Raw genomic sequence first — 143343 nt, forward strand, 5'->3', positions numbered from 1 at the left:
CTAGTATTGAAATCATTTAGAAAAATTACTGTAATATGGCATGCAGATGGAGTGATATTATTTTCCTGTCGCCTGCCATTTAAACAGCAAATTACAATTATTCCAAGAAAATCAGCACCAAGACCTGGTGCTAGTGGTAGTTTCCCCCCTACCTGCTTGTTTATAAGACTGAGGAAGAAAGGACCCAGCCACAATCAAATTATATTCCTTAGCTAAAGTTCTTTGGGTAGGATGTTTTTAGTTACTAGCTTTCTCCAAAGAAAGTTACTCATGTGTACAGATGACCAACTATTGATGTATAAGCTTTTATCTTTTAATATTTTCATGGTAAAAGAAAAGTAGCACCAATGGGCAAATTACATAAGGTTTCTAAACCATCTTATGCACTAGTTGTCTGTAACACATTAAGAAAAGGAGTCACTTTTTAAATAACAATATTTTCAAAATTTTGTATCAAAATAAATTTACTGTGGGACTGATACAAAGTTCACAGGTCATTGTTCCGTTTCACGCACATAATTGTTGTTGGGGGCATTTAGTGCACTGGATGAGGTACACCACATGTTGTGAGAGGCATGTGTAAGATCCATAGATCTTGAAAGGTGTGTTGTGGGGGGTGTTGATCATTGTGGCAGTGGAAATATGTCTGCAGGTTTTGCATCTGTTGTTCTGGCAGGGTCTGGTGCTGCTTTGAGTTGGTGGGTCCTGGTCTTTGGGAGTTTGCTTCTGATGATGAGCTTGAAGAGGTTGGGGGGTTGTTTGAAGGCTGGAAGTGGGGGATCAGGAAAATTTTATTTTGGGATGCAGTCCCTATTGAGTATGGGTTGTGGTGGTTTGATGATACCCCATATGGGTTCTAGTATGGCGTGGTAGGTAACAACTAGGGATGTGCGGTCAGAGGGGTTTTTTCTTCTGTATTGAAGCTTCTCTCAGGGTATTTGGGTGGTCTCTTCCATGATGCAATCTACTTCTTTGGTGGAGTGTCCTTATTTGGTGAAGGTGGTGTAATGATGCTGGTTCTGGTGGGACCCAACTGAGAGTGCCAATTCAGGACAAATTGCTTAAAGCAGGGCAGTTACAGCCCAAGGCTGGGGTTTCTTTGCATACCAAGGCAAACCAAACCAGCCAAGCAGAGAAGACTTTGGTTTTACCCACTGGCTAACCACAAGTCACACAAGCAATTCCCTTAGACACTCCAGTTTCCCAGTATCAGCACCAGTGCCACTCATTATGGAGACAAATGGTTATGAAAACCAATATCCCAGTAAAAGAAAAAAAAAGTTCTCTCGATCCCAAAGGACCAAGCCCCAGACCCAGGTCAATATACAAGTCAGATCATACCTACAAATCACGCTGTTGCCAATCCTTTAGAATCTAAGATCTAAAGGTTTATTCATAAAAGGACAAGGATACAGATGAGAGCTAGAATTGGTTAAATGGAATCAATAACATACAGTAATGGCAAAGTTCTTGGTTCAGGCTTGTAGCAGGGACAGAATAAACTGCAGGTTCAGATCAAGTCTCTGGAGTACATCCCCAGCTGGGATGGGTCATCAGTTCTTTGTGTAGAGCTTCCGTTTGTAGCAAAGTCCCTCCAGAGGTCTGAAGCAGGACTGAAGACTAGATGGAGGAGCTGCAGCAGCTTTTTATAGTCTCTTGCCATGTGGTCTCTGCTTTCTTTGTCCCAAAGACAAGCTGTCCATCACATGGCATGGAAAAACCTCAGAGTTCTGCCCATAGGCATGTCCCTGCATACCTTGTTGAGTCACAAGGTGTGTCTGCCTTCTTTCGATGGGTCAATCCAGGGGTCGGCAACCTTTCAGAAGTGGCGTGCCAGTAATACATTTTAACGTTTTTAGAAGGTCTCTTTCTATAAGTCTATAATATATAACTAAACTATTGTTGTATGTAAAGTAAATAAGGTTTTTAAAATGTTTAAGAAGCTTTATTTAAAATTAAATTAAAATGCAGAGCCTCCCGGACCGGTGGCCAGGACCCAGGCAGTGTGAGTGCCACTGAAAATCAGCTCGCGTGCCACCTTCGGCACCCGTGCCATAGGTTGCCTACCCCTGGGTCAATCCTATAGCTGGTGGTTCTTAATGGGCCATCAAGCAGGCTAGGCAGAGCTGACACCAACTTGTCTGGGATGTCACCCAGAAGCATAACGTAAGTTTGAAATACAGACAGTATAGAGCCAATATTCATAACTTCAACTATAAAGATGATACACATATACAGATAGCATAATTATAACCAGTCAATCGTAACCTTCCCATAGACACCTCACACAACAACCTTTGTACAATATTTGCTGCAAATATATAACAGTGGTTGCAACTGTGATCTATACGGTTACAGATTCTGTCAATAACATCACAGGTGGCTTTAAGTGTGTTATGGCATATAACCTGGACTTCGAAAGCTTGTGTCTCTCACCAACAGAAGGTGGTCCAATAAAAGATATTACCTCACCCACTGTGTCTCTCTAATATCCTGGGACTGACACGGCTACAACTACACTGCATATAACCTGTTTCAGGACATTTCTGGCTTGGCCTTGATAGCAGCTCCTGAGATTTCCTACATCAACCATTTTTTAAAGATGTAGGGTCCTCTATGAGATCAACTTCCAACCTTCCTTTTGTCCCTCATGGGAGGTCAAATTAGAACCACAAAAAGATTTGTGGGCCTGTAACTTCAAATAGATCAGCAGTTGTAGTACAATTGAGTCTCATTAAATTTTCACCACCAACTCATATAACAAAAACTTACATTTAGATTATATTGGACCCCATAAAAATTAAGGAAATGGGTGCTTGCTGAGGATGTTGAGCATTATACAAGTTTTGTGGAAATGCTTGGTCACATAGGTTTTGGGAGGATCTACTTGCTAGAATTAATCTTCGGCTATGTCTACACTGGCAATTGAACAATAAAACTTTTGTCTTTCAGAGGTGTTAAACCCTGACCCCTCGAAAGACAAAAGTTTTGCCGCGACAAGCACCAGTGTGAACAAAGCATTGTCGGCAAGAGCGCTCTCCTACCGTCAACGCAAACGCTGCTCATTGTGGGTGGAAGTTTTTTGTAGGCAGGAGAACCGACAAACAGCGGCTATACTGCCCGACTTTTAGCAGCAGGGCTGTAGCGACACAGCCATGTCACTAAAAGCTGTGTAGTGTAGATATAGCCTTACTCTTCCAAGTAATTCATTACCTTTTATCTGTTTTTTATTGGGTGCAATCCCAAAACTGCTGAATCTGGGAGTTTCAATGAAGAAAAGGTTTCTTTAATGGTTGGGAAAATAGCATTGCAAGACTGGAAATGATCAACGGCTCCATTTTTAAAGGAGTGGTGCAGTGAGCTGTGGGAGTTAGCTGTTCTGGAGAGAGTGATTTATAAAAGGCAATAAGCGGGAGGACTTTGAGAAAATAAGGTCTTTATTTTTGGACTGTTAGGCAGAATAACTATACTTCATAACCAATGTAGACTCTAGTCTTAATATTTTAGCATCTCAAGGAGAACGTTACTGTTTGGGGTTAGAGGGGAAAGGTGCAATTCATCTGTGTGGAAGAGGGGAATCCATTGTATTTAAAGTGAGGAAGTCTACCTATACACGTGATGGGTGTCACTGTTTGACATTCACCAGGGAAGGGAAGACACATGGGTGTGAGGAGTTTCTGGTTTTGACATGTGAAGTGGGGAGATCCATAAGTGCAAGTGGGACCCTGTTGAGGTTCAAGTGAGAAAGGGACAGATATAAACGGGTCTAGTACCAATATTCGTATGACCTTGGACCAACCCTGACTTGTACTCTAAGAATGTGTGCACAGTATCTTTTACACACAGTTGCAAATGAGCAGAAACTTAACTTTGTTGGGGGCTCTGTCTGTACATATAGATTTTCTTTCTTTTTGCTGAGAGAAATGGCAGGTGCTGACTGCCAGGGGGCAGCAAAGGGAGATTTTTTGTTTTCAGCCCTTTGCAGTAGGAGCTTTTCAGCTTGATTGTGCTAAATGCTTATATGCCAGTGTTTCCATTTACAAACTCTGCCTCCCCTCCCCCCCTTCTCAGTTTCTCTACCATTAACTCTGTGCTGCTGCAGCCTGTTCCACCTCCCATACAGCATGATGGGGGTGGAGGCACTGAGGGGCTCTGGGAGGAGACTGGCTGAGGTTCTCTGCGCTCCCTGAGTATACTGTAGGGGGGGGGGGGGGGGTTAAGAGGCTCAGGAGACCCTCTGGTCACCCAGGTTTTATCTCATCCCCTGCTCCCCTCGTCTAGGATGTGACTGAAGGACTCTATGTCCCACTGGCCCCCCAGCAGGCTTCCCTCCCTGCCCCCCAAGTATGGGGTATTAGAGCTGCTGTTTCTCCCCATCCTGGCTGGCTGCCCCCATGGTGATGAGCACAGGGGGGTCTCTGTCCCCCCCCCAAAAAAAATTGGCTTTGCTCTCCCCGTGTACTGCATGGGGGTACTAAAGGTCTTGCCCCCCCTTTGCCCTAATCTGGCTGGGGTTCTGCTTGCGTCCCTCATATACGGTAAGGGGGGCTGTGCCCCCCCTGATTTGGGAGGCTACCCTCCATCAGGCTGGGCTGTGTGTGCCCCACTGCCCCCTGGCCTAGGGGACCCCTGCTCCCCCCAGCTGGAGGCTCGCTCGGTTACTCCGTCCTGGGCTGGGACTCTCTTCCCCGCCCCCCCAAATCGGGAGTTTCCAGGAAGCAGCGCTGAGAGGAGCCGTTTCACCGCGTAGGCTCAACTCCCCCGCCTCCGCGGAGACCGTGGCAGTAACGTCAGATAGTCCCCGTCCCGACCCAAACCAGACTTCCCCCAGCCTGGGTCCAGAGTGGGACGCACCCAGCCGGGGGGCGGGGGGACCGAACTAAAAAGGAGCTGGCTCAGCCTGGGGCTAAAGTGAGAGTTTGGGGAGGGAGGCTTGTGAGGTGGGAGAAGGAGTCCCGGCCGGGGCGGAGGGATCCGAAGGCGAAGAGAGTGAAAGGGTCCCGGGTGCGCTCTCAGCGAGGGAGGGAAGTGAGCGGGAAAACCCGGCGCGGACGTAGCCGGGAACAGCCCCCACCCCCTGGAGCCCGGGGGGCTCCCGCCCCCTATCTTTCCCCACAGTCGGGGGCTTCCCGCCCCTCATTCCCGCATGAGGGGCCCTGCCCGCCCCTCAGGCTCAGGGGATCCTGCCCCAGCAGCCCGGACCCTAACTTCACCAGACGCTGGGAGGGGGCTTCTCCTTCCCCACAGCAGCGAGCGCCCCTCTCCGAGACAGGGGGGAGGCAAAGGGGACAGAGTGGAAACGAGTGGTGTGGGGCAGGGAGGTCGGAGCAGGAGCCTTAGGGCTGCTGGGCTCTGGGACATGGGGTGTGTGTGTAGGGTCAGATAGGGGGTGCAGGACGGGTAGGTCTGGAGGAGACCCCAGTGGGGCAGACAAAGCAGGACATGGGTCGGATTTGTGTTAGTGATGCTTTGTAAAGCCCCAGCGCGTATGGAGATTTGGTGCAACAAAATAAGGTGACTAAAAAGTGAGGCTGCCAGCTTCAGTAACCACCACATGAATGACGTTTTCCTCCCATTCATCCTGCAGGGTGAGAAGAAATGGCAGTTCTCAGCTTTGTGCTCACCCCCTTTTTCTCCCTCCCCCCAATTCAAGCCACACCATCAAGGGTGGCCTTTGACACGGCCCAGGAGTGCAGCTACACAGGGCAGGTTGTTTTTGTTCTTTTGTGGACCCCCTTTCTGCTGGAACTGCCCCCTGCCCTCCAAAATGAATTTGGGAACCAAAGTGTCCTGTCTTCCAGAGATAAGGACCCCAGTTCACCACTACTCCACCCCACTGACTGTTACTCCCCAACACTGAGTAACTTACTGGTTTAGTTTCCTTTCCGGATAAGCAAAGCTACAACAAACCCAAATGTACCATGATGTTTGTGGAAGTTTGCTTGAAGCCCCTGCATATTTTACTTCACACAGGACCCCACAAATCCTAAAGCTGCCCATTCACAATGGCTTCACATCCTTCCATTAACCCTGCAGGGAGAGGAGGGAAAGAAATTGTGATCATTCTAAGGTCTTGCTTTCCACCAACACCCTTCCCGTTCCCAGGTACACAGGCTTCATGTCCTCCCATTAACCCTGAGGAGAGAGGACAAAAGCTAAACTATGCTCTTGCCCTGCTTCCCTCATCCCATTCCCAGCTAAGCAGGCTTCACATCCTCCTGTTAATGTTGAAAGGAGAGTAGGACAAGAGCTGCTGATGATTCTCAGGCCTTGCTCTGCTTCTCCCCACCCCCTCCATCATCACTATCCCCATCCCCCACTGCAGCTCCCATAGACTTGCATCTCTTCCATTAACACTGAAAGGGGAGGACAGGAGCTCTGATGGGTTTTTCTCAGGCTTATTCTGTTCTCTCCCTTCTACCAACCAGTACCCAGCTCTACAGCCCTTTTTAAGAGCAAACCCTGCAGCCAGCTCTGTTTTCATATACACCAACCCAACTGCCCTTCCCCCAACTCTCTATCCAAGCTCCACAGCCCTGCAGGAAAAACTGGTGATTCCCCACATTTTGCTTATTCACAAATGGTAGTTTTTTAAAATGTGTGATCTGTTTTGGAGGCTGCAGCATGCTTGTAGAACAATATTTTGTTTTATATAATCTTGTAGATAGCCTTTCATAATAACCCCTTGAAATTCTCCATTTTGGTCTTTTAAAAAGTTCTATCTCATCACCTCTTCTGGATCAGTAAAGGCCAGTTTAACCCCTTCCATTTTAAAATCAGAAGTCGGTTCAGAAGGATGACTTTTCATTTATGGTTGTGATATCTCATTTTAGTGAATGGATTTTTCTCAACCCAGTCATGAAGCACACTGAGGAAGAGTGCTTCTGCACTAATGAAAGTCATGTATGAGTTAATGAGAGGTTTGCAGGGTAGGCAAAGCAAAAGGGAATCTTTAACCAGCTCTGCCATTCCCTCTACATACCACAAACTTGTAAGCTGTAACCACAAGGTGGATTGGATGTGTGTGTGTGTGTGGAATGCTGCAGCAGGAGACTCATGTACAGGTGGATGCTCACTCATTTCACATGCTATCATTTTTAGAGTACCTTTAAGTTTATATACGCTTTTTTTCTGGAAGCATTGTGTGAGGTTTAATTAATACTTGTGAAGCACTTTGAGAACGTTAGAGGAAAGGTGTTATAAAACTACAAAGTATTATTTACTGAGTCAGGCTTCATTTTAAAATAACTTGATTTTTTCTATACTAACAATTTTCCAGATTTATATTAATAGATCAATTATATTTAGCAGATTCTCAGCTGCTGGGGCCAGTGTTGTTGGTGGCAACATCCTAGCTATGGAACTTTTTGCCTAAGGAACTCCTTGCCAGAAGAGATCAGATCAAGGCCAGGCCTGGCTGTGTTTAGGTCCAAATGTAAGATGTGCCTTTCAATGAAAGGCCCTGGAACAGTGCTAGTAAACAAAACAAAAACAAACCCCTTCAATTCATACACCCCACTTCACCAGGGAACAAAGAGAAGTAACGCCACTTTCATTATGTACTCTGATACTATTTAAGTTTGTACAATGCTTAGATACCAAAGCAATCAGTGATTTAGAAATACCTATAATTGTAGAAATTACTTTAAAAAATATATCTAGTCCTCAACAGGAAATACTGTAATGGTAAATCTAAACAAGAGGAACAAAGGTTTTATTTCCCTCTGCCTTTTTCTAAAAATTTTCTGTAAGTTTCTATTAAAATGTTAAATTCCTCTTTCAATATGGTGGATAAATATTAATTGTATCAATGGTGTTTTGTCATCTTTATAAAACAGAGAGAATGGAGCCTTGTAATAAAAAAAATCACTTTATATTGGGGAAATCTTTATATAACAGGGAACTACTGTATCTTGAAGTGGAGGGGGGGAATCTAACATTAAGAACATGGATGCTATATATTGTTGGAAAGCTATACTATAGGCATGGAAGTCAGAAACATGTTTTATGCTGGAGAAAGCTTTATAATGAGAGAGTTTGCCTTGGAGTAAGAGAGGATTTGATTTTTTTGTAACTTTAAGCAATAAATTAGGAACTCTTCAATCATATGAAAAAAGTCTCTGTCTGAAATGTCCATGCTGGAAACTGAAATTTGGCTCAAGTAGTCTGTTTATGAACATCTACTGAGTGGAATAATAATTAAAAGAAGTAAGACACTAACTTTAATCTTATTTAATTTTGCTATGACTTCAGTTGAAATTGAAGGAGGTGAAGGACATGTATCTAAGTAACTATTTAATTTTTAAAATTATGAACTGAATGTATGTTCAATAGGCCATAGAACTGGATTGCCTGCTTCTGACTGGGTGTCCTCTAGATTTTGCTCATGACAGAACATGGTCCTCCACCCCTCTGGGTCCCTGTCTTACTCTTATCAAGGTTTTTACCTTGTAAATGTTCATTCTGTAGTAAGAAAGATTGGGATGTTGGTTTGCTGGCTTGTCCCTCTCTCTAACTTATTTTTGTACAAATAATGAATGCAGTGAGGGCAAAATCGAGATTTTTTTTTTTTTATTCCCAACACTGTTGGCCACCACCTGCCCTCAGCTATCTCTCTGCAAATGCAATTACTTTAATGTTGCTGGGAAGTATTACTTCAGCGTCTTCTCCTTTCTGCAACATTTGTGGCCTCCTGGCCCAGTGAGCCCTTCATATTAATTTTTTCCTCCTTTTAGTTTGCCTTTTTGCAGCTTAGCATTCTTTTTCCAAGCAAGGAGTTTACCAGATACTTCAGCTAGAAATTTAGGTCATCCGGGGTGGAATGGGGAAATAGAGAGCTAAAAGTAAAAATAATTTTTTTGTGGGTGGGTGAGTTTTCATTTTATTTTTTTTCCCAAGAGATTTGTCAGTTTAATTTTTTTTTTCTGTTTGTGTGTAAACTAAGATTATATGTGTTGAAAACTGATTAGGGTAAATCATTATTGTGATTTCAGAATCAAAGTTGACTATTTTCTTGTGTGTATAGTTTCTTTCCCATCTTTCCTAGTCTTAGTCGCTTTCACACCTGCTTTGAGCTTTAACACTCAAATTATTCATAGACTTGCTCTGGAAAAAGAAGACTTCTCATCTGGACTAGACAGATTTACTATCAGTAATTGTAAATGGGCTTGAATGACTTAATGATTCTTATGCTTTAACAAAATCTTAATTCTCTGATTTCATTGCCTTTTAAGAACTCCTGTGCATTGTTTTGTCCCAATTTGTAAATCTCTCCAGTGGAATGTATTAGTTATTTCTTGCAAATTAACTGAAAGCTTACAAGGTACTGACTGCATCCTTTGACATGCTGAGAGATACTGTTACTCTCCTTTTGGAAAATTGTATCTCTTATTGTTTTATTAGGTTAAGGTAGGTTATTGGATTATTTGCAAAACTTTTTGTCCCATAATCCCTAATAACCCCAGTTCTGTATGTTTGTGATAGGAGATCAGCTTGATCTGACCTGGTTGTATCAAAAAATACCATAGCAAATTTGGCTGTCAAGTCCAAAGCCTTTTTCCTTTGTTAGAGAAGGAGATTGTATCTTATCTGAACTGTCCCTTCCTTTAAGAGGAGAGGGGGCTTTTGTATTGAAGACTCTAGTACAGCCAGAGTTAGTACTTTGTGAAACACTTAGGATTTCCATCACCTCGACAAGTGCAACTGGAGGCAGGCAGAGGATCATAGTAAAAATAATTTCTGTTTAGACTCAGATGAGCTGAAGGACTCATCTGATGTCAAATACATTTCCATAATGGAGGAACACCAAGCCCACCAGGGTCCATGGACTTCTACCTTATTTGGATAATTGTCCCTTGAATTTTTTTTAAATGTTGTCTTCTATACACAATGCAGTATATCTCGTTCTTTCCTCTCCAACCTGACTGCTCAGAAGAGAAGGAATCTCCTTCTCTGTCCTTTGCTAGACACAGACTGAGCCATTAGACAACTGGGCACTTTCACAGTGTGATGGTCTCTTCCTTGGGCCATAGGATAGGACTACTTCTTCAGGTTCCTCTGTGCTACCAAATGAGATGGTGCTGCTCTTCTGAGCAGTTGAGTGGCTGGGGAGCAGCAGCTCCTGTTTGCCCCAGGTCCTGCTAGTTGTACTAGCTCTTCAACATGTAGCTGACAGCACAATGTATGTACAGGCAGCCTGCAGCACAGCAATTCGTTCTTTGGGCTTCCTGGGAGTCATCAACCTTAGCCCAGCAGCTCTGCCTGCCTCCATCACATCCCAACATCTCTTCTATTTCATCACAATCATTGGCTTCCCCTTCTGCTTGCTTCCACCAGTGCCTTGCTTCCTTCCCAATTCTTTCACTTTCCCTGTCTGCCAAGATATGCAGGGGTGGAAGGCTGGTCACAAAGGGGTGTCTGTAGAATGACAGGTTAGATGGCCATGTGTGTATGGGGAGCGAGAGTGGATGCTGGGTGTCAGGGATCAAATCGATCCAGTTCACTGCAGTTTGGCAAATCAGTACTTTTCCCCCCCCTGAAGGATATCATCTTGTGCCCCAGAATATAAACTTTAACTCTTATGATTGCACCAATCAACTTAAAAATGTGGCCTGAGGAGGATGCAGTGATGTTTGCCTGAGTCTGCATGCAGCCTGAAACAATGACTGTGAGAGAGGTATGATTTACTTCTATTAATTTAAAGTGGTTATTATCTCTGAAGTACAATGACAAATTAAATGTCAGCATTAACTATTTCACTGCTGATCGAGGCTTGCTAGAAAGAAGAGGGTCAATCATATTCTGAAGATCTACTGTAAGTAAAGTCTCGTTTGGATAAATCTCAGTTTGTGAAGGAACTTCGGAGAATACGAATATGTTTGTTTCCAGTTTCACCCTTGTTGGGGTTGTACAAAAAAGAAATAGAGAGGTTGGAACAAAAGATTGAGGATAAGGAAGTAGAGAAAAGGAAGGAGAATTTGAAAAAGACTTTTATGAGATCACGTGGACTAGAAAGCAAAGGAGGAAGAGAGGAGTGTGAAAGGGAAAAAAGAAAAGGAGGGAGTCCACAAACTGGTTGGAGGAGAATTTGAAGGGGAACCATTATTAAACACTGCAGAAAAGTTAGACTTAACAAATGCAGACACTGGAAAAGATAAAGGAAAAACACCAACAGTGGAGTGAAAGTTAAAAATGGAATGAAGGCAGTAAACTGAGAAGAGAGAACAAAAGCAAGGGAAATGTATTATTTTTTATAAAACGTTACCCAAAAAAAAGAATATATTTTAAAATAAGTTGTTACGAAACATTATAAAATATATATGTTTTTATTAGTGATTATATTTTAAGCATGTGAGTACCCCAATTGAATGGTTTTGCAGAGGGGCCCAATCTTACTTGGGCCCCTCTGCAAGTTTCTTGTGTTCTGCCATTCCAACGCTGTTCTTCACCACCAGCAAACAAAACGAGGAAAGGGGATATCCCTGGTAGTTCCTTTCCTTCATCTCTCTTTTAATTAGGGTATCAGCTTTTACTGATACTAGAGGTTGGAAGATGGAACAAGGATTTTTGTTCCCTGAGAACCATTATTTCTGCCTCCTACAGTATAGGGCATAGATAACTAACATGTCTCTTAGCAAAAATTGTCTGTGATGGCCAGGGAAATTTGTTCATGTTTTAAAATTCTTGTTGCCATAATGTACATGAAATCTTAGAGTAAGAGAATCTTGCAAATTTGTCCGTTTTCCTACTTACAATCAAGACAGATGAACACACCTAAATCAAGATACTTCAAAACAGAAAGTCTTTAGGACACACTTGATAAGACCCCCTCATTGAGGCTTAATCTTTTTTGTTTGATTTTAAACTGTTTGCCATTGTGAAATGGCTCTAGGGCTTCAGCCAATCAAGACACAATCCAGTCTGTATTTTCCCACAGCTCCATAGTATTTATTTGACTTGTTCAATTGTAACAGTTACTTTCTTTTAATTTTCCAACTTTGAGAGCACAGTTTAACTAAGTTTTTTGCATTTATTTTGTGCACTCACTGTTTGATCACCTTGAATGACATACATTTTACTACTTGTGTGGTGTTTTCTCTTTCCATAATACTTTTAACCATGTCAATAGCACTAAGGTTAATTTTCTCTGTGAGCTGTTCTATAAAAGGCAGGAGGCAGAGGAAGTGGTGTGTACAGATGGTAGTATTGTTGGTGCAAATAAGCAAAGAAAAGACTGTCCAGCCACTGGTGCATTGATCTGAGTTCTTTCCTTCTTAACACAGGGTCATTGCTTTTCTTCCCCCATGCCAACACCCCCCTCCCCCACGCTTTGGTAGAGTATTAATTGGGATAACTTCTAGCTATTTTATAAGGTAGCAGACTTACTTCATAGACCTCCATTGATCAGAGCTACACTTGCAGGACAAAAAAAGGGAAAGCTTCTGATTTCTTGTTTTGTTTAATTTCTCAAAGCTATATGAAATGTGAATTTTTAGAAACAGCAATTGTTACCATGTTCCAAGGGATGCTTGTGCATAAATGTGAAAGTGAGCTGCTGTTATCATTCAAACTGCAGTTCTAAACGAAGCCAACCTCTCCAGCCAACCTTCCCAAACCCCTAAATAACACACCACTAACATAATGCTCTGTGTGTTCCATTTAACATAGTTATCCTGTTATTGATAACCCTCTTTGCTCGCCACTCAATGTCCTGATATAAGTAGAAATTAAAGGACTATATCTGCACCAAGGAAACTATTAGCATGCATGCACCAGCCTTCTGTAACCCTATGGAGAGACCACAAGAAGGTTTTTTTATTTTTTTTAAGAAAGAGCATATATATATATATATATATATATATATATATATATATATATATATATATATATATATATATATATAATCTTAGCACTTATATAACATTTTACCTATTTAAAGTTCTTTACAGACATTTAATTTACCCTAACATATCTGTGAGGATAACTGTAATTGTTCCCATTTTACAGATGATGAAACAGAAATAGAGAAATTAAATAACTTTTCCACAGCCACAGAGAACATCTGTGAAAAATCACATTAGAAATCAACCTCCCTGGCTTCTAGTCCTGAGCGGAGATCATGTGACTAAATCATGCCTCTTTTTTGCATTTTAAACAAGGACTAGTGCAGATAAAGTTTTGGGAACAGTACCATCGAGCCAAGGAAATCAATATACAGAGCAAGTTAACTTTGAGTTCTGGTGAACTTCTCAGCTCCCCACAACACAATGATTGCAATGAGCTCTTTCAACTTCCTTTCCCTAACATTGTGGGCATCTTTTAATTGTTCCTCCCTCTTCTGGCCTCCTCCACCAATTCAATATCCACATTATGTTGCTTTCTCTCCATTTTCAGGTCTTCCAGGACTAACTTGACTCACCACCGGGACACTCCAAGTCTCTCTCCCTCTCTCTCTCTCTCTGCTAACCTAGACCATTCCAGCCACTCTCATTTCTCCATGAGAAAGTCTGATTTCTTTCAGCTCAGTTGCTGCTTGATTCCACTGTGTTCTTCCAAGGATTTTGCAGACTCTTTCTACTCTGCCTTGCTGTCTTGATCATGTTAGCTTCCCCAGTATTTATGTTTTCATACCTCCCTCTTCAGACCATCTCCTATCTCCTTTGCTCATATCTGAAATGTAGCAACAATACTCTCATAACATAAGACTTTTCCCTGCAATATTTTCTTTCATTTTAATGTGTTTTTTTTCTGTCAGAACAAAGCAGATTAAAATCCTTGTGTATCTAGAAAAGGGTGGATTCTTAATCATTCAGGGAACAATTTCATAAAGAGCTTCAAATGGTCCTTTTTTTATCGGGGAAAGCTCATTCCAAGACAAACCAGTGAGGTGCTTTGGGGCAACCTGCATGTCCCAAACAACTTTAGGTTTTGACTTATGAATGAACAAGGAACTATCATGTTGTTGGAATATCTGAAAGAGAACAGTCTTATTGCCCACAAAAAAGTATAATTGTTCCCATTTTACAGATGATGAGACTGAGGTAGATAAGTGACTTTTGCATAGTCATAGATAGAATATGTACAATTCAGAATATTAGTCTTATCTGCCAGAAGTATGATACCGAGGCAGATCACCCAGACTTAGACTGGAGCTACAAGAGAACAAGTGTTCAGGAAAGCTGCTGAAAAGGCAAAAATATTAAAGTAAAAACTGAAACTTCAAAAAGAGATTAAAAGGGTCATAAAAGAGGCCCTAAAGAAAAGCAAGAAAATTACAGGAGCAGATTTGCAAGTAGGTGGAAGCAGCTATGGCAAAGGCTTGTATCTATTTGGTTGCAAGTATTGACAAATTCTGCAAAGTACAAAGCTAATAAAGTTAGAATAGGAAAAGCAGGAGAGAACATGATTTATCTGCAGCGGAGTAGAGCTGGTACCTACACACTCTATGGAAGAAAATGTAAGAAAAGTTACTTGAAAATACTGAGTGAACTGGAGCAAATATTAAACAAAACTGGAAGAGAGACTTAGTCACATGATTCTCATTGTCTTGGAGAGTCATACTGTAAGATGTTCCATGATGTCCTAAAAGAACCTGAGTGAAGGGCTGCAGGTCCCAAAAAACATGTAATACTTGAAGTGTGTGTTACAGAGGCAAGGAAACATGTTTGGAGATGAAAGCGTAGCCTGACTGTGTCTCATCTTGGTAGCTTAGTATTATGGCGGTAATAAGAAAGCAGGAAAATTGGCAAGTCAATTGGAAAGCAAAGCTTTATGCAGAGATCAAGCAGCCAAACTCTAAAACATGTATATATGGTAAGGCCAGGGATAGGGGAGGGTATTGAGTGAGTGCTACACAGGAACCTATTCAAAATGTGTTTAACAGAAAACTCAGTGAAACAGCAATCCAAAGTTGTTGTCTGGGTTAACTGTAGCAGAAGACAAATCGAAAGAGGCATTTTGTGTAGAACTGGTGTATGGACTGTTGGCTTCAAGAAACCCTACTGAAAATGTCATGGTTGGAAAAGAGAAGAAAGAGATGACTCTGGGTAGATCACAACATACTACATTTGGAGAACTTCCAAATGGGTCTCAGAGCCAAGTCCTTTGAAGGGAATACAAGAGAGAAACTGGCAACTATTGGTCATTTTGAATAAGGTATGGAGGTTGTAATATGCATTGATTTATTTCTTGTTTGAAAACATTTTAATTTGGTAAAAATACTAATATAAAATAGGGTGCAAGTTTTACCTGCAGCTGTGAGAGACCAGAATTACAATATAAGGGGTCTTACAGAGTTCAGCAATAGAACAATAATCTTTTCCACTCTGTTGCTATTCAAACAGTAGCACGACTCTGGTGATGTCCTTTTTAAAAAAAATGGAAAGGTCCGAAGACAGAGCAGTGACAGCAGCTGGACCACCTTGAGTAGGACAGAAGTGAGCAGGCAGGGAGAATATATAGATGAGGTGACAGGCACAATGGAGCAGTACTGGCTACATATGAAGCAACACGCTCTGCAATCATTGAGGGCGCTGTCAGTGGTCAGATTGCTGTTAGTGGAAGTGGAATTCTATGAGAAGTGCAGCTGCAAAAGACAAATGAGTAATAATGAAACAAGTATGTTGGGAGGGGTTTCAAGGCAGAGATGCCCTCCTATGTATTTGTTTAGCAGTTAGCACAATGGGACTCTGATTTTGACTGTGGGTTTGGGGACTTATGCAATACAAATAATAAAATATTTATAAAACTGAGAGTTAACTGTGATGTATAACCTTATGGTGGAAAGGAATTTATGCATATGCCTGGTGGGAAGATCACTCTTCTGGTGAACATTATTTGTGGGAGAAGAGAAGTGGGGACAGGGGATTAGCAAAAACTGGCATTCATCCACTTCCAATCTTCCCTAAACCATTCTGGCATATCCTCTGAAAATGTGTAAGACCAGCAGTAAATATATAAACCCTATATTTTCTTGTATTGAGTAAATTCTTGTTTCTGTAAGTCTGCAGTTAGTACTATAGATAATCACCCTTTCCCAAATCCATTTCTGCCTCCACAGAAATTAGATAGTTAAGAAATGTGGTGTGAGGGTTGGAAGGCAGTGGTTTTCTCAACCTGTGGTCCAATGAGCACATAGCTGCGGCCCATGTGACATCCTCAGGGCCATGCAGGTTGTGTGTGTGTGTGCGTGTGCGTGTGTGTGCAGCTCACATAACACATAGAGAGCTGCATATGTGCCCCACAATGGTAAATAGGTTTAGAACCACTGAGGTCAAAGCTACAATTAGCAGAATAAAGAACAGTGGATTTTCCATTCTTTGTTACAAACAATAATTAAGGTGTGACCTCCATGCATGAACACAGCCAGTTCACAACACATCAAGCCCTTTCCCTACAGTTGATAACCGGTGGGCTTGCCAGCTTCTGGATCCTGCTCATACACTGGTAGTGTCTTTATTTTGATAGTGATCGATCTTTTGTCCTTCTCTCAATCTCATACCTTCACAGAGATCTTATTCCATAGTCTAGTCTGCACGAAAGTCTTCTCCTAAAACTGTGTTTCTCAAACTGGGCAAAGTGGATTCCTTAGGGCATTCCACTGTCTTTTCTGAGTGATACAAGAAAACACAGTGGAGGGAAATGCAACAAAAGAATTCCCTCGTCTTTTCTTGCTGTGTTGATTCTGACTTAAGACTCTAAAATAAAAATAGTCTCTTCTGAATATTCAAGACACGATTCTACTTTTACTGAACATGAAGTGAAAAATACCAAGCAAGAAAGTTTTGCTGTTGGAATATTCTTTAAGACTGCACTATCCTCTTACACTCACCAATTTCCTTCACACCCCACTTTCCCCAAGAAAATATGATGATGGGAAACTCCACACACATCTTTTATATGTTCATTAGGGACCCCTAATATTTTGTTTTCTATGAGACAGTTTGGAAAACCTTACACTAGAGCAAGATTTTTTCCCTCAGCACTTCTGTATAGAAGTGTGGGATTCTTTATGTGACATTGCATGTGCACAGATTTGACTAGAGCAAGGATCACTGCTTAGTTCTCCAAGTACAGTCTGACACAGAGAATTTGCTGAGCTTGCATTCCGGGCCAGGTCAACCTACATACTACTCACCCTGTGAATTTCATGCTTCTTTACACTCTTGTGACCTGGATGAATTCTGCAGGGAATGGAGCAGTGCTCTGTTTTCTTGTATGGGACTCTTTGAGTTTTGGTCATGCAATCTTAAATCAGCCCCTTGTGATACATTAGGTTGTCACATATTATTTTTTCCAATGGACCCTGCCTTGTTCATTGCACCAAATCAGTAGTTATTAAATATTTTATTTTATCTTCTTGATTCAGTGTGGGGCCCCATACTTTATTTATTGCACACAATTCAAACCCTGCAGTGAATCTAGAATTATGAATTTCCTCATGGACTTTTTGTGGTTCTCATCACTATAGCATCTGACTGCTTTACAAATGTTAATTAAATGTATCTTCACAACAGGCCTGTTGTGAAATTATCCTCATTTTACAGAGGAGGAATTGAGAAAGAGATTAAGGACAAAATTAACAAAAGTGTCCACTAATTTTTGGCTGCCAAATTTGAGAAACCTAGGAACCAATTTTTCATAATAGCATTTTTATACCACTTTATATGTTCAAAGCACAGTTCTTTTTTACTTCAGTTGCAGTTGTCAGTGCTCGGCACTTCTGCAAATCAGGCTCCTGATGTCTGAGATGTGCGTGTCCAACATCCCAGAGTAATTCTGTGGCAGAGGCATGGATAGGATCCACTTGTCCAGTGAGGTACTCAGTTGCCTTAACCACAAGACTATCCTTTCTCTTTATTCAGTCCCCTGCTTTCTTCACTACACATCTGACTTCTGGGCAAATGAAGCAGAGTTCCTACAGACAACAGTCTCATTCTCTGTGCACCATCCATCTTGTGCTTGATTTTGCAACCTTCATGTCTTATCACAGAGTTTTTATTGTATATAATTCATATGTTTTAATAAAGAAAACTGAAAAAACATAAATGTAATCATGTGGAACAGTATTGTCCCCCACAAGTTTGGAGGTGGGCCACGCACAGGGTATATGGAACAGAATCAGATAATTTTGCTGCCAGTCGCTAACAAGCCTTTGCTAAGCATGTGCAAATGGTAATTTTCAGAAGCTTTTAATTCAGCCAAATTTAGGTGGATTTTCACAAGAATACCAAAAAGTATATTTGACCTGTTCCTCATTCTTGCAAATGGCTGAACCATTTTTATTGAAACTTAGTAGTAATAATAATAATCAGCATGAGGCAACCACTTTGCATGGAAAATTTCAGCCTCAGCAGCTGAAGTTTGGCAAAATTTATAAGCAACTGAAAACAGGGTCTTATAATGGAAATGTTAGGTAACCTTAATTATAGGTGTAGCCGCCAGCTTCACCTATAATTACAGTATCGCCTAGAGGGTCTCACCTGAAATTTGGGGCCCCTTTGTGGTAGGCACTAGGACACAACAAACGCATTGTAAAAGATGGAGAGTTTACAATCTTCTAAATAGACAAGACAAGACAAAGATGGGAGAGCAAAAAAAGCATAGTCTGAGCCAGGAGTAGACCCTGTTATGCTAACTGCCAATCCAGTACCCTGTCACTAGAGTCCATGCTGCTTCTCAAGGAAATTATCACAGCAGAGGTTCCATATCTAAAACAATGTGAAAGACAAAGAGGAAGGTTCTACAGTTGCTGTTGGCTTTATTGACTATATTTTTTTAATAGAGAGGGTAGCTCCAGGTTTTATGGTGGAAGGAAATGGCCATGTTATCAGAAATTAGAGATGGAAAAGACTGATTTAATGCATCCAGACTATCTCCCTGACAATGCTGGAATCTGTTGTCTTCAACAGAATCCATTATCAAACATTCCACAGTGTCAGTGATAACAAACTAGTAGCTAAAAACCTGTGCTATTGTACGGGTATAATTTGTAAAGTTATGTGTGGCCAAAACAAACAAACAAAATAATCTAAAAATGACTGAGACCTTAAAAAAATTGGATGGTATAAGACTGTGAATCCCAGTTATGATTGAACCTGGTGATATTCTAAACAAAAACCTCTTGTAGCTGTTCCCATTGCTTCACGCTGACTCTCACATTCTAGGATTCAGAGTGATGCTTGGGATTATCGTGTATGCTGGTGGCAAATGAGGGGGTCTGTTCAGGGGTGAAAGTAACTTAAAGGACTTACCGGTATGCAGTGTGGCCAGGCTCCTGGGCAAGGTGGGGGGTGGCTCTGGGCCCCTTGAAGGGGTGGGGCCTCGGGCAGAACGGGCAGGGCTGGGGCCAGACTCTCCCAGCCAGCCCTTCAGCGCTGCCCAGCCCGTGCCGCTCGGAGCTCCGCCGGCGATTTAAAGGCCCGGGGCTCTGGCCACTGCCGGGAGCCCCAGGCCCTTTTAAATCGCCGGGCCCCGGAGCAGCTGTCCTGTTTGCAACCCCCCCATCAGCGGCCCTGCTGGTATAGTGCTTAAAGCGCTTTAACGTTGGCTGTGTACCAACCCATATTAGTGGCCAGTTTCTTACCGGTATGCCGTACCTGCTTACTTTCACCTCTGGGTCTGTTGTGTTATTTGTGTAAGGATCCACAGAACTAGAACCCAGGTTTGCAGACCCTGGGACAGCTGCTGTTCCAACATTGCCACTGGGAAGTTATGCAGAGTTACCTCCAAGGAGCATTGTGAAGATTAGGTGTTGCAGGATGTAGTGCCCAAAGGGACCATGGCAACAGCTCCTGTGGCTTTCTGATTGGCCCATGCTCTCTATTTAACCCTGGAGGGTGGCCCAGGAAGTTGTCTGGGTAACCAGTGGCTTGCTGTGACTTTACCCCTCACCTCACTTTCTGATCTCCGGTCTGACCCCAGCCTGACTCTGACCCTAACTTGTGCCTGCTGATCCTGGCTCTAGCAATTACTCTGATCCCTGCTTGCTGACTGCTGCCCTTAACTTGTGGATGCCAGCCCAGCTGTGACTACTAAGTTAAATTGCTAACACCCTGGTCCTGTGTAGTTTGCCCAGACCACTTTTGACCCCCTCTGCAGAAGCCCCTTAGTAGGGATATGGAAGGGGCATGTCTATCGTGACCCACTGGGGTACCGGATCTATAGGAGCTGCTTGTTCAACTCCAAACAAAGAACTATGTGCTGTGGTCCCAAGTGGCACAGCTCCTAGCAGAAAATCAGACACTTTGCACGCAGCTAGCATGATCCCAGGAAGAGAAGGCTGTGCTGCAGGCTCATGTTGGGCCACTGCCCTCCAAACAGGATCCGACAGTACCGCTACATGAATGTTTTGATGAGAACCGCCAGAAGTTCAGGGGGTTCCTGAACCAATGCAGTCTCATTTTCAAGGGCAAGCAGGAATGTATCCCACTGACCAGGTGAGGGTGGGAATCGTGATCAATTTGCTATCTGGAAAAGTGCTAAATTGGGCCTTCCCCCTGCTGAAGCAGGACAGCCTGATGTTAACTGACTAAAATGTCTTTCTGTGATTTTTTCCCCCCCACAAGATGGCCCTGATTGCGCTCACTCAGTGGAAGCTCCACTACAAAGGCTCCAGCAAGGGAACGGGCCAGCTGCCTCATACCCTGCCCAGTTCCAGTGACTTGCGGCCGACAAGTGGAACAAGGCAGCCTGAACTGCACCAATTTCAGTATGGACTTAGTGAGGAGGTAAGGGCTGAACTAACCCATGATGAAACCCTAACCAGGATGGATGTTTTTCTTGAACTCTCTCTCCGTATTGACAACTGCTGCGTGAGCAAAAGGAGAAGAGAAGGGGAACCATGCCATCGCTGCCTTGCCTGTATGCCATGCTGAAAACCTCAGGGTCCAACCATGTACTGATGCCAGTTAACTTGGCACACTGACACTTGACCCTGTAAGAGAAGGAATGGTGATGGTGCAATAATTTATGCTTTTATTACGGAGTGCCAGGACATGCCCTCAGCTCCTGCCTATCATGGACCTCGACCAGCAAGGAATTGGAAATAAGTGAACCCATATAGAGTGGGCCAGCCTGAACACCACCATGTTGCTATGCTCCAGAATTACCCCTCAGCCCTCGATAGAAACCTTATCCGGGACATGCAAGTCCTCCTTATGCTTCCAAGTACTGCTACAGTTGCGTATTGCGAATGGGACCAAGCTGATTCCCCCTCAGTGGGCCCTGATTGAGTCCGGGGCCACCAATAATTTCAGAGGTGCTAAAGCTGCTCAAGCCCTACAAATCCCCCTACGGTTAAAGTCTATATCAGTTTTCCTAGAAATGATAGATGGGTCACTTCTGTCCTCAGAACCAGTAATACAGGAAACAGTACCCGATGAGTCCGTACTTCAGGGGCATCAGGAGGTGCTCCAATTCTGTGTAATTCATTCTCCATGCTTCCCCCTGATTCTAGGTGTCATGTGGCTGGTGCAGCACAATCCTTGCATCTCTTGGTGAGAGGAGAGGATCAGCTTCTCCTCTGAACATCGATGAAGGGTCTGCATGCTGTTGGCCCCCACCCTCTGTCCCAGGCTCCTGCAGCTGATCAGGAGAAACCCAGGTAGCAGTGGCTAACCAAAAAGAACCACTCCCAAACTTGAGTCCCCATCTACCTGATAAGTATCAGGATTATGCAGACATTTTTGAAAAGAAAAAAGCAGACCTGCTACCTCTGCACTGAAACTACAACTGCCCTATAGACCTGCAACTTGAGGCAAAGGCCCTTTGTGGATGGATCTGTGTAATGTCCAAGCCAGAACTGGCAGCCCTTTGTGTGTACATCCAAGAAAACCTGACCAAGAGCTTCATCCAATGCTCCACCTCCCCAGCAGAAGCTCTGGTCCTTTTTGTTAAGAAAAAGGATGGAATGCTACTCTCTGGATAGCCTGCTGTGCCGTAAACCAAGTGAGAGTCCAAAACCGGTGTCTCCTATCCCTAATCTTGGAGTTGCTAGCTCAAGTGTGGTCTGCCAGAATTTTCACCAAAACAGACTGCTGGCAGGGGGCTTACAACCTAGTGCACATTAGGGTAGGAGATAAATGGAAGACTGTCTTTCAAACCCCTCTATGTGCACTTAGAATTTTTAGTAATGCCATTTGGTTTGACCAATGCTCCCGCAACCCTTTAACACTTCAAGAATGACGTATTTAGAGGCATCCTGGAGCAATATAATCATCTATCTTGACAACGCACCTTGTTTTCAGAAAATCCCAAGCAGCATTGTTACTAGGTTTGTTCCATCCTGGAAAGACTACGGAAGCACAGCCTGTATGTGAAACTGAATATGAAAAATGTACCTTTGACCAATCCTCTACAGAATTATTGGGTTATATCCTTTCCCCAGAGGACATTAAGATGGACCCTCCAGAAAGTGGATGCCATCTCCAGCTGGGCAATGCCCAGGACTTGCAGCTCTTCCTGGGCTTTACAGATTTTTACTAATGGTTCATTCCAGGCTTTTCAGGGCAAATAGTCCCCATGGCAAACTTCCTCAGCAAGGGTGTTGAATTTGTTTTGGGTGTCTGAAGCTCACCTTGCCTTCAAACAGCTCAAGGCCACTTTCACCACTGCTCCTGATTTAGCATGTCCTGACTCGGCCCAGGCATTTATAGTGGAAGACTATGCCTGCACTGGATTCAGAGTCATGGGCCACAGGAAGTGCTGCACCCCTCCGCTTACTACTCCCCAATACTCACCCCTGCTGAATGGAATTGTGAAATATTAGATAGAGAACTGCTTGCAATTAAATCAGCCTTTGAAAAGTGGTGCCTTCACCTCAAGGGAGCCTGAAATCAGGTGCAAGTATTCTCTGACCATAAGAACCTCTAATATGTGCGTAAGGCTTGAGCCTTGTACCAAAGACTGCTCAGGTGGGCAATATTCTTCTCTTAGTTCTATTTCATCATCATGTATTGCTTGGTAATGAGGAAGCCAATGCCTTATGCTGAAAGGGAAAATACTACCAAGAGGGTGAGGAACCTAACCAAGAATTATCCTGTCTCCTAAAATCTCGCAACTTCCTTAGTGCCACAATACACCAAGATCAGATTGAGCTAATCCGATCTGCTTCACAGGGTAATCTGTTAACCCAGGAGGTGACAGAACAGCCCAAGAAGTTGAGACCCAGAACCAAAATGCAAAGTTCCACACAAGACAAGGTCACATAACTTGATGGGCACATATATGTTCCGTTGGGGTACCCCTGTTTAAAAGTGCTTCACCTCTGCCATGACGCCCCATTGGCAGACCATTTTGGCCACCTTCAGACATGTTGCACAGTTTCCTGTTTCTTCTGGTGACCCCATATATGAACCAAAGTCCAGCACTATGTTGACACTTATGACCTGTGTGCATGCACCAGGATGCCCTGTGCTAAGTCCCTCAGAACTCTAGTACCCCATCCTAGACCCTGGGCCTCAATCACCCTTGATTTCATAGTGAACTCCTCGAATCTGACAGCCACACACTGGTCTTGACAGTTGTAGACCAACTGACCAAAATATCACACTTCATCCCTGTGATTGCCTGCCCTCTGCTGAAACAACAGCTCATCTCCTGCTGGTGCATGTTATCAGTCTTCATGGGCTTCCGACCATATCACCTTGGACCAAGGCCCACAGTTTGTCTCACGCTTTGGGCATGAAACTCTCTGGTTACTGGATGTTTGTGCTTTTACCTCCTCCACATACCACCCCCAGACAGATGGGCAGACAGAGAAGGTGAACCAAGTACTAGAGCAATACTGAAGATGTTTTGTCAACTATCATCAGGATAACTGGTTGTCCCTCCTACCTTATGCCAAGCTCTCATACAACAACACCAACCATGCCTCCATGGGGCAAAGTCACTTTTTTTTTTTTTTGCAAATTACAGGTACCACCCTCGCTTTAGACCTGGCCTTGCTGGCAGCCTCCCGGAACCCAGCAGCCACTGACTGGATCCAGTGAATTCATCATATCCATAAGGAGCTTAAGGACCACCTTGAAGATATGAAAAAGGACTACAAGCACTACACAGACTGTCAACGCCAGGAAGACCCAGCTCTAACAGTAGGCGAAAAAGTCTGGCTTGCTGCAAAACACCTCTGTATGAACAGACCATTCTGAAAGCTAGACTCAGGGCCGGCTCCAGGCACCAGCGAAAGAAGCAGGTGCTTGTGGCGGCCAATGAAAAGGGGCGGCACTTCCAGGTCTTCGGTGGCAATTCGGCAGCGGGTCCCTCAGTCCCTCTCTTCCTCTTTGAGGTGCCGCCGAAGACGAAGAGAGGGAGTGAAGGACCTGCCGCCGAATTGCTGCAGAAGAATGAAGCGGCGCGATTGAGCTGCTGCTGAAGTGCTGCCGATCGGCTTTATTTATTTATTTATTTCGCTTTGCTGCTTGGGATGGCAAAAAAGCTGGAGCCGGCCCTGGCAAGACCACCAGTTCCTCAGACCATTCCAGATTTGTCGGCAAATCAACCCTATCACCTTCAAATTGTAGCTCCCTCAGATCCCTTAAGATGCACCCTGTCTTTCATGTATCCCTTCTGAAGCCTTACAAGGAAGATCCCTTTCCTGAGTGGTCCCAACAGCTGCCCCTGCTGGTCCAGGTCCAAGGGCATGAGGAATACATAATCCAGGATATCCTTGACTCTAAATGCAGAGGGAGAGACTGTACTATCTCAAAGATTGTGAGGGCTATGGTCCGGAAGAGTGCTCCTGGGAACCTGCCTCTGACCTGGTAAAAAGCTTTCATCAAGACCATCCAGACAAACCAGGCCCAGTGCCAATCCAGAGGAAGGATGCGCCTGAAGGGAGTGAATAATATAAGAATCCATACAACTAGAACTCTGGTTCGTGGAGAATGGGATAGCAGCTGTTCCTACATCACCACCAGGAGGCCATGCAGAGTCATATCCAAGGAGCACTGAGGAGACTAGGTGCCACAAGAGGTACTACTCAAAGGGACCATAGCGACAGCATCCTGTGGCCTTCTGATTGGCTCATGCTCACTATTTAACTCTGGAGGGTGCCCCATGAAGTTGTCTGAGCAACATGCAGACTTCTGTCTTGTTGCAACTCCAGACTTCATCTTGCTCTCTGCACCTCCAGTCTCTGTCCTGAGCCTGACTCTGACCCTGATTCTTGCCTCCTGATTCCAGCCTGGTAACTAACTCTGATCTCCAGCTCCGACACCAGCCTTTCTCTAGCCCCGATTCTTGCCTATCGAGCCTGGCTCCAGTGACTTACACTGATTCCTGGTCACTGACTACTGCCTTGTGGCTGTCCTTGACTTTTGGACACCAGCCCAGCAGTGACCGCTAGGCCAGGCTGCCTATGCCCCAGCCCCTTACAAATTGTGTGGGTGACAGTTGGGCCGCATAATCCACTGTTTGTGCACTCTCTTTTACAACCAATGAAATTGGTGCATACAAATTAACTGTAGAGTTAGAGTGGTGTTTGAGTTATCTCTGATATCACAATTGTCTAGAACTCTTGGCATGGCATCAATACATGTCTTGCTATTGCTATATATTGCATGGGTGTAAATTCAAAATAGTTGAGAACTTAAAAATTGGATGGTAACAAACCATGAAACCGAGTGATGATTCATTCTTGTGATATTCTGAACAAAAAGAGCTCTCAGTCATGCTTGTAGTTGCTTTCATTGCTACACACTGATTCAACAGACATTTTAGGCTTCAGAGTGATACAAAGAGGAATCTTATTATATAGATATGACTTGTCCCAGAAAACTAATCTTGAAATATCACTGTGATGAATTGTCCGCCATGACTGTGGATGCATACTGAAGGAGAGCTGATGTTAGGTGATTCTGTTCCTTATGATTGGACTTTTATAGTTAGTACATGGGGGAGGGAGAGGGAACTTTCATTTATGTCTCAACACAATTCTGTCTCTTCACTTTGCATGTTTTACAAACATGTTCTGCCCCTATTTGTTAATTATCAAAGCTATTTGTGAAAAAAGCATAGTGTATCATTCAATTTTGATCCAGTATGAAATCCTCTTTTTAAAGGTTTTATTGAGAAGCCTTTTACCTGCCAATAGCTGAGATTGGGTTTTGTTTTTCTTCTGTAACTGCTGATAGCTAGCAATGAATCATTACAACACACTGCAACAGTTGATCACTGACCTCTAAGGAGCTCTTATTCCTCATGCTGATTCAGGCATTATTTACTATTATTTGTTATACATTGTAAAAGTATCCTAGATTCTTTACAGAATATATAAAAAACAGTCTTTTTCCTGAAGAATTTACAGTCTAAGAACAGATAAAACATAATAAGCAAATAGACAATAGGAGGGTAGGGGAACGGGAGGATGAGATTTACATCAGTAAGACTAAGTGGTTATGTCAGTGATGTCATTAACTGTATCAGTGGAAATCCAGAATCTTGAACTCTGGTCTCTGTAGGTAAGAAAAAAGTGGAAATGATTTTACAATATCTTAGTGGTTTTTTTAATGTGTATGTACTTGTAAACTTTGTCTAAATACACCATGAATCTTAAAACGGTGTGTATATAGATATGTATAATATAGCACTGAAGTTTACTTCTAAGTAAATCTACTGACTTATGCTTTCTGAGTTGCAGAGAGAGAGAGAGAGAGATTTTGTGTATATGAGAGGACAAGGTGGCTGCACACCTGGGAAAGGAAGTGCAAAACAAAAAAAGTATGGCTCTGTACCAAGAAAGAACAATATGGCATGCTTAGTGAAGAGAAAGCGGGAGGAGGGGAAAAATACTGTTGGTCATTCTGGATCTTCTTAGACCTTTAATTCTGAAATCCCCAAAACACTGTTTTGAAAGGTCATACCCTTGTTCTTCAACAAAGAAAATAGAAGAATATACTGTATTTTGATCTAGCATAATCATTCCATTTGGAGGAGTTCAGTGAAATTAATTTAAAAGTGACTTTTTTTTCTAGTCATTGGCTGTATTTTCTTTATCATCTGTCCAGCTCTGGATATTACTGGGTTAGGGAACTTTGCTACTGACTATATTATAGGTAATTCTGACAGCCCTGAATTTGAAGAAGACCGTGTAGAAGCATTGCAGGAGCAAAATCAGCAATGGTAAATACACTAATCTAGCATTACCCTGCCAGACACTTGCAGCAATGAGAGGCTATGGATGGTAGAACCAAATGTTAATATGGCAGTGACCCACAGTATGTGATACTGAGAGGAACCATATTACTATCAGTTGCTTTTTCAAAGGACTTTCTGGCATTGAGAGACAATGGTTAGGAGGGTTAATGTTATCTTTTAAAAGCAGTGCTTAAAGTGAGGGGTGGAGTATAGGTGGTTATGCCTTCTTCCCACTTTTAACTGTTGCCAGTTGAAAGAATATATCAATATATATATATTTAGTGAAAGTTGGAATGTAGCAACTTCACCTCTCCCCCAAATTCAAGCCTTGTTTAGAAGTAAATTGGTTGAAAAGGAATTAAAGTTGCAAACCAGCAAGGGTATCGATATAGACTGCAAATATAAATACATTTAGCTTCAAAGGGTTTTTAAGCAAAAGTTTTGATATTTTTTTACTGGATACAGTATATAAAATATTTTCTCTCTTAAAAAAACAAAATATTTGAAAATCAATTCTTCTTATTTATTCAGTAAATCTTGAGTTCAGGGTTCTACTTTTCCTGAAAAGATGATCTCTCTAACTGGTAGCTTTGCTGTGCTGCAGGTGCTTGCAATGTTACCAGTTCCTGCAGAGAAACACTTCTGTCAAAATTGTACAGTGAGACTCCTAACATTCATATTTAGGCAGCTGCATACAAATGGCTTGGTTTTCAAAAGTGCAGTTTGAACAGTCCCAAGAAAATTAATGGGAGCTGTGGGGTTTTTAGAACTTTTGAGAATCAAGCAATTTTTATATAGGTTAGGATAAAGTTAGGATCTAACTTTAGGCACCAAAGTTTTAAAATGTTGTCTTTATGCTTTTAGGGCTCCTATCCTGCAATCAAATCCCTGCAAGTTGACCCCTATGCTGAGTCTCAAAAACTTCAGTGGGACTCCACACAGGTGTAAAGGTCCTGTAAAGGATCAGGGTATAGGTAGTCTATCCTAGCAGTCACAGCTGGATTGGTGTCCACAACAGTCAGCAAGCTGGGATCAGAGTAATCACTAGAGCCAGGATCGATAGGCAAGAGTCTGGGTTAGGCCAGAGTCAAAGACCAGAAATCAGAGGTAGTTACCTGGCTGGAACCAGGAGGCAAGATTCAGGGTTAAAGTCAGGCTTGGGTCAGAATCTGGAGAGCAGGAGGGAAGGCGAGGCATTGCAGTAAGCCAGAAGTCTGTGTGGTTGCCCAGACAACATCCTGGGACACCCTCCAGGGTTAAATAGTGAGCATGGGGCAATCAGAAGGCCACAGAGTGCTGTCATTTCCCACCATTTGGGCAGTACTTCCTGTGGTGCTTAAGCTCCACAGTGCTCCTTCAAGATAGTTTTGGATGACCTCCTGGTGGCAATGTGGGAACATCAGCGGTCCCAAGCTCTGCATAGCTGGGTTTTATTCCCATGGTTCCTTATGGGGCCACCCACATGCATTAGATTATAGGATCAAGGCTTTAAAATGCTTCTTTTAAAAAATATTTTGTGTAGGTGAGTTAAGCATCATATATATATATATATAATTATAATTTCATTGCAATCATCATTATATTAAAAGGTGAGAAAGTAAATTTTTGTACCTGAACGGATTCTTTTTTACTGAGGGTTTTCCAAGGCTGGTCTACACACCTGTTCTTTTACTGTTTGAAATATTTAATATCTCAATTTTATATTAATAAACCATGCAATAATCACTTTTACCTTCCTTTTACTCTTTGAAACTCAGAAACATTATTTACAATAGCACAGCTCTTGAGTTTTCTGGCAGTGGAATAGATATTCAACAATTTTAGTTGTGTTCTTCCTATGTTTTAGGAAGTACATCTGGATTATTATCTTAACAATTTTTTTTTAAATCAACCTTTTTATAAAAGTATTTCATAGTACAAAGACCATGATAAAGTTGGTGTAACAGTATATTCTACTCTCAATGACCATGGGTATAGTAGAATCCTATATACAATATGAGCGTAAAAGTTCCTAATTATTTGTTGCAATGTACAGATTGTACCTGAGGATACAGTTATCCACCATGTAGAGTGACTTTACTGTAAAATGGTCCCACTTTACCCATATATGTGAACTGGATGTCTGTTAAAGATAAGACTTTTCAAAAATCTTCTGTCTCCATCCCCACAGAAGTTATTTGATTCTAATTTCTCTCTGTGTGTTTGTGGATGCACAGATTTTTATTCTCTTCCAGGCTGAGAACTTATATACTTTTGCTATGGACTTGATCTTGGAAAGTGCTGAGCAAGCTGGACTCAGTCCAACAAAGTGCATACTTAATATTAAGTATGAGTCTTTTAACAGCAATGGGACTTTCTTGCATAAAATTAAATATGTACTTATGTGCGATACTGAATTGGGCCAGTGTGTTCTGTGCCTTGCAGAATTGAGACCTTGTGAATCCAGAGTGAATTTTTACAGCTGAATTTTATCCCTTTGGAAAAACAGGGTTTAAAACAGAAACTCTGACAGATGTTTAATTAAAATAATTATAATAATTAAAATTTAGAGAATTGTATATGTAAAGTTGATGTGACTGATTTCTTTCTGTCTCTCTTTGAATACAAGCACTCTCCCCTAGAGGGTTAATGCAGGGTGTGCAGTTCTCAATCATACTCTATTCCTCTGAGTTCCTTCTCCATATTTTCTGTCTGCTTCATTCTGATTGAAAAATGGCAGTGTACAATGTTTGGTGTAACCTTAATCCTGACCAGCATCTGGGCCCCTTTAAAAAAAAAAAAAAAAAAAAAAAAAAAAAAGCCTCTACCGCAAGTCAGGGCTTCTGTATATACTTTCATAGAACTGGAAGGGACCTCAAGAGGTCATCTAGTCCAGTCCCCTGCACTCAAGGCAGGATTAAGTATTAATACTTTCAAGTAAAAAGATATTTTTAATTCAACAACATTAAATAAAATAAGGATTATATTTACTGATGTGTTAATGAACATGTCTAGTTTCTAAGAATATTTTTCTCCTGTTCATGTAAACCAGTCATAAATCTTGTCTTTTGACATCACATTTATACACATACTAACGCACATGATCATAGAATCATAGAACTGGAAGGGACCTTGGGAGGTCATCTAGTCCAGACCCCTGCGCTCAAGGCAGGACTAAGTATTATCTAGACCATCCCTGACAGGTGTTTGTCCAACCTGCTCTTAAAATCCCCAATGATGGAGATTCCACAACCTCCCTAGGCAATTTATTCCAGTGCTTAACCATTCTGACAGTTAGGAAGTTTTTCCTAATGTCCAACCTAAACCACCCTTCCTGCAATTTAAGCCCATTGCTTCTTGTCCTATCCTCAGAGGTTAATAAGAACAATTTTTCTTCCTCCTCCTTGTAACAACCTTTTATTTACTTGAAAACTGTTATGATGTCAGAGATGAACAGTGTTTTATAATAGAGAAACTGAATATGAAGAAGAGATTTTATTTTTAATCTTCATTTAGCACCCCCTTAAGCTATTAATTACTCACAAGCATGTAAGAAGTAATACTAATATAAAACTGACAGAGAATAAAAATTTCTATTTGATGCCTCATGCCATTTTCCTATCAAATGTAACAGGCATTTTCAGAGGCCCCCAATGGCAACACAGTTGTATTAAATATCCCAGAAGACAAAGCAGTGAAGATGAAATGGTGGGAACCTAAATATTGATTGTTGAATGTTCCCTCAACACAAGTAATTTTATTATTTAATTATGTATTAAGTATTAAGACAAATCTAAATAGCTGATAAAGATTATAAACTTGTTAGCAGAAGCACCATACATGCCTCAGGTGAGAAGTATGAGGTTGAAAACTAGGGGACAGATGTTCTAAAGAACTCAGCTCCCACTTAGACACCAGAATAGACAGATTTTCAGAAAAATTCAATATGTTGTGTGCCGAGGTCTTTTGAAAATCCAGACGTAGATGTCTCCAGCACCTGAAAATTGTGCGGATGATACTATAATTGCACATCCTACAGAGTATTATGTCTATCCAAACCGTAAAATAGCCATTTTATAATAGGATCCAAACACTGTGGGTATGACTCCTAACTACACAGTTCAGAATAATTCTCACCAGCCACTCTCATTTCCCTGATGATTTTTCTTCTTCGATTTTGCTTTGTATTTCCCAATCCACAAGCCATTGTAGGGCAGCAACTGACTTGTCCCTTCAGCTGAGGACCATTGGACTTCACTACTGAAACAGCCATAGAGGTTGTTTCGGAAGTCCGAGCAGTATGAAGCATTCTCTCCCAACTAGGGCTTTTAGTTTCTGATGGCCTGAGTGGAAGAGCAAGTTTAAATACTTAACTTGGCTCCCCAACATTGTATCTTGTTGACCTGTCAGTGTGGCAATCCAGTCCATAGTATAAATATGTATGTAGTATGTTCATTTCCCCCCTCCCCCACAAACAGTTTTTGTTGAGAGACAGTAAAGGATGGATGTCTTCTATCCTTTTAGTTTTATTCACGTAGCACAGGAGTGATATTTTTAGGGCATATTATATACTTTGAAACCTGTGCAAGAGGCCACATATGTCAGACAAGCTTCTGTCTTAAGAATCTGCTCCAAAGTATCCCATAATAAGCTGAGTACAGTTCTGCTCTAACTTTATTAGACCACCTCCCTTAAATGATCAATTTTTGTCAGTCTTTTGAGGGTTAATTAAGGCAAGTTTCACTATAGTGGTGTTTGGCATTCTGAGTGAGTATACATGCAAACAGCATGTGTGTTGTGTGAGTGAAGAATGTATATTGGAATGCAAAGGATTTGCTTATGTTAGTACCGTATGTGTTGTGGGAGTCTAAGCAGTGTGTGTGTGTGTGTGTGTGTGTGTTGTTTATACTCTCATTGTCTCCTAATCTCCTCATTCAACCTGGGGTCATAGCTATTTAATACAGGATGCTTCAACAGTTGTTTGGGGGATGGGAACCAGAGGAGCCCAACTCCATACATTTTAATCTGGTCTTCAGTTCATATTAAACTTCAGGAGAGAAAGTGATAATCTGGGGACCTGCCATAACTCTTCATAGAAGATTTTCTATCTTGTCATTAGTTTGCTTAGTGGAGTGTGACAGATCTTCTGTAGCAGCTATTCTTACTTTACTTTTTAGGCCACTTTTCCTGGTGACTGTAGGAGGCACTCTTTTCTGAGCAAGTGACTACAATCTTGATAATCAGAACACTAAAGGGCATGAACCCCTTGAAAAATTCCACTACCTGTGTACTAATACTTTTCCTTGGGTCTCTCACTTATTCCCATTGGTGGGTTTTGTGCCTGAGGATAGGGACTTTTAACTTTTTCTATAAATGCTATGCTGTGGAGTACAGGGAAGTTATCAAACTTACTGGGTATTTTTTAGTAACCCCATTTCTACATGATCTGTGTCCCCTATCTGCTTGCTTCCCTCCATTTTATTTCTCATCTCTCTCTCTCTTTCCCTCTCTCTCTGTTTTTCATCTCACTCCAACTCTCTCATAGTGAACTTGTGTTTGAACAAAAGACTCCATTCCAGATCCATTCCAGAATTGCTGTGAGAAACTTCATAGCAAGCGCTGTCTGTCCTCTCTCCCTCCCTATCTCAGTAAAATGGCAGTGCAAGAGCTTCATGAAAGGGTGTAAAACCCTCTTTCTGAGTGTCTTTCTTTCTTTCTGCAAAATCCTTTACTGCAGTCGTGACTCCACCACTCAAACTTCCCCAAAAATACACTTTGCTGGTCAAAAGTGTAAACATATTTTTTACACTCCACTGAAAAAGGAGAACATCAGTAAAAGAAACACAGATGAACAGACTTGTCCACAGCCAGTAGCTTTTCTTATGAAGGCTAACTAATTTGTGATCTCATTTGTGTTTGTCTGTAATATTGCAGTTCCAAGTGCTTGAAATCCAATAATAGTTTTGCTTAAATAGGAGAATACAGGCCCAAAGTTCTTCTCTCTGTTGGAGTTTTAGAAGGATTTCTAAACTATTTGTAAGTGGGTTTCTATTGTAATATGTTTTTTGCTTCTGTCAACTTGAGTTGGTTACAAATTTCTAGTGGGCTCAGCAGAAATGATACAGTTATGTTCCTGATCCAGTGCAGTGGTTTTATGAAACTCCAGTCCATGTTTTTTTATTAAAAGCTTTACACTTCCTTCTCTAAAAGAATATTCAGCACCAGAAACTGGTAATTGAAGAGGCTGTAGTCTCTCTGTGTTTGTATATACATAAGTGTATATAAAATAGATGCATTTGTTCTTTTATTGCACTTAACTGTTAGATGCTGATCAGAATTCTGTCCAGCATCTGATCATCTACCAATTCTGGTCTGGAGTTACGTATTCATAGTTCCAATCCCCTAGTCTTTTTAATGTTCCTCATATGTTGAATAAGAAGACAGAGGTGCTTTTCCCACTTTGTCCTAATTTTAGGCCTAAATATCTGTGTCACATGCGCACACACAAACTTGGTATTAGCTTACTACTCTAAAATCACAAATGTGTGAAATAGAGAGCAAAGACGATGTTGTTTATTTAGCTTAAACAAATTCTACATTGTTTAAAGCTCTTATTTTTCTACTCCACTTCATATTTTCCTCCCGTTTTGAGCCCCAGCAGGTTGAGAGGTTTGCCAGGGAAATGATCTCTTGATTATAATGCAGGCTCCATTCCACCTTCCTGTATGAAACTCCAGTTCATATTTTACACCTCCTGGCTAGGGCTGGTAAAATAATGGATTTCCTTGACTCAGACTTGAGTCTACTTTCCTCTCTTAAAGGGCATCCCAGAGTTTTTTCAGCTCTGTCAAATGTAATCAAACGTTAATGCCAGACTTCAGCAGTGTGTCTGAAACCTTAACTCACTACCTTTCCTCTTTCTTTCTTCTTGCTAACTTTTTAAGAAATAGCAAATCCAATTTAAAAATCCACTCCAGCCTTTGAACTTTGCTGGTGTGCTCAGTAAATTGACAGAGTTACCTTATGCTCAAACTCCACTTCAGTTTTTTCTGTAGTGATCTCTCACTGTGTGCCTCTTTGCCATTGTGGCAATGTTTGAGTGGGAATAATACAATATCTTGATATTACATTTAAAGAACCTAAACAAGGATTGCAAAAGTCTTTGTCTTGTACAATGCCCAGTAGATTGTTCACACACATCAAATAAATAATAATCCATAAATAATATTAATACTTAGCTGCTATGAAGCTGCAGTAAGTATGCTGAAGCTAGATATAATAGTATCTATAGTGGAGGGAGACTATACAACATTGTAGTGGAGCTAATAAATGTAAACATGTTTCCAGAAAACTTAACATTTCTTAAGAAAAATTGATCAGCAACCACATAGGCATTCTAATGTATGGTAGATAACTTTTTCTATTTCCATTCCATATTTTGCAATGTACTGTATGAATTAGAATAGATTGGTTTCTTATTTTTGGTCCAATCCAGGTATCTCAGTATACTGTGCATCCCAGTAAAATGGAAGAGCATCTTCATTCTCTAATCTGTATGTTTCTGCTCAGCTCTTTCATTCCAGCTTGGATGCAGTAGTTAACACTTTATTGCAGAAACTCTATCCAGTTCCTGAAGTAATAATCCAGTCCATGTTTATAGCTTGTTTAAGGGGCCAGGGATAATAATAAGAGAGAGAGAGAGAGAGAGAGAGTGTGTGTGTGTGAGTGAGAGAGAGAGAGAGTGTGTGTGTGTGTGTGTGAGAGAGAGAGAGAGAGAGAGAGAGAGAGAGAGACGCTTTAGTTCGGTTTCCATGTCAACAATTCAGTCCATATTTGCCATCACACAGTTGGCAGAGCCTCTTTTATTAGGGAGACTACTCCTGTTTCTAGCACTCTAATCTATACCAGGTTTCCTAAACTGCCTTGGTACTAGGTTAAATGGCAAGGCCACCTTCATGAAGGAGACTTTACTTAATAAGAGCCAGCCTAGTGGTGGTGGCCTGCACTACCATGTGGGAGACCTGAGTTGGATTCCCATCCTGTGGTATCTCACTATCTGAGCTGCTAGGAGCTGGTATGGCAGTGGAGGAAATATGCTCAGCACGGACGGTAGGGGGGCAGGGAAGAAAGTGCCTCACATAACATAGCAATGATCCCTCAGGTCAATAAAGGAGGAGAGTTGACATGTTTCAAAGAAAGTCTTGTCCAGTTCTTTGGCTGTTAGGAAGGCTGTTGAGAGGATTCTTAGGTCTTGGGTAGAAATGTTGGAAGAATGCTGCTCTCTATTTTCCAAATCTAATATTTTGGGTTTCATAGAGTGCTTCAGTATTTAATAAAACCACAGGGCCTCTTTTCTGTGAGACAGATTCTGGAATTGCTTCAGGTTTCACAAACTTCTTGGTAAAATTAGTATCTCCCTATTGTAAAGGGAATCCATTCTAGTTTCCACATTCCAATCAGATCCAGGTTTCAGTGTCCCACAGTCTTCTTTGAAGAAGATTGCAACAGGGTGAGAAATTGTAGGATAACAGCACATACAAATTCATAATTTAGATGGGAGAAGACTGAAATTTAGGCCCCTGGACTGAATTTGATAGCCTCTAAAGGGGTCCAATGAGAGGGCAAGGTTTAATTTCAGGAGGCAGACTCTAAGCTGGTTTCTGGGAGATTATAACACTCAGAATTTTGTAGCCTAAGAGGGTTTTGGATAAAATGGTAGTGCCTGTTCCATTCTATTTTTTCTAGGTGCCCAAACAATTCAGAATTTGTTAGATTCTCATTAAAGTGGGGGAAGCATCCTTGAAAGGGATATCCTGTCTGCTTTGCTGCTCTTTTATCTTTTTTGGATTTTACAGCCCACCATAGAACTTGGTAAAACCACAGGGTCACCTTTGTGTGAGAATCTAGCTTGGTTTGCTGAAGGAGAAACTTCTCCAAAACCAAATCTCTCTCTGGACAACAGTGCTTGATCAAACAACAGGTTTTTTGTGTGTGTGTGTGAAGAGCACTCAGATCAATTTTCTAATCTAGAATTTTCCACAATTTTTAAAGCCCACTGCATTTTGTTGAGCACTACAAAGGTCTCTTGTGTTGAGTACACTACAATGGTAGTATACTCAACAACCCAGGAGTTTCTGTTGGTTTCCTTTACTCTTTTTGTACACTTTAAAAGTGATGTTCATAGGGCAAGCATATAAAGACATGCCCAACCCCTCTCTGCTGGAGGAAACATTTTGTGATAGGCCTATGAGTGGGCAGGGGGAAAATACTGGGGATTTTTGGAATCCAGCCCAAATTAAGGCCTCAGAAATTGCTTCAGAATTGTGTGGCAGTTGGTAAAGTGCATCTTGTGAAGGAGACTCCAATCCAGTTTTTGGCTCTAGAATAGGATGATTTTTGTTTCAGGCTGGATTATAAGCTTTTAGCAAGGGTTGTGTCTTCCTATATGTTTGTGTAGCACCTAGCATGTTGGGGCCACAATCCTGAGAGGGGCTTTTGGGTGGCTACTACAAAACAAATACTAAATGTAGCTATCATTATGTATTATCCCATTGCAACTCTCAGTAAAATACTAGAGAGAGAGAGAAAAACCCTCTCTTTTTCTGTGCCAATGCTGAGGTAGAATCTACTCTGTGTTATACATTCTACTGTAAAATGGCAACGCTGCCTTGGTTAGGGAGCCTGTAATGCCGTTTGTTGCTCTGGAATGCATTTTGAATTTAGCTACACATTGACTTGTGCTAACTTCTACCCCAGCTTATTACTTTGGAGTCCCTTCTGTTTTTTAGCACCTGCTGTACCATGTATATTTATATTATGTTAACTTAAAAATCTTAAAGCCAAGAAGAAACGTGCATAATTGTATATGTATTACACACACACACACAAAACCTATATTAAAATAAAGTTATTTAGGTTGCAAAGTCAAGTACTTGAAAGATAGGAAGTGTCAGATTTACAGTAATCCATGCAATCTTAATTCAACTCCTTGTCCATTCAGCCTGTTGTCTGAATGAGGTAGGGGTCCTGTGGAAAAAATATTGTGATCATATAATTGGAGTGTATCAATGCATACATACCAGGGGGCAGAACAGCAACTCCATAAATGAGCAATTCCAAATCTGACATTTCCTAACTTCCAACTGCTTGACTTTGCAATGTAAATAACTTCTTGTAATATATTTTTGCATGACTCCTAAGGGTTTCTTAAGGGGGGAGGAGAGAACTTTTGCATCATAGTACAGATTTATATCACTTGAGTTATAGGACTAACTATGCTGATGGCCTGCTAGCACAATATGCTGCATCTACAGGGAGCCTGGCCTGACTCAGCTCTCTCTCTTCCCCCCTCATCACCAGGAGAAGGACCCTTGCCCCCTGTGGTCCTCTGGAGCAGGGGACATATGCTGCTCAGCCCCGTACTGGGTCTAGTGTAGTTATGAGGGGAGCCTGACTAGGTTTTCAACCCATCTCTTGGGAGTTGGGGGAGTCCTGCTCTGGGTGATGCCCCCAGAGAAGGTGATAGGAAGGAGGTAGGACACTAGAACCATGTGCTTGGACTGAAGGGTATGTAGTCAGGTGGGGAGCTTGGCTTGGCTCTCTCTCTCCCCACCCCATCCCCTAGCAGCTCCCAGTGCACTGCCTGCTGCTTTGGCAATAGTGTAAGCCCCTGACTTTAGCATGTTTATGTTCAGTTATTATTTTGGCATACAGCCAACATTTTCCAGAGGAACACAAGCAACAGACAGAAAATGGCAATTTTTAAGAGTTTACAACAGGTAAATCTGAATGGAAAATCCTGGGACAAAGAAAAGGCACTTATATAGCCCAAGGGACTTTCGCCTAGCTGAATTTTGCAGGCCTGCTGCAAACAATGCAGTGTAAAAATTTCCCCCAAAAGTTGAAAGACACTTAAAATGGATAATATTAGGGATCCTAAATAATAAGGGTCTCTTCCATATCCCCTTATAAAAATTGCAGTGCATTATACTGTTTGGTAGCTAGAGTTATTTTCCAAACCTTTCTTTAGTCCGCACTCCCAGAGGGTAAGGAAGACACTTCCCTCAGAGCAACTTATTCCATAATTATCCAATTTAGAGTTCTTGTACCTTCCACTAAAGCATCTGGAACTAGCCAGTATTGCAGACAGGATGCTGGATGGAATGGGCCACTGGATGGAACCAGCCTGCATGTTCCTGTACTCCAGGCTCTTAGATCCATGTCTGGTCCTGTGGCCAGTTCTGGGAGCAAACCCAGCACTCCTGTCTTCCACAGTTAGAATAGACCCCAGGAGTCCTGGCTCCCAGACCTGTGCTTAGTAAACTTCTACTTGTTCTCCTTTAGCAGGGAGGGATACCAGCTTCTAGTGGTTGCAGGTATCTTTTTATGCACCGGGCAGTAGTGCAGAGGGGGAGAGGAACACTCTGGTGCGGGTCTTCTGAAGAGCGAGCCTGTAGCAGTCCGCTTCGCCCAGGCTGAAATCCGCTCCGTGTTTCGCAGCAGGGGAGCTTCCTTTTGTGGCGGAAGGTTCGGCTCGGCTCCGCGAGATCCGCTGCGGGTTTTGCGTGCGGCAGCGGCCTCAGCCTTGCTGAGTTGCAAGCGTCCGGGGCCTGCCTGCTCCTCCTTTGTGAAGGGGGGAGGCTCCAGTCCGGGCCGGGCTCCGCTCCGGGTTTGGCAGGCCGCCGCGGCGCTGGGTAAAATGGCAGTGCTGAGCCTCGTGTCGGAGTGAGCAGGACTCGGCGGACGAGAGTCGGGAGCTGCTGCTCGGCTCGCCTAGTCCGGCCCCGCCGCCGCACCGCCCGGCTCCAGGGACGGGGTCCGCTCGCCCGCCGTATCCCCCTCCCTCCTGCCTCTCCCACGCCGGGAGCCCCGTCCCGGGTCCCCCCCTCCTCCTCCCCCCCGATCCCTCCTCCCCTTTCTCCGCCGGCTGCAACCGAGGAGGCACAGCGGGGCCAGGCCCCGGGGAGCCCAGCCCAGCGGAGCCCTCCCCGCCTCGCCAGCCAGGCCGGGGGGGAATGAGCCCCCGCTGCCCTGAAGAGCCCGCCGCCGCCTGAGCGGGGAGCAGCAGAGCAGCGAGGCCTCCCGCCGGCCGGCCAGGCAGGGGAGCAGCTCGGGGGCAGGGGTCCGGGGGGGTGGCTAGGTGGGGAGGGGGGATCATGGCTGCTCAGGTCGCCCCCGCCGCCGCCAGCAGCCTGGGCGCCCCGGCTCCAGCCGAGCTGAAGAAAGCGGAGGCGCAGCAGCGGGATTGTCCCCCGGAGGAGGCGGGGGGCGAGGCGGTGGCGGAGCGCGGCGGCGAGAAGCAGGCGGAGAGCGAGGGCCCCCCGGGGAAGGAGCTGCAGGACGGGGCCGAGAGCAACGGAGGGGACGCCGGGGCCGAGCCCGACCTGAAGAGCTCGAACGGGAACGCGGGCCCCAGGCCCGCCGCTGCCGCCGCCACCCTGAACAATAACCTCCCGGAGCCGCCCGGTGGCGGCGGCGGCGGCAGCAGCGACGGGGTGGGGGCGCCGCAGCAGCAGCAGCCTCCGCCGCCGCAGCAGCCTCCCCCTTCCCACCCGGCCGCCTTGCCCCCGCCAGCCTACGGCTTCGGGCAGCCCTACGGCCGGGGAGCCCAGGCTGCTGCCGTCGCTGCCGCCGCCGCGGCTGCCTTCCACCAACATGGCGGACAACAAAGCACTGGCATGGCAGCGCTGCAGAGCGGGGGCCTGGAGCAGCCCTACCCGGGACCGGCGGGGGCCCCCCCGGGGCCGCCCCCTCCCCAGAACTCGCATGGCGGCGCCGAGCACGGCTTCCCCAACCACCAGTACAACTCTTACTACCCGGCGGCAGCCGGGCGCAGCGCCGGCGCCTACCCGCCTCCCCCCCAGGCCTACGCCCTGAGCTCCCCCCGGGGCAGCACGCAGAGCCCCGCGCAAGCGGCCGCCGGGGCCAAATCCCCCGCCGCCGCCGCCGCCTTCCAGCAGCAGCGCTTCGGGGCCATGGGGCCCTCGGCCGCCGGCGGGGCAGCAGGAGGAGGGGGCGCCACCCCGCAGCCCACAGCTACCCCCACCCTCAACCAGCTGCTTACCTCCCCCAGCTCAGCCCGTGGCTACCAGGGCTACCCCGGGGGCGACTACAGCAGCGGGCCCCAGGACGGGGGAGCCGCCGCCAAGGGCCCGGCCGCGGACATGGCCTCCCAGTATGGTGGGGGCAATAGCCAGGCCTGGGCCACGGCCACAGGAGGGGGCCAACAAAGGAGCCACCATGCGCCCATGAGCCCCGGGAGCAGCAGCGCTGGAGGGGGACAGCCGCTCGCTAGGACCCAGCAGGTGAGAGCTTGGCATGGGGGGATGCGTGTGGGGGCAGGGGCGGGCCCATATGGGGGGCTGGGGTTAGGGGGCAGGGGCTGGGCGCACGTGGGGTGGCTGAGGGGGCCGGGGACAATGGGGGCAAGGGCAGAAGAGGGGCACCCATAAGGGGCAGGGATGAGGGCACGTGGGGCGATGGAGGCGGGTGATGAGGTGGGCGAATTTGCTACGGGTTCCCTCCCCCCACTTGGACCCACACTGCTGGGGAGCTGCCATTGTCTGTGTCTTTCTCTCTCTAAAATGGCTGCCTCTCTGCCTTCTCTTCCTCCCCTTCTAGCCTTTGTGCGAGGCTTCCAGAGAGGTGCCTTCTCCTTCCCACTTCCCCTGCCTGCCTTGGGGGCTCTAGGGGGGAGATGGAGGGAGCCCCTGGGTGGAGGAAGGGCCTGGCACTATGGTGCGTGTGTGCATGGGGTGGAGGTGGGTAGCTGAGCTCCTCGTTGTTGGGCTAGGGAAGGGGTGTGATCAGTAGAGGTAGTGGGAGCTCTACAGAGCAGCACTTACACATTTGCCCCCATTACACTCTTCCTCCCTCTTCTTGCTCCAAGTGAGGGGCCTTTGCACTTCCTGGGGGTAGGAAGGTGGGAAGTGACCTGTTTTGGGCAGCTGCAGCTTGCCCAGGTTAGCTGTGGCCATTTTCCTGAGCAGTCTCTTGGTTAGCCCAGTGGCCTGGGCCTCTCCCTGGAAGTGCTGGTAAACAGTTCAGTGATTGGAGTAGTAAGTGCAGATTGCTTTGGTTTGGGATTTGAATTATGGAGGTAAAATCCTTCTGTCAAAGCCAGGAGACAGTTGGTCTTAGGTTGACATCCTATCTGTGATCTGATTGGTTCCCCATCTCCTGCTCTTGGCCATTTATAATTGCCTCTGATGTAATGGTACAACAATCCTGATGAGCTCATAAACTTTTACACTCTGCTTTTCTGCCAGCCATAACCCAAACCATCACTGCCACTATCTGCCTCTTTATTCCACAGCTGAAATTGGCTGTGACCTTGAGGAAGTTCAGTAGCAATAGTGTATCAGCAGGAGCAGAGTTCCAGACAGGCTGCCCTTGTTGCATTGTGCCTGAAACAAAAGAGGAGGCAATGGCATTTTGTTTGTACCTTGGATTTATTTTGCTTGTTATGTTTTTTACAGCCTGGAATAGATTCTGTGTTGTCGGAACAGTAGCAGGGGTTCTCTGTACAATGGGCGTGCTGTTTGTTTTGGTTATGTGACTTTCCCATTGGTATAAAGGATTGCTTTGATGGAATCTAAGGATGCATTTATTCCTGACTAATTTTGATCCATTTCAGAATTGAAATTGCTTGGCTGGGTTCATCATCAGATAGTGAATGTGGGGCTTTTATGGGGTATGTTAGAAACCTTTTAAAAAGCCTTTGTAGCTGCAGCACTAGAAATGGTGAATTACCAATTAACACTTTTTCATATTGAGTTTTCTCTTAAAGTACAGACCTGGCCTAACTCCTTACCTATGTTTCAAGACATTTTTAAAAAAATCACTATATTAATTTTACTTACGTTCGGAAGGAACAATTGCTTGTTGTAGTGACATTAAACATCAAATGCCTGGAACTATTGGGTCTGATTATATTGTAAATTCCTACTTTTTGGAGAGAAGTGGGAAAAGGGTAAAAGAGTCTATAAATGAATATTTTTGTTAATTTGCTGGAAGTGTAACTAATGCCAGCAATACAAATGTGCTATAGCACTTTCAGCTACATGGAAGTCAGACATTTTGGATATTGGGACAGTGATGCTAACATTCTGTTCATATCTGTTCTTAATCAGAGTTTGCAGATAATCTCTTACGTTGTGTTTACATGTCTTAGATCTGAATGTGTAATGGCCTTGTGCAGGACTGACAGACTTCTCTCTGACCATACCCTGCCTGTTCTCATTGCATGCACTGGATCAGAGACATTTGATACTCTGGAGTGTGACATGCAGCTCCAGAGTTTTCCCTTCTTGCTCAATCCTTCTCTTCTGTGGCTCTGAAAACTTAGTGTAAGTTTTGTTCCTTGATAACTGATAGTGATGTCTGCTTCATCTTAACTGTGTGTTCTCTGTTAGATTGAAATAGTGTGTTTTCTAGGAGAGTGGCTCTTATCACTGCTGTGGTCACCACATTGTCCACATGCAACTTGTAGTAACTATTCTGGGTAAACATTTGAGTTCCTGGGCAATACAACCCTATGTATTTGCAAGAAAGTTGCATAATTGTGTCATGTAAACTGGTGCCCTGCTGAAGAATTTTATATCTTGTTTAAAAAAAAAAAAAAATCAACCTGGATATGATGGGCACTAAACCACAGCCCAAGATTAAACTCTGTTTGTTTGCACTGGAGTAAAAATCCGTCTCATAGACCTGTTTGGATTATGAATAGCATGGTTGTGATTCTGCGATAGAAACTTTCAAAAATTGTTTAGTTTAAAAAAACAACCCAGCCCCTGTGTATCCTGGAGGGTGAAAGTCTGGTCTGGTTATAATTTATACTCCAGGCATTCAGTTTAATATGTGTGAGCCTTCTAGTCCCATCAACTCAAATTATTAGTGAGTGTATGTTTGGTGTTTTGGGAATGAAAGTGACTTTTAGACAGTGCAAATGGCCTCTATAAAAAGTTCTATGCGCCAAGGATTATCAGACATAAATGCACACAATCCCTCTTCACGTTGTGAAAAACCTGTTGCCTGGCATTGTGGAACAAGTTTCCACGTGTCTTCTCTGTTGCCCACAAGAAGTACATTTAATAATAATACCTCAAAACTATGTTATAACCTCCTCGCAGTGTATCCTGTTTTGTTTCTTAGATCGGACTAAACGAAGTGCTTTCAATCTCATTATTGTCTTATACAATGGTGAGCCAATTGGTGTTTATCAAATAACTTCACCTGAGAAATTTCAGAAGGATGAGATTGGGGGAGGGGGGGGGAGAGAACAGTGCGCCCCACCCCCAAGTACATCTACTTCCAGATTAAGGGAAGGGAGTTTGGGGAAGAGTGTATAGTTGGTTCCCTTCATATAGTCATCCAGAAGGGAAAAATGTTTATGTTTCTTGGGGGGGCGGGGGGAAGAGGCAGGCGATAAGGAAGAAAGAGCATAAATGTCATTGATTCTCTAAGCTCAGGATGATCTATGAATGATGTGGAGGGTACAGACCTTTTTACCCATCTCTTGCTTTAGGAGTTACTTCACTTTTTTAATGTAAAACCTTGATTTGAAAGACCCTTTCCTATAAGAGGTTAAGAGTAGCTGCTCACTTGTGCACAGTTTTGACAGCAATATGTAACCCTCTCAACACTAAAGACTTTTGCAGATAGGTCACTTATAAGAATGCACAGCTGATCCGGGGAGGAGTTGTGAATACCAGGACGTTCTCTGTCTGTATGTTCTCTGTCTGTATGGATCGGGGCAGATGCAGGGACTTTGTTTGTTCTTATGACCATTTTACTCTGGAAATACAGAGTTGGATTGAGATTAAAGACTTGTTTTACAGAATAAGTGAATCTAGATGATCCTGGAGGTCTATGGGAATGACAGGCAGGAAATCTGGGCCATCTCACATACAGGACTTCTAGAGCTCTTAGTAAAATGAAAAGATAAACACTAACCTTTTTTTTTCTGTAGTGTATGGCTGGTTTTGGTAGTGGGCTAGGACTTTGTGAAAAAAGGGTGGGGTGGGAGAGCAGAACGATCCTCAAGAAAACTGCCTGCAAGAAGAGACTTTCCTCTGAGTAGATAGGTGGGTATTTGTTTTGGTACATCACTAACTACAGTAAAAGGCATCTCCTGTAATGGGAGATGTCTTTGGATTGTATTGAATATTCACGTGTTGAATAACCTCCCTATAGGTGTGCTGTCATCCAGAGACATTTATTACATTCAGGGAACTTGGTTTAAAAACAATGACGTGCTAATTAAAAAAAAAAAAAAAAAAAATCTCTGGGCTCAGTTGTTGACTTTAAATCTCAACTTTAGTAGCAACTGAAGCATGAACATGTTGTTAAAAACATGGTTTTCAAACTAAATTGGCAGCACCAAGCCATTTAGTGCCAGTGAGCTGTGATATCTTGGAATCTGACATTAAGCCCTGGCTCCTGTTCACTTTTATCTTCGAGTTTTTTCTTGCTTAGTATTGCATTGTTGGCAGGTCTTGTATTGCCCGTAAGGTCTAGTAAACATTAGTTCTCTACAACAAAAGAGAGGTGGCATTCTTTTGTGATGTGGGCCTTGCCTGTGAATGACTTTCAGACCTTTCTCTACTAGAAAAGTACACTGGTTTCATTCAATTGATTTTTAAAATTGACTTAGTTAAATTGGTGTAAGCCCCTAATGTAAAACTTCTTAAAATGGTGCAAGCCCCTAAGGTAGACACACTTAACGTTCAACCAATTTAGCTAGATTAACTTTTAAATGGATTTTAGTTAAACTGGTCTAGTGTAGACAAGGCCTTAGCCTCCCCATTCTGTTTAAATATTTTGTGCAAGTGTTTTTAGGAGGCTGGTGTTTCAGGATACCACCTGTGCTTTGGGAGGCCCCAATGAACTAATGGCATCTACTAGGGGCAGCATAATCTATGGATAGGACACCCAAATGGGAGTCAGAATTGGGTCCGGTTTTGTTCCCTGCTCTTTCACTGACTCACGCTGTATAACCTGGGACAAGTCACGTAATCACTCTGTGCCTTAGTTACTTAGCTGATGTGGGTTTAATAATGCTTGCCCACCTTAATAAAATATGCTGAGGTCTACAAATGAAGGGCATTACATAAGTGCTTATTTATTACTCTGCATGGGGGTAGTGAGATCACCTTTTTGTGTATGGTAACTCCTATGGTGCTACTGTTATTGCCAAGAGACTAATAGAATGTGCCTTCTGGAGTTTGGGGTGGGAGTAGAGTGGGGACAGGTGTCACTTTATTAACTTTTTTTTTTTTAATAACATTTTCAGCAAACAGTTTCCTATCACTATCAGTCTAGTTCCATTGTCATTCCACTTGACTTGTTAAAACACTCTAATGCTAGAACAGTGAGGTTTTTTCAATAATACTCTAGAAAAATATGTACCAGATCTCTCTCTCCCATCATGGTAGGAGGTCGTAGGGATGTGGGAAGAATGTTCCTTTTTTTAACGAGTATTTTCGAATATCGCTGCTTGCAGGTTTTTTTAAATCATGAAGATACTAAGCTTCCAAGAATACTTTGGGCTGATATAGCACTTTTCATCCGAGGATATCATTAGTAAATATCTACCAATCTTCCAGGGGCATTAACATGCACGCCCTGCAACAAACAACCCAGCAGCTTTTCTTAAAAACAAACGAATACTTAAAAGGGAGCATAAAATAACACAGGCCCCCACGCTGTTTTGGTGTTACAACACCTACTGCTTCTCCACCAGTGTCCTTGCTATTGTGCTCAAAGGGACGCCAACTTGGAAAGTCCCTTTCCACCTGAAAAATCTGTACCTGCTGATCTTACAGGTAACACCTACAATTACTATAATTGGAACATTACAGGAGAAAAGGTACTCTTTCCTCCCCGGTTTGTTTACTTGGTATATTTAATGGCACTTTTTATATGGGCAGTTTATTGACGTGCTCAGTTGCATTTGTCTCATGCACTGGTCTGGGGAGAAGTTCACCTGCATGACATTACTTGGGTCCTGCAAGAGTCTTTCTAAATAGTCACAGTAGTAAAGCTAAAACTGAAGTGGCAGGCATGTGCAAAGTGAAGAAGGACAAGAGGGGTGGGCCTGGCAGTGTTTTGATATTGCTGCTAGACCCACCCACGTCCCCTCCTGCAAAGACCCTTATAAACATCAGCAGGGCAGTAAAATAGCTTCTCCTTTCTCTTCTCGCCCCTGTATTTTTTTTTTTTAAACCAGGATATTAAAAATCAGTGCATGCTCTTTAAAAGGTGCTATGTCAAACTTAAATTTGTTGAAATTAGTCAATTTTTTTTTTTTTAAAGTTCATTGTAAACTTCTTGGGGCAGCCCCTTATGTATAAAGGTGAAATGCACATGGATTGAGAAAAATGTACTAGTCACTTGCTAGCCAAAGTCCTAAACCTACCAGCTAGAGGTGAAAGGTGGGAGGGTGGAAGTTATTGTTCCCTGTTGATATTTGGGGAAGTTGAGTGGAACTGACACAGGTCTTGTCAGTTTTTCTACTGTCCACCTGCCTGGATGACAATAGAGAAATTGACAGTGTCTTTTTTTAGTTGTGTGCCCTTATTGACTTGGACAAGCTGAGTAGCTGCAAAGAGATTGGAGTTGTTTTCTGCAGGCTCAGGAAGACTTCCAAACATGAACTGAATGTAATCTTTACAATATTATGGGTATAAACTTGAACTTTTTTAAAAAAGCTGAAATTCTGTTGAAGTTGGTAATCTGGGGCAGTCCACTACTTCCTAGGGAAAGCTTGCCACTGGAGCACAGATCTTTCCGTTCCAGTCTTGCACTCTGGTGGTGGTAATCCTTTTACGGAAGCGGGAAGCTGTGGCACAGAGGTTTAAGTGACTTGCCAAGGTGATGCAGCGAGTCTGTAACAGAGCTGAGAATAGAAGGTAGGTCTTCTGACTCCCAGGCCTATACCTTAATCACGAGGCCATTGGTCTATTTAATACAGGATTGTTTTTTTAATATAATACATTTTAAAAAAAAAACCACTCACCGCTTTTTATGATGCTATGTGTCTAAAGAAACACAGTGCCCAAACCAGCTGTAGGTGGTTTGCAGAATGACAGAGTAGCTTTGGTAAGCGCTGGAACAGGAACAGCCGCTTCTTTCAGGGTTGATCTCATGTGCATGCTTTCCTTGTTCCTGTAGTGATCTAACCATGTGGTGTAAATATGCAATAGGGATCAGGGAGGAGTTTATATTTCTTCCTCTTCTCTATACACCTGCACTCCCAGTTCTTGTCATAGCTCAGCAGTGAGGAAGAGGCATTTGCAAGTTTGGCACTGTTTTTTTGTTTGTTTTTTCCCTTTCTTTCTGGAGCGTCTCTGAGCATTGTGTAAACACTTGCTGAGCTGTCAATATGGACATGTGAGCTTTCTGTAGTGAAATGTATAAGATGCTGTGTAATGGTAGCTAAACGTAATAAAAGCTATGTCATAGTTCTTGTACAAATAATTCCTTGTTTTAGATACTCCAGAGTAATATGATATTGCAGATGGAAGCTGGGGTTCCAGTGCCATCTCCTTTTTTGGGGGGTGGGGGAGGTGAATAACAAGGTGATTTGTACCCTTTCCTCCCTCCGCCCCTCCATTCCTGGTGGGAGGGTGGCTTTTTTTTGTTAAACTGTCATAAGAAACCTGTGTGTGGAAGTAAAACATTAGTGGTTATGATGGAGGAACAGGGTTTTTCCAGTTTAAAATGCAGTAACCAGTATGCTGATCTTCCCATAACATAAGTATCATGATTGGAATATTCTCAAAGACCAGAAATGAAGTTGCCAGTCAGGGTCTCCAAAAGTTGCTAACTATAACTATTGACAACTCTGATTGTTCTGGGCTGGTACTAACTGTGAGTTTGTCTATACCTTCTATGTCTAGACCGTCTCCCGTTAGCATAAATACTCCACCTCCCTGAGAGGCAGTAGCTTTGTCGATGGAAGAAGCCCTCTCATCAACATAGCGCTCTGTCTACACTGGGGGTTAGGTCGGTATAACTGCGTTGCTCAGGGGCATGGAAAATCCACACCCCTAAGAGACCTAGTTATACCAACATAAGTTTGTAGTGTTAGACCAAGCCTCTGAATTGCAAGTTAGTACTAAGGCAGTATATCATACAGAACTTAAAATGTTCCCTGTTGGCTTTCCTAACACTTTCATTATAAAATAATCTTGTGACTTCATAGCAGGCCGTTGGAATTTTACAAGAAGAGACCTGTGGCCAGAGAAGTGCCTTTTCTTTGTTCTGTGAAATTCCATATGGGTTTGTCTGAGGAAAACCTGAAAATCTCCACTTCCTATGTGGTGTCAGCACAACTTTGGTAGTCTGCCAAAAGAATTGCACACAAATTTCTAAAAAGCTGGACCCAGGGCACTGCTCTACCCCACCTTCATGTAGGCAGAGGGAGAGCTGGCGGGAGAGGGAAGCTCCCTGAGCTCATAGTGGGCCATTTTTCCCCCCTCTCACCCTCCTCCCCACGGAGGAGGGGAATTGGGATCACCCGACTCCCAACCATCAACTCGTTCCTGTAGGCCATGCTGCCTCGGTGCTGAGTGTCCACAACTCCCGTTGACTTTAATTGCAGTTAAGTGCTTAGAACTTCTGCATGTTAGGCCCTGGGTGTCTCCTATTGGGACCCCCAGAAATGAGGCCTATACAACTAGTGCCCCCTGCCAACATTTTGGTTTAGTGACTTATTTGGCATCTCATAGGAAGAATGTTGCAAAGGCAAATACAGAAGAGAATTCCTCTGAGGTGTGGCATTCCACCTGTCTTAACCATAAAACCATACTTTTTTCTTCCTGTAGTCTTCAGCCTCATTTGTTATATACCTTCTATCTCTTGCAACAAATAAGGCAGGGCGCCTACATGCAGCCTCATCTATATCACAATCTTGACTCATCCCAGGCACTGAATGAGGCAAGAGTCCTGTGGGAAGAAATAATACGTATAATGTGTGGGAGCAAAACTTAGGCTGCACATGCAACCTAACTTGAGCGTGTAACTTTCACATAGGTTTTTAATGTGTTAAATACATTGCTGAGAGTTTAGGATCACCAACAGTACTCGAGTGGGTAGATAGCAATGGAGCTGAAATTCAGTCCCTGGGACAGTTCTCTGTCCTGCCCTGGAACAATGGTCATGGGTGCAGGTTTGATTTCCAGCTTCTAGAGCCAGTGGGAGCATTCAGTAGCATCCCCTCTGTTTTTAAAGGGAGTCCTATCTAATCTTTCCTGCTTAGGTTTGGTCTAAACTGTTGTATGTACTGATATAATGTTTAGGTTAGGGGTATTTTTATACAGATATAATTAATGGTACAACCCTGGTGTGTGTGTATATGTATACAGCCAGTTCATCTGTTCACATTAAGGGGTTGTACTGCTTTAACTTTGATCGGGTTCTAGATGGATAGTTATAGCAGTACAAAAACCTGTGTGTGGACAAGCCCTTAGAAGGATTCAGGGCCCCATGAGGTAGGATGAGATAATTGGTAAGGCTGGTAAGAAAAGCTTGAATTTGGGGGTAGGGAAGGGTTGGTTGAAAAGTTGTGACCATGCTTTTGTTAAAGTTGTGGTTTTAGCGCAGTCAGACACCAGCGTGGCAATAAGCTGACACTGCCTTAGGAGTCTAGTCTTAGGCTTCCCCTCAACCGCTTTGCGGATGAGGAATGAAGACCCCCTCTGGGTATCCACACAAGGAGCACCAGCTCTGTGTGCATATCCACAGAAAAGCTCTAGCACCTTCTTCCAAGGCCAGTAGCCTGTCTCCCAAAGAAGGGCAGCAGCACAGAAAAGAAGTTGTGTATCCCACTTGGTTTTCAAAGGCAAGCATGATGGAGGGATGGCTGGGCCAAATTTGAGTGGTGGTGTGACCCTGTGCACCAAGTTGCAACGCCTCTCACATTTGCAACAACTAACTTGGGGTGTGTGTGTCTGCAGTTTCCACAACAAAATCAGCGCCCACACGTTTTTTTTTTTTTGTTTTGTTTTTTTTCTTCAGCCTTAATTATTGGGTTTCCGGATTGGAGGAATGATCCTGACCTCTGTGGTGATGTGAATGTTTAGAACCATCTCTTCAGTTACCATAAAATATAGAAATTGCCTCAGTTTGTACATAGACTAAAGTAGTCTATTTCTCCTGGTTTGTGGGCTCCAAATTCTGCTGCGGAGCTTGGGAGAGCCAGGTTCATGTGATTATAAGGGAGGATGGAGCTCCCCATCTGGGAGAAAAGAACTGTCTGTCATCCTTATTTCCTGCTGAATATTATTGAAACACACTAAAATCTGACATTGGACTTTGTTTCTCTCTTCAGGCTAATACTGAGGGCTTGTCTCCACTTATCGGGGGATTGATGCTTGGCGATCGATCCACTGGGGGTCGATTTAGCGGATCTAGTGAAGACCCGCTAAATCGACTGCCGATCGCTCTCCTGTCGACTCCGGTACTTCACCGAAAGGAGAACATAAGGAAAGTTGATGGGAGAGTTTCTCCTGTCGACCCAGCGCGGTGTAGACACCGCATTAAGTCGACCTAAGGTACGTCGACTGCAGCTACGTTATTCACGTAGCTGGAGTTCCGTAACTTAGGTCGACTTAGCCCTGTAGTGTAGACCTGCCCTGAGAATAGCAGTATCTGAACACTAAAATGGAGCTTGGGCTGCTTGCTTCTATCACATCTAGTGAGAGGAGGAAATGAATCCTGTAGTCTTTCCTAAACGAGGAAGTGACTTCTTGGTATGATGCCCCCTGTAGGTGGCTGCATAGATCTCTTTTGGTCCTTTGAGGAGAACCTGCCAGTTAACAAATTGTGAACAGTGTCTTTTTTTCTCTTTTTTTAAAATTAATGCTCACTTGGGGTTGTGCTGAAAGAACTTGACTATTCTTGTTGTAACATCTGAACTTGTTCCAGGATCCCAGGACTGAACAGGCCGATGCTGCATACGCAGTGTTCTCTTGCTGCGTGGGATCCTTCCTGCGCTCAGGTTTCACGTCTTGCTCTTCATGAATAGCAAGCAGTGGATTTAAAGTCCAAACGACTATAGGACTATGCACCCTGTACAGATTTAGAAGGAGTATCTGGTATTTATTAACTTGGTGTAAATAATTAAACTCTAGTAGCAAGCTAGCTAGGTCTTCCTCAAATGTGCTAGCTGTGGAATAGTTTGAAGAAGACCACTTCCCTTCTTCAGAAGAAACATTTAAATGGCTGAATTGCTGAATGTAGTTGTGATTTTTGTATTTTATTTTTATTTTTTTAACTTGTAACATTTCTGATTACTTGGGTACTGTTATCAAACATGCGTAAGGCCCTGCATTCGAGGCTGGTGTGTTAGCTAGACCTGCACATCCGTAGATGCCCATAGACTTGCAGAAATGGCCTTTCTATAGTGCTTTAACTGTGCTTGATTGCATATGGTGTGACAAAGTGGCTTTTGAAGTACTCAAACTATACACTGTGGATTGGTGGCTTTATTTTTTTTGTCCATTCAACTGTTGTTCCACATAGGATTGGTGATTCTTGTACCAATTCATAACGCTTGGAAAAAGGCCCAGGCCTATTAATTATGCATGTGTAATAGATACAGCCAGCTATTGTAACTTGTGACTGTATGGGATGGGAACCTATCTTGGGTACTTGTATGTTCCCTTTCCCCCCCCATTATGGTAGTATCTGAGCCCCACACAATCTGTCATGTATTTGTCCTCCTTACCCCTGTGAGGTACGGAAATCCTATGGCCCCCACTTTATAGATAGGGAACTGAGGCACAGAGAGTGTAAGGGACGTGATTAGGATCGCACAGAAAGTCTGTGGCAGAGCAGGGATTTGAGGCCAGATCTCCCAAATCCATGCTAGTGCCCTAACCAGTAGCCATCTGTCCTCTCTAGGAATGGGATTACAACTTGATAGTATGCCAGTCTGGGTTCTAGGAAGTTACCGTTTTACGGAACATGCCAGTCTTTTTCCTTCATGCTCCTATTCTAATTGTGTATGGCACTTCCGAGGGAAGGCCTTCGTTTTCCTGGAATGGGATGCGTTTGCAATATGTAAAAACATTAAACATCTCCAGTCGATGGCTGCAGCACACTTAAACCTGGGTGTATTGATGATGCATGTTGGTGAACAGTAGCAATGTAATAAGAATATTCATTTGTTTAAGTGGCACTCCTGCAATTAATGCGCTAGAGGAAGGAAAAACTAGTAAAACACTTGACCTAAGATGGTCTTCCAGTAGTCCGGGATAAGCGAATGGAAATGGTTGCAGTAGACCCATCCTGGATTACCCACTTGTCTATACTCTAAAGATAGTCCCAAAATATCTCTGCAAACCCTGCCTCTTAGTTCTTTTGATGCGTTGGAGATGAAGAAACTTGTTCTTTCCACTCAAAGGTGATTTCACTGCTCCTCACTGAAGGAAGAACTTCCGCTGAAAAACCATATGCACATTTGGTGTGGGAGTTCTTAAAATCAAGGGAAGTAATATTACTGCCTTATAAAATATACTGGAGCAGATGGATGGTCCTATTCAGCCCTCCAGCTACCCACATCAGCCCTTAACACTCATCTTCTCCCAGTTCCCTGACTCTGAAGTAGAGCACAAAACCTTGTCCTAAAGCAACTTTCAGGGAAGGAAAGGGAAGAAAACGTGATTCTAATAAGACACATCAGACAAGGTACCAGGAAATGATACACAAAATGTTACCTTCGTGGCTTATTGATGGGGGTAGCATCTTTTAGAAGTGCATTGTTTTTCAGCTGTAGTATTCTGGATGGTGCACAAATATCAGTGTTAGATTTGAATCTGCTGATTATGCTGCACATAGCACTTCACTGTTAAGAGTTGCTACTGCTGAAAAGGTGTAATAGTCATGTCTTACTTTCCTTTTTCATTTGTTGCCTTATGGTTTCTTGTTATACCTGTTCCTGAAACCAGTGAAGAGTTTGCCGCGTTGGCTGTTCCTCCTCTCCCCCTGGCATTGGCACAGTAATTAATTTCGGCATCTGCTTGCCAGCAGCCAGCTCACGCTCGCTCTCCTTTTTAACTTGTTAAACAACTTGCAGGGTTGCTAACTTTGCTTTAAAAGCAGTTCATTTAATGCCTGGGCTGATGTGAAGGAAGATAGCTCACAGCCAGAAGGAAAGACCAAGAAGACTGAAGGAAACTCATCACAATTTAGGTTTCAGGATTGCTGTAACCTGGCATTTAAAGCTTACGAAAAGTACATATCTAGTTTGTATTTAGGACCTACCCTAAGATGTGTGTGTCTGTAGGATTGGGATTCACTTAAGGGTTGCCAAGAGTAACATATCAGAATCAGTATGGTGTTGGCTTTAAGGCTGTACTGGAGTGTCCTTGCTACTCTCTGACAGCAAAGGCTTGGGTGCAGCTCTTGCCCACACAGTGTCTTTCCTTCCCCCAGCCGCTTCTTTTCTCACTAGTGTAGACATGAGTGCAGCTCTCGGCTTTTGGATGCAAACCGGTTACCTGGTTATAAATGCTGGAAAGTAGTTGTTTGTTACAAAGACCTCAAGCTGCATCACTGGTAAATACAGGTACCTTCCTCACTTGCCCACAGCAGTTGGTAATATTTTTTTTTTGATTCTAAGGAGGTGAAATTAGTGGTGTTTCCAACTAGAGTGGCAGAAGGCTTTTGGTGTGGGCTTTCTTGAGTCCAAAGCTATTGCTCACCTCTTGATTGTGAGGCTATTTGCTTTCTCCTCCCTTTTACATTAAGACAGCAGAATTCACATTGTCCTGAACCTTATCAGAACCACTTTGTACGCTAGCAGGCAGGTGGACTTGAGGAGGAGTAGTATGTGGCAGGTAATCTCCTTTGGATATGTCTGCACCACACTGATACCCCATTGCAAACTAGCAGGAGCAGTGTCCGCTGCCTTGACCTTAGTCCGCCATTGAATTTTGAGAGTGACCAGCAGAACTTGAATTCAAGGACTTTAGGGATAAATCTAACACCAGCAGTATGAACACTCAGGGTTTTTTGTACTGTTCATTAGATTAATTTAAGTCGGTGAGGGAGGAAAAACACACAGGTTCGGTTTACTTCCAAGGCCCAGCTTTCATATATTGTTAACCTTCCTCCATGTTTGGTTATGCACAGTTGAAAATGAAACTTATCTGGTATTTACTTAGATCTTTTGCTGTGGCGAAAGTTCTGCTTCCAAGGAGATTCCAAAATGTGGTCCTGTAGAAACTACAGGTCCCACCCAGCATCCAGTGCTCAATCGTTATTAAATCAGGCAGCTACTCTGGACACGATGGAGCACTGGATGCTGGAATGAGGTAGCCTCTAACAGCTGTACTTCTAGAACAGATTAATGCATTGCATTCTCCTCTGTTTTGCAGTATTTTGCACTTCTGTAAGAATCCCTGGGATCTTGTAACTTTAAAATTCTAAATTAAACCTCACAACACCCTAGCAGGTTAGCATTATGCCAGCCATGTACATTTTAATGACAGTTCACCAGCCCAGACACTGTCTGTTCACCCACCCTTGATCTTAATAATTTAAAATAAAGACAAAACACAACAAAAATGTCCCCCCCAAACCTAAAGATCTCACTTGTAAATTAAGAAAACATTTACCAGGTGGGTAGAAATTTGCAAGGGAATAGTGTTCCCATTTTACAGATGAAGAAACTGAGATGCAGGGGTTAAGGTAAAGTACCAGAGGTAATGCAAGAAGTCTGGAAGAACCAGGAACTGGATCTCCTGACTTAGTTCTGGGCTTTAGCCATAGACCATTCTTTCCTCCCTTGCAAACTGGTTGTGGCCCTCAGCCGCCTAGCAAACTGACAATGAAGCACTCCTCTGAATAAAGTTTGAGTGTTTTGTTTCATTACTGTGGAGTGGAAGCGGATGAAATTCAGGAGTGGTGTTTTCTTTCATTATCTCCTCTGACCCCCACCACTAGATACTTTTTTCTGGTTTGTACATGGATGTGGAGCCAACCTGCTTTGCCTTAATAAATGTCTTTACCATTAATTTCATTCTCTTCTTGATTTTGGGTCTGTCTTATGTGTACCTTTCTTTGCAACCATGCCTACCACAGAAAAAGATCTCTACAGAAAGAAAAGGTGACTTATCTGAGAATCTGACAGAAATTGGACCCTGCCATCTTTCCATGTGTAAAGGGCTCCTTCTGAATTAATGAAACAAACTTTGCTTTGGAAAGTGAATCCTGAAGAGTCCTCTTTTTGCAGGGACTTCCCTCAGGCCTAATGTGTTAGAGCACAGATTGAATGCCAGCACTGTTTGGTAGCTGAGGAGGTCCTGCTGTGTCTGGAGTCTGTATTGCTCATTTGGGATGAAGAGCAGGGATTTAGGGAACCAGATGGTTAATGGTGACTGAAAGTTCATTGCTGGCTACAGTTGTCTGAATAGACTTATTAGTCAGCTTTGAAGCTGTTTTGAAGTTTTAATGATGCTTACTGAGAATACTGTCTTGTGAATGATCTGCATGGCTTGGACTACTCAGCTGTTCTAAATTGCATCACTGATAGCACTGGTATCTGGAAGATAGTCTTTTCAATTGCAGCGTGGCTATTTTTCCTTTTATTTATTCCCCCGTCCCCCACCAACTTGTTTCAGGGAGTTCTTTTCGTGACTTATTACTGGACCTGATCAACATGTGCACTTCTACTTCTTCGAGTATATAAGTGGGTCTGCTACCAAAATGCTACAATAAGTAATGATCATGCCAAGGACACTACCAGCCTCAAGTTCATTTCTGTGGTGGGAATAGGGTGTTGGCGAAATGTGGAGCCTGCTTTACCATTTACAAAGGAAGTGTTTTTTCTTCTTCTTCCTTTTCTCTTCCCATCTTGGGAAGAGAAGTACCTTGGCAGACTTTCTCTTACGTGTTTCTCGGGAGTGTCTCCCACTCAGCTTGAGAAGTTCATGGATGCAGACTTCTTGGTGGACCTGAACGATGTTGCTTGGCTGAGGTTTCTGAAAAAGTCCACAGGAGGTTTTTGGATACTTGGGAGGGCATCCTGTGTGTAGGATGACTGGAGTTTGTGTGTGTGTGTGTGGGGGGGGAGGGCTAGCTAGTCATTTATATGGGTATGTGATGGGTTTGACAGGAAATAACTTGCACAAGCCACTCCAGTGCAGACAGATGTTGGCTGAGGTGATTGTATAGTGAAGTGGGAGTTACTATCTAAATACCAATAGTCTGACTGACTTTACACCAAGACCTGTAAGGAGAATGTGATAACGAGTTGATTGGTGATCATTGCTGTTCCATAAAGCTTTTTGCTGGGCTTCTACCCATGCCATGTCAACATCAGATAACTATTTTTTAAATTTCTAGTGTTTTGTACTGTAAACCACCCTATATCCATTTCTAGATAAGAGAGTGAGCGGTGGCAAAAGGAACCTACCTGTTGGTCAGCCAGTTCATGTGACTGGGCATGGTATGGGTCAGACATGCACAACACATGTCCCTTTATCCTCTGTAGCAAGCATTGTTGAGAGCACTACAACTAGACTTACTTTCTGATTTTTCTCCCTAGTCCACAAACTGCAGTTCTGTTGGGCAGGATTATTTGATCACCTTCTGACTGTTTTGAAACATCTTGGATTTAAACCTTGCTATACTGGCACAGTAGCAAAACTTAATGAATGCGCAAAAATAAATAAAATGTAGTTGCTTTTGTTACCTGGATGGGGGCACCATGGTTTTGCTTGTTCAGCACCTTCAGACGGGTATTTGTCTCTGTAACAAAGTGCTAAGTTGGGCTAGAGAAAGGAGCTTTTACCTCCACTAGTTGTGCCTCATGCTGCCTGTTCTTTTTTTCACAAGAAGCATGGTAGACGCCCAGATTCACACAACTAGTATTAGCAAGGCTGGGCCTGTCTGGCATCTTTACAAGCACTAACTTAGCTTTCAAACAAGAAAGTGCCCTTCTCACTCCCCTCCTGAACCAATAGATGCACGGTAAATATTTTTTGCTAGATCCCTTGCGACACAGCTTATTTTAATAATATATGACTATTTTCTGGAAGACCAATCTCTGCGTCCATCTACATGTAATTGCTGTAGGTTACAGAAAACTAAAACATACAGCATATCTAAATATGACAGTCATTCAGATAGTATGGGGTGGGGGAGGGGAACTATATAAATACCTAATAACCTGGAGTGATAAATACAATGGTCATCTGTCATGGAGAATGACTTGCTAAACAGGGAAACCTATAGCCTTGATAAGTAGGATTTGGTGACTTTGGTAGAGAGAGTTTAAAAGGCACAGGCCAGAGAGAAGAGAGGTGCTTTGGAAAAATTCTGGCTTCTGACAAAGTGCATCTTCTGTTGCTGGGAATTTTCTGGTATCTGTGGCGTCTGAGGTTAGCTGCTCCAGTTTTTGATGAGACCACGGTCCTCTTGGTAAGCCTGCATGTGGTATGGCATCAGTCTTTGCAGCTGTAACACATCTTGCCTTAACTACTATTGTGAATTAACTTTTCAGTGTCCATCTTTGGTACCTGCAGAGCATCAAAAAGACTCTTGTGCTACCTTCTAATATTTATATATCTGGCACATTTTGTGAAAGCTGGTTCTTTTGTGTGCTCTGAACAGAGTAGCTTCAAAAAAGGACTTGAAGGTCTATTCAGTGGACATTTATTTGGTCTTGGCACCATTTTAAACAGGAATTTATTTATTATTATTTTTTTGGAGTTCTCTCTTGTATGAGACACATCTCTACAAAAACTGTACTTGGCCGTTCATTGTGTGTATGTGCCTGCAATGGTTATTCTTGATACGTGTTTGAATTAGGGCTCTTCCTTTGTAAGTCCAGCTTCTGCTTACCTCTTCCCATGAGGTTGTTCTGTAACGGTCTGTTCTGCAAACAAAAACCCTGACCAAACTAGCTGAAACTGTGGCATAGTAGGAGCAGCAGTGTTTAGTATGGCTTTTCTGGGGTGTGTGAACAGTCCTGCTGAGAATAGTGTTGTATTGTAATATCCTGTGTTAAGAGGAGTGTGTGTATGTAAAACATGGGAGGTAATTGTCCTGCTCTACTCAGCACTGGTGAGGCCTCATCTGGAGTACTGTGTCCAGACAAGACGTGGATAAATTGAAGAGTCCAGAGGAGAGCAGCAAAAATGATAAAAGATTTAGAAAACTTAACCTATGAGGAAAGGTTTAAAAAAAACTAGGCATGTTTAGTCTGGTGAAAAGACAGTAGGTGGGGGAGAGGGACCTGATACTGCTTCATATATGTTAAGGGTTTCTATAAAGAGAATGGTGATGAGTTGTTTTCCAGGTCCACTGAAGGTAGGACAAGAAGTAATCTGCAGCAGGGGAGACCTAGGTTAAATATTAGAAAGTTTTTCCTAACTATACGGGTAAGGGAAGCACTGGAATAGGCTTCCAAGGGAGGTTGTAGAATTTCTGTCATTGGAGGTTTTTAAGAACAGGTTAGACAAACACCTGTCAGGGATGGTCTAGGAGTACTTGGTCCTGCCTCATGAGGTCCCTTCCAGCCCTGTGGAATGGGGAGGAGATGTTCGTTCTGATCAGAAAGGGAACTTGCTAATATGGCTTTCCTGACCAGAGTGGACTAGTATCTTTCTCAGTGTTGATATATTTGAAATGTCTCCTCCCCCTCCTTTTCCCTCCATTGTAAAAGTCCTAATTCTAAATTTGGGGGAGCTCTGAATGACTTTTGGTAGAAGCAGGAGAGGAGAATACTTTAGGAAGTGCCTTTTTCTTCATGTGATTCCTTCTAAAGGGATTCTGTAATTCTGATATTCTTTTGAAACATATATATTGGCAGAGGAGTGGGTTTTTAGCAGACTTCAATTACTTCAAACTTCATCTTTGAAAGGACAAGCTTGTAAAGAGAAAAGTTAAAAACTGATGAATTATGACACAGTAAACTGGCCCGTCAGAAGGTTATAAAAGGTAGTGAGTTCAGACTGGGATATTGACCTTAATACAGACAGCTCCACCTTAAATAGATTAGATGAAAGTGCTTCTGACTAGAAGTTGAGCTCTGTTTACTATTGAATGAGAATATTAATAAGTTCTGTGCTCTGGCTTTTTAGCCTGCACTCGTCACAGACTAATTGTGAAAGAGCTAACGTTGGTTTACACATTGTGGGGCAAGTTTCAGAAACACCATTTGGCGGAGCCATGAAAATGGTTGTACAGAGGATGCCAAATAAGTACTTTAAAAATATAAAAAAATGGAATGAAACTGAAAGTCCGGTTCTCTAAACCATAATGTCTTTGATCCTGCTGAATGTTAACGCTCATTGTTTTCTGTACCATAATCCTGACTTGCGCCGCCCCTCACTCTCCCGAGGTGTGCTTTGTTTCCAGCCACTTCTGTGGCATTACCTTAGTTCAGGGGTCCCCAACGCGGTGCCCATGGGTGCCATGGCATCCATGTGTGCCTGCCTACTGGCCGCCGGACAAGCAGCCGCCGAGAAGCGGCAATGTCAAGAAGCGCTGCCGCCGAATTTCGGCAGCGACGCCTCTTGATGATGCGGTGGCATTTCGGCGGCGATGCCTCTTGACGTTGCCGCTTCACGAATTTTGGCGGTGACGCCTCTTGACGTTGCCGCTTCACGGTGGCATTTCGGCGGCTGCTTGTCCGGTGGCCACGGTCCTCAGCGGCTAGTCGTCCGGCGCCCTTCCCATGGAAAAGGTTGGGGACCGCTGCCTCAGTTATATAAGGCAAGGTAGGAAATACCCTTTGCTTCCTTGGGGCAGGTCCTCAGATGGCATAAACCAGGGATCGGCAACCTTTGGCACGTGGCCCATCAGGGAAAGCCCCTGGCGGGCCGGGCCGGTTTGTTTACCTGCAGCGTCCACAAGTTTGGCCGATTGCGGCTCCCACTGGCCGCGGTCGCCGTCCCAGGCCGATGGGGACTGTGGGAAGGGCGGCCAGCACATCCCTCAGACTGCGCCGCTTCCTGCAGCCCCCATTGGCCTGGGACGGCGAACCGCGGCCAGTGGGAGCCGTGATCGGCTGAACCTGCGGACGCTGCAGGTAAACAAACTGTCCCGACGGGCTGCGTGCCCAAAGGTTGCTGATCCCTGGCATAAACTGTCATAGCTCCATTGAAGCCAATGGAGGAACTGCCCCTTGTGTTTCAAGCCGTTAATGAGCGCATATGTAGCTATGATAACCCCCACCCAGTATGTACTAGGACAGGGAGTGTTTGAGAGCTTCCAGTGTCTGTCTTGTTATGGGTCATTGAACCCTGTAATATATTGATCTCAGTAAGTTTCTTTACAGTGCTTTAAATAAAAAATAGAGAGTCTGGACTTGTTGGGTAAGGCTCGATGCTTCATCATCCTTATGGTTCATATGGGATTTTGTTGCTAGGATTAGACATGCTGGCCTTTACGGACCTGGACAGGTTTCCGAGATTCGAAGGGATCATTGGTACTGATGGCTCTTGGTAGTGTATTTTATGAAACTGGAGCCAGCACTCAAAGTTCTTATTCTCTACAGCCTCTTCACTTAAATTAGGACTTGCTTGTATTTGAGACAACTTTAATGTTCCGTTGACATACCCTCTTGTAGATATTGAGCTGGGTCCAGACTCATTATTGATTGCTCTTGAATTCAAGCAGAGTTCTCTTTACATTCTCAATGATTTCTGAATTGCCAGCTATCAAAGACATATTTTGGGGTCAGTTTCTCTTACTTGCGGTAATGGGGCTAAGTGTCCCTACATGGGGTGGGAAGTGCTGGAAAATAGATGAGTAAAGCTGTTCATTCTGTATCCTGTTCACTTCAACAAACTAGGGTAGGTGTTTTCACTTTCAGATAGCTGCTGCTTCTGTCACTGGTTCACTACTTTATTTGAACAACTTGTAGCTTTGAGTTGAAGCAATGTATTTCAAGTTACAGGGAGCATGGCTCACCTTACACTCTTGTCTTGTTTAAATAGTTAAACCTGATCTCTAGATAAAAACCCGGCTGTAGAAATGAAGAAGCTGGTTGACAGGCTTCCTAGTGGAGAGGTGTAGTCTCCTTATTACTCTCCAATATTAATTCAGCACTGAAGGAGTGAACATCAAACAGCCTGCTTTCTAGTTTCTCCAGTAACTGAGGCTGGTTATGCCTTTGTGCCTGGGTAGTGTAATGAGTGCAACACAGGGGAAAAGAGGACAATCTCCTGAGCAGAAATCAAATTTATCTTCTTCAGTTCTGTAAGATCCCATCTGGGTTCAGCTGTGGGGAGTTGATGGAAGCTGCATCTGTGAGCTTGCAAAAACAATGTTAATCGGTGTTTTGTTGGTGAGAGCTTTTCTCTGTTTGGTGGCTTGCAGGTCCCAGAGCTCAGTGGTCCCTGTCCTCTGACTAGCTTGGGCATGGTAGAATCCAATAGGAGAAGCAGCAGTAGCCAGCTGCTGCTTCTCCCTGAATTTGCAGGAAATGGATTTACTGTCTTTGTACAGGAGCACAGCAGCCAAACAATAGTTTGTGCTTGCAGGGCCATGTGGTGAGTCACGTGACCTTGTGCTGTTTTCTGCCGGGGTCCTTACCCATCTGTTCTCTCCGCTCTTTCTGGGTTATCAGGCACAGATCCAAGTCCTCACAGGCAGCCAGCCTCATGGCCAGAGATTATGAGCACTAACCTTCCTGGCAGGGGCGGTGTGGCTTTGCTTTTATGCAGATTAGCCATGTGCTTCTCACTTCAAGGTTCCACAGGAAAAGACATTTCCTGTGCTTGGTTCTTAATGGGCGGTTCCCAGCTCACTGTACAGGGACCGTAGGGTTGGGGCCTGTGAAGTGAAAGCATGCATGGAAGAGGGATTACAGTACACCGCCCCCCCCCCCCCTTTCTCATTCCACCTCTGCTACTACGTCACCACAACACAACCACACGCTCTCTCATACTGTTGGTGTCATTCATTCAGTGCCAAGATTGCTTTAAAAAATTCCCTTGGCCCCAGTTCAAACAGGAGTACAGCTGGGATGTGTTAGATTTTAGGCAGTCTGCCCTCAATTTGAGATGAGTTATAAATAGCAGTGCCGACTTCCTTAACTACCACTCTTGGAGGTAAAATGCAGGTTAATTACTGTGGGAATCAATTAGGGCTTCTCTGGGTTAAACAGCCAGGGATGCTTTTTATTATTATTTTTTGATTCCCCTGCCGCCTCCATATTCTCCCTCCCCCCAGCATGGACAGCAAATCTGGTCAGAAATAAATTCAGATCCAAGGTGAGAGGTTTGTAATTCCAGAAAATTGTTTCTGGCTTATCACAGCACTGGCCAATATCTGAGTGAAGCCAATTCAAGCGCTGCAAAATTAGACTTTAGTGAGAAACTCTTCCCCCTTTTCTCTGTGCCCCCACCCTTCCCTACCAAAACAATGAGATATGTAGTAGACTGTCATAAAAGTGAAAGGAGTGGAGACTCTGTCTGTTTTTTGCTCTGTAGCCTCCACTTTCACAGTAGGACTCTTTACATATTTTTCATGTTGGTTTCATAAATGAGTTAACTCCACTTAACCCTTTAGAAAGGTACGGAATCTTCCTTTATTATGGCTTGTTTTCTGGCAGAATTATGTGGGGTTTTTAAACACTTGCACCTGATTTGAAGCTGTAGAAGAGTCTTCCCTGTTCACTTCTACTTGTGTGTATTAAAGCATCGCTCCTTACCAGCACATGCTGTTCTGTTACCCCGCTTAGGATAATTTCTACATTTGTAAAGTCATTGTCTCACCATTGTAGTAAAGCCAGCAGAGTGTGTGTAGGGGAACTGTACCTTCTGTGGCCTTTCTTCAGGTAAGGGTCTCTTGTACTTTCCATTATACAACCTGACTTGGGGGTTTTGTAGAGCTTGGCAGTAAGTGTGCTCTGGATTGAAACTTGGTGTCCTTGGCCTAGGAGTGAGTTTTGTTTTTTAATTTTTTTGAAAGACCAGTTTTGATCTTTAGAATACAAGCTTATCCTAGAAGATTAGGGTTGGAAGAGACCTCAGGAGGTCATCTAGTCCAACCCCTGGCTCAAAGAAGGACCAACCCCAACTAAATCATCCCAGCCAGGGCTTTGTCAAACCAGGCCTTAAAAACCTCTAAGGATGGAGATTCCACCGCCTCCCTAGGTAACCCATCCCAGTGCTTCACCACCCTCCTATTGAAATAGTTTTTCCTAATATCCAGCCTAGACCTCCTCCACTGCCACCACTGAGAACAGCCTAGCTCCATCCTCTTTGGATCATGCACTTATTTTTGCCTACAGTGAAGTAGAGCAAATTTTGTTTTTGAAAATTTGTCTGATGACCGGACTAAAAGTTTGGTTGTAATAACACTCTCTCAAAGTACCAAAACTTGACACAGATTCTGAGATCGCTTCTAGTTTCTCTTTTGGCTCTTCTTCGAGTGATGGTCCCTCTGTGTCAATTGACACTACTGTGAACTGTTCCAGCTCCAGTGCATGTGCACCCGCGTGTGGAATCTAGATAGGGACCACACATCTCGAAGAACCTCTAGTTACAGTAAGTAATGGTCTCTTTCTGTGAATGCAGGAGGGTGTAAGAAAAGGGTCTGGACTTCACTGATCAAGAAGCTGCAAAACTTTTCTCTCAATTATGTCTCGGTGGCCTTTACTGTGATTGCATGTCAAAAGCAATCTACTCCTGTGGTTTCCTGTCGAAAGGATTTCCCATGTGTCAGTCCAGAGAAGGATCTCCAGCCTTTTGCAGTCAGGGTTTGGTATTTCCTTATTTATCCTGAAGTGTTCTTGCAAGAGAACAGGCATTACTTCCTCTTGGCTTTTCCATCTTGTATAACATTAGTGTGCAAGGGGATCTATAGCCCACCACCCTCCAACTTCTCTCACCAGCTTTTGGATTGATAGGCCATCACTGCATTTCAATTTTGGCTGTTCCTTTCTTGAAGCACATGAGTTAAACTGAATAAAGGGATTCAAGTAGAATCTCTGATGGTACTTTTTTTTTTTTTTTTTGGACTCTTAAACCAGAGCAAGTCTGTTAAGGCTAGGGCAGTTAAAGCCCTATCTGTGAAAGGGGTGATTGTGTGTGTGTGTGTAATGGGAGATTTGGAAGGAAGGGGCCACATGCTATATCGCTGCTGATGCATGCTGCAGCCCCGAAGGAGACAAGTTAGCCTGCTTGGATTACAAGCATCCGAGATGTGTGTTAAGTTTTTTTTCATTTCCTTAGGGATGACGTTACACTTCTGTCAAGTACAGACTTTGACGTAAAGGGCCTCAGTTTAGAATGGGGTGTTGTAGAAATAAACCACTTAATTGTCAAACTTGCTTTTTATTTCTGGTAGTGCCCATAGTATGCTAGTTGCTCTCAATAGAGAGAGACCGACCTAGAGAATCTCCATCTCTAAAGATACATGTTATGTGCTGTACTCCACCTTGGCCAAGCAGAGTAGGTGATGTGACCACAGTTTGGAAATACAAAGTCCTGTCTTCTAAGGGCTATATATAAACTATTCCCCATTACTCTTCAAGTTTATCAGTAGCAGTCAGCTGGTTTCCTGTGGGCGTCATGGGAGAAGTGGCTCTTTAAAAAGGGATTTGAAAAGTGGCATTAGCCTTGCAGTTGATCAAAGGAAGAGAGATCTGTGCATAGGGGCTAGTCTACGCTAGAAGGGCTACAGCGATGCAGTTGTGCCACTGTAGCCCATCTGGTGAAGATGCTCTATGCTGATGAAAGAGCTCTCCCGTCGGCATAATAAAGCCACCTCCCCGAGAAGTGGTAGCTATGTCAGCAGGAGCAGCTCTTCCGCCAACACAGTGCTGTCCACACCGTTGCTCAGGTCACTGTAACATGTCAGTCAGGGGTGACTTATTCACACCCCTGAGCGACATAAGTTATACCAACATAAGTGTCATGTAGACAAGCCCTAGGAGGCAGCATATGGTGATGGCTGGGTGTTTAAAACACTGATATTTATGTGAGGGGCTGGCGATAGGTAGGGAAGGGTGAATTATACAGGACTCAGAAAATGGTGACCAGAGGCCTGAGCTTGATCAGGTGGAAGCAGATGGGGGTGGGGGAACGGAGAGGATTCAAAGATGGACTGACTCGGGTCAAAATTGCAGTCAAGGGAAATGGTGGTGGTGGTAGCTTCTTCCTGCAAAGTCTGCCATGAGTGCACGTGTACTTGGAGAACATGTTTTTTAAAAAGTCTGAGTTCTAAAACTCCATCCTTTCCATGGGCATGGCTCTAAAAGCTGAGGGCATTTTATATTGTTACACGTTTCAAAAATTCGACAAGAAACATGTCGAACACACTAAAAAGTGGAAATGCAGCTTTACACGTGCATTGGTATGTACACCTGTAGCACCACACTCTGAAATAAACATCTGGATTAATGCAGTAGTGTGGCTGAATTTAAATGCACAAAAGGCGAAATTAATCGCATGTAGAGGTATGCAAGAAACTATCGGTGCCAGGAGGTTGCTGTGGGAGCCATAACATTTTGACTTCTGTGCATTTTAAATTTTCAGCTGTAGCGTTATATTAACCCAACTTTTTACATTGAATTTAATTATTTGTGGTGTACTTGCTGCTTAAACCATTCCCTGATATGGGAAAAGACTCTTCCACTTCTCATGTGAAATGACTGCTCTTTAGTTGGATATATCAACTGACTTCCCTTTCCCCTAATGACCCTTCTCTCTCCTTCCTTTCTCCAGGCCTCAGAGGAGATGGCAGAGTGTAAAAAGATTCCTCACAGCTGAATTAGTGCTGTGGGGAGTATCTGTTGGCCCTGTGTGCTTGCTTATCCTCCAGAGAGTGATGCTGTATTTTATGGCAAGACTGCAGTTTTGTCAGCTGATAGCTCATTAGTTGAGGAGATGCAGGGCAGCTTGGGTTTTATTGCACCCCTTCTTGCTGACCAGTTCCTTTTATCGTTGAATGGGAGTAAGGATTGTATAGGCAAATGTGGTATATATTCAGTTTGTATACACGTCATAACTTTCTTCACAGCCATCAAGCCCAATGGATCAGATGGGGAAGATGAGACCTCAGCCATATGGAGGAAGTAACCCGTACACACAGCAGCAGGGACCTCAGTCGGGACCACAGCAAGGACATGGATATCCAGGGCAGCCATATGGGCCACAGACTCCCCAGAGATATCCCATGGGAATTCAAGGCAGGACACAGAGTGCAATGGGCAGCATCTCATATGCGCAGCAGGTAGAGCAAAAAATAAAACACCTCTCATGCTTCACCACAACCCATTCTTCTCTGACAAGCAGATGAATGAACTCTTTAAATATGGCTTATGAATGTGTGTACTAACGGGACCGGTCTTCAACAAATTCAGCTATGTACCAGTCTCAGTTATTGAGGTGAAAATATCATTTGTTGTTTAGGCTGTGTGTTGTGATGCGGTTGGACTGATGTGTGTTGTGATGTGAAGGACAAGGATCTGTGATGATCTTGCTTTCCAGAGAGGTGACAATAGATCTTTAGTATCACAAGTGTAAGGGGGGCGGGAGGGGAAAACAGTTAATGGATTAAAACAGCATCTACACAAATCTTCAAACTAGCATAGAGATATAACTACACCTCAGAGTAACGTAAACTTCAGGTCGGGGTGGCTTATTGCTTCATACAATCATCTCCTCCTGATCTCTTGCAGAATTCAAAAGGCTGCCTTTGCAGTGAGACTTCACTCTTTGTGGTGATTTACTTACATTTGAGGATGGACTAATAGACATCACAACCAAGTCCTTATGGGTCCATATTAAAGATCTGTTATTGCCAGACGGAATCTGGCACACCACTGGCTTCGCTGTTTCCTCGGCGGCGTACTCATCTAGACAGCAGCGTTTCCATTACCTTTCCAGTCAATTGCCCAGCCCAGCCGCCTGAGAGTCATGTCTGCAGAAACTCCCGATTCAGACATGTTCTGGTTGTTCGTGGAATCTGTTTCTAACTTGCATAATTCTACTCTCCTTTTGTAGATTCCTCCTTATGGACAGCAGGGCCCAAGTGCCTATGGACAGCAGAGCCAGACTCCATATTACAACCAGCAAAGTCCTCATCCCCAGCAACAGCAGCCTCCATACTCTCAGCAACCACCATCCCAGACCTCTCACTCCCAAACTTCTTATCAACAGCAGCAGACTCAGTCTCAACCTACACAGCTTCCGTCCTCCCAGCCTCCATACTCCCAGCAACAGTCCCAGCCACCTCATCAGCAGTCCCCATCACCGTATCCCCAGCAGCAGCCCACGGCCCAGCAACATCAACAGAGTCAGCCTCCATACTCCCAGCCGCAGTCACAGTCGCCCTACCAGCAGCAGCAACAAACGCCGCAAACCGCCGCCTCTGCCCTTTCTCAGCAGTCTTCTTCGTACCCTCCGTCACAACCACAGCAACAGCAGCAGTCCGCGTACTCCCAGCAACGCTTCCCACCGCCACAGGTAGGACCGCCGCTGCTCGCTATCTCCCGTAGGTAACTACAAGAGTTTGCAGAATTTAGTTCTCTGTTCATTTTAAAACCAACGAACCCCTGCTTACCTAGGATTAAACTAATAAATGTATCGCCCTCTTAGCTCTGCAGAGATCTGTATCTCCTCCGGCTATGATGTGGAAATGAGACCACTGAAGGCACTGAGTGGTCCACAGAGCTCTAGTGTTTATCATAGTGATGACACACTTCTAGGTCTTCAAGAGATCACACTGCTTGCTGCTTTTGTAGCCCAGTGCAAGACTCCAAGACATTGGGAGCCTTTTTTTATCACTGAAAGTAACAAGCCTGTCTCTGCACCCTGAGTGGCTACTTTGTTGCTTGGGTGAGGCTTTTCCATGTAAACTTTTCCATGTAAACATGGCCCCAAATTTGGGGGAGGAAGCAAATGAAGAATAGACCCAAAGTGACCTGGAAAGGTCAGAGTAGCGGGGAATGTAGACAGTCCTACACTTGTGGGGAAGTGAAATACCCAGCACAAATATGAAATGGAGTTTTTAATCAAAGAGCAAGGCCTGTTAATTTTATCTTTAACTTATCTTCATCTTCCTTATGTTCTAATAATTAAGCATGGAGTTGTCTGAAAACCTTTGAAATTCACAATCTGTGGAAAAAGATCAAAAAATCTTGACAGAACTTCTCAGAAAACTGTTTTGGACCGGCTCTATTAATATATGTAATTAATTACCATAGTTTCCAGAGGAAAGGTATAGAAGGTAGGAGGAGAAAGTGCCTACAAGAGATCTTGGTTCTTAAGTGGTCTGTATTGTGAAAAATAGAGCAATAACTGGAAAATCACTGTCTTTTTAGACTCCTAGTGCTGAAATTCCTTCTAGTACAGACACTTGGCCTAGCTGTCCATCAGCAGCCTTGATCCTGTGTGGAGGCAGGGGATACTAACTTAGTTCCTCTGTTTTGTCTCCCTCTTTGTTTTGGATAAATGCCCTCAAGTGGTACGTAAACTGTTGCCTCCTTATTGTTGGAATACTCCCAGGCCAATTGCTGTGGAGTCCATATTTCACTTCTGTGTTTTCTTTGTGTTTCAGGAGTTATCTCAAGACTCATTTGGGTCCCAGGCATCATCTGCCCCCTCAATGGCTTCCAGTAAAGGACAAGAAGATATGAACTTGAATCTTCAGTCAAGGCCCTCCAGCCTGCCGGTGAGTGGTGAGGCTGTCTGTAAGTGACTGATGTGAGGGTAACCAGGATCACTAGTACTGAAGTATTCCAGATGGAAGCAGGTATAGAGGCTGCCTAAGCTTCTTGCTTTTAGTCAGTAGCTTCTGATTTTCCCCTGGAGATTAGATATAACTTACAAAGGTAATGGAGCTGAGGGTAAACTTTTTTTTTTTTTTTTTTAAACCCTGAAAGCGCTGGACTAAATATTCATTTGACTGGCACTCTGGAATGCTTATGTTTTTATGTTAGGTCTCCAGTTGCCGAAGAGAACTGATCACTAGGGCAGCCTCTGGTTTTGTCCTTTTTAAAATATAGGGGTGCCGTGGCTTGTTCTTTTGGGTTTTTTTTTTTTTTTTTTTTGCATTCCAATTTAGCCCAGTATTACATGTATTTTAATAGTCTAGTAGACTTGTAGCCACTACCTGTGTGTCAGAGAATTATTATGTTGCTGATTTGTGCACCTTGGGTCCAACATGACTGAACAGATTTTGAATAAGACAGGTTACTCAGTACCTGGAGTTAGGAAGATGAGCTGTAGAAAGCTCCTTTCACTGCAGCTGGGACAGTAGCTACCTCTTAACTCCAAATCTGTTTGCTATGTGTTTTTTAAACATTTGAACTATTATATAGTTTGTAAACTTATCAGATTTTTGGGTACAGCATTCTGGCTGCTTGTTGAGCGAGATGTCTTTTATCTTGGTTTTAAACTTCCTAGAATGTAGCAATTTAGTGGGGAGGGTTGATAAATTTCTCCTTTAAAGGTCTGGAATGGGCTTACCAAGCAGATCCATGCCTATGGCTCAAAAGAAGAGTTTGAGCTGTTGAACTCAGTTTGATTTCACGGAAGAATTATTTCCCCTTATAACCAGATGGGAGTTCTTTTCCTTTAGCACCCAGAATAAAGCTCCTTCCTAAACTGCAGTTGTATTGGTCAAAGGAGAACGAGTTGTGTGCATAGCAGAAGTTATTCTTGCTCTCAACAGTGGGATCCAGTTTTTTGGTCTGTGGTGAGCCCTTCTAAACAGTTCCATGGATCATAGGGGCAAGTGATGTCATCAAAATGCAGATCAGACTCTAACTTTGATAACAAAATGGGTTAAATTTATTTTGGTGTTGGCTCCTTTTGGACCCTGATTTTGAAGATCAATTTCGTTCTGAGGTGTGGAGAATCTTTAAATAGCATGTTTCTTTCCACACTCTCTCTCTCTCTCTCTCTACAAGTCCTTCTTTATGACCCATCTTCTGCCTTGCAATGTAGGGAAAGTGTAGCCATTGAAGAAATCGCTCTGAATCTGAGCGGTGGAGTGTCATGATTAGTAGCACTGTTGATGCTGTCTCCATGAATCCGTCCAATCAACTCCATCTGACTCAGATTATAGGGGTGAATTGTTCTCTTTAGCAGAAGTGGCTCCTGCTCAGAGCCAAGTGGGAGTTTGTTTTTGTGGTGTTATGGATAAATGTGGTCTCTCCTTGAGCCCTCTTCAAACTTACCTTCAAAGAGGCTCTGTTGTGGAATAGCAGAATTGGAAATGTGGGAGTTCTGTCGTGTTTAGATGCTTGAATTTTAACACATCCATCAGTGTTTGATGCGTACTTAAGCTTCCCGTGTGAGAAATCTCTTCTAGAACTCTGTAGCATATGGAACTCAATCTAGTGTTGCGTTAGGAGTTTGCTCTGTGTAAGACCCAGTGTTCTATTTAACCAAACATCTTTACAGCCTTTCAGTCTCTCAGACTTTCAAGGATTAGGTAGTGAAATCAAAGGCCGTCAGTCAGTCCGTCTATGGCTTCCTAGAGCCTGGTACACATCCCTTTTTTTTTTTAATATTTGTAGATGTGCAGGATTTAAAAACAAAAACAAAAACAAAACCCTCAATTTTTGTTTCCCAGAATTCCATCTCCTGCTAACATGAAGGGAATTGTTAACCCTAGCTTTAAGGTGAACACTTTTGTCACTTACTGTCTAATGCACATCCAATTTTGTGTCAAAGAACTTCTGTACCTGTAAAAAGGGAATGTTTGCCGGTGTTATCTACCCATTTTTGTTCCAATAGGCAACCTTTTCCTCGGTTTCTGTACTGGGAGGTTTGGCGCAGAATAGCTTGATAGGGATTTTTTTTGGTTAAAGTGTAAATATACCCTTTTCATTCTTCTCCCCGTGTCCCTCAAAGTTGGATGGTCGATCAGGGATTTTGGATTCCCCCCGTAATAGAGTAACTTTCCCAAGCAGCCATATATAAATGCCTTATAGAACCATAGGTAGTACTATAGCCTTTCACGTTTGAAAGCTTTAGGTGCTTCCCTAAGATCAATAAGCCCTGCAGAGTAGCCACTATTGTGCGCCTTGGTAACTGGCAACCTATGAAATGCAGCTTCTTAATTACTGACATGTAGAGCAGCCCTGGCTAAAGTGAATACTGCTGTTTTCTAGGTCTCTCTGCTTAGGAGGTATTAAATATATTTAAAGACTTTTTTTCTTAATTGCATAAGGGCCAGAGGTTCCATATGTCTCCATCAGACTTAGTGCCTGTGTTGAAACTTTAGGCAATGAAGTGGGAAACACTTCCTTTAAAAAATAAAATAAATAAATAAAAGTCAGTCTCTGAGATACTTAACCATAAGTCTACCAGGAACGTCCAGGCTACGTGGCACTTCTTGCCAGTCCAGGCAAGATCTCTCTGAGGAATGTGTAGCTGGTCTCTGGTGGTGGTGTGCTAGGAATCTGTTCAGTAACTTTAGAGAACTAATCTTTGTGTCTTTATCTGATGTTTCTTTCTTTCACTGCTGTGAGAATCTGAAATATAGGAATGTTGCAAGAGGTTGAAATTCGTTTCACAGACTTATTTAATGCTTTGTTTGCTCATCTGTAGATTGCAAAAAATGTCTAGCCTTCCACTTTGGTTCACAAGTTATTGGGCTTTTATAGCGTAAGTCCTTCTTCCTGGTCTCTCTCCCCCTTTCTGAAGAATAGACTTGAAAAGCATGTGAGTAAATATACTGCGGCTACCCAGTGACACAGATGTCTTTAAAGCAGTGGCAGATCCAGGTAGGTGCCTGGCAAAGGCAATTTTCCCTACAATAGTCTGGGTGAAAATTTTTTCTGAAGAATTCTTTAATTCCTAGGGAGTCTCTATCAGCAATTCATTAAACTAAACTTAGATAACTCTTGTGTATGGGAGGGGACAGTGTGTAGTCTTAGTGTCTGGATGTAATAGATGGTGTAATCATTAATATAAATCTCTTTCTCCCAGGGGATCCTAAACTTCTGATCATCAGCAAGAGACTCTCTGGCAGGTAGCATCCAGTTTATTTGGTGTTCAGCTTCTTGAGACCTTGACTTTTTCTGAATCTGAGGACCATATCTCCAACTATTAATTACAATAGCTTCTCTCTGGTTTGGGAGGAGTTGGCTTTCAGCAGTGTTTAGGTGAAATCAGAGAGCGCTCTTCTGTGCTAAGTTTGGATCCTTTCTTGTATTCCCTTCCTCTTGTCTTGTCTTGTCTCGTCTCGTCTTGAGCTGTAGACATCCTCAGTACGACTGGAGGGGGAAATGGCAGGTCAGTGTTTCAAAAAATACTAATTTTCCCTTATGTGAGAGACCTTAATCCCATGCAGAGTTTATTGCACAACCTTCACAAGCCTAGTGGCAGTGCATTGTCCATAAATAAGAGTTGCAGCTTTCTCTAAGGGTTAGAAACATGGTTGGAAGTGCGGGGATGTGAAATGTCTAATAGCTACTTCATCCATTTCTTCTCCTTTGCCTTCCCTTGATTTCATAGAATATCGGGGTTGAAAGGGACCTCAGGAGGTCATCTAGTCCAACCCCCTGCTCAAAGCAGGACCAATCCCAAGACAGATTTTTGTCCCAGATCCCTAAATGGCCCCCTCAAGAGTTGAACTCACAACCCTGGGTTTAGCAGGCCAATGCTCAAACCACTGAGCTATCCCTCCCCTCTGCTCTTAATTAGCATCTTCCTTGATTGGTGTTCTCAATGTTTATGTAGTATAGTGGCAGGTTTAATGTTTCTGTTTCATCTGAAGTATGACTGAGCTGAACATCCCATCATTATCCAAAGGGCTGTGTGTTAAAGTCTAGGCTAGGAATTTTTTTTGCAGAAGTCCCTGAATTCTTAAATCACAGGGTTTTCCCCCCCCCCCCCCCTTCCTGTTAGGGATCTTGATGGTCTGTTTTCCCCTCTTTGTCTCAAGTTGGTTTTCTTGCTTGCAGACACTTGATTTTAGGCAGTTCTCTTGGAACCTTAGAGAATTATGTGGTTAGAAGATGGAATTGTTAGCCTACATCTTTCTTCAAGCTCCTATCTTGATTATCACTACAAAAGTTTTTTCTCTCCTGCTGATAATAGCTCATCTTAATTAATTAGCCTCTTAGAGTTGGTAGGGCAACTCCCACCTTTTCATGTTCTCTCTCTGTGTGTGTGTGTGTGTGTGTGTGTGTGTGTGTGTGTCTCCTTACTATATGTTCCATTCTATGCATCCGATGAAGTGGGCTGTAGCCCATGAAAGCTTATGCTCAAATAAATTTGTTAGTCTCTAAGGTGCCACAAGTACTCTTGTTCTTTTTAAGGCATTCCTATGTCAGAAGAATGGACATGTTGGTGCTTGTCCATGAGGGCAGGAGATCTTAACCTTGTGGCTAACCTGGTGAAGCCAAACAAGTTTGGTGGTGGTTTCAGGTTGGTTTGCTGAAGGGACTCCGACTTCTTCCTGTTATGAGGAACCGTGGTAATATTTTGGGTTGGGCATAAAGTATTGCACCCCATAAACAGGTATAGGGTGGCTTCCCTGTCAAAATGAAAATGGCGGAAAACTAGTCTTCAGGTAGGAACAAATTTTGATCATCTCTTCAGTTTATGAAGGTGAGATAATCTTCACCCAAGCAGAAATGTGTACATAAAATTGAGGGGGAGGGGGAAAACTTCAGAGCAACCATGAGTGCCGGTTCCAGTCTGCAATTTCAGCATTGGATGAGCTGTTTGACTTGACTGTAAAAGGTGACTTCTGGTACTGGCAGCTCTGCCTAAGAGGAATAAATAGGGTATCGAGTCACCAGGGTTGTGAGTTATGGATCTCTTCCACTGCTTGGTTCTGAGTGCAGGAGGAGGGGAACTGCAAGTATACAATAGGTTTAAATAATTTACTGGAGTCCTGGTTCAAGACTGGCTTGCAAGCGTTTTTGTGAAAACTAACTGCAACTGTGCGCTGTAGCAGTCCCTGGCTTACTGGCTGTCCTGAGGACCTTAGTGAGAGCTCTTGAAAGCTCTGAGATATAATTTGGAGAACATCAAGGGACAATTATTGTTGACATACCTAGTAATTTATAACTTTTCCAAGTCAGAGCCCTAGTTGTGGTATTGGGACTCTCTGGCTTAGCTTTCCGGGTATTTTAAAGCTGATCTGCTTTGATACTGCAGTTTAGTAGCCGCATGTACTGATCACTCGCTTGCCATTGGATGTTTTGGGTAATAGGGTCTTTCACCTCTTGAGGACAAAAGGGAATTCAAAAACCAAATCTCACTTTTCACATTCACTATGGCTTCATAGTTTTGCAGTCTAGATCATTTTCGTTCAAACTCTACAATAGTTTTGGGGAAGGGGTGAAAAGTGGCACTGCTTTCCTGTTATATGTGTGGTGTGGCAGTCTGGGAATTATTTGGCTGTTCTCTATCTCCTTGCCACCCCAAATACTTAGCATCCATTTATTTCTTGGCATCTGAGGCTTGTCAGGAAGTGCTGGTGGGATTAGCTAAATTTACCATTATTTCCACTTGTCTGTCTGTTTCTCTCTCTCTCTCCCCTCCCTCCCCCTTTTATATTTGTAAGTACTGAAAGGTAGAATAATTTGTGAGTTCAGTCAGCTGTGTCTGTGAGTAAAATGTCATCTTCTGCACAATCCCCCTGACTGGAAATAATCAGAACAGCAAACTAAATTATGGCTAAAAGCTGACTTGAGGAAGTTGCTGCTGGGGGAAAAAAGCCACAAATGTCTTCATTTGAATGTTAGGTGCTGAAGACCAAGTTAAGAGCCAGGCTGGTGACTTGGAGGGAGAAATACACATTCATAGTTAAATCTAATAATGAACTCAAAGTCTGCTTCCTTCCCTGCTGAGGCTTCCTGCTAAACATTTTTTTGTAAACTTGTTTGTTTCTGGACTTTTGGCTCCTATTTCTGACTACAAGACATAGAAGAGGACCAGCGATGTATAAATGTCAAAGACATTTGGCACTTTTATGCTATCGTGACTGGGCACCACAGAAATGTTTAGACGGGAAACACTCCTGTAACTTGTCCCAAAGTGTGCAATTCCTGAAATCCTATGACTGGTGCTTCACAAAGGTTGCTACAAAGCCTGTTTTGACAATGGGAATCGAATGAATCCCCCTGTATCTTCTGTCAAAGTCTCCTTGTTAATTCTTCTAGGATTTTTTTTCTGCTATGATCTTGGGGCTGGTAACACTTTCCTGCTATTTCTCTGGAGCCCTGAGCTTTGGGTGGTGGTGGTTGTTTTTTAATAGCTCTTTATGGGCTTGAGAAAGGTGTTGAATGCCACTAGCACCTCTAGTACATAATCTAATGACAAGGTGGGTGAGGTAATATCTTTTACTGGACCAACTTCTGTTGGTGTGAGAGACCAAACTACATGGACCTCTTCCTCATGACTGGGAAAGGTACTCGGATCCAGGAAAGGTAACTTTCCAAGACCTAAAGAAGCTCTTTGTAGCTCGAAAGCTGGTGTCTCTCACCAACAGGAGTTGGTCCAATAAAAGATATTACCTCACCCACCTTCTCTCTAATATCCTGGGACCGACATTGTTATAGCAGCACTGCACGATCTTCTAGTCACTCTTGTGACCTGTTTTCTGTGTGTGACCTGCTTCTCCAGGTTGCTTTGCTATTTGTCCATGTGGCAATTTCTCTCCTCCCACTCCTCCCTCCAGCTTTGGACTAAGCTAGTCTAACCTGGTGTTTAGAAGGAAATTCCCCACCCCCACTGCTGTATCGGCCATGGCTGTTCTGAACAGCGCTGAACCCTGTGCGTTCGTTTTCTCTCTGCCGGGGTAGCCAATCCGCTTCCACCTTATAAATCATGCTGCTCTGAGCCACTGATGCAGTTTGCTTTCCCTGTGCTTCGTGCTGGAGCTTGTGCTTGCAGCAGATTTCGCTATGCTCGATCCAGGGCCCGTTTCCTGTTTCTATTCTGGTCGTTGGTGGCTCAGCTCTGCTTCCTGCCTGTATATGTTACACAGATTCCCCTAACTGCTGGAGCCTTTTGTTTTCATAGGAACAATTTCAATTAGCTGGTTTTATATTTGTTAGTTTTCTACCTCCTTTGAGGAATGACAGAGGTTGTCTGAAAGACCGTCTTGTTTCTTACTCTTCACAATTTGCTTTTAATCCTGGCTACAGTAAATAGGCAGGTCAGTGTTTAATCAGGAAATTGCTGTAGGATGACCCATTCTGATCTTGGATTCCTAACAATACAATAGTCCTCTTTCCCCCCCCCCTCCCCCCCAGTCAGATACAGCCAGTGAAAACGTAGGGCTGTCATTTTGCACCCTAGAAGAGCTCTAGAGAGTATAGCCTTTGAAAGATGGCCTTATAGTTTGAAAGCTTCTCCAGGGAGGTCTGTTGAGAAGTGAGGAGACCTGTTCCCTTTTGCCACTGGCTCAGTCTGCAGAAGTCTCTCCCTCTGGCAGTCTGATGTGGTGGGAGCACTAGTCTCTGCAAAAGACACTAACCTGACTGGAGCATTGAAGAAAGGTGGGAGGGGCACGGAGAACATGTGCTCTTTCTTCTGCTCTCGGCACAGGGTGGTTAAGGGATAAATGGAGGTGTGTAACTTTTTGGCTGATAATTGTACAGACTTTAGCACCATCTCACCTGAGCTCTCAATTGACAGGAAGCATCATTGTGTAAATACATCCTTGGCATTCAGGACTGACTTCTTCTTGGGGAAAATTGCCCCCATGTGGCTGTCATGGGAGGGTGTGTGTGTGTGTGTGTGTGTGTGTGGTAGGGTAGGATCAAGGCTCAGCTTCCTTAACGTACTCTCTGCTCTGCCCCCTTCTGGAGGCACCAGCTGCTTTCCTAGGTCTGTCCACGTCCTTACTGATGTAGGATTTGCAGTGTGACTTCAGACAAGCCCTCAGTGAGGAGCAGAGGAGGAGTTGTATGATTGACTTTATTATTTTTAATCGGGTCTTTATCCAGGAAAGAAGAAAACCTCCTAAAGGCTGTTGAGTTTCCTGAAATGACAAGAAAGACGTCTCTGATAATTGACTGTTCTGGCAACCTCTGACCTCCAGGGCTAGTAATGGGCAATCGTCAACACGTGGAATGGGCTGGGTTGCCATGGTTATGCTCACTTTCTCTCCTCCCCCTCCCCCCCCCTTACCCCCACTCACTCCTGTAAACTGGTGGGGAAGGAGAATTTCCTAGATTAAATACCTCAGTTTCCCAGCTGGTCTAGCTCATCCCGATCAACAGCATAATATAGGAATGTGCTGCTGGACTGATTTCTCAGAGCAAAAGTGCCTTCATTGTGAACACACAACTCTGTGCCTTTAGATAGCCCCAGAAGGGCTGCTACAGAATTAATTGCATGGAAGTGACAGCCAGCAAGGAAAAGGGGACGGGTGTTTTCAGTGGCCTGGTTCAGAGGAGGGAAATACAAGATATGTCTGGCTTACAAACATTTGATTCTGGTTTTGTGTTTTTTTTTTTTTTTTTTTTAATTCCAAATCCCCTTCCCATCCCTCATGAACTTTCTGACTCAAATCTTACTTTCGGGGGTATTGTGCTGTCCTTGCTCAGTTTTTGGTACAATCCTTCTCAAAATTCAATGTGTGGGCCAAGAGCCTTGTACATCTCCTACAGTTTTTTGAATTCCTGAGTTTGCTGCATTTCTTTGCCCACCCAAACTCATGTGTGGTTGGCATGGTGGTGTAATCACATGCGGAGATGACTAAATGCTTCTGGAGTCTGAATTGAACACATCACAGATGAAGAATGCCTTGCAGATGATGAGGAAGCAAGGCTGGGAACTCGTATCCTTAGGGATAGACCGAAGGGGTTAGCTTTCTATATATGGGCAGAGTCTTGACCTCAGATGAGACACTGCATCTTTTGTAGATAGAGGATGAGGTGCATTTGAAAACAAACAAACCTAAAACACAAGGTTGTGGTCAATCATTTGAGAGTTGTACCACTCTTTTACATTTTCCTTCCCAAGGCCATAAGTTGGACCAAGATTCTTGACTAAAGTGGTCTAGATATGTGTCTCTCCAGAACATGAAAGTGTTGCTGGGAGCATCTTCTAGCAGAAAGATTGCTTTAATAGTCAATGTTGCCACTAACCACATCCAGGAGTTACCTGTGCTCTTTCCACAGCCTCTTCTGCTCTGACCTGTTTGGGGATCAAAAAGTTTTTGGCTTGGGACTTGAGTCCTGGTCCCTTCTTTTGTGCTGCTATCCATTTGTTGGGCCAGCCTTTATGATGAAACAGTTAAATAACAAATAATAATCAGAATATAAATCTAATTACCTTGGCAAGCCAGGAAAAGCCAAAATAGGAGCATTTTCCACCATTGCTTTGAACATTTCCTGTCTTACATTAATGTAATTAAATGCTAGAGTGCTTTGTAGAAACTGAGAGAGGGGTCCTCAAAGGGTTAAATGTAAGCTAGTTTTGCTGTTGTATTTCCCAAGAACTTGCAGAAGAGATCAGCACCCAGCATTCCCCGAGGAGGGAGAGAATGCTGGCCTCCTAGATGGTGGGTTTTTCCTTCAGCGACATCTTGTTCCGTGAATGAATCACGTTATTCCTTCCTCTTACTTTCTGCTGCCACTGTAGCTTTGAATTTCTCTTTTTGAGAGGAGGGAGAACATGGGGTTTGCTAGTCTTCTCAGTGTTTGGGGTGTGTGTGTGTGTGTGTGTGTGTGTGTGTGTGTGTTTAATTTTATTTGGGGGGGGGGGTGTAGAGAAGAAGGGGTGGTGTAGAACAGAAGCAGTAAGTGTGATTTGAAGCTCCTGCTGAGCAGATCTGTGGGAGTGGAGTATCGACCTCTGAAAAATCAATGGCTGCTGCAGTAGCAGTGCTTGGTGTTTTGCAAGGTCTCCTGTTGTAGGAATGTAGTAAAGCCAGCAGCACTTTTCTCTCTCCCTCCCCCTTGATTCTATACCCAACCTCCACCAAAGCAGCCAGACCCACCTAGATTTGCTGAGGTGGATTAGAACAGCAGCTTATTTTTGCAATTGAGTAAAATTTCTCGTGTGACACTGAGCCCCTCCTCCTGGCAGCCTCCTTTACAAATGCTCCTTCCCTGCACTGCAGCTAGAGCCAGCAGCTTCTACCAGTTTGTCTGAAGCCTTCCTGGAAGAGTGAGCTTTTCAGCTTGCTTTTTAGAGAAGGAAACTGTACAAAGATCGCTCTGCCATATTCTAGTCCCTGTCCTGGAACAGTCGCTTGACAGCGCTGATATTCTGGAGAAGCTCAAACCTCCTCATGGAGGAAGGGGAGGAAAAATGGCTTGTCCATAGAACAAAAAAGGAGACTGAATACTGAGGAGTGTTTAGTTTAGTTACCTTTTTAGCATTTAGTTTTTGTTCCCTTTTGGGCCGGGCAATGACTGGCACAATTTTAAAGACTGGTTGGATGGAGTAACTCCCACATGGTGGGACTCGGAGTATTTAATGCATCCTTTAGTTTGCAACCACGATCCTATCACTCTTTCTTTCTTTCTTCCCAAAAAATGCTGTGTGCCCTCCAGGGAGGAACCTGAAAACTGTCTAGTTTGTAGCTGCTCTCTCGTGGTCCTTGTTCAAATCAATAGATCTCACTCCCAGTTGAGCTCACAGTGACACATTAGGGAGGGTGGAAACCTGATTGACAGTTATATTTAAATCTCTTCTGGTTGCTGATGGTAAAAGCTTTTGAAAAGGGATGCAGGAGAAATGGGGAGGCTATGAACCAGGTGCACTGATATCTGCTCATGGCGCACTGCGTAGAACCGGGCTACGGTGGTGCTGATTTCTTCCTCCTGGTATGAGAAACGGGGAATGCCTGGAAAGTCACCTTCCTCCCCAAGGTTGTTACAGTTCCGGAAAAGTGAAGTGGGTTTTTTTTTTTCTTTCTAGTTTAATGAATGGAAAAAACACAGAAATAAAGTCATCTTCTCTCCACTTTGGGAGCATAACTAATGTAATGGAAGAAAGCAGTTTGGGGCCGAGGGGACACAACCCTGTATTGAAGTGTGCAGCTGCACTTCAGTTATTTTGGGGTATAAATTTTGTTAGAAATTTCTGTTTAAAGGTGGCTGGAGAATATTGATAAGCACTCCTTCCTAGCATGTGTATACGTGTAAATAACTCTTGTCTAGTCCCACTTCCCAGAGCTGTTAGCTAAATATAAATTTCACTTCTTTAAGATTCCTCCCTCTGCCCCCACCCAAGAAGGATGGACAGTAACCATCTTTGTCAGCAGGAGTTCTGAGTTTAGTCTTGGGGTACGTCTACACTGCAATAAAAATTACACAGCATTGAGTTTCTGAGCCCAGGCCAATTGACTTGGGCTCGTGGGGCTAAAAATGGCAGCGTAGACGTTTTGGGCAGGAGCCTAGGCTCTGAAGCCGGGCGAAGGGGGTGGGTCTCAGAGCCCAGGAGCCAGCCTGAGACCAAACATCTGCACTGCAGTTTTTTTAACCCTGCGAGCCCAAGTCATCTGACCTGGGCCCGCTGCAGCTGTGCCGCTGGCTTTTTATTGCAGTGTCAATGTACCCTGGGCCTCCAAAAGCATTCTAGACTTAGATATAAGCCTGTGAATAAGATTCTGCACCCCCTTTCCCCTCCCCCATGTGTGCCCCAGGAATGATGAGCATCTAGAAGGTGCTTCTGGTGCCATGAAGAATGGCCCATTATCCTCCACACAATAGCCTGTTGTGGGAGACTGAAGGTAGTTCAGTGGCCTGGTCCACTCTGTGGCAAGTTTGTATGCTTTTAGGTTAGAATTGGGGTTGCTGGAAATCTGTGTTTTGTGGTTTTTGGTATTTGAATCATTTCTTTTTCTTTTTTTCCCACCCCCTCTCACAGCACTTTCAGGTCTGCGTAGTGCTTTCCTGTGCAGCCCATGTCCTAGGACTGGCCTGCTTTTTTAGAACAAAAATGTCACGAGTCTGTTTGCAGTGAACCGAGTGCTTGAGACAGTTGTGTTAATAGTACAGTTAGAACTTTAATACACACAACGGGTAGAGTCTGGGCAGAGGCAGTACAGGTCTATGCACGCCCATGACAGTTTGCCTGAACCCTAACCTGACACTACTGCCTTTCACTCCCAAAGAGTAGTTAAGGCTCATGGACTCTCCAGTTCTCTTGTCTAGTCTTCTCAGCCTGCAAAGAGCAATGTTTTATTGGTGGACATGTGTCCCCTAGAAAGTGGACTGAGACCTACAGTTCCTTTTACCTAGTCTAATAAACCGCAGTTCTGGTCACTGTTGTATGCAAGGTTTGCTCTGGGGGAGAGACGAGAACCTTTAGCTATCTATTTAGGGTGGTTTACAGTCCTTTTATGCTATTCTGGCAGAGCAAATGTACCTCGGTGGGAGCTGAGCATCTGGCCTGCAGTGCTTAAATGAGAGCATTTAAGTGATTGCAGCTACTGTAGAAAGTGAAGTTCACACAACGCTAAGATGAACAGGGAACGTTCCTCTCTCTAACTAGATTTTGTCTGGCTACAGATGCAGTAATTTAGCCAGTGCATTTGCTGTGAATGAAAAATCAAAAAAATGAGAATTCTCTCCACTATAATTTGCCAATAAACACTTGGATTTAATTGATACATAACTTGTAAAAAAGTTTAATAGAACTCTAACTTGTATATAAAGTATCCAGGTAAGGAAATCAAAATTAAAACTTGTACCCCATCCTTAATTCTGCCTCTCAACTCCAACCTATCTTCCAAGTAGTTAGACCCACCCCCCAAAGTGGACTGTTTTTGTAAATGAATTACAATAGTAAGTTATGGTGTGGTGTTGCGTGATGAGATACCCAGCACTTAGGGACATCAGGTCTGCTTTGCAGGGTATCCCATATATGGGGTTCACCCTTGAATGTAGTGTTAATGGGGTACAATGAGGTCTCCAGACCTTAGTGGGGTGTTAAATGGGGTGGCATGTGAAGTGTAAAATGGAAAATACAGCAGTCTCTGCACTAGAGAGGAAGGAATGGGTCTAAAGCCCATAAGTAGTGAGAAGATCATAGTTTGCTGGGCAGCTCTGTAGCTTTCTGTGGTATAGTGGACCAGAGGAGGTTGGGTCTGTGAAGCATATTTGAACATGAAATAGGTTAAGTAGTTGTGGGGGTATGAGAACAGGAGACTATGGTATTGAAGATGATTGTAGTTCTTGAGTGCTTGGAAAGGAAGTTGCAGAAAAATGAAGAAAACATAAAGCAGGTGTTTCAATTGACGAGAAGCGGTAAGGATCCTTGTCCAGTTTCAGAAAAGCCAGAGAATAAGAACGTGTTCTAATAATTCCCTCATTAGTCCTTTCTCAGACTTTAGAAGCCCCTTTTGGTTTTGCCTGTGGAGTTTACTGGTGTCTGTGTGGAAGCAGTAAGCTCTACCATGTTTGTAATTTTCTTGAACCCTAGTTATTGACTTGATGGTGCCAACAAGGATTATGGGCACCGCACAGACCTTAGAAGGTGAAGTGTCTGTATTGCTCAACGTAGAGGACATCAAACAGTCTGTAAGTACCATGTACTGCTGTGTGGAACCCTTATTCTCCAAGTCTGGGACTATAAACCTTGTGGCTCTGCAGGCATTGCCTGCAGACCTTAAACGCTCTGTGCATAACATTGTATAGCTTATATAATAGAACCAAAAAAAAGTTGAGGACCAAGTGGAATTTCTACTACAGGCTTTGTTTTTGAGCTGACCGTACAAAAGAAGACTTTTGGAAGCGTGTGTATTTGGGGTGGTTTTTGTGTATGGTTTTGTTTTGTATCTAAGTCCTGTATCTTAAATACTTTTTCATTAATGTAAAACTTGCCCCAAAATACTCTCTTCTGGCTAGAGAACAAGCAAGGGGAAAAGCCAAACGAAATTTTCCCCTCTAAAAAATTAGATGGAGAGTCAAAAATCAAGCTTTATTTAGAATTGCGTAAAAAGCTTTACAACTTTCACAATTGGTTGGGTTTTGTAACACAATCTTCAAGTCTAAAGCATATCTAGAATAAACGGGGGGGAAAGCTGTAGAGGCTCCACCATGGATGGACGGGTAAGAGTGACTTTGTCAACTTTTGCACCTTTGGGAATCGGGGACAGGCTTGGGTCTGTCCATCTCCCGTTATAAGGTTGAGCAGTGACTGGTGCTCTAACTAAAGCTTGTGATGCAAGAGTCCATAGTAGCTAGAGCATGGTGCCTCCTGGCTACGCCCCTTCCCTTTTTCAATCAACTTTTTCTATGCCCTTACCCTGGGGACTGTGGGAGGCGGTATCGGACAGATGTAATTCCCATGTGGTGCGATTTGTTGACTTTGGTCTGTCCCTTGACTTTGGACCTTTTATTCTGCTCTGACAGACTGTAGCCCAGACTCTGGAGAATTACTATCCTAATCTTAAGTATTTCTTGTTGATCCATCCTGATGTTTGCTTAACAAATGAGCTAGTGTCTGATAGTGAGAGATGGTGATTCCCTTTTCATATAAAACAAAAACCTTTATTTGGGCACAAACTAAGCAGCTCCCTCTTATTGGTCATGCTAGGACTTGCAGCTCCCACCCTGAGAAAGACCAGTCCCCCTGCTCCTCTGTGTTGAATTGTGTGATTTCAGGCATGGTTTTGTTGTGGTGTGAAAAGGTTTTAGCTGCTGAATCCCTGTTTGTCAGCAGTGCTGACAAACCCACGCTGGCATGAGCTAGGATTGGGCAACCAATTGCAGCTGGAACAGTTATCATTTCAGAGTCCCTGTGGGCTTCCGCTATCAGGTCACATCCCAAAATAACACTGGGCAGTATTTCAAGTGAAGAAACGAAGGCTTTGGGGCTGCAGCCAGCCTGGAGTGTGAGATTCTGTGTGAAATAGTTGGAATCCCTCCAGTGTTTTTGATCTGCATGGCAGATGAGCAATAAAATGCATAAAAAACACATTGGAAACACGTGAGGAAATTCTCCAGACCCTGACGTTTCCTTCAAGTTGGCAGAGCTACTGATGTTGATCCTCACCTCCTGTCTCTCAGTGTGACTGGCTGTGCTCAGAGGAGAGAAGAGGGAGAGCCCTCTTAGTGGTACTGTTACGTAGTTTGAAGTCTGTCTGTGAAAGCCTTGCAGAGGGCAAATAAAGTTTGTCCCTGATCCAAAGCCCATTGAAGTCAATGGTTCTCTGTTACCTGCAGTGAGCTTTGGATCAGGGTCTTTGTGCTAAAACCTGTCCCAGAAGCAGACTGTGGAGGGGAAGCTTTATTGCATTTTTCTTTGTGGTGCACTTCAGTAAATTACATATTAAAGTTTCCTGGGTGTTTGGGCCTGATTAAAAGATACTGTAGTTATTTGAATGATAGCCTGTCTGAGAAACTAATCTGCTCAGATGGAAACTAGATGAGTCTTTGCCATATTTAAAACTTATGGTCCCAGTTTTACCATTTCATTCCTTCTCCCTGCAGAAGTCAAATTCCTGTGAAATTTTATAAATACCACATGATCGCTTTGAAATCCTAACCTTAAAAAAAAGACAGTATATCTGATGGAGTTTCTCTCCATTGAGAGATGGCTGCATTGTTGGAGTTTATAAACTTCAATGGCTAAATCATTCAGACTAAGGGAGGTTAGATGCAACTGGCACAGTATTTTCATTAGAATGCTATTGTCCTGTTTCATATAATGTGGCGTTTTAACATATAAGCTTTACACACCAATTAAATAGTCTGTCAGAAAAGTACAGTGGGCTTACAAGTCAGTGTTCCTTAATTTCTTTAAATTATGCACATGATTGAGGTCTATAAAATCATGACTGGGGTGGAGAAAGTAAATAAGGAAGTGTTCACTCCTTCTCCTAACACAAGAACTAGGGGTCTCCAAATGAAATTAATAGGCAGCAGGTTTAAAACAAACAAAAGGAAGTATGTTCTTTGCACAACACACAGTCAACCTGTGGAACTCCTTGCCAGAGGATGTTGTGAAGGCCAAGACTATAACAGGGTTCAAAAAAGAACTAGATAAGGTCCATCAATGGCTATTAGCCAGGCTGGGCAGGGATGGTGTCCCTAGCCTCTGTTTGCCAGAAGCTGGGAATGGGCAACAGGGGATGGATCACTTGATGTTTACCTGTTCTGTTCATTCCCTCTGGGGCACCTGGCATTGGCCACTGTCGGAAGACAGGATACCGGGCTAGATGGACCTTTGGTCTGACCCAGTAGGGCCGTTCTTATGTAAGGACACAGCTGCTTCTGCTGACTTGTGTAAGATGAAGGTCCAGGACCTGATTTTTCTATGTTAGGCCCTTTTATGCCACCCTCACAGTGTAAAGGGGCCTTAAATTGGATGTAACATAGGGAAGCATATTTAAGTCAGTAAATTCCCAAAATAAGCTAAATGTATGTAAACCAGTTTAAATGTATCCACATAGGAAGTCTATATCATTTAACTAAATCCATTTTTAAAAATGACATGCACCAGGTTAGCCAAGCCTTTGTATGTAGACAAGTCTAGGACATAGACTTTAAATATTTAACCTTTTAAATTAACTAAAGTTGAGGTTCAAATAGCTTTAATGTTTCCTCCTCTCAGTATCTCAATGCTTCACTCCGTCACACAGTGTACTTATCTATATATTTCCAGTATAAGCCACATGCCCAACTGTTGTAGCCTTTACTCTGCCTGCTGATAATGTACAAACATCAGTCTTGTCACATAGCAACCACCGATCTCCTCAGACTCGTTCTGGAAGAAGCCAGATATAGCACCCTGCCTTTTACCTGCCAAAGATCAGAGAGGTGTGTCCCTGCCACACTCCTGTTGTTGTCAAGAGTGTTCACATTTCTGCCTCAGTGTACAGTCCCCAAACACCCATCATTTACAATCATTCCCTGTATTCATTCTCATTCTCTCTCTCTCTCTCTCTCTCTCTCATATTTAGAGATGTACTTTTCCAGTGGAAGTCTGAGTAGATATCTAGTATGATCTGGCCTCTACTGTACAGATAACATCTGCAGAGTACTGTACTTCATTCTCTAAAACAACGCTGACAAAGTTTGAGTGGGGTTTTTCCGTTGCCTGTGGCGATCTGGACTCTCAATTCCCCTTTAATTGTTATGGGAATCAAGCATCCAGATCCCCCCAACAACTTGGACAATTTCAGCCTAAAAGTATTTTAAAGTACTTAAGAGAAATGCAAGCTTTCATCACGTGGATTCATCCCCATTGTAGTGGTGTGTTAGATCAGAGTTAAGGATGTTCATGTACTTAACTCTGGATTTCCTTGCTTTCAAGCATGCAGCTTGTTATGACTACATTCAAATAAGTCTTTTAGCAGAACTAATTGATACACCTCTGCAGTCTCGTTAACAATGTCTTCCATTTTTTGGTCTGGAAATAAAGAACCAAAATCAGATAATATGTTATGTGATGTATTGGGTTTTTCCCTCAAAGTATCTATAAATAAGGCCGCATTCTTTTCCTGGCTGTTCCACAATTTTCCAGTATAATGTTATTTAAGTCACTTAAATGGCGGGGGGAGGAGGTCGAAAAGAGAGCTTGCCCCTTTTATATTTGTGGTTGTATTTTAATTTTGATTCTTTATCGAATTTCCACGTGTGTTTCACATTAGGAATTCAGATCTTATCTTCTTGTCTTTCCTGGAAGACTCTGACAACTGTGGAGAAACTAGTAAGATTGTAACATTACAACACTAAGGAAGTGAAACCCCAAGCCATGCAGTAGAAAAGGGATTTTTAGACACTTAATTTGTTTCTTAAATTTACCTGTTTAATCAAAACACCTCACAAGCATTTGGGAGAAAAGATTTTTGTTACAGATTCAACAGCGTTGTTTCTCCAGTTTAGGAAACATCCATCAAAGCCAGAAAAGGCAAGATTAGATATTGTTGATTTTTCTAAGATTACAAAAAGGCAGACATCTTTTGGTTAAAGACACAAGATATAATGGCCTGAAAGGTTTGTGTATCTGGCTTTATTTTTTTGTTGCAGTCTTTTTTTCCTTTTGCATATCACCTTTATACCTGTTCTATAAAACTGAAATTAACTCCTTTTTGTTATGGGGGGTGTTGTGAAGTTATGAAGCAATATTTATAAAATGCTTTTCAGTTCTTAGATGAAAGGTGCTAGACAAATCCAGAGTATTACCAGATTAAGACCTAACTGGCTCTTTGGCATACTAAATTTGGGGTTAATACTGAAACTGCAGTTGTAACATTCCCACTTAATGACATGGGGTTGTGATACATGTCTGTAATGTCACCCCAAACACAAATCGGTTAGGATAATGTGAGCAACTTGACCGAACTCATAGATTGAAGAAGAAATGTAATTCCTACCTAACGAGAAATTTGTCCTGAAGCACCAGAGTCAGATGAGAGAAGATTTTTCTTGGATTTGAGGTTAATACTCTTGAACGTGAGTGACTAAGAACCAATAATAATGGCTGTGTGCAAGGTACTGTCTTCAGGCCTTCTCTGGAGAGACAAGAGTTGTATTTTGTTTAGACTGGGAGCTTCGTGCCATCAACCATACTGAGACTGATCAGTAGAGAGACGGGAAAGTCATTGGATCTTGTAAACTTTGTTTTTAGGATTTTTCTGAACGATCCTATCTTTGATTGAAATAAAAAGAAAAGCAGATATACTACGGAGACTGCCTTGCAAGACATCGTCTTAATACAAAGGAAGTGATGGTAAAAGGTTGAGAATAGTGGGCCTTAGGTCATGCTAACAAAGGATTGGATTGACATTTCCATCTTAAATGTGCCATTAAAATCAGTGGAAATTGCAGTGGTGCAAGAGCGGGCAGAATGGGACTCTGTTCATATATCCCTACCATGCACCCATTTTAAACACAGAATGATTTCTCTGCCTATCCAGTCTCCAACCATGACCTTCCCTAACCATCTTCTAGCATAGACAGGAATCTCTTCACTCTTGACTTGTGCCTTCAGGTTTCCCCTTCCCTGAACATTCAGTGAAGTGCTGTGTATTCAGCCTGAGGAAGGGGACATGCTGACAAGCAGGTGCTTTAGAGTGACAAGGCCTCTTGTTTGCTTCTGATAACTTTGCAGTACTTCAGGTCTGAGGCCCTGCCGGCATTGGAGTTGGTAAAGGTTATCTGAACTGTTGACAGTGGTATAGCCCAGCCAGTGAGGATGGGACCAAACTGTCTAAGCCATGTTTAGCAATTGTGTCCTGACTTTTTTTTCTGAATTCTTATTTTAAAGCGTGGTTTGGCCCTATTCATGCTGGTCAGCTAAGTTGTGGTGTTCAAACAGATTTGCCCAAGCCGATTTTAATGCTTATTCAGGCAGCGCTTTCTGACAAAGTGCTGATCTGGCCAGAGATTCATGGACTGCAAGGCCTGAAGGGACCACTGTATTCGAATCTGACCTCCTTCAAACATAACACAGGCCATAGAACTTCCCCTGAAATAACTGCTGTTTGAATCGGATCATGTCTGTTGTGGAAAAACATCCACAGGGGTCTGTTTAATGATAAGCTAGGCCCCAGTGAACATGGCTCCCACTTGGTTACCTGATTGACCCCTCCACGTCTATCGCTGACAATTTCGGACAGGGATCAGAGTTGCCATTTTTTAGTTTCCCAAATTGCTTTCCAACTTCTTGTCTCCTTCTGTCTAGGGCTGCCGTGCCCATTCCTCCTAGCTCCTGTGAGCTCCCCTTTGTCCCCGCCGTCCATTACTGTAGAATGTATCTTTAAAACATCCCAGTGAAGTGTGGATGTAATTGTATCCACACTTCGCAAATGAGGGGAACTGAGAAAGATACAGTGACCTACCCCAAGATCTCTCAGGATGTCTGTAGTAGAGCAAGGGGTTGAATCCAGACCTTATAAGTGCCAGTCCAGTGCTTTAACCACAAGTCCAATTACTTTGGTATTCTGTTGTCCCTAATCACGGAAAGCCAGATTGTCCATGCTGATGTACACCTGCTATTACACAAATACTATAAAGCTAGCTGTCCTCAAAGTAAAGATGTCTATGAAAAGATGCAAACATGTTTTTAGCACAATGGTTGTAAATCAGATTAGGATATTATGGTCACATGGCTCCTCCTAAAAGATGCAAAGTATAATGTGCACTAGTTTAGGCCAGAGGTAGGTACAGAGCAAAGCTAACTTGATGTCTGTCCTTGTTTCAAAGTAAATGTGAAATGTAGGCTAAAATGTGGCCCATTCCTAAATCATCAGCATCATCTTCTGCTCTTTCAGTGATGCCAGCTGCAAAGCACTGTTCATTTCCTTTTCCCACTTCTGTGCCTTTCTTCATGCTTCCTCTTCTTTATGAAATGTCCTCCTAAAACTGGTTTTCCAAGCCTCTCTCTTCATCCAAGTACATCCTAAGACTCTACTTCTGCATTTCCTACAAAAAATATTTTAACTATCATTAAAAAAAGAAAAAGAAAAAAAGCAGCTACTTAACATTATTCTCATGCTGGATGAGAAATAAGAACCAGATTGAGGAAAAACCTGCACCATTTTCGTTCATTAAACTGTTACGGTGCTGTACTTTATATTAACAAATTCAGGAAGCAACCGTTCCTACATAAAGAATAAAAAATCTGAAACCTTTAATTTTAAACCTAAGGTTTGTATTTTAGAAATAAGGAAAATAAGATTTCTGGTAGGGTCAGAATCCTTATTACACTCTTCTTTGGGTTTCTGCAAAGAGGGAGTTGGACAGGTGGGTGGGGAATGAGTATGTGTGAGAGAGAGAGATGGGGAGCACATCACCATATATTATCTCCTCCAGTCTTCCCAATATGATAGGTCGTGTGTGAGGAGGGGGGTGGTGGTGGTATTTTTATTTTTTTATCATAGAGCTTAATCCCTTAATGTCAGGGACTGTCTTCGCACGTGGGTTTTTGTAAGTACCAAGGTACTTGAATAATACCCATGTGTAGAAAATGCAAGGTTCCCCTACCCACCCGCACATGCAGTATCCAGACAATTTACCGATTGTTCACGGGCCGCAATTTTCCAGCAACTCTTGTGCCAATTTAGGGCATTGAAGTGAGTTCAGACAAGACTGCTGTCTCCTGGTTCAAGGTGGATGTGTGCAGTAGGGGAGAGCCTTCTCTGTTCTTGCCTTCAATAATGCCTGAAACTTAATGCTGTAGAAAGAAATGGCTAATTTCCAGTTTCTGTGAAGAAAGGGAATTGGGAAATGTTTCATGGTTTTCTTTTAAATCTGTATTTTAGTTTTTTGTTTTTTCTCAAGTAAGAAGCTCCCCAGCCCGTCTGAGGCCTCAGAGTGGACTGAGGTTAGGCAGGAGTTCTCAAACTCTTTGAAAGGGTGAGCCACTCTTCTGTCATGGACCACTTCCCTTCACCTAGTCATCACATAGACAACCTCTTCTCCCGTTTGCAATCATATACAAGCCTTTGGCAACTACGTCACTTGCTTATATAGGAACTTATTTTTATTTTTATCCTCTTTTAATGCAACTTAGCAGCTGAAACACGTTTGAGAATTGGCACCCATGTGACCAACTAGCTTTCTGGACCACCAGTCAGCATTCCACAGACCACAGCTGGGGAACTTTTGGATTTGAGGGAGGGAGGAGGACAGAATAAGATGCATTTGTCAGTTAACTAGGCTTGAGCTACAGCCTTCATAATTGACAATAACATGAGCTGGTTTGATTGATTTTCTATTTGTTTGTAGTTTGCCTAGGAGCAGAATGCAGTGAATTCTGTAACAGACACTTCTCTTTGCTGGTGGTGTGCAGGAGAACAGTTTCTCTGCCTCTTAATTTTTTTTGTCTGATCCGCTTTTCTGTGCACTACAGGATCTGTCTGGTTCAATAGATGATCTACCCATGGGTACAGAAGGAGCCCTGAGTCCTGGAGTAAGCACGTCAGGGATTTCAAGCAGTCAAGGAGAACAGAGTAACCCAGCTCAGTCTCCTTTCTCTCCGCATACCTCGCCTCACCTCCCAGGAATCAGAGGACCCTCCCCTTCCCCCGTTGGCTCTCCTGCTAGTGTTGCTCAGTCGCGTTCTGGTCCACTCTCACCTGCTGCAGTACCAGGTAAAAGTATTCAGTGTATCTATGGATCTGCTGTTGACTGCTCTGTGCAGCTGAAGAGCCTGGATTCAGTGAATTAAAATGGGCAGTTTTAAAGAGAGGTTTACCCAGAGCAGCCCCGCTTTCTGATACTGTGGGTCTCATGATCATTTAATTGCCTTAAAAATGAGGCTACAACTTGGAGGAGGAGATTTTTAAATGTATGAAATAAGGTATCTAGCGGAGTAGCTGCGGTCTGTTGGCTTGCAAACTAGTAACATAATGTTAATTGTTTTATATGGAAAAGACTCATTTAACTGTGTTTTCTCCTCCTCCCACACTTCCTTTGGTTGGCTTAACCCCTCCCGCCACCTCCCCTTGGATTTTGTTGCTGCCCTATTGTTTAATGCTATGAGCCTACGTCTCGATCAGCCATTTCTAGGTATTCTGCATTTTCTTGTGTATGTGCTTCTTGTGGCTAATGCTTTTCTATCCATGGTGCAGGCAATCAGATGCCACCCCGACCACCTAGTGGCCATTCGGACAGTATCATGCATCCTTCCATGAATCAGTCAAGCATAGTCCAAGATCGAGGTAGGGGTATGAGCGTGTGTGTGGTGTTAAGGGTTCTAAGTTTTAACAGTAGACTTCTAAATGTAAAGCAGGTTATATAAATAATAAAGATTTCCTGGACTGTGCAAGCTTTGAAACCAGCCTCTTCCACGTGAGGCAGAGATTGTGGGCTAAGATACCCTTTGTAAAGCTGGAGCAGCTCTTTCAACTCAATAAGGGTTCAGAGCACATTGCAATAAGGTTGCCCGTTGCTTGCCCTAGAGATTTTACTTCGATTAAGATGTTCCCTGCAGCTTTTAAAACAAATTTCTGTGAATGCTGCATTTTCAAGAACCATAACCGTAAACTTCAAAATGTGGGATGTTTACAACAGTTGTGGCTTTGTGCTCCATTAAAAAGGAACAGGTTCACTGGAAGATGGATACATGAGTAGGAACTTCTCTCTTTATGGCTGCGGGCATATGTAGTACAATGGTCCCCACTAAAAAAGCAACATTGGCTAGCTCACTACAAGTGCCATGACATGCTACAGTTTTCCCCGAGTTAGAGTAGGCAGTAGGTGTGGAATCTTTTGGCACATACGGTTAGATTTTTTTTTTAAGCAATTGCCATTTAAAAAAAAAAAAAAAAAAAAAGTCATCTGGGTTGTGTCATTAGAATGTTTGTGTGTGTTCCTGGAGCCCAGGGATGTTTGTGTATGCAGTAGTACCAACAATTTGAATGAATAACTATCTCATTTGAATGTCTCATTGATCAGGTTACATGCAGAGGAATCCTCAGATGCCCCAGTACAGCTCCCCTCAGCCTGGCTCCGCCTTATCTCCACGTCAGTCTTCTGGAGGACAGATGCATGCTGGGATGGGAGCGTATCAGCAGAATTCACTGGGAAGCTATGGACCCCAGGGGGGTCAGTATGGTCCTCAAGGTAAGGACCTGAACCAATCGGATAGAATGGGAAACTGATAGAGCTCTAAGTAAACATGTGGGCAGGAAAAATGGCCCATATCCCCTGTAGTCTTTTTTGCCTTTGACAAATTGCATTTAGTTAAACTGGTTTTAAATGTGTGGATCATGCAGCAGCATCTGAAACCCTTTCCTGCCATGAAAGGGAGCATGCTTTGTGTGTGTCGCTTGGGAACAAGGGTAAGACAGATGGCTTTAAGGATTAAAGTACTTCTGCTACAGAATTCCCCTCCTGGTTTGAAAAAACTTTAGATGATTGTGCCTCCAAACTGCTGCTAATTCAGTTAACTTCAGAGGGGGGAACTTGACAGGAGTTGTATGTCTTATGGCACTTTTAACTGTGACCTTGCCATCTTGTCCTGGGCCGTTTGGCTCATTCTGTTCTGTGATGTGCTCAGGGAGGTTCATACCGCCTTTGAATTGATGTTGTTGCTTGATTGTGTTTTTAGACCTATTTTATGTGTATTATAACCAGGTAAATTACCTGAGTTGAGGTGCTAAAATTCACCCATGTCCCTGTGCTCTTTTAGTAGTGATTTTAAAACAGCTGCAGATTTGAAGACTTCTAATGAGTCACAAATTAAGTAGTTGAATGTGCTCTTTCTCCCCCCTCTTCTCTCTGCAGGAGGTTATCCCAGACAGCCAAACTATAATGCTATGCCTAATGCCAACTACCCCAGCCCAGGAATGGGGGGAAGTATAAACCCAATGGGAGCAGGGAGCCAGATGCATGGTCAGACTGGTGTGCAACCCTATACTGGGCTTCCCCCAGGAAGGATGAGCCATGCAGCCATAGGGAACAGGCCCTATGGACCCAACATGGCAAATATGCCTCCCCAGGTGGGGACAGGGATGTGCCCACCACCAGGTGGCATGAACCGGAAAGCACAAGAAGCAGCTGCTGCTGCCATGCATGCTGCTGCCAACTCCATCCAGAACAGGTAAGTAATGAGGCTGCCCTATGTCTCTTTTCTTGCTTTCAACCCTTTCATATAGTATGTCCTATGACTTCAGACTAGGATGTGTTTTGAAACCAATCAAAGTTGGGGAAACCCTGAATACAGGTTTCCTTAAAATGCCTGCAGAAGAGCAGGTCTTCAATCAATCTGGAGAAGTTAGGAGCGGAGAAGTGTATTTGAATCACTGTGTAATTAGCAATGTTATGTGGCTTCCTTATGCGTACAAAGAAAGTCTGTTGTTCTTTGAGATCCGAGCAGTTTTGGTTTCTGGAGCTGTTGCACAGGTGAGAACAAGATGCAGGGCTCCTGGAAGAGCCAGTAAATCTAGCAGGCCATGATTCCAACTGTATTTGTCTGGGGTTTTTGAGTCGAGGAGTTTAGACTTAAGTTGTGTCCAGTGCAGTTCACCTTTTCCTGTTGGGGTCTTGATGAGCAGCAGACCTGAGAGGAGATATCTGGAATTCATTATTGGAGTCTGCAGGAAAGAGTAGGATGGCTGTAAAATCAGGTGGCGGTTGCATACAGAGGTCAACCAGGGTAGTGATGAGAGCAATGAATTCACACACAAGTTGAGTTGCCTCTGCAGAGTAGAAGTTTGCTGGTTTTTCTTGCGTATCAATGAGATCTGAACAAACATTCCAATCTCCCATTTCTGTTTATGACAAGGCCTATCACCTGATTGTACGGCTGTTGGATTAATAGTCCTCAACCATAGATGTAAAGATAGAGATGCCTCTTCTATTGGAATGTGAGTTTGAGTTGGTATTTAGGTGTGGTGCTTTTGGGTATACTGTATAGCAAAAAGGAGAGAGAGCAGTGGTTACAGTAGACTGGAGCAGTGTACTTTCTGCTTGGACATCAGGAGCAGCAGCACTTACAGTGAGTGACATTCCAGATCTGAGAGTTCCATCTCCTTTGGCAGGTAACTTAACACCTGCGACAGAGTGCAACTGAGCAAGATTAGGGGTAAAACTTTCAAAAGCGTTGAAGTTCCATTTTCAAAATTGGTTGAGGTATTTTGGAGCTTAAGTCCCATTGACTTTCGGTGAGACCTAAGACTATGTCTACATTGCCGCAGTGCAGGCTCTGGGGATTTGTTGTGCTCTGAGTGCACAGGGATAATATACCCGTGGCTGACCCAGGTCAGCTGACTTGGGTTCACAGGACTCGGGTTCTGGGGCTGAAAAATAGTTTGGGCTTGAATTGGAGCCTGAGCTCTGGGACTCTGCGAGGGGGGAGGATCCTAGAGCTCGGGCTCCAGCCTGAGCCCAAACATATAGACAGCAATTTTTAGCCCCACCCGCCCAGCCCAGCTGCAGCCATGCCATGTGTCTTTTACTACTGTGTAGATGTACCCAAACTGCCCCGTGTGGACGCTCCTGGTGCCAACTAAAAGGAATTTACTTTGCGTTAACATAGTCCCATTTGAAAGAGGACTACTAGTTTGTCCCAGCAGTGTCCACACGGAGCAGTTAGAGTGCAGCACTTCAGTGTACTCTGCAGTTCACACCCCTGTAGTGTCCATGTTGTGGCGCAGTGTAGAGAAGCACTCTGGCTTCAAAGTCCCTTAGGTGCTTTTGTAGACTTCATCCTAGGTCAGTTTTGGTGGAAACGTGTTCTCATGGAACCAATCACTTCCATTTCGTGTTTCAACCACAGGAAAGCCTCTGTTAGCAAAGCCCACTCTAGCAGAATACAAATCTTAATGCTTGATATTGAAAATGTACTTCTGCTCTCTCCCTATCCTGTTTTCAGGCCTCCTGGCTATCCCAACATGAACCAAGGGGGGATGATGGGAACTGGAGCTCCTTATGGACAAGGAATTAACAGTATGGCTGGCATGATAAACCCCCAGGGTCCTCCATATCCTATGAGTGGGAATATGGCCAACAACTCGGCAGGTAAGCCAGTGCTAACCCCAAGGAGGGCATTGGATTTCATGATACTGAATTGAAATGCAGTGTTTGAAGATTCTGTTTAATTTTCTAGGGATGGCAGCAAGTCCTGAGATGATGGGCCTTGGGGATGTCAAATTAACGCCTGCAACTAAAATGAACAATAAGGCAGATGGGACGCCAAAAACAGAATCCAAATCAAAGGTAAAGCATGTATATTCCTGTTACCTTCCCAGGTGATAGGAAATGTGAGAATATGACCTTCATGCACTGGTTTTAATTGATCGTGTGTTCAAAACCTCCATTTAATAATGTAACTCTGTTTACTGCCTGAGTATTTTCAGACTGTATTTAAATTTAAATGATCCCTGAAAGCTTGCTAGTACACCTTTCTCCCCCACCCTCCATCAGTAAACTTATCCTTGTAATCTGTTATGTGCTGCTTCTGCACCACTGGGTCAAATACGGCTAGTGAGGTGAATGTCCTCTTTGTGTGCAGTACATTAGATCATAATTTAAACAATTACATCTGAGGTTTTGGTGTAGAATGCTTTGGGAAAGGCTCTGATTGTGTGTGTAACATACTCTCCCTTTATTATTGTATATTAATATTATAGTAGTGCTTAAAGACACTAGTTGGAATCAGGGTCCCATTGCATGGGCATTGTACAAACACATAGATGACGTGGTCTCTGCCCCAAGAAGATTACTTTATTTTACCCTTTCCCTCAAAATTATCTGTTGTACGGCTGCCGCTCTCTCCCCTTGGTTCTGTAGAGCAGTTACTTAAGAAATGAGAGAGAGTCTGTTTTCTTGCTAATAGGGTTAGAGTTTTGCAGTGTAGATCCCCCTCCCCAAAGAGACTATCTAAACCAACATAGCCACGTCAGCTAGCCTCCGATCCTGGAAACGCAGGAGGAGGAGGAGGAAAGTGTTGAGAAACGACATTTACAAAGGGCAGAACAACTTGTTCCTGCTGCAGTCTCCTAATTCTCTTCTTAGCGTCCTCTTCAGCTGATAACTTCAAGGCATTCTAGGGCCGCCTCAAGCGCATGGCAGAGACTTCAGATATACCTCTGGAAATGGTGCAGGTTCCCAGACTGCTGGACATCTTGCACCCATCCATGCCTGGTAGGCTCTCCATGCCTATAAAGGAGGGACTGTTGGAACCTGCGAAAAACCTGTGGCATACACCAGCATCCGTTCTGGCTACATCCACAGTTAGTCACTTCCAAGGGATTTTGAATACCTTTGTTCCCATCCAGTACCAGGTTTGCTTGTAGTAGCTGCGGTCCAAGAGATATTGAAGCAATAGGGACCTCCCAAATCCACACCCAGGGAGAAAGGTCCAGTCTGAATCTGTTCAGATGTAAAATTTTCATCTACCAGCCCCCACATGCTCCAAATGCTTCTGTCTAATACCGTTATTTCAGTTGGAACCGGCTGTCTGTTTTTGAACGTGCTACTTCCAGGAACACCGAGAGGAGCTAAAGAGCATGTCTGAAAGACAGCTGACAGCCCGCACATCCTTACAGGCTGCACTGGATGTGTCCTGTGCAGCAGCACGTTCTGTGACTACATTGGTGGGTGTGAGATGATTATCCTGGCTCTAGCCTGGGGCGATCCAAACAGCAACTGAGGATCCTCCCTTTAAGGGCAACAAGTGTTTTAGTTCAAAGACAGATTCCATTCCTTAAAGGACTCCAGGGTGACGCTACCCTCCCTGGGCCTCTGTGTTCCACCCACAAGAAGGAAGCAGTGAAACCACAGATTTCTTTCAGGCAGCATTCTTCTGGCCCCTCCTATTACCAGCCTTCAAAGGACATCAGAGCTGCTGATAAAGAAGCAGAGGTTCCAGTGCTGATCCTCTGCCTTTTCCTTTGCTGCTGCAGTCTGTTGTCCACCAATCGGTGGGTCAAGAGCTGGCAGAACCTCCAAAGGATCTCTGTACTTCTACCCATCCCTACCTTTGGCAACTGCCTTTTTTGGGGAAGCCTGGACTCCGATCAGCTTGGATCAGTGGATCCTAGAAATTAACAAGGGGTATTCTGTCCAGTCACTTTCTGGCCCTACCCCCTTTCCCCATCCTTTTGCAGGGCTCCTTCTCATGTGGTACTGTTAAACCAAGAAGTGGACTTCCTTCTGCCACTTGGAGCAATGCAAGAATTCAGAATTCAGGAGCAGGGTTTTTTATTCCAACTATTTTGCCATCCCTAAGAGGAAAGGAGGTTGGTGTCCTATTTTTGGACTCTTGACTCCTCACTTTCTTATCCAGGGCCATACTGTATTTTTCCATGCTGCAGCAGTAAGGTTCCTTGAGGGCCTTATTTGTGTTTGTCCCCAGATTGGGGAGCTCAGTTATTAGCACAGTTGATGAATCCCACTTTGAGCCCTTAGCAACTTGTTCTCTTCACCACTTACCTAGGAAGACTGCCTTTTTTAGTGGCCATTACATCAACTCGACGGGCAGAGGAGATTCAGGCCCTCATGGCAGGGACCATTGTATACAGTGGGTTTTTTTGCCCTTGCAGAGAGGGTTAGGCAATATCCTCCAAGAGCTTATCTGAGAGAGTCTCCAAGTGTATAAAGACACGTTAAGAGTTAGCCAGGTTAGGTCCACCTCGCCACATTAGAGCTCTCTCAGCCTCTGCTGCCTGTTTGAAGACTGTCCCAATTTATGAAATCTTTAAGACAGCTACATAGAGCTTGGTCCATGCATTTACAAGACACTACTCTTTGGCAGAGGCTTCCAGATGGGATAGCTGCTTTGGTCCTGTAATCATTGTTCAGGTAGGACTGCTACTACCCACCTCCAAACAGACAGCTAACTGCTCGTTAGTCACCGAACACTTGACAAGATAGCAATGCATAGTCATGGTGTCTCTTGCAGGTGGCTTGTGTTCTCCTGGCATCTCTGATTAGCCTTATGCCAGAAAACCCTACAATTCCATGGGCAAATTTGATGGGATGATGGAAATGGGATGATGCAAGTCCTCTTACTTGCCTTGTGCACAAAATGCTTGGCTACCTTTGTCACCTGTCTCAATCTGACTCCACCCAGGTGTGTCTAGCTTATCCCGACTTAATCAAAGGTAAACCACTGTCTTTGCAGCTCTCTGTCGGACTCCCATAAGGATTGATACTTGGGGAAAAAAAAAAAAACCATTAAAAAGCCCTTTGTGTTGTGGGACTTTACCGTGGTGTTGTCAAAGCTGATGAACACTCCTTATGAACCATGGGAGCTTACATTTCTTTCATGAAAGGTCATTTTACTGGTGGCAGTGACTTCTACCACCAAGTGCTCTAGAGACTGTCCCTGTAAAACCTGGTATAAGGTGGATCAAAGTGGTGCTGCAGACTCATCCCAGATTGCTTCTAAGTGGTGTTTGGAGTTCGATCTTAATGAACGTATTGCCCTATCACCATTTTCTTCACATCGGCATGCCCATCCCAGAGAGGCACATTTCCATATATGCCACCTCAAATGGTCCAGGGTGGGATGTCTCAGGCTCTACCTGGAGCAGACTAGCGCCCCTAAAATAAAAATCCACCCAATTCGATTTCTTTTGACATCAGTTTGCTAGGCAACGTTGTGACCAGTGGGGCCACGTCTACATGGATACTTGATTGCTCTTATGACCTGGCTGGCCTGAAACTAGAAGACTTTGTAAAAGCTCCTTTGATCCAAGACAAAGGTTGTCACCACAGTCTGCCTCAAATATTTAATTGTTGACCTCTGTAGAGTAGCTACACAGTCCTCATTCTGCAGACTTGCACGTTATTGTTTGGATTCAGCCTCCAGAATAGAGCTCCCGTCTGGGAGATTCTACCCCAGACTCTGTTTCCAAGATAGGAGAGGCCAATCTCCCTTCCTTCCACTTACCTCCAATACAGTCTTTAATTCAGGATACCCCTTATTTTCAGTTGGCTAATTATTTTTACATCAGGAAGTTTTAATTGTGGTCTCCTTCTGCAAACTTGAAGGTTGTTCGGTGTAGTATTTTTAAAGAGGCATCTTCCTTTTATATTTGTGAGTAAAAAGCAGCAAATGAAGAGAGAAATTTCCAACATTTTTGGCATTAGTGGCATTGTTGCAACTTGTGGCAAATTCTGCAGATTGAATCATTAGGGAGGGGAAATTATGAAGGGAAGAGAATCTCTTGTAGGATTCCCCACCCATCCACTTCCTATCAGAATTTGGTGGTTTAACTGAAAACCTTAAACCTAGTATTATTTTTCTTTGGGGCATATTTTTGATCCTTGATACATTTGTAGTAATGTATCCTGGGAGATTCCACTAGAGTAATTAGAAAACGGATTGACTGAAAAGTTTGGAGGGTGGTGTTTATTGTTGGCAGGGTCTGATGGCTAGCAGGGAGTCTGGCTTTCCCTTATCCTGTTAGTGCTGTCCTTAGGGATCAAAAAACTTTAAGAGCTAAGGGAGTTGCCCATTTCTTGTGCTAAGGAACAAAGCCACCACCACCACACCACCCCTTACCAGTAATAAGAATATTCTACAAGGTCTCTTCAGAGAAGCAAAATTACAGGTAAGTCAGTCTCTTGTTTAGAAGAAAGATTGTATCCCCTTGTCCATCCCTCTTCCACTCACCACAAAAACCATTCTGGTGTCTGGAGGAAACTTACCTAGCTTCTTCAGCCTTCCTATGGGTGGACTAACTTCATCTTTTGAAGTGTGGTCATTGTGATTATCAGCCGTGTTGTCAACAAAAGCTCCATGTCAACTCTGTCTACACCAACCTCATACTGAGACGTGTGCATTTCACCTTTGGGCTGATGTATGGCTGCTCCTAATACAACTGCAGAATTTTATCCCTTCAAGTTTTTTTCTACTTTATAAGATGATGAACCCTGGTCTGAATTTGATGTTTAAATTTCTTGGCTCATTTGCTCCTCCATTTTGAGATCTGCTTTCTCTTTATTCTAGAAATCCAGTTCCTCTACTACCACCAATGAGAAGATTACCAAATTGTATGAGCTGGGTGGTGAGCCGGAGAGGAAGATTTGGGTAGATCGCTACCTAGCCTTCACTGAAGAGAAGGCAATGGGCATGACCAACCTCCCAGCTGTGGGCAGGAAACCCCTAGACCTTTACCGGCTCTATATCTCTGTAAAGGAGATTGGAGGACTGACTCAGGTGGGTTTTCCAGAAGCTGTGAAAGCCATCACGACTGTGACTCAAGTGAGATGGCTATACGTTTGTATGCATAGCAGCATGTGTCTCAAAATCTCAAGTGTTGTATAGGCAACAGGATTCAAGCTTAACTCGATTTGCTAATTGAGTAGTTCTGATTTAAATTGAGTCTGGAACTTTTAAAATAGCGTTAATATCTTATTTATAAAATCTAATATCTTTGAATTAAGTGGATCTAATCGCAATGCTCAAGGTAGTTGCTCCTGTTCCGAGTATTCTGACAGCACTGAGATCCAGCTCGTGCTTTTCCTCACCCAGTCCATAGAACAGCAATGATGCATGTGGGCTGCCTGCTGGCCTCATGTCTACTTCAGTTTGCTTCTTGGTATTATCCATCTCTGAGACTCTTTTTCCCCTCCAGGTGGGCGAAGGGGAGGCTTACTGTTTTGGTTTTGATCCACAGTTTCAGCCCAACTGTGTAGCTGTTATGATTGCTACATGTTTAGCTAGTATCTAGATGGGAAATATGGCTCTGTCTCACCCTGGGGCAGGGGCCTCCTAGAAAGGGGAAATGGCTTGAATTTTATGTTCTGACCCCCTTTTTTGGTTGTGTAGGTCAACAAAAACAAGAAATGGCGTGAGTTAGCTACCAATCTTAATGTGGGCACCTCTAGCAGCGCAGCTAGTTCTTTGAAGAAGCAGTACATACAATGTCTCTATGCCTTTGAGTGCAAGATTGAACGAGGCGAAGACCCGCCCCCAGACATCTTTGCGGCTGCTGATTCAAAGAAGTCCCAGCCCAAGATACAGCCCCCATCTCCAGGTGAGTATAAAGACTACAGACAAGATCCCATATATTCTGCAGCAAGTTGGATTTAAATTCCTCTCCAAGGTCACCCACATTCCTACTGTAAAATGGAAATTCTCATGACCATATCAGATGCATTCAAATTAAGGCTTTTAATGAGCTCCATGTGTAAGTGAATAGAACAGTGAGTAAAGTATTCCTTGTAGTGTATGTATCTTCTTCGAGTGCTCATCCCTATGGGTGTTCATGGTGGGTGCAAATGTTGTCTGTGTGCCCAAGACCAGAACTCCTTCAGTAGGAGTGTCCGTCGGTCTGCATCTGCCTCATGCGGAGAACGAGGGGCATATGGGGTGTGGCAGGCTGATGGCCTCTCCAGTTACTTCTCTGCTGCTTGCTGACTGGGAGGGAACCCTCATGTGTCTGTAGCCTTCTAGTGTCATCTGCCCTTTTTTTTTTTTTTTACTAGTTAATACAGCGTTTCTCAAACTGGGGTCCACAGACCCCTGGGGGCCTGCAAGGGTACTCCAGAGGGTGCGTGGACCCCGCTGATCAACTCCTCCCCTTCCTCCCAGGGAGGCTCCGTGTGCTGCCCCCGCCAGAGTGCCGACACCGCAGCTCCCATTGGCCGGGAACCACAACCAATGGGAGCTGCAAGGGCGGCGCCTGTGGGCACGAGGGCAGCGCACAGCGCCTCCCTGGCTTCCCTTGGGGCCGCAGGGACCTGGTGGCCGCTTCCTCGGAGCCGTGGTAAGCGCTGCCAGGACCCTGAACCCCTTCCCACACCCCAACCCCCTGTCCCAGCCCAGAGTCCCTCCCACACCCAAACTCCCTCCCGGAGCCCACACCACCCCAACACCCTGCCCCAGCCTTGAGCCCGCTTCTGCACCCCAAACCCCTCATCCCCAGAGCCCACACCCCCAGCTGGAGCCCTCACCCCCCTCCCGCACCCGAGCCCCCTGTCCCAGCTCAGTGAAAGTGAGCGAGGGTGTGGGAGAGCAAGCGACAGAGGGAGGGGGGATGGAGCCAAGCGGAGGGCAGGGCCTTGGAGAAGGGGCGGGGTCCTCGGTGAAAGGCCGGGGCAAGGGGTCCCTGAAAAATTTTAAATCAAAATGGGGGTCCTCGGGTTGCTAAAGTTTAAGAACTGATGAGTTAGTAGATTCTTTGGCTGTTAATTATGGGTCCCTCCTTTCATTTCTCCAACTATCGTGGCACTTATGCCCAAGGCCCATCTCCTCAATAGGTATGGCGTGGGTGTCACCCGTAGTAAACACCTAGGGACTAGCACTCAAAGAAGAAAAGACTGTTACTTAGCTTACAGTAATTAGAGTTCCTAAAGATGTGTGGTCCCCGTGGGTATGCATGACCTCTCCTCCTCCCGCCTCATCTCTGGATCCTCGCATGGCTTGTGGCAGGTGGGAACTGGAGAGGTGGTCGGTCTGCGCTGCCCTTTATACCCTGGGTTTGCAGCCCAAGAAGGCACAGGGTGCTGGCACGGACCAATGGTCACTGCTGAAGAATTTCTAGTCCTTGGCATGCCTGCAGTGAGTATCCCTAGGGACCATGTAACTTACCTCATAGGAACTGGAGTTCGAGATACCTTTGATATTAACTTTTATGCAGTCTCCAAATGTTCCATATTCTGCAGGCTTTTATACTGACCATGCATAACTGCATTATAGGGGATGGGGGGAATGACCTGGAGGAGGCTCTTTGAGATGACTTTGGCATATTCGAGCAGCACCACATGCTGCTGCGATGTGGGAACCTTTTGGGAAAGTAGAACCGTGTGATCACAAAAGCACCCCTCCGCAGCACTGAATACTTGAAGCTTGCGTTATGGAGCTGTGTTGTCAGATACCGCATCAGTCAGTTACTTTCCTATGGCTAGCTGCAGGTATAGGTCTCTGTTCCCAAAGCCTTTTTTTGTTTTTAAACACAAACTTAAATTGGTACTTGTTGGGATGGTTTTGCTTATAGACCCTTTAGGGGAGCTTTAGAATAGATGATTAAATAGTCTCTGTTGTGTAGTTTCGTTTCCTGGAGAATCTTCAGTTTGTTCCTTGGTTCCTGGGCATCCTGTGTGATCCAGACTGTACAGAACAGGAGAAAAGTCTGGGTTTAAGCAGTGCGTTTTGTGCCCCTTTGTCTTCCCAGAGTGTGATACCTTCTATCCTATTTGTATTGGAGAAGGCCATTCCCTGGATGGCTGTTTTGAACATGCCAAGCCTTTAAGCCTCTATTACAAAAGACCAGGTATACTCAGCTGGTTCCAGGCCCTCCTAATGATTGAGCCTTACAAGCAGATCCTCAGATGCATTTTCTGGTTAGGGCCCCATTTCCATGCAAAGGTAAAGTAGACCTTTGCTTTGAAGCACCTTAATGTGGGAAAGAAAAAGCCTTTGGTTCTGGGATGGGCATCTTTGTCCAGCTCCAGGACAGTGAAATGGAGTCCTGCTTTGAGAGTACGCCAGTTTTGTAAATCTTGTCAATCCTGGCAAAAGGAAGCATCTGGGGTTGTGTGATTTCCCCTTCAGGCGCCACTAGGACTTTTCTCTCAATGGCCTCTCAGGTTCCCTGGCATATTTCTCTGCAGATGCTGCTGCTTTCTCCCATCCTCACCGTGCTTTAACCCAGGGCTGATGCAGCTACCTCCCTCAGTTTATTGGTGGCCAGTTGAGAAGCCCGCTTCTTTGACCTTTCCCAAAAGGGCCAAGGGCAATCACCATGACCTTCTTAGACTCAACAATTTAAAGAAGCAATCATCTCTCTCCACCTTTCGCTCACATCCACAGTGTAACATGTCTACTGAATAGGGATGAAGTCACATTTGATGTCAATACTTCTGCTTTGCCTGAATGCTATCACGTCTGCCCCCATTACCCCTGATGACTACAGATAATTTCAAGAGTTGCTGGTTTGAATAATTATCTTTAGAGTTGAAGACTGTCCAAGTCCAGGAAGAAAATGCTGCCTATTTTGATATATACTGTACTTAAGTTCTTCTCCTCGGTCTCATCTGTTGATTATGGCTTGATGACACCTGCTACAGGCAGCTGGCTGACCCCAGGATCTGCACCCTTCACCACCACAAAGGGAGGTCGCTTGTACCCGGTTCTACAGCAGGGATTTCAGCATCTTTCCCACACCTGACTGACTCTTTTGGTCATCTCTGCAGCCAATGGGAAGCCTTGAGCTCCAGGTTTGGTGGTTCCTCCCCTTCTGACAAAACCAGAAAGATTTACTTTTTGGGTAGAAAAACCTACATACCTCCTTAGGTAGAGGCAGCAGCGCAGCATCCTCGTTTTTTTTTTTTTTTTTTTTTTTGTTCCAGAGCAGGGATGGACAGAAAATCCAGTGACCAATATTCTTCCGATGGCATTGGAGCAGGGATCCACTATGTGCGTTTCCACCAATCCCATTACTACCACTGGTGGTGAGAGAGAATTGATTCAGGGCCTGGTGTAGCTTGATCAATCCAGTTTTTTTGGAACAGGCAATATTGCTATGTAGGTCTCCATACCAGCTACTTATGCCACCAGGCCTTGTAACAAGAAAACAATCTTGTCCTGCATCCCAAATCAGTCTCTTCACCTTGCTGCTCTGGTCACAGGACATGGATTTCTTCTCATCTAGCAAATTCTGCAAGGCTACAAAGTATCTCTTTGCAGACCAGGAAGCCTTCCATATTGAAATACTACTCCCAGAAGTGGATAAAGGTTTTCCCTCTCCCAGTAGTGGCTGGCAGTTCATCACCATGCTCTGCATTCATATAATCTTTTATTGACTTCTTACTGTATCTGAAGCATCAGCCTTGCTGTGTCCTTGAACAAAATGCTCTTGTTTGCCATCTCAGAATACCACTCTCCCATAGGCAACTGTGAAGCATTCAGCCACAATCACAAGATTCCTCAAAGGACTGGGTAATGTCTTTCCACCATTCAGGAAACCTGTCCCAGTGTGGGATTAACTTCACTGTATTCCACAGGATGAAACTATTTTGTCATTAGGCAAAAATTTTGCCTAAAGCAGCGTCTGAGTTAAACTTAAACCAGACCACTGATCTCTTCCAGCTTTCTTCACAAAACCTCATTCTTTCCACCAGGGAAATGAGGCTACATAACCAAGGTGTTAGGAGGGTTCTGAGTTTATTTGGTTAGGACTAAGGCATCTAGGACAGTGTTTTTCAAACCATGGGTCGCGACCCACTACTGGATAAGGCGCTGGGTTGCCTTGCTCTGGTCAGCACTGCTGACCGGGACGTTAAAAGTCCCGTTGACAGTACTGCCCTACCTTTTCCGACACCGCACTGCGCCCCGGAAGTGGCCAGCAGTGAGTCCTGCTTCTAGGCAGGGGGGCCATGGGGCTCCACACGCTGCCCCTGCCCTGAGCACCGGCTCCACAATCCCATTGGCCAGGAACTGGCCAATGGGAACTGAGGGGAGGGGTTAGTGCCTGCAGGCAAGAGTCACGCGGAGCTGCTTGCACGCCCCTGCCTAGGAGCCAGACCTGCTGCTGGCCGCTTCCAGGGCGCAGCACGGTCCGCAGCGCCAGGACAGGTGGGAAGTCTGGCTCTGCATCCCAGCTGCGCCGCAGATCGGGAGCTGCTGGAGGTAAGTACGTGCCCCAATCCCCTGCCCCAGCCCTGAGCCCCCCAAACCCAGAACCCCTTCCTGCACCCCAAACCCCTCTCCCCACCCCAGAGCCTGCACCCCTAGCCCAGAGCCCTGACCACTTCCCTCACCCCAACCCCCTGCCCCAGCCTTGAGCCCCCTCCCACACCCTGAACCCCTCATTCCCAGCCCCACCCCGCAGTCCTCACCCCCGCACCCCAACCCTCTGCCCCAGCCCTGAGCCCCTCCCACACCCCAAACCCCTCATCCCCAGCTCCGTTGGGTCACGGGCATCAACAATTTTCTTCAACTGGGTCACCAGAAAAAAAAGTTTGAAAACCACTGATCTAGGAAGTTACTTAGTTGCATTTGGAGATTAATGTAGAAGGGGTGGCATTTCCACTTGGTGCCTGTCAGTGAATTAGATGGTGCATAGCTTTCTCTTTTTCTTTAGCTAGCGTGATTGTACGTGATTCTCAAGACTTGGCCTTCTATCGATATGGTGGCATTGATGGCTTGCTTTAGTGATGGAAATCTGCGGGTCTGCTGCCCCGAATTCTTTGTACGTTTATGCAGCACTGCTCTGTTGACTTGGCCTGTAGATCTGATGCTTACTTTAGGAGGACCGTTCTGCAATCATGTTCAATTAGACCACCTTAGCGTACCTTCCTTGGTGTTCTCCTGCATGGTAGACTCCCAGAAGTGGGAAGCTCTGCAGAAGCAACCTTGAAGCAGAGCCAGTAACAGTGTGGTCCTTTCAGAGTTGTCTCAGCGTATTCACACTATTCACCCACCCTCATAGTTGCCTCTAACAACCTTTGCTCCAAACCTCAAGTGCCTCAGGTGAGTGCTCATGCTGTCCCACCAGGTTCCTGAAACCCAGACGGGGGAGCATCCCACAAATGTGAGTGCACATAGGCAACTCTCTCTCAAAGAACGTATCTTTTTGGCAGCTGAGTAGAGGGCAGTGGGGCATTTGGTACCTAGGAGGCCTGAGTTAGGTTTGGCAGCTGACAGCAGTTTGACAATTACAACCCAGAAGGTAGCTGGTGGCTTCTAGCACTGTGGGGATGCTTCTGTTCCTCTCTTGCAAACAAGGAAGAGGTGACTCTTTTGGTGGGGGAGTGGAAAGGTTTGAGTTCTGGTTTCCAAAGCTGTGCTCTACATGTCCACCACTGAATGCATTTAAGCTGCTGTCGCTGGCATACCAAGTTAACACCCCATGAAGATGAATGGAGGCAGTTCATATCACTCAGAGCTGTTGCTTCAGGTTGTTTGCAGACTACTAAATTAAATTAATGGAGATATCCTATCTCCTAGAACTGGAAGGGACCTTGAAAGGTCATCGAGTCCAGCCCCCTGCGTTCACTAGCAGGACCAAGTACTGATTTTGCCCCAGATCCCTAAGTGGCCCCCTCAAGGATTGAACTCACAACCCTGGGTTTAGCAGGCCAATGCTCAAACCCTATCCCTCCCCCAACGGCCTCTGTTACTCTGTTCGCCTTTGACTGCTGGCCCTTCTGGCTGTGAAGATCGCTTTCCACTTAGTTTCATCTTAATGGAGGCTTAGATTCTAATACACAATTCTGCCACTAAGGGATATGTTTTGTAGCTGTGGAATACATAGGGATCCATAGAGAAGTGACTTCCTCGGCGTGATGGGGTAGGGCTACTGGAGAGTGTAATGAAACGTATGGCCTGCTCAGGCAATCCTCTCTGTAAAACAAGTAGTGTGCAGTTTGTGGGGCCTCTTCTTTCTCTCTCTCTCTCCCCCCTCCCCCCCCCCCCCCAAAAAAAAAGCTGTGTGACTTGTGTGCCCAGGAGGCTGGGTATTGCCTTCTGGGCTTCCTCCTCTCCCCCCCAAGCTGCCTTGGGTTCCTGAGTGTGAATGGCTGGGTGTCCCCTGGGAGGTGCCTTCAGTGGGCTGTTGGGTTTAATTCCCAGGGGATGGAATTGGCTTGTCTCCAACTGTTTGTAAATTAGTGAGTGGGAGGGACAGCAGGGGGTGGGGACAAACAGCCTCTTCCTGTTGATGTCAGTGCGTTCTAATGCAGTGGAGCCCAGCGCTGAATTCCCAGGGGGGCGGGAGTGGAGCTGAAATGCTAATGAATAGTGAAGAAGGGTGTGGGGGAGGGGTTATGAATGAAGCTCCCTGCTGAGCTTGACTGCCCTTCCTTCTGTGGAGACGTCCCCAGATTGGGAGGGAGGAAGGGCGGGGGGGTGGGGGAGAGGAACAGGGTGCCAGGAAGGTGGGGCATAAACAAACATGACCTGTATGTGACCTTAGAGGATTTTAATGAATAGCTGAAATGACTCATCAACCAGCAAGGCTGAAGCTGAGGGATATCGGGTGCCGGGAATGGTAACTAATGGAAACATTAATTAAGAGTTCAGCTCTTGCCAGCTGCATGTAGTTCCACTGGAATAGTGGAACTCCCTAAGCTCACTGTGTGCTTGGTTACACGTGGTGGCCTAGGATTATCAAGTGAGGGTTTTCCATAGCTGCTTTGTCTCAATTGATCCTCCACTTCTTGGCTAAACAAGGGCTTTATCATTCATTGAAAGTGCTGTTCTTTCTCCGGTCCCTGTTCCTGAGAGTCTGTCCCAAGATGGCTTAGGAGTGCTTCTAGAGTTATCCTGAATGAATCCCCACCGGAAAGGGCACGTCAGATAAGGGAGCCTTGCAGTACAAAATCACAGAGTGACTTCCACTGAAGGCGGTGGAGTTTCCATCTCATAAAGGATGTGAGCTTTGAGACATCCAACTCGCTACCTTTGCCTTGAGTACGGCGTGAACATGAAGGTGCAGGGCTGCTACCTGTGATAGTGGGGTTGGGGTTGTCACGCTTGCTGGAGAAACATTTTAATTCTGTGCAGCCTGGTACACTGCTAAGCATCTTCCTCTGACACCTGATAATCTGGGGAGCTTGTCCAGCATGGTGGGGAGGTGATTTAAAGGGGTGTGGGTGGGACAATCGGATAGAAAGGATAAGAGACATTCTTTCTGACAGAGAATTATGAGGGCCTTAAGCGTTCTCACAGCTCAACGCGTTGTGTATGGATTTGTTGGGAAGTCTGGACAGCCGATGGTATGTCGTTGTATTGCTATATTTGCTATTGCTTTCCTTTATCTTTCAAACCGGTTCTGGTTTAGAGGGAGGCTTATGGGGTGGGGTTAGAGAGAGGTCTCACCTGTCCATGTTTTGAGACTGGCCATACCACTCCTTCAGGGGGTCTGTCTCTCTCTTGATTTTTTGAGTTGCTGAGATACTCGCGTGTTTCTGGGTAACCTCTTCTGTCTGGTGCAGATCTACTCACGCTGGCTTTCTCTGCTTGCAGCGGGTTCAGGCTCCATGCAGGGGCCTCAGACACCTCAATCCACCAGCAGCTCTATGGCAGAGGGAGGAGATTTGAAACCACCAACGCCAGCGTCCACGCCACACAGTCAGATGCCCCCTTTGCCAGGCATCAGGTATTCCTGCCACATTCTGTCTGCTGCGAGCAAAGGACCTGTGTTGCTGGCAGGATTGCTAATGTTCGCTAGCAGTTGTGAGTTGGGGCCGAGATGAGCGTTTTGGTCAGTTGCACGAGTCAGGCTCATTTTGTAATAACTGGTAGTGAAGCTGTGGAGTTGGCAACTATATCCCATCATCTGTGTAATGATTTCTTCTCTCCTAGGGGTTTCCCTTTTTGAAGGGAAACGAGGTGGTTTTTTTCCCTCTTTTGGGGGTGGGTCTGTCAGGAAGGGGGATATGATCACCCATCTTGTAGGGGAAGTGAGGGTATCTGGGGGTGGGGGGGTCGAAGAGCGGCACAGGACTTTACTCTAAACAGTGTGTTCTTGTATTATATCAGGAGTAACTCAGTAGGTCTTCAGGATGCCTTTGCAGATGGCAGTGACCCCACGTTCCAGAAACGGAATTCCATGACTCCAAATCCCGGGTACCAGCCCAGCATGAATACCTCTGACATGATGGGTCGCATGTCCTACGAGCCAAATAAGGATCCTTACAGCAGTATGAGGAAAGGTGATTGAGCTCTTAATACTCTTTTATACAGAAGCACTTAATCCATTGAACTGTCTAACCCCTGAAAGGTGCCTTAGGGGTATATGGAGCCCCTGGGCCAGAGCCATGCGGCCTCATGTTCATCCATCTCCTGCAAAAGGGGAGAATGTTTTTTCTGATTCCAAGGTGAACTTGCTGTGCTGATCCTTTCTTTTCCTCTCCCAGCTCCAGGAAGTGACCCCTTCATGTCCTCAGGGCAGGGCCCCAACACTGGTATGGGTGACCCGTATAATCGTGCTGCAGGTCCAGGGATGGGTAACATGGCCCTGGGACAACGGCAACATTATCCCTATGGAGGTCCTTACGACAGAGTGAGGTGAGCGCTTGCTGGACTCTTAAGGTTAATAGTGTATCCCTTATTCACAACAGTGACTGCCCTGGTAGCCTCTTTCCTCTAGAGGAACAAAGGAGCAGCCGTGACAAGTGTATGTGTTTGTGTAGGACGGAGCCAGGAATGGGACCAGAGGGCAGCTTAGGAACCGGAACTCCCCAGGCCAACATTATGCCTTCCACCCCTGACTCAGGGATGTACTCTCCCAGCCGCTATCCACAGCAGCAACAGCAGCAGCAACGGTAGGTGCAGGCTGGTGCCAAACGAGCAGCGTTTGCCAGTTAATAGAACTGGTTGCCTCCCACAACAGACAGGGAGTTCAGAAACCCTTATTGCTAAGTGTGCACCTGGGCAGAGGGTGATGCACCTGTTCAATCTCTCTCTGCAGACATGATTCCTATGGCAATCAGTTCTCCACTCAAGGCACATCCTCTGGCAGTCCCTTTCCCAGTCAGCAAACCACCATCTATCAACAACAGCAGCAGGTGAGCTCCCCAAACCTCTCCGGTTCGCTCAAGAGAAGCGTGGGATGATTTACCTGTGGAAAGTTGTCAAAAGCAAATTGTTTTCTGGGGTAGCTGTCTGCTGTACTGATTTCTATTTAATGTTGAGAGTTATATAGCATGTACACGCCCAAACATCATGCAGAACCTTTCCATGTTACTGCCAGTTTCCAAGTAGTTAAACAGGTTTTAATGCAACTTTGCTGTAATACACGTTGTGGTTTTGTGCAGTGTGTACAACATTTAGTCCTGTTAACCATGTTCTGTAAAGTAGGGGCTCTTCAGTACACAGCTAGTACAGTTACTTGTTCAGATTCTGGGAGCCCAGAAAGCTTCACTTGGGGTTCTGTTCTCTCTATAACCTACTTGTCTGATCCCCACAGTATCTCTAACAGCAGGTTTGTCTAGTATTTCATGTATGGCCTCAGGATCATCCCTTAATAGTAACTGCCTCTGACTTGGATCCTTCCACGCAACCCAGAATTTTCTTGGATGTTTTTCATTTCCTGAGCCCATTGTTGAAGATTTTGCAGTTATATCCATCCCATGAGTGTTTTTATAGATATACAATGCACTTTGTTCAGAGAAGAGTTTAGCGTAACATCCATAAAAACTAAGAGAGGAAATTTAACTTGCTATTCATGGCAATGCCTCCACCAATCCCTTACTTTTCTTGCAGTTTTGGGATAGATCCTGTCTGGCTTGTGAACATATAGTAGAGGGTACTTGCAGAGCTCTGCTAAGAATAATTCCAACTGCTTTGCAGTTTGTTTGGCTTTGCAACCAGAGCCACAGGGCGCTGGGCCAAGGGTTTCAGTTACTTTGGTTCTCAAGTGTCTTCCTGGAGCTTTAGAGCTTCACGCTGAAGCCTAGACAGACAACACAGTAGTTAGGGCACAGGACTGGGAGCTGAGATCTGGATTTTAATCCTGGTTCGGTCATGGCCTGACTGACCTTCCATATGTAAAAAAGGGGTCATGCTCACTTCTGTAAGATGCTTTAAGATCTATGATGAAAGGAACAATTAGAAGTACAAACTATAGCTTTTGATTCACACCCTATCTGAGATTTCAGTGGAAACTTCTATTCTGTTGTCCAATTTATGGAAGAATTGGAACAGGGTCTGCTGAAGCTGCTGAGACTGACCAAACAGGAATCCACACACAGATTGTACTGTGTGGTGACTGTGTACTAAAGGTTGAGGGTGAGCTCTTTTTATAGGCTACTGACCGTTAGCCTGCCCTGAAAGCATCCTTATGGAAGCAGCTAGGGAAACTCAAAATGCCTGAAGGAATCAGTCTTGGCTTGTAAAATTTGGAGGTTGCTGTCTCTTCAGGCCTCATGTGGGAAGGTTGGTCTTATTGACCATTTAGAAAAACTCACCCCAGTGCAGGTTAGATAATAGCATTCGTATGATTTGGGATGCAGTCCCACTTGGTCTGCGTAGCTCTGCCACAGAATTCACATTGCCTTTAGCGTTTTATAAATATTCTCCATTACCAACTGCTTTGTACATCTTCCTTGTAGAATTACAAGCGACCGATGGATGGCAATTATGGCCCGCCTGCCAAGCGACACGAAGGGGAGATGTACAACGTCTCGTACAGCACCGGGCAGGGGCAGGCGCAGCAGCAGCTGCCTACAGCACAGACCCAACAACCGAGCCAGCAGCAAACTGCACAGCCTTATACATGTCCTGCTGTGGAGAACCAGTATGGGAGTACATATCCTGCCACCGACCGCCGACCTGCAGGAGGGCCGCAGAACCAGTTCCCATTCCAATTTGGCAGAGACAGGGTCTCCGCTCCCCCAGGCTCGACTGCCCAGCAGAATATGCCACCCCAGATGATGGGTGGTCCTATACAATCTACTCCAGAGGGCCTGCAGCAGGGCACCTTGTGGCAAGGGCGCAATGAAATAGGGTACAGCTATCCAAATCGGCAGAGTTCAGGCTCTGCAGCCCAGGGGCCTGCTTATCATGGAGTGAATCGAACAGATGAAATTCTACATTCAGATCAGAGGGTAAATCACGAGGGGCCATGGCCCTCCCATGGGAACCGTCAGCCTCCTTATGGTCCTTCTGCCCCGGTACCCCCAATGACAAGGCCCCCACAGCCTAACTACCAGACCCCTCCTAGCATGCAGAATCACATTCCTCAGGTATCCAGCCCAGCACCTCTGCCCAGACCTCTGGAGAACCGCACCTCACCCAGCAAATCTCCGTTCCTGCACTCGGGGATGAAAATGCAGAAAGCAGGACCTCCCGTCCCTGCCTCGCATATAGCCTCAGCAGCCGTACAGCCTCCTATGATACGACGGGACATCACCTTCCCACCCGGATCAGTGGAAGCTACGCAGCCTGTGTTGAAGCAAAGGAGACGGCTGACAACGAAAGATATTGGTAAGACTAAGTTCCCACTCTGCTGTAGCTGTTGGGGATGATGTCTGTCAGAGGACCATCACCGCTTTTGGGGACAGGTTGTTGGGAAGGGGAGCCACCAAAGGAAATGGGTCTCAGGTGGCTTTGTCTGAATCACCACTCTCTCTCTCTCTCTCTCTCTTCCCCCCTCCCCCCCGGGATATTTGGTTTGTCTGCACTGTGATCTGTAAAGCCCTGTGGAATGGGCTGTTGTGCTGTCCATGGAATCGGAAAGCAATATTGAGTGTCAGTCCTTTTTTTGTTTCTCAGCGCCAGGAACTGGAGGTATCATATGTTTATATTACAGGAACTCCTGAAGCATGGAGAGTGATGATGTCTCTGAAGTCTGGGCTGCTGGCTGAAAGTACGTGGGCCTTAGATACCATAAACATCCTGCTCTATGATGACAACAGCATAATGACCTTCAACCTCAGCCAGGTGGGTGCAGATGCTCTGAGATATAGGTCTTTGAAGCACTGACCTATGTTCAGAATTCTGTCAACAAGATAGCAGAATACAGGTCGTCTTCGTCTAGGGCCAAACTTCCAGCCATCCCAACATTTGCAGAAATGTAACATAACTGTTGTGAAGGCCAACCCTGAATACATACATGCACAGAGTCTGACTAATTGCATGCCCCACTACTTTGTCGGTATACACCGTTATCCACTTGCATTGTTTGCAAATGCAAGGTTTTGCCTGGATGGTGGATGTTGTCGTCTCTGTGGTACAAAAAGGGAATAACAGGGATGAGGTGTTCAAACCGATCTTCACAGTAAGGGCACCGCAAAATGCTGAAGGCTGACGATCTTCTCTGATGATCTACAATGCCATTTTGTTTTCTCTAGCTGTCTGTCAGGCCTCTTTTCCTGACGTTTGGATGCCAGTTCAAGGAAGTTATCCTTCTTCCTAAGCTGGCTCTGGCTGGGTGTCTTGTGCATGTGGCGTTATACTTCCTTCCTCCTCACCCCAGCCACAGCAAAAAGTATGAACTACAATATTGTAAATACTGTTTCAATTGCTGTTGTATTTTGCCACCCTGTGCTTGAAGGAAGGAAGGAGGTGACCAGGAAAGGGGCATAGGGGCGTGTCATATGTTCGGTCAGTGATGGATAGTAAAATGCTGACTCTTTTTTTTACTCCCCCTCCATCACCCCCTTTCCCAGAAGATGGGAAGTCTATTTGGAGTAGCAAATACTGTAATGTGTAGCCAGTATAAGAAGAAACTAATTGCCAATACTGCTTCAGCCCTTAACCATCTTCTGACCAACCTCCCCAATCACTTGTATTGGCCTAGCTTGCTCTGATTTTTTTTCTCTTCCCCCCCCCCTTGTTCTTTCTATTGCAGCTGCCAGGGTTGCTGGAACTGCTGGTGGAATATTTCCGGCGTTGCCTGATCGAAATCTTTGGGATCCTAAAGGAATATGAGGTGGGAGATCCGGGACAAAAAACACTATTAGATCCTGAAAGATTCTGCAAGTCTTCAAGTCCCCCTCCTGAAGAGGGGGATGAAGAGGAGGAGCCACAGAGTCCTAACTCTGAGGAAGAGGAGGAGGAAGAGGAAGAGGAGGCTGCATTTGCAAGTAAAGACAAAGCACCCCTAGAGAGCAATGAAGAAAAACTAGTCAGTAAATTTGACAAGCTTCCAGTCAAGATAGTGCAGAAGAATGACCCATTTGTGGTAGATTACTCAGACAAGCTGGGGCGAGTACAGGAGTTTGAAAGTGGATTGCTGCACTGGCGGATTGGTGGTGGAGACACCACTGAACACATTCAAACCCACTTCGAGAGCAAAATGGAGCTACTGTTAACTCACAAACGAGCTTCCTGCAACTCTGCCTTGAGAAAACGTTCTGCAGCTGAGAGCAATCCAGGAACTAGAGAGGGGGAGAATCTGCCATCTGATGGTCCCCCGGAGAAAAGGATAACCGCTACTATGGATGACATGCTTTCGGCACGGCCAGGCTCACTGGCGGAGGAGGAGGTCAAAAACTCGGAAGCAACAAAGGAAAGCAGCAAATTTCCATTTGGCAGTAGTCCAGCTCAGAGCCACAGAAATATCAAAATTCTGGAGGACGAACCTCACAGTAAAGATGAGACGCCCCTGTGCACCCTTCTAGACTGGCAAGACTCTCTAGCTAAACGCTGCGTCTGTGTGTCTAACATCATCAGGAGTTTATCGTTTGTGCCGGGCAATGACTTTGAAATGTCTAAGCACCCCGGTCTGCTGCTGATTCTAGGGAAACTGATTCTCCTGCACCACAAGCATCCGGAACGCAAACAGGCACCACTGACCTACGAGAAGGAAGAGGAGCAGGACCAAGGGGTGAGCTGCAACAAGGTGGAGTGGTGGTGGGACTGCTTGGAGATGCTGCGTGAAAACACGCTGGTTACGCTGGCCAACATTTCTGGTCAGTTGGACCTCTCCCCGTACCCGGAAAGCATCTGTTTGCCTGTCTTGGATGGACTCCTCCACTGGGCAGTATGTCCATCAGCAGAGGCCCAGGATCCTTTTCCAACCCTGGGGCCTAATGCTGTCCTCTCCCCTCAGAGACTGGTTTTGGAAACTCTCAGCAAACTCAGCATCCAGGATAACAACGTGGATTTGATTCTTGCAACTCCCCCCTTTAGTCGCTTGGAGAAGGTCTACAGCACCATGGTGCGCTTCCTTAGTGACAGAAAGAACCCAGTGTGTCGAGAGATGGCTGTGGTACTACTGGCCAACTTGGCACAGGGCGACAGCCTGGCAGCTAGAGCAATTGCAGTGCAGAAGGGCAGCATTGGCAACTTGTTGGGCTTCTTGGAGGACAGCCTGGCAACCACTCAGTTCCAGCAGAGTCAGGCCAGCTTGATGCACATGCAAAACCCTCCCTTTGAGTCGACGAGTGTGGACATGATGCGTCGGGCAGCTCGGGCGCTGCTTGCCCTGGCCAAAGTGGACGAGAACCACTCTGAGTTCACGTTATACGAGTCGCGGCTGTTGGACATCTCCGTGTCGCCTTTGATGAACTCGTTGGTTTCACAAGTTATTTGTGATGTACTGTTTTTAATTGGCCAGTCATGACAGCCGTGGGATGCCTATACCCCTGTGTGCGTGTGCGTGAGTGGAGAACTTAGAAACTGACTGTTGCCCTTTATTTATGCAAAACCACCTCAGAATCCACTGTCTGCCCTGCGCTGCCCTGCTTCTCCCTGGGGAAAGACGTCCCCCTTCCCTTTTCCCCTCACCCCACCCTCAACTCTGTCCTGAACCCCCAGTTCAAGGAGACAAACGTTCTGCCTACGTAGAAGACTTTTTTTTATTTTAACCAAAGTTACTGTCGTTTACAGTGAGTTTGGGGAAAACGACTTGCCGTGTTATCGCATCGACAGGCGCCACTTTCATAACTGTTTTTAATGGTAAACTCGGAAGGACAAAAGTGACTGCTGAACTCTGTGTGGTTTATCGTTGTACATTCACAATCTTGCAGGAACCAAGAAGTTACCAGTTGTGAACAGACCTTGTCCAATGGAGGCCTGTGCAGTAGAGTGTAGAACTTCATGTACTGTACACCTTAAACTGTAAACATACTGTAATAATGTCTCACATTGAAAAAAAAACGCTGGATCAGCAGCAAGCTGTAGTTTTTAAAAATGTTTTTAGTTAATGTTGAGGAGAAAAAAAAGGCTTTTCCCCCAAAGTATCATGTGTGAACCTACAACACCCTGACCTCTTTCTCTCTTCCTCCTTGATTGTATGAATAACCCTGAGATCACCTCTTAGAACTGGTTTTAACCTTTAGCTGCAGCCTGAACGCTGCCACGTGTGTATATATATATGACGTTGTACATTGCACATACCCTCAGATTCCTTGCAGTTTTGTCCCCCTCCTCCCCACCCCTTTATAGTATGACGAGTTAACGAGTTGATGACCTGCAAAAGCGAGACACAATTATTTAATCTCTTGCCAGACATCTCTCTCTGGAGGATGCTGTACAGGTCTTTGTGTATAAAGTCATTGCTGTCTCAGCAGCCAATCAACTTATAGTTTATTTTTCCTGTTTTTGTTTTCTTTCTAATCGAGGTGTGAAAAAGTTCTAGGTTCAGTTGAAGTTCCTGATGAAGAAACACAATTGAGATTTTTCAGTGATGAATTCTGCATATTTGTATTTCAGACGATGTAGCTAAAAACTTGATGTAAATTCCTCCCTTTTTTCCTTTTTTGGCTTAATGAATATCATTTATTCAGTATGAAATCTTTATACTATATGTTCCACGTGTTAAGAATAAATGTACATTAAATCTTGGTAAGATGTTTGTAAGGGTTTTTATTTTTTATTAGAAAGATGGATACTATCTGTGTCTCCACTGACCCTAATGCCACGTTCTTGTCTGTCGGCATAGACTAGTCATAGTGGTGGTAGTTTGCCTTCATAAATACAAATCCTGCTTCCAGAGAAAATCTGAATTTTATAGTGGAAACTTGGGAGCTAATTGGGGATCCATTCATTGTGAGGTTAAAAAAGAATACAATTTAGAGGCAGAAAAACAGTTGCCTTTTGGTATTTGAAAGAAGAAAATTTTATTTAGAAAGAGATATGGAGAGAGAGCTTTCTTTGAACTTTGTCTGGACTCTGACTTCCTGAAAGAAAGGGGGGTTTCCAGTAAGCAGGGTTTTAACAACCTTCAGCCAGCAACCAAATTTCAGTCTATGGTCCAGTAATCCTTGTTCTGGATGTGACAATCTGCAAGTTAATAGGTTCTGGTTGGTTAGTAAATGTATAAATTTTACTTTAGCTTTTCATAAAACATTGCAGAAATTTTGGCGAGGTCAATAATGAAATGCCATGTAAGTAAAAAGACCAGCCAAGGAAAAGGAGTGAATTATTTTAATGTAAATATCCTTTCTGTTCAAGAAACCAGAAACACCGCTCGTGTTTCGATGGTGTTTCTGCTTTTTAATTCATCCTTCCTCTCTGACATGTCCCAGTTCCTAACTTTGAAACCCACTGCCCTTCAGTGATTAGTCTTTAATTTCAGACTTCTGGAAGCAATTCCACCTCAATGTGGTGATGTTTATTGGTGATAATCAGGGGCTTCAAAACCAAACACTATATTTATAACTTTTCTTGCTTGGCTGGTGGGAATTGGGGAATCTTTAAACCCCCAGTTCCTTGGGAAATTGAGTTAATGGGGAAGTGAGCTCATAATAAAGTAGTATCTCTGATGGTCTTATTTTTGTGCTTTTAAAAAAGGTGTGTGCAGAACTTCAGCCCATTTTCATTTAATTTTAGCCATGTGCTAATTACTGGGATGACCACTGAAGTATCAAGTGCCTATTACTGCATCAGGAAAAAGTTTTTCTGTATGTAGAAAGATGACGATCTGTGTCTTTAACCCTTCATTTCTGGTATGTAGATTGTCCTGTCTCCTAGCTGCTTTGTTTAAATGGAGAATCTCATGTCTGGTTCTTGTAGGCATTAGTGAACTAGGAAATCTGAATTGACGGTGTGAGATTTTAAACTAAAAGAACCTCAGCAGCAATGTCCACAAGGTATTGCCAACAGCTTGTGTCCAAGGGCTTGTCTGCAGGCTTGCAGTCTCTTTTCATCCTAAGGGGACTTCAGGTATTTCACAGCTAATGCTATGTGGAGAGGCACAGAAGAGTGAAGCTGCCGATAATTACCAGTTCCACTGACATTTGCTAACTGAGCTGAGGGGAAACTCCTAGCATGTTCCCCACAAGGCGGATTAATTTATGTATATTCCAGTGGTCGTCTTTAATTAAAAAAAAAAAAAGTATACATTAGCATAGATGGAAAATAAGTACAGTGAGAACAAGCAGTGTCCACAATTTGTAATTAAGTTAGACTCAAGTCCCTGACTTTAAGTCCAGCAGAATGCAAGTCTTAATGCTTTGACCTGACTTCTACTGTTGCAAGGAATGCCTGTGAAAATTTGAAGCCTAACTCCTTTTCTTGACCCAGGGAGCTTAGGCAGCCTTTTATCATTCCCAATAGCAGGAGAAAACAGAAAGCTGGTTCTCCCATCTTCCAGTCAGAGCCTGGACTGAAGCATCTTTATGAACTTCCTTTGAAGATATGAGTGAAGATGACTGTCAGTTCCATGTATTGCTAGAACATCATTTAACAGAAGAAAATGCCATAATACCTTTGCAATATTTTGCTAGATTTATTTTAAACCAGATTACAAACAAAAACTAACATGTCCTTGATGGACTGTGGTGCCCTTATTTAAATTTAACTACATCACTAAGAAGTACTTTGTGAGGTCTTGGCGAAAGCAAAATCTGATAAGTCACTATTCACTCTGTGGGCAAGATCTTGAGTGGAGCCTTTTTCACTATTAGTAATGTTAATAACAATGTACAAATATGGTACGTTACCCAATGCACTGTAGCATTTAATATTGTATAATGTACTTTGGCATGTTACTAGCCTAAACTGAATTGCTGACTTAATGCTGGTGTAGTATCTGCATTAGGGGGGCTGTACTGGTATAATTACATCATGCAAAATTCCTTAATGTAGACAGGGTTTAAGTGCGGAAGACAGACAGTGATGATCGTTGATCGGGAAAGTTGTGGCCTGTACAGAATTGCCTTGGCTGAGTTCTGAGGCTTTATAATTAGAGGGTTGGAGATCTGTCCTCAGGTATGCACTGTGGCACAGCTAATGGCATAAAGCAGATAGAACGAACAGCGTTGCTTCAGTGGAACTTACTGCAATGGTGATATTCAGGTATTAGTTCCTTATGTCCCTCCGGGGAAGAACATCATAGTGGACTCAAGCTGGTACTTCTCAATGACTATCACTGCCTGCTCTGTAGGTTGCTTTTCGTTGAGCGGAAGCTAGTTCATAGTTTTCACTGATGGTTGCCAACTTGTATCACAGTATCGGCATCTCAAAAAAGTGTCTTAAACAGTGAGCTAGCCAAGGAGGCCCCTTCCAAGACTTTAAGCATTTTGGTTTTATAGATGCTACTTTATAGCCACATAACAGATGCATCATATCTATTAAATGAGAACAGGATACTTGAGTACCACTAACTTAAAGAATGCGAGGGCTCTTGTAGTTTTGTTATCCTGGGGATAATTTGCAGTTACCATTTGGGGGATGGGGAGGGGAAGTATTAGGTATGGAGTAGGAGAAAGAAGGAAATATTTGTGTAGGTGGATGTACATTAAATGTTAACCTGAGTGATTCACACATGCAACGAGGCTCTTCCTGCTGGCTTTGGAGTGAATTTCCTTAATGGGAGATTTTAATTTTCCATGTTACTTTTCAAACAGAGGGCAGACTTAAATTTTAGACATCTTTTAATTGGCATTCTAGCTGTCACTTCCAAAGTGTGGCTGGTTACCAGCTCAAGTCAGGTTCATTACTTTCTTAAAGGCTGAGAGGCAGTTCATGACTTTTTGTCATGAGTCTTTTTGCAATCAAATCTGTACTGACAATGTACTTTTGACCTACTAAGCCCTTGCAGCTACAGAGGAACAGACCAAATGGTGAACGATTGCTATAGATGCCATTCAGCTAAAGGTTGAAGAAAATTCTTGCAATTGCTTCTCTCGTTCCTCCTACATCTTGCACTTTTTTGGTAGAGAAAGTTTGTGCATCAGCAATATCTATGAGTGTATTGGTTTTATTTCTCTCAAGTACATGAAACTAGAAAATATATTTTCCTCCTTATGTGAAAACATATCCCTTAATGACTGTTCTTAGATTATCTCAGCTGTTTGCAGTATTCCCTAATCCTCTTGGTTGCCTACTATAGGAGAAAACTGCTAGGTATTTAAGAGTCTAGAAATGGCAGGTATGGGCGTTCTAGTATCAGAATGGGCTGTTAGTGATTTTATTTTTTCCTCTCCTCCCAATATGGGTGAAACTGAACTAAGTTGTCAAGGAAGAGCCTAACTCCAGAGCACCTGGTTTTGAAAGATGTTCTTGTGCAACAGGTGCGTACTGTGTCACGAATCGAGCCGTGGTGTAGACGTTGCTGTCAGAGTAATTGGGTCCTACTCCAGTGCAGGCAGGCCAAGAGCCCGTAGAGCCATTGTTCGGCCACGTGGGGGAAAGTTGGAGGATAAAGCTTGTGGCAATGACACAGGTTTAAACGGTCTCTGCTGCCCTGTCTCGGCCAGTCCTGGTCGCTGTGGGGGCTGGGACCCAGTGCACGGCTCCTTTTCCGGGGGGGGGGGAGAGAGCAGCTGCCCCCCCACTGCCCTGGCTGAGGCAGCTGGAGCCAGCCCGGGGGGGGCAGGGGGAGCGGGTGCCGGCGCTGCTCCCCTCGCTGAGCCCCTCAGCGCTCGCGGCGGCTGAAAGGCGGGAGGCAGAGGGTCGCTTTGACGAGGCCCGGCCCTGGAGCTCTCGCTGCGGGCCCGGCGCGGCCAGTGGCTGCAAGGGAGCGGGGGGCCCCCAGGGCCCGGAGCTGGCGCTGAGTCACGGACCCTCCCGCCCAGCGCGGGGGAGGGGCGGGGTCGCTGGAGCCCCGCGGGTGGGGGAGGTGCCGCAGCCGCGCGTGCGCGCGCTCTGAGGAGAGGCGGGCCAGCGGCTCCCCTCCCCGCGGACGCCGCGTGCGTGATCCGGGCGGGCAGGCCCGCAGGCGGCTTCACGGAATCCTAAAGCGCAGGCGCAGAAAGCCGCGTGCCTCCGGAAGTGCTCGCTGCGAGGCGGAAGCGAGGGGGCGGTGTCTGGGTGGCGGCGGGATGGAGCCGGAGTGGGAGCCCCGCGCTGAGTGCTCAGGTGGGGGAGGGGCCGGGGCTCTGCCGCCCCTGATAGCGGGGGGCGGGGGCAGCTCCTAGACTCTCCCGCCGAGACCCTCCCTGCCCCTCACACCTTTCACTGCTGGGGGGGCCCCTCCCCACCCAGAGCCCCCAACCCCCGCTCCAGAGACACTCGCCCCATGGCCCCTCCCCACCCAGAGCCCCCAACCCCCGCTCCAGAGACACTCGCCCCATGGCCCCTCCCCACCCAGAGCCCCCAACCCCCGCCCCAGAGAGACTCGCCCCATGGCCCCTCCCCACCCAGAGCCTCCAACCCCCGCCCCAGAGAGACTCGCCCCATGGCCCCTCCCCACCCAGAGCCCCCAACCCCCGCCCCAGAGAGACTCGCCCCATGGCCCCTCCCCACCCAGAGCCTCCAACCCCCGCCCCAGAGAGACTCGCCCCATGGCCCCTCCCCACCCAGAGCCCCCAACCCCCGCCCCAGAGAGACTCGCCCCATGGCCCCTCCCCACCCAGAGCCTCCAACCCCCGCCCCAGAGAGACTCCCCTCATGGCCCCCTCCCCCCAACCCAGAGCCTCCAACCCCCGCTCCAGAGAGACTCGCCCTGTGGTCCCTCCCTGCCCAGAACCCCATTGCCCCTAGCCCCACAGTTTGCTGCTTTCCCTATGTCCCTTCTACCAACCCCTCCCCCTTCCTTAGAGACCCCTTAATCCCTCCCAGTTTCCAGACCTTGTTCTCCCCCTGCATTTCCAGCACTGGGTTTGTGTAAGGAGAAGAGAGCCCTGTAGGGACTTTCCTACCCAGGGACATTTTGAATGAGGGAGCTTCGTGCCCCCCAGCCCTGGGAGCCTTTACAGTCACACATAGTGCCCAATCCCTTGGCAATAGGAATGTGTCTGCAGGGCGGGACACTTCACAATCTGTTTTAAAATTATTCTCCTTCCAAATGAGTGGGCCTGGGCACATGGGAAAGCAGCTCCCATAAAACTTAGTGTGGGGTCTGTGGGGGAGGGGAGAGAAGGGATAAGGCCAGCTCTGAGGCCTGGAAGCAGCTACAACTCTGCACTTTTTGGAATGTCATACCCTTTTCCTCCAGGATATGAAGTACTTAGTGTTCTGTATCCACCTCTGAGAGTATGGCCACACATGGATTTTTAGTCATCTTAACTAACATGACTGTAAATTCTAGTGGACACAGGACAAAAATGTTTGGTTTTAACCCTAGGCTGCAGCCTAAATACAACTCGCAACAAATATTTGTGGAGTGTCTACACAACGTTTACAATCTTCTCAGTTAATGTGTTAAAAATTCAAGCGCAAAAATGGTTTGCTGTTTTGTCCCTTTTCTGTTCTTTGACAGCCTGTGAATTAAATGGAAACCAGTTCCCTGATTCCCCCACCTTCTCAGTCCTGGAAGGAGAGGATGCCCAGAGTGTTCTATAGCTGCAGGGAGATCTGACAATGAAAGTGAAAAGTAGTGGGGAAATGTGTGCAATAGGAGTTCATCTCAGGCTGAAGGTCATCTGGAAACACATACTGGAAAGCCCCTAGTACTCATTTGTGTAAGAGGTCAGAAGTCAGACTCAGACCTTGGGATTAACTTTAAAAAAAAAATCTCCTGACATTTAAACAAAACTAATTTTGGAAGGGCTGGGGTTGCATGTCATGATTTTTTATTTTTTTTACTCTTGGGGTTGGCAACATTCAAATTGATCCTTTTAAAAGGGGTCAGTTAATTAAAAAAAAAAAGTTGAGTGAAAAGATGAGCGCTCCCTGCCCAAACACTATCTGAGACTTAGGAGTAAATCATGAGATACTGAAGCATTCTCTAGTCTACAGCTCTACTAGGAAGTCTTGTAACAACAGAAGTGAATGTATTGAATGGAAACACTTGAAGTGACCTGTTTTGGGGTTGAGGCCCTTTTGTGTCTATAAATGCTGCTTGTATTCTATGGTGTTTAATATTAATCCATTAATAAACACACAAGCTATTTAAGTAATTGTCTTCCAACCTTGAAGCCCTATTCAGGGCTTCCACAGTGATCTAACCTCTGCTGGGAGTCTCTGCAAATTGCAGGACTTACTTACTTATCTCCAAAGTGAGGAGGAATAATTTTGTTTCATTTTTATCATTTGAATTTAAATGCCAGCTGCAGGCTTTGTCAGTTCTAGCCATCTGAAAGAAGCAGCAATGAGGTTGAGTCCACGAACAAAAAGAAAAAGTTACTTGGTTTGATACAAGTGAGTCTTGTGAAGTGATTTTTTTGAGTCTAAATTCTCTTATTGTGGTTAGGTATAGTAGTAGTTCCAGACAAACTTGAAAATGTGTGTTAGAAAAGGGCAAAATAATTGGAGTATACCATTGTGTGCAAGATTAATTGGACAATTTTCAGACCTGCTGTAAGCAGGTGCAGCTCTCTTGACTTCAGTGAATTTGTACCCTTTAAATCAACTCTGGGTGTGGGCCAGTGGGCCAGTTCTTTCAAATTAATTATACAGGGACAGCATCATGTTAATTTTTTACCCAGTGCATACATTTTGCACAAATAAGCTTTTAGAAAAACTATGATCAGTAGAAATGTTCCCTTTTTTAAAAAAGTATTTGAATGGAAAATGTTTTTAAAATAAATAAATAGTGCAGTGGCTACAACCAAACATTTTAGTCTTGTGCCTGAGGACCAGAAACTGAAGCTGACTAGAAACAAATGTGAAAATGACTAGGCTCTCTATTATCCAAGCTATTATAAATGCAAACAGTAAGCAGTATAAATGGTGAAAAGTAAATTGGATTTCTACTATTGTTTTACTCATCTATGATATTGGTGAGAAGCACATTCTTGTAAATAGCAGCAGAGGGTCCTGTGGCACCTTTAAGACTAACAGAAGTATTGGAGCATACAATACAAAGAGTACAAAGGGACTCTTGAATTAAAATATATTTTTAATTCAAGAGTCCCTTTAATCTGAAGGAAGATTGCAAAAATACTGAGAGATGCCTAAATCATTGTGTTATAAATGTTTCCAATATGTACACTGAAATGGATTTCCTATTAGGAATCCTATAACCTAACCAGAATCTGATTGCCATAGTATATGGAGGGAGGAAGTGCCAATGTTGTAAGAATGTACTGCCCCCTGGTGGTGGACAGTCACCATTACATATTTTATAGACCTTTCATAATTTGTTTTAATTTACCTGATGATTTATCTAGCATCTGTTTGATTGAGGTTCATACCCTTACTGATAGCATGATGGGGTGAGACAAAGGGAATTCCTGTCCAAAAACAAGGAACTGGTTAGAAATACTGAACACTGATCGAAATTCACTTTTAATTTTGCATAAGATTTGACATTTCTTCTATGAAGATTTTTTTTTTTTTTAACCCACCTTTGCCCCTTGTGTCCCTTTTCTATCCACCCTGGTGTTCTTGTGGTCCTGTGAGCAACACTTGGTGCTTTTTGTGTAAAGACATCCAGACCCATGGAACACTGTGTTCTTTGTCAATATGGTGGTTGTGGATTGCAGCTTTTTCTAGGCTTTGCTGCCTTCTGATAGAGGGTGTGCGGTGTGCTGCCAGAAACAGCCTTTTCTTATGGATTGATTTGAACCTTCTTGGCGAATTCATTTTAGAATTTTTTAAATATCCAAAGTGGTGATAAACATTAGAGGCAAAAAATATCTTATGTTCTTTAATAGGATTTACAGCTGTGAATGTGCTTTAATAGAATGTATAGCTAGGCTGAAATCCCCCTCCATAATAAATTATAACGTCATGATTCGGTATTGTATTTCCCCATGTTTATTACTTTGCTGCTGTAAATGTTTGGGAGGGACAAAGGCATATGAGCAAAACCAAAAGTTTTGTGCGTGAGAAAACAGGAAGCATGGGCTAATGGTTAAAGCCTAGAACTTGGACTCAGCATATTTAGGTTCTTATTCTTGGTTTGGCCACTGGCCTGCTCTGTGTCCTTGGGCGAGTAACTTTACCTCTCTGTTTCTCCGTTCTGCCCACCTGTGAAATGAAGATAATGCCACTTCTTTATCTCACAAGGTGGTTTGAGACCTAATTCAAGAAAGTTTGTAAAGTACTTTGAACTCTTCGTGTGTATTATAGAAAACTAAATCAGTAAAATTACTGAGTGGAGAGCAGAGTGTGAACCTACAGACAACCTAGCACCTACCATTTCTCAAAGCTAGAAGGCATTAAGAGCTATGGGGGCCAAGGAAACACTCATGTTATCCTAAAGCTCCCTAGAGAACAGCATAGCAGATCTGGAGGTTGCTTAGCTGCCTTCCATGGCCATGAGCCTGTTCTGATCATATCTCAGGGGTGGGCCAACTTTTTGGCCCAAGGGCCATATCTAGGTATGGAAATTGTATGGTGGGCCATGAATGCTCATGAAATTGGGGGTTGGGGCATGGGAGGGGGTGAGGGCTCCAGCTGGGGGTGTGGGCTCTGGGGTGGGGCCAGAAATGAGGAGTTTGGGGTGCAGGAGGGGGCTCTGGGCTGGGGCAGGGGGTTGGGGTAGGGGGGTGAGGGCTGGGGATGAGGGGTTGGGGGTGGGGATGAGGGGTTGGGGATGCAGGAGGGTGCTCCAGGCTGGGACCGAGGGGAGTTTGGATGGCAGGAGAGGGATCAGGGCTGGGCAGGGGGTTGGAGCCCAGGAGGGGGACAGGGGTGCAGGCTCCGGGCAACGCTTACCTCGAGCAGCTCCCAGAAGCAGCGGCATGTCCCCCTTCTGGCTCCTACCCAGAGGCATGGACAAGGGGCTCTGTGCATTGCCCCATCTGCAGGCACCGTCCCTGCAGCTCCCATTGGCCATGGTTCCCGGCCAGTGGGAGCTGCGGGGGCAGCATGCAGAGCCCCCTGGCTGCCCCTACGCGTAGGAGCCGGAGGGGGGACATGCCGCTGTTTCCGGGAGCCGCGTGGAGCAAGCACCGGACCCTGCTCCCCAGCGGGAGCTCGAGGGCCAGATTAAAACATCTGAAGGGCCAGATGCGGCCCCCTGGCGGTAGTTTGCCCACCCCTGTCATATCTGCTCTGGAAATGTCAGCCCAGAATACTAAGGTGTATGTTAAACTGGCTTAAATCCCCTAGTTAAGGTATGGGGAGATAAGAGTCCCCTTAGCATATGTCATTTGCTTGAGTCAGGCAGATGCCCTCACTCTAGTTAGCAGGAACCCCTTCCAGAGCATTAGAAGAGCAGTGAGAGAATAGAGCTCTGTAAATATGTCAGGACAATTATTTCTTTGTTCTGTGGAGGGCTTAAGTGGTAGGTGAGAGACACTGAGAGGGGATGCTAGCCCTCACCTTGCAATGGTCAATTAATACAATGATGTTGGAAGGTGTTGGTTTCATAGCCCTAAAGGCTGAAGTTTTCTGCTTCTCCAGAACAAATACAAGATGGCCAATGGGAGCTACGGGGGCGGCGCTTGGGGCAGGGGTGGTGTGCGGAGTCCCCTGACTGCCCCTAAACGTAGGAGCCGGAGGGGGGACATGCCTCTGTTTCCGGGAGTCATAGCACACACCTGCGGAGCATATCCTACTCCCTGGCTGGAGCGTGGGAGCAGGGCAAGCCCCAGACCCTGCGAACAGGGCAAGCCCCAGACCCTGCTCCCCAGCAGGAGCTCGAGGGCCAGATTAAATCAGCTGGCAGGCCGGAGTTTACTCACTACCCTTCTACGGTGTCCCCTGAACCATGGTCTCTTCCAGAAGGAACATTCTTCAAGTTTACAGCCTGAGGTTTATGAAGGAAGTACTGTTGGCCAGTAAGTAAAGATCTGTAACTTACAAACATAGCTGAAGCCTGCAATACCTCTTTGTGTCCCTGAGCATTGTGTTTAATTCAGGTTTCAAAAGCCAGAGAGAGAATTTCCCCTGCCGAAAGCAGCAGTGACCCACTGAGGCAACTTCCAAGGTCATAATGAAGCTGATGAATAGAAGAGACCCCTATGTTCGAGAGGTCATCCGGTTTGCAGTGTGTTGCAGAGCCCTGACACTTGTGCTCCAGGCAAGTCTCCTCATGAACACAAGACATTGTACTAAATGTAATATACTACTTCAGAGTTACCTCTTCAGTACTGCAGGGTGTATTGTGAGCTGCTATGATCTTTCTGATTGCAATTGGACTTCTCATGCAGAGGCCTACAAGCGGCATCTGGGAAGTCATGTTGCTGTCAAATAGAAGTTTGACATGGTTAATTTATTTTTAAATTAAAACTTTTGTGTGAATTCACTGCTGTTGCAAGGGGCTGTATTGACAGTTCTGTAGACTGAAGTCCCCTGTTTATCCACAAAACAGGTACATCAATCTTCCCACGCAAACGATTCCCAAGTCTCAAACCTAGAGGCACTATCTCTAGACATGAGGACATCTCAGTGCTCATGGCTAGGGCCCTATCAAATTCATGGTCCATTTTGGTCAATTTCATGGTCATGGGATTTTAAAAATTATAAATTTCATGATTTCAGATATTTAAATCTGAAATTTCATGGGGTTGTAACTGATGGGGTCCTGACCTAACTCTGAAGGCAGGAGTGCAGAAGTAAGGGTGGCAATACCATACCATGCCACCCTTCTGCATTTCTGCTGCTTGCAGGGCACTGCCTTCAGAGCTGGGCACCTGGCCAGCAGCTGCCACTCTCCGGCCACCCAGCTCTGAAGGCAGTGCAGAAGTAAGGGTGGCAATACCGTGATCCCTCCCCCTACAATAACCTTGCAAAAAAAACCCATGACCCTCTTTTGGGTCAGGACCCCCAGTTTGAGAAACGCTGGTCTCCCCCTTGAAATCTGTATTCTATAGGGTAAAAGTACACACAAGACCAGATTTTTATGGGGGGAGACCAGATTTCATGGTCCGTGATGCATTTTCACGACCGTGAATTTGGTAGGGCCCTACTCATGGCCCATTCACTCCTTAGTGTGTCTGCTGAGACTGTCAACAAGGAACCCAGCTGTTTTGTGACGTGAAACCAGTCTAACTGGGAAAGAGATTGAGCACCACCAAACAGCCAACCGATAGTAACAACTTTTGGTCTCTACTGAGTTGGGTTGGATTTGAACAACGTCTGAGAGATGAAAGGCTCCATATGAGATGAAAAAGTCTCCCAAGCCAGCCAGTTTCCTGGTAACGTAGGCTTCACTGTAAAGCATCAACATTTATTTTTTTAATTACAGTTTGTTAAATGCAGCCCCTTTTTTCTTTCTTTCTGTTCTCCTTCCCCTGTCAGTGCCAACACTGACACAATTGTACAAGGGACACCCCTAATTCCGCATTTGAAGCTTCAGGACTGCTCAGTCAGATGCATGACTTTCATCTGGCTGGGTATTACAGTGCTTTAAAATTTAGACCCTAGCCTCTTGAGCTTTCTGTTTTTCTCTCATCTGTTAAAACATGGTGCATGCTGCAAACTCACAAAGGGGCTCGTTTGTTGGGAGACCCGTTCGCCTTTCTAATATGAAGGTCAGGGGACACCTTTGTGTCAGCTCCAACAGCAGCATGCTAAGCTAAGCAGCAGAGACAATGGGAGTGTGATCTAGTGGCTGGAAAAGGGGCCTGGGCACTGCATTAACCTGCTGTGTGACATAAGTAAGACCCCCCCATGCCTCAGTTTCCCCATATATAAAGTGGGGGTCAAAATGTCTATCTCACCAGCGTGGGGGGGGGGGTTGTGAAACAATCATTGTAAAGCAGTTTGAGAGGTTTAGATGGAAGTTGCTATCGTAGTACATTCACTAGTACATACAGCGTTAGAGCTGTTCTGGAGTAGAAATGAGTAAATTGCACTTCATAGCTAGCTACAGAATCACAGCCATTACAGAAAGAAAAGACCTGCTAATTCATCTCCATTTCCCACCTCCTGCACCACAGAGGTTAATGCAGGATTTGGATTTTTCCCTGCATATTTTCCAGAGCGTTGTCTGGTCTAGATTTGAAGGTTCCAAGTGAGTCTCTGGTGAAAACCCAAATATGTTGTAGTCTAATAGGTCTCACCACCTCGAGCCTTTTTCCGATACTCTAGGTATGCTACACTGCTAAAAAAAAAAGTGTATTTTAAATCAGGCTAGCTAACCAACCTTCACTAACTTGGGCTAACAGAGCAGCAAAGGAATGGCAGCTCAGATTAGCATCTCGAGCTAAAACCCATGGGGAGCCTGGCGTTGAACTTGAGCTGCTAACAGGTTTCTTTGCAGTGTAAACCTACCCTTAGACTGCATTTCTTGGCTCCTACTTATGCTCCCTTCTTGGAGTTAACACTTGGAGTCCCTGGAGTCCTCCTCCTGCTTGGGACTCCATTTGACTGTCTTCAGTGCGGGAAGTCACAATAGGATGCTTCGTTAATTTCAGTTCTCTCCCTCTCTCTTCCAGGCCCTGTTTAACTTCTTGATCCCGGATCATGCAGCAGATGCCTTCTCTCCTCCCCGCCTGTCAGAACCCAGCCTCTGTGACTGGTTGTCGGAATGGCTGTTGGGGGGCTTGTCGCACTGGGATGCAGAGCACTTCCTGTTCATAGCTGAGCATGGCTACCTGTATGAGCACAACTTCGCCTTCTTCCCAGTGTACCCCCTCAGTGTGCGAGCCGTGGCAAAGGTCATCCTGTGGCCTCTGCAAGGGCTACTGTGTTTACGGAGCCGCCTGCTCTTGTCAGCGGTGCTTTTGAATGCTCTCCTCTCAGTCCTGGCAGCTGCTGTCCTCTATGAGCTGGGGTGCGTGGTGCTGCGGTGTCGCAGGATGGCCTTCCTCTCTGCTGTCCTCTTCTGCCTCACCCCCGCCAATGTGTTCATGACAGCCGCTTACTCAGAAAGCATGTTTGCTTTCCTGGTGTTCAGTGCCATGCTGCAGCTGGAGAAAGGGCAGAGCTGGACCAGCGGACTGCTCTTCTCCCTTGCTGCTGGTGTGCGCTCCAACGGGGTGATCAACACCGGCTTCCTCATCTATTCCCAGAGTAAAGACCTTGCCCTCCAACTCCAGGCAGGTGCTGGGACTGTAATGAAGCTGCCTCAGGTCTGGAGACGACTCCTCCGCTTTGCAGCTTCAGTGGTTCTGATGTCTGCTGGGGTCTTTTTCCCTTTTGCTTTGTTTCAGTCCTATGCCTACTTGAGATTCTGCAATCCTGACGCCAGCTCTGAACATGCTGTTCCCAGGCCGCTATTGCAGCTGGCTGTGGATAAAGGGTATCGTCTAGCGGCCATGAGTGGGATGAAACCTGCGTGGTGCTCCCAGGGGCTCCCTGTGGTCTATTCTTACATTCAAGATGTTTACTGGAATGTGGGCTTTCTAAGGTACTTTGAGCTTAAACAGGTACCCAACTTCCTGCTTGCTGCGCCGGTTACTGTGCTGGGCTCTTGGGCCACCTGGTTCTACCTCACTGCAAATCCCCAGTACTGCTTAATGCTTGGCCTAGTGAGAAGGAAGAAGGAAGGAAGGAAAGGAGAGGACTCTGATAAGCCAGTGGATGGATTTCGCTGCACCAGTGTCTTCGTTTACGTGGTCCATGCCATGGCTCTTCTGGCCTTCGGAATCCTCTGCATGCATGTGCAGGTGAGACATTTGAAGCAGCATATGGCAGTGGTGTCTTTAAAGGAATTTAATGCTGGGGGCGAGGTGGTAGATTGACAGCCATGGAGATAGAAGTTGTCTAGCCACAGAACAAGGACAGGGGCAGTGCAAGCTTCTCTGTCAGTACATGTCCTCCTGCTCTGTAGGAACCACTTCCGGGTCAGAGATGACTGTTCAGTTTCCCTGGCCATTTAGTTCCTTTTCTTTCATTGAGACTGCCTAAAAGGAGGCCCATTAGGTGCCAAGTGTGATGGGAACATTTGTCCACTAGGAACTACCGGCTTGTTTCACTTTGGCCACTTATCTAATGGATGGTATTTTTAACATGCTTATCACCGGGACAGCAAAGTGCTGCTAGTCAGCTGTCAGGGGGTAAAGGCTTTGCGCCACTACCACCTTGGGCTGGACTTGTACTGGTGACCTGGAAGTGAAAAGCTCTGTAACCTCGTACCAGTCTCTAGAAGTGTTTCAAGACTACTTAAAACGTGGCTAGTGGCAGTAGAAAGTTGGGGATTCCAGAACCCCCAGATGCGGGTCATGAAGCATTAAATCAAAACTCAAGTGGAGGAGGTTCTCTCTCTCTCTCTTCCCCTGCCTTCCAGTGTATGAGCAGGACTCCTCCTTCTGGAGTCGGTCCCCTCTCACTTGGAATCCTGTTAAATAACCTTTCCAGTCTCTGACATTGCTCTGCCAGGTCCCCAGCAGATCTATGGGTGTAAAGATCTATGGGTTTGCATGTGTTCAGCAGGCAGGGATTAATGGAGAATGTCTCTGGAGTCCTCCTATGTGCTGGTAGTCTGTCCATCCAATTACTCTAGACCCTTCAGGGTTCTGGAGGGTTACAGGACATACATCGGGGTGGGCAAACTTTTTGGCCCGAGAGCCACATCTGAATATGGAAATTGTTTGGCGGGCCATGAATGCTCACGAAATTGGGGGTGGGGGTGCGGGAGGGGATGAGGGCTCCGGCTGGGGGTGCGGGCTCTGGGGTGGGGCCAGAAATGAGGAGTTCAGAGTTTGGGAGGGGGCTCCAGGCTGGGGAAGGGGGTTGGAGTGCAGGGGGGGGGCTCTGGAGTGGGGCTAGGTATGAGGGGTTGGGGGTGCAGGAGGGTGCTTCAGGCTGGGACCGAGGGGTTCAGACGGTGGGAGGGGGTCAGAGGTGCAGGCTCCGGGTGGCGCTTACCTCAAGCAGCTCCTGGAAGCAGTGGCATGTCCCCCCTCCGGCTCCTATGCGGAGGCACGGCCAGGCAGCTCTGTGCGCTGCCCTGTCCGCAGGCCCCATCGGCCTCAGTTCCCAGCCAATGGGAGCTGCGGAGGCGGCACTTGGGGCAGGGTCAGTGTGCGGAGCCCCCTGGTTTCCCCTACGTGTAGGAGCCTGAGGGGGAACATGCTGCTGCTTCCGGGAGCTGCGTGGAGCCATGGCACGCACAGAGCGGGGCAAGCGCCCGACCCTGCTCCCTGGCTGGAGCGCTGGAACAGGGCAAGCCCTGGACCCTGCTACCCGGCGGGAGCTCAAGGACCAGATTAAAAGTCTGAAGGGCTGGATGCGGCCCCTGGGCCGTAGTTTGCCCACCCCTGACATACATGCTAGAGGCGATGCCATGGAACCACAGGGTTAACGCAGTCCTTTATTCTTCACAGGAGACAAACTGCTGCCATTCAATTTAGTATATGGGGGGCGGGAGGGGTTCTTGTCACTTTCAATAAGTTGTTTGCTGTGTAGTTGTAGCCATGTTGGTCCCAGGATATTAGTGAGTGGGTGAGGTAATAGCTTATATTGCACTAACTTCTTTCCAGAAGAGCAAAGGGAGTTGTTTTAGGCCATTGTTTCCCCTCTCCACACTGTTCTGCAGAGATGGTTGCATTTTAGTGATGCTGCATGCATAGCATTTGTAAAGTGCTTTGGGATCCTTTGAGATGTAAGGCTCTTCATAAATGTAAAATAGTCGTCTTATTTAGGGTTTGGCGCGCTCATTTTCCTTGGGGAAGATAGCAAGATTCACGTCTTCGCTGTAGCTCTGCTCAGGAATAGTGCCCTGTAGGGGTTTTAGTAGAGATTTCTGCAGAGCTGTGGCAAGTAAACTGTTGCTGTGTTTTTCTGTAACCTGGAGGTTACTTGGCTGCTTTTACAGACATCTTTCTAAACATAACCCTGAGCTGAGAGGCATTTTATTTCATATTCTTTTATAATAATAAATTCTAGCACCATAAAGTGGGGCTATATTTCACTCCAATTTGTCAGTAGTCTGAGGCAGATAGATTGCACCTTTCATTCCTCAGAATCAGGGTCACTTAGTCACTGGCACATAATTAATGTGCTTTTTTCCCCCCCTGCTGTTTTCAGGTTGTAACCAGGTTCCTAGGCTCGTCTACACCAGTCTTGTACTGGTTCTCTGCTCATCTGCTCCAGGACTATGAACCTTTGCTGTGGAAAGAAGGAGCTGCTATCCAGACTGCAGCATCCCTCTCCAAGAAGCCCAGTGTAGGCAGCTCTTTTCCTGGATCGTTCAGAAAAGGGATTTCTGAAAACCCCATCATGAGATTACTGCTGAACTGGAGAACAAGTTCCCCTCTCACCAAATGCATTCTGGGATACTTCCTGTCCTACTGGCTGCTGGGGCTGATCCTACACTGCAACTTCCTGCCTTGGACATAGTTAGAGTTTGAGAACATGTATTTGTGATGGACCTGCTAATGGGAACAGAATCGCTGCTCAGAATATAAACTCTTTTTTAAACTTGACATAAGTGAATTGATGCTACTATCTTTCTTTTTATTTCCAAAGGCATACAGAGCCCCCAATATGTACACATGACTCTGTGCTCTTATTGCTGTAAACCTCATCCTTCCTCATTCCATTCTCCCCCCTACCATTTGTCACCATTACTGGTCGTATGATGGCTAAAATCTAATCTGTAAACTCTTTGGGGTGGCGGTTGTCTTTTTATTCTTATGTCTTCTGTGAAGCACTTTACCATAATTAATAATTGTCCAGTGAAATGAGTTATAGGCCTGTTTAAGGTTATAGGTTAGGTTATAGTTGACATGTCTATCTGCAGAATACAAATTGGGGTTCTGAGGTGGTGGAGAAACTCAAGGAAGCATCCTCTAGCTCGCAGTGAGAAGCTTTCCTAGTGTGCTCCTCTTCCTGTAGGAGCGCCTGGGCATCATAGCCATTTCTGCATCATAGCGAACAGGTGGAGTCACAAAGGAGTTGGCTGGAGAGGTCCCTAGAGAAAGTTGTTAGAGGTTCTCAAGCTAGGGCATGTGGAAATTCACAAGGGTGTATCAGAGTGTTTGAATGTTGTCAGTAAAGTTTGTGGACTTTACGAGAGTCACTTTTCCCCCTAAATAAAAAGACATCTCTAGCTTTGGAAAGTTTGAGAACTGCCTGGGGTGGGTAGGAGAGTCAGTGTGATAGGGCCTACAGCTTGGAGAGTACTGTCGGGAAGTTGGACATTGAGGGAAGGAAATAAACATTCCTGTTTACTTCATTAAATAGTAGGGGAGTGTTGCCCTCTGGTTACAGCAGGGCAGAGGGACTCAGGTCTGATTCCTATTTCCAGTTCTGCTGTTGACTTACTGTATATTCTGGAGAAAGTCACTTGCTCTTTATGCCCTGATTCTACTCTCTCTCAAAATGGAGACAGTGCTACTTCCCACTCTCACCAAAGGATTGTGAAGTTTGTTTAATGAATGTGTGAAGCTCTTTGAGATCTTTTATAGAAGGCACTAAAGAAGGGTAAAGCATATACTGTTTTTAGCTTAAAACAGAATAAGCTAATTGTAAATGTGGTAGTCTCCAGCTATCCAAGCTTCTGATTAGATGAAGGCTTGGGGATACATGTACACAGCAAGCAGAAAGCCATGGCAGTGAGTCTCAGAGCCTGGGTCTACAGACTTAGGGTCACAGGGCTCATGCTACAGTGCTCAAAATAACTTCAGAGCCCAAGCTCCCCACTGAGCCTGAATGTCTGTCTATGCAGCTGTTTTAGCACTGCAGCATGAGCCCTCTGAGCCCAATTCTGTAGACCCAGGCTCTGCTGCTGGTTTCTACTTGCCATGTAGACGTACTCTGGGTGTCCCCTGAGACTTCTGGTTCTACAGTATTTAAGTATACTATACATATATGACCAGGTAATGATTTACGGTGTTGTACATTTACACACACACACACGCTTCCTCCCTTGACACACACACACACGCTTCCTCCCTTGACAGTAGCTGTTTGTAGCTGGACACCTTGGTTTAAATCCTGCTTGAAGCAGGTCATAACTGCAAATTCATTTGGAAGATTCCTCTGAGGTGCTGGCAGTTGTCACCCCTTTGATTCCAGAAGGGACAGACTTAAAGGAAATGAGAAGCAGGCATATCTGCATCCCGGAACTTACCGAACATCCCGCACAGCAGTAGGCTAATGTAGCAAACATGACTGATAATGAGACTTTACAAACAAACGTACCCTGAAACTCTCCAACTAACTGGGAGAGGCTATAGTGAGATTTTCCAAAGCAGCCACTGCATCCTGGATGCTGCCACTGAAATCAGTTGACGTCTGCGAAGATCTGCTTGCGGGATTGGGTCCATATTTTTGAGCCTGGAGAAGGCAAGTGTATCTTCAGTGTTTAAGCTTTGCCTTCTCTACATGAAAATTCTGCTGACGTTTTTAGTCAGACTTTGCACTGGTAAATAAGAACAAAAATTTAAACTTAAAACTCCAAATAAAACAATGAGTAAAGATAGACCTGTTGCCATTTTAGTAGCTCTCTGGTTGTCAGAAACAACTCGTAAACTGAACACATTTGAACTGGAGTCTCTGAGACACAATAGCAAGAGGTGGTGCAACACAGAAAGAGTAGTAGCACTCTTTAGTGGGGACAGAGGGCTACAGTCATTCATAAAACTACAGGAGCCTGAACATGAGGCCCCGACTGCCAGCCAACACCCAGGAGGCTGCTTCATGCCTACACACAGCAGCAGTGTCTTATGTTGCTGATGCCATTTCAGTAATTGCTTGCACAGGTTGACACTTCCTGGACTCCAGCTGCTGTTGCTTTGGGCTTTGCTGACCCTGGTTATTGCTGTGAAGGGGGATGAGGCTCCTTATTGCACCACCGAGACTCAGGCCAATGGAACCTGTTTCCTGAGTGTGGGAGATCTCTTGGACATTGTTCTCCCCTGACTAATGTGTGATCCATGTCATCGTCACTCATTTCCCAAAGCTTCTAGAGAACTGAATGGACCTTGAATCCTGACCATAAACAGTTGTGAAATTTTAAATGTAAGAGGCCAAATTCAGTGCTTATTTCCACACTATCCAATTCCATTGATTCCGGGTGAAACTTTGGCCCCAAAGTATATAACCATCAGTTCATTAACGTCACAGTGGGCCGTGTCCTTTACCTACACACTTCCACAATAGATGGTAAAAACGTCAAAGAGAAACTGACAGAAATAGCAACCACAATAATAGTAGGGATGTGACTCAAACTGCCCGGCAGGAAATGGATGATTCAGCCTGTTACCCTTGCTGCCTTATGTACCAGATACGGCTGTAGAGAAGGCTCTATCCTGATGCACCTCCAGTCCATTTCTGAGTGTTTCTGCTGCTGCATTATTCCCTATATCCATGCTCTTCATCGTTAGATTATCTAGGTAGCAGGACATGTCCTATTCTTAATTTCTTTTATCGATTTTCATCAAAGCCAGGACACTATTTGAAGTTTGGACCAGGTCAGTAGTGATCAAAAACGGTTACAGTCTTGAGGGTGTTTTGTGACTTATATATGGAATAAGTTGATCTCAATCTGTTTCCAAGTGGTACAAGTATCCCACCTCTCACCCAGAGAGCGGAAGGATTGAGTGAGCCAGGCAGACTGAACTCTCCTTGTTTGCCTGTGGGTGGTCCCTCCATCAGAGAGATGAAACATGGTGTGGGTTAGGGAAATTTAACCTATCCTGTGGATAAACAGAGGCCTTCAGTTTCCAGGCTTGTCAGCTCACCAATTTCCACCAGCACTAAATTCACTGCAAACATTTAGAAAATAAAATAATAAAACAATTTGACTTGTTACTGTTTGCTTGTTTAGGTCTGTGATTATTTGGGGGAGCTACAGTTACGCTGGGTCTATAAGGGGAAGGTGTCTAGTGGGAGGTCAGCTACAACTGGCTTGAAGTTGTGACCATCACCCAGGTGGCTGTTGCAGCCTAATTAGAAGAGGGCACACACACTAGTGGTGGTGGTGGTGGGAGCTAGGGCTGTACTGTGAGAGTTGTTATAATGGGGTTTGAGCCAAGCGAATGGGTTTGTATTCTAATGGTGTTATGGTTTGAATGGGGCTGCAAGTTGATGGTGCAGTGGCTGGCCACAAGGAATGTTATACTGTGGTGGTGATTATGGGAGTAGAGGGTGAGTGGGGCTATGGGGAGTTGTGATGGGTTACATACAGGATGGTGGGGTGAAGGGGACTGTGTAGCATTGCAGGATTGGAAATGAGTGTTTGTGGGGGACAGGAGTTATGAAGAGTTGTGGGATATGGGGTTTTGAGGGTTGGGGATTAGGGGTGAGTGGAATTTGGGGGGATCTGTGGTTTATAAGAATGTTATGGGTTTAAGAGAAAAATGGGGTCTCTGGGGGCTGCAGGGCAGGCTTCCAGCCATGTGGGAGGTGGTGTGGCTGAGACAGTTTGAAGTTATGGGGTTTAAGGGATTTGGGATAATGTGGTGTTCAGGATGAAGGGTTATTGGGGAGTTTGTGGGGTGTCACAGATTTTTGGGGGGAGTGGGATTTGTGGGGCTTTGATAGTGGGGTTGAGGTGTGTAGAGAGCTAATGAATGTAGAGGTAAGGGGATTCGGGTGCTGTAGTATTCAAGGTGGGGATTGGGGAGCTATGTGGTTGTTATGGCTTTAGAGACCAGGAGTTTGGGTCTGTGGTATTGGGGTGGGGATATGGGGGCCTGTGGGGGTGTTAGGTTTAGGAGGCATGGGGATTTGAGTGGGGGTGTTAGGTTTGGGGGCTATGGAGGTGTGTAGTGTTGGGTTTAGAGGTGAGGGAGCTTGGGACTGGGGAGGTACTATGGGTAATGGTGTAAGGGACAGTTTGAGTGTGTGGTAGTAGAGGTTGAAAGAGTAAGGGTGTTATAGGGTGAGAGGGTTGGGGGGCTGTGAGGTGATGGGTGAGGGGGCGGAAGGGGCTGCAGAGCTGTGGGGTGATGGGTGAGGGTGTGAGGGGGTTGGGGGGCTGTGGGGTGAGGGGGCGGGAGGGGCTGCAGAGATGTGGGGTGATGGGTGAGGGAGTGTGAGGGGGCGGAAGGGGCTGCAGAGCTGTGGGGTGATGGGTGAGGGTGTGAGGGGGTTGGGGGGCTGTGGGGTGAGGGGGCGGGAGGGGCTGCAGAGATGTGGGGTGATGGGTGAGGGAGTGTGAGGGGGCGGAAGGGGCTGCAGAGCTGTGGGGTGATGGGTGAGGGTGTGAGGGGGTTGGGGGGCTGTGGGGTGAGGGGGCGGGAGGGGCTGCAGAGATGTGGGGTGATGGGTGAGGGAGTGTGAGGGGGCGGGAGGGGCTGCAGAGATGTGGGGTGATGGGTGAGGGTGTGAGGGGGTTGGGGGGCTGTGGGGTGAGGGGGCGGGAGGGGGCTGCAGAGCTGTGGGGTGATGAGTGAGGGGGCGGAAGGGGCTGTGGGGTGAGGGGGTTGGAGGGTGAGGGGGGCGGAAGGGGCTGCGGGGCGGGCGCCTGGCCGGCTGGGGGCGCTGCGGCGGGAGGCCGGTGCCGGTGCCCGCTCCCTGGGCGGCGGGGCCGGGGCACGGGGGGCGGAGCGGACACGTCCCCGTAGCGAGCGCGGGCGGGTGCCGGCCGCGGCTCGGCTCGGCGCGGCGCGGCGGGGCCTGGCGGCGCCATGAAGGAGTGCGAGTACCGGCAGATCCCCCCGGGCGCCCCCGCCGCGCCCCCGGGCCCCGCGCCGCCCGCCCCGGAGCCGCCGGCCCGGGCCCCGCGCCGCAAGTGGGAGGCGTTCCCGGGCCGCAACCGCTTCTACTGCGGCGGGCGCCTCATGCTGGCGCGGCACAGCGGCGTCTTCGCCCTCACGCTGGGGCTCATCCTGGCCACCAGCGGCCTCTTCTTCGCCTTCGAGTGAGTCTGGGGCCCGCTGCCTCCCGGGGCCCCGGCCCCTCACCCCCCACCCCCTACCTGCTCTCTGCCCGGGGCCCCTCACCCCCCACCCCGCTCTCTGCCCGGGGCCCCTCACCCCCTACCTGCTCTCTGCCCGGGGCCCCTGGCCCCCCACCCCGCTCTCTGCCCGGGGCCCCGGCCCCCTACCCCCTTCTCCCCTCCCCGTGCTCTCTCTGGAGCCCCCCCCCCCGGCACCCCACACCAGCCCAGAATCCACCCCCCCAAACCACCTCATCACTCCCTGTCCCCCAATGCACTGCTTGGGGCCCCTGTCTCCCCAGCCCGCCAGGGACCCTAGCCCCCAAACCATCTCATCACCCCTTGCCCTTCCACTGGATTGCCGAGGGACCCTGTCTTCCCAACTATCCCGTTATCCCCCAGCCCCCAAATCACCCCCTGCCAGGGAGCCCTGGCTGCTAAACCCATCTTCTGCCCTGGCCCATCACCCCACTGGTGGGGAACCTGCCCCCAATCACTCCTTCACTCCTTGCCCAGAGACCCTGGCTCTCCAGCCTGTGAACCACCCCCTGCCCAAGGTCCCTGGCCCGCAGTCACACCCTGCCTGAGCAGGGGAAGCTCTGCATCACTAGCTCTCTTATCCCTCTCAAATAATTCTTTGTCTGGGTATGGGGAGCTCTAGGGTCCCCAACGCCCTTCTACAACCTGCCCCCCCATCATCTCTTGTCTATGGAGGGGGTTCTGTGGGTCGCTAACCCACTCATTGTCTCCCGATCACTCCACTTTCTGGAGAGGGGAAGCTCTAGGACCCCTCACTCCACTTATTCCCTTTGTCTGAGGAGGGGGGGACTCTGGTGTCCCCAGCCCCCTTCCCATTGTCCCCAAGTCCTTTCCTGTCTGGGGTGGGAGAGCTTTATTACAATTGGAGTTTTGATTTAAATTAAATGTAGGTTTAGTTTTAACTAATACACTTTTAAAATCAAATTAAAAATCGTTAGCCTATGTTAAGGCCTAAATTTATCATAATTTTTTTATTTAATGTTTAAATGATTTTAATAGATTAAGTAGTACGTGTCTCCTGCCAACTTTTAAAGAAAGTTCCACCAGTTCAGTGGGGTAAGTCGCTGTGTAAGCACCTGGAACCAGGGTTTGTTGAAGTGTTAAATCAGCAGTAGCTTCTTCTGCAGGTGCAGAGAGAATATTTTTATCATTTCGGTTTATTCATCTAGTTCAGTTCAATGGCTAGTTCATTCACTGTTACAAAACCGAGAGTTGAAGAAGCGGAAAAGCTTGTTTTCCTCTTCTGATCTATCTGTAAAAAACTAACATCTTGAAGGACATGATGATTAGAAACAATCAGTTCAGTTCACTAACTACAGATACTTCCTTTGTTTAATAAATGAGTTTTAGATGCAAAACATGTTTTGATAAACTTTTTTCTTATGTATCCTGCACATTTAAGGTAGTTTTATTTAATACAAAAATTATATGCTGCTATTGTGTATTTTAAATTGAATTTCCATCCAGACGGAGCTGGGCACAAATCACAAGTAAAAAAACAAAACCATCATCTGGCAAATAATAAATGCATCATTCACCATTTTCTAACATAAAAATTAAAAATCTGAATAAATGTAAGTTAAACTATATATAGTAATTGCTTAAATAAATGTGTATGCTCCTGGTTAGTAAAAAGAAGTACTAAATTTAGCATAAAGGTTATATTTAGTTGTAAATCAACGTGTTTTAAAGGTTTCCAATCAATGAGACTCAACCTTCCTTTAGGAAAATATCTAAAAAGTATAAACATGATTAAAATTGATAATTTAAATCAAGGTTTTCTGCTTGCTGGTTTAAATCATGATTAAAATCAGGGATTTAAATCACTTTGACTTAAATCAATCCACCCTGCTTCAGAGGCTGTTCTGTCCATCTGTAAAGAAGAAAGCGCATGGCTGCGCTAGGTGGTGGAATTGGTTCTAGTCCAGTGGGGGTTTGTTGTTTGGTGGCTGTCTTGTTCTGGACAGCTGAGCTCGGGAGTTGAAACAAAAGTTCTCTTAATCCCTTTGAACTGCCTCGTTGTATAGTGAGACTGATTCTTGTCCATGGACACCAGGAGTTGGACAGCTTGCGTGTCTGGGTTGGAGTCTGAGTGATTATCAGTGCTTATAATAGTAAAATCCCTTTGCAGAGTGAGGAGTGGGAGCGGGACTCCAGCGCTGCATTATGTGAACAGCTGCGTGCCTTAGAAGTCTTTAACTGTCTTGCTGTGAGTGCCTGAGCCTGCCCTCCCATTGTCCTCATGTGAGGGCAAAGGTGGGCCCTTGTCTCCAGGATGCGTAGTCACTATTGATGGCTCTCTGTACCTGTTCAGCAGCAGCAAGCCAGCTGCATGCCTGGAAACGAGTTATTGATTTAGACGTGCATTGGCTCATGTTACAGTTGCGTCTGGTACAGAAATGTGTCCCTTTTTAAACACCTGGTGCAGTATGAAGGAGACAGATGTCATCTATAGATGGCAAATCTGAATAGAACCAGGGCCAGTTTCCCCTTCAGCTTCACACGCTGGGCCAAATGGAATCGCAGTAGTGCTGAATTTGACCCATTGTCTGTACAGAAAGGTCCATAAAAGGCTCCCACATAACTCATTCAACCTTGATACTCACTGATGTCATTTTCTCAGAAGGTAACTTGACTTCCCAACATCTCACTGATCTTTGAGACACGATTCTGTATCTCCAAAGAAATATAATGGGGACACTTAAGAGCCGGGTTTTACCCCAAATGCCCCCTCCCCACATTCCCACCCACAATTGTGCTGTGTTATGACTGGCTGTTGCCTGCCACTCCAGAGGTGGCTGCATGTCAGTGGTGCTGTGGGTATATAGTTGGTAAAGTATTGGGGGCTCTTTCCATTGAAAAGCACCCTAGAACTGTTCCTCCCCTGAGTCTGCACACATCAATAGGGTACGTACAGGAGTCAGGCGGTGTCCTGGTTGTATGGAGGCTGTTACATTCTAACCAGTCATTCACTTCAGTGTTGGGAAACAAAGTATGATTTGTTCTTCACATGGACTCCTGGCTCTGGAACCTAGGTCCCATCTTCATGACAAAATCAGCTGTGTCAGTTGGGGCTCCTAGGCGTTACCCCTATTCAAATAATAAACAGTAGTCATTAGAGCAGCTGATCGAGGAGCTTGTGGGCGAATGCAGGGAATGTAAAAAACTTGTTTGTCTAATTATTTACAGCTGCCCCTTCCTTGCCAGTCACCTGACCCTGGCCATTCCCATCATCGGGGGTGTCCTGTTCTTCTTTGTCATCAGCTGTCTGCTGCAGACGAGCCTCAGAGACCCAGGTATTCTGCCCAGAGCCACCCCCAGTGAGGCTGCAGACCTGGAGAAACGGATTGGTGAGCCTTTCTGTCATGCATTTACTGTGGACTGTGCGTGCGCATGTGTTAGAAAAAGCTAATTCTTTAAAGGCATTTGGGGGTCCTTCTCTTGAGCCTTGGCACCCTAGCAGTAGATGGGGAAGGTTTTGATGGGAGATGGCATTTGGAGTAGAGTCTAAGGACACACACTTGTGTCCAATTGATGGTGTCTCAGAGGGCCAAAAATCTA

General features: G+C 45.1%; 3 protein-coding genes across 4 annotated transcripts in view; all 3 read left to right on the plus strand.

Annotated features, from left to right (window-relative positions):
* The first annotated feature begins 39266 nt into the window (after positions 1 to 39266).
* Positions 39267 to 117598, plus strand: ARID1A (AT-rich interaction domain 1A). 2 transcript variants are annotated; one of them, XM_065421869.1, is made up of 20 exons: positions 39267 to 40415; positions 66097 to 66309; positions 67083 to 67544; positions 68638 to 68751; positions 90813 to 91053; positions 91534 to 91623; positions 92360 to 92527; positions 93191 to 93506; positions 95280 to 95425; positions 95514 to 95623; positions 100365 to 100574; positions 101187 to 101394; positions 109329 to 109461; positions 109845 to 110017; positions 110222 to 110372; positions 110498 to 110629; positions 110776 to 110872; positions 112418 to 113291; positions 113617 to 113747; positions 114658 to 117598. In XM_065421869.1, the coding sequence occupies exons 1-20, from the start codon at positions 39267 to 39269 to the stop codon at positions 116371 to 116373; spliced, it is 6834 nt and encodes a 2277-aa protein (XP_065277941.1). In that variant the 3' UTR covers positions 116374 to 117598. The 2 variants fall into 2 exon arrangements, with proteins under 2 accessions (XP_065277941.1, XP_065277942.1); XM_065421870.1 differs by having other exon boundaries at positions 113051 to 113291.
* A 10343-nt stretch (positions 117599 to 127941) lies between these two features.
* Positions 127942 to 134509, plus strand: PIGV (phosphatidylinositol glycan anchor biosynthesis class V). The gene is made up of 3 exons (XM_065421783.1): positions 127942 to 128049; positions 130409 to 131581; positions 133944 to 134509. Exons 1-3 carry the CDS (start codon positions 127963 to 127965, stop codon positions 134253 to 134255), a joined length of 1572 nt encoding a protein of 523 aa, XP_065277855.1. The 5' UTR covers positions 127942 to 127962; the 3' UTR covers positions 134256 to 134509.
* A 4983-nt stretch (positions 134510 to 139492) lies between these two features.
* ZDHHC18 (zinc finger DHHC-type palmitoyltransferase 18) overlaps positions 139493 to 143343 on the plus strand; it is a 17634-nt gene continuing 13783 nt past the window's right edge. The window contains exons 1-2 of the mRNA XM_065421762.1: positions 139493 to 139725; positions 142972 to 143132. Coding sequence (XP_065277834.1) covers positions 139493 to 139725; positions 142972 to 143132 — 394 coding nt within the window. The remainder of the gene's footprint in view (positions 139726 to 142971; positions 143133 to 143343) is intronic.

This window comes from Emys orbicularis, chromosome 23, assembly GCF_028017835.1.
Source record: "Emys orbicularis isolate rEmyOrb1 chromosome 23, rEmyOrb1.hap1, whole genome shotgun sequence".
NCBI classification, from domain to species: domain Eukaryota; kingdom Metazoa; phylum Chordata; order Testudines; family Emydidae; genus Emys; species Emys orbicularis.

Bases quoted from the DNA above. Each gene is read 5' to 3' on its own strand.
- ARID1A (XM_065421869.1), top strand. From the start codon at position 39,267: ATGGCTGCTCAGGTCGCCCCCGCCGCCGCCAGCAGCCTGGGCGCCCCG. The intron at 91,054-91,533 runs GTAAAAGTATTC...TCCATGGTGCAG, and splicing joins CTCACCTGCTGCAGTACCAG to GCAATCAGATGCCACCCCGA. The intron at 109,462-109,844 runs GTATTCCTGCCA...GTATTATATCAG, and splicing joins CCCCCTTTGCCAGGCATCAG to GAGTAACTCAGTAGGTCTTC.
- PIGV (XM_065421783.1), top strand. From the start codon at position 127,963: ATGAAGCTGATGAATAGAAGAGACCCCTATGTTCGAGAGGTCATCCGG. The intron at 128,050-130,408 runs GCAAGTCTCCTC...TCTCTCTTCCAG, and splicing joins CCCTGACACTTGTGCTCCAG to GCCCTGTTTAACTTCTTGAT. The intron at 131,582-133,943 runs GTGAGACATTTG...TGCTGTTTTCAG, and splicing joins TCCTCTGCATGCATGTGCAG to GTTGTAACCAGGTTCCTAGG.